Source organism: Motacilla alba, chromosome 4 (assembly GCF_015832195.1).
Source record: "Motacilla alba alba isolate MOTALB_02 chromosome 4, Motacilla_alba_V1.0_pri, whole genome shotgun sequence".
Lineage (NCBI taxonomy): Eukaryota > Metazoa > Chordata > Aves > Passeriformes > Motacillidae > Motacilla > Motacilla alba.
In genome coordinates, this window is record NC_052019.1 from 71,664,220 (window position 1) to 71,775,636 (window position 111,417).

The 111,417-nt window shown below is 46.6% G+C and overlaps 3 protein-coding genes across 10 annotated transcripts; 1 reads left to right on the top strand and 2 right to left on the bottom strand.

Annotated features, from left to right (window-relative positions):
* Positions 1-8,997: 8,997 nt before the first annotated feature.
* On the bottom strand, positions 8,998-13,203 carry LOC119700832 (cytochrome c oxidase assembly protein COX18, mitochondrial). 4 transcript variants are annotated; one of them, XM_038136478.1, is made up of 6 exons: positions 12,946-13,203; positions 11,720-11,824; positions 11,341-11,504; positions 10,434-10,546; positions 10,007-10,117; positions 8,998-9,320 (listed from the first exon to the last, which is right to left on the bottom strand). In XM_038136478.1, the coding sequence occupies exons 3-6, from the start codon at positions 11,483-11,485 to the stop codon at positions 9,138-9,140; spliced, it is 552 nt and encodes a 183-aa protein (XP_037992406.1). In that variant the 5' UTR covers positions 11,486-11,504; positions 11,720-11,824; positions 12,946-13,203; the 3' UTR covers positions 8,998-9,137. The 4 variants fall into 4 exon arrangements, with proteins under 4 accessions (XP_037992406.1, XP_037992407.1, XP_037992403.1 ...); XM_038136479.1 differs by having other exon boundaries at positions 13,118-13,136; XM_038136475.1 differs by having other exon boundaries at positions 11,341-11,550; positions 11,720-11,820; positions 12,946-13,081.
* A 1,732-nt stretch (positions 13,204-14,935) lies between these two features.
* Positions 14,936-84,029, bottom strand: ANKRD17 (ankyrin repeat domain 17). 5 transcript variants are annotated; one of them, XM_038134313.1, is made up of 34 exons: positions 83,516-84,029; positions 49,156-49,309; positions 48,409-48,565; positions 46,974-47,121; positions 46,562-46,709; positions 45,253-45,486; positions 44,317-44,411; positions 41,151-41,388; positions 40,782-40,973; positions 40,307-40,416; positions 39,505-39,592; positions 38,827-38,954; positions 38,273-38,416; positions 37,612-37,714; positions 35,336-36,091; positions 29,989-30,134; positions 28,787-28,898; positions 28,496-28,641; positions 27,368-27,510; positions 26,712-26,925; positions 26,189-26,364; positions 25,779-25,941; positions 24,934-25,029; positions 24,645-24,761; positions 23,988-24,159; positions 23,308-23,755; positions 23,067-23,222; positions 22,702-22,851; positions 20,579-22,227; positions 19,430-19,627; positions 18,589-18,837; positions 16,716-16,891; positions 16,443-16,607; positions 14,936-15,533 (listed from the first exon to the last, which is right to left on the bottom strand). In XM_038134313.1, exons 1-34 carry the CDS (start codon positions 83,882-83,884, stop codon positions 15,474-15,476), a joined length of 7,800 nt encoding a protein of 2,599 aa, XP_037990241.1. In that variant the 5' UTR covers positions 83,885-84,029; the 3' UTR covers positions 14,936-15,473. The 5 variants fall into 5 exon arrangements, with proteins under 5 accessions (XP_037990241.1, XP_037990240.1, XP_037990242.1 ...); XM_038134312.1 differs by having other exon boundaries at positions 29,989-30,137; XM_038134314.1 differs by lacking the exon at positions 83,516-84,029 and adding an exon at positions 67,436-67,550 and having other exon boundaries at positions 29,989-30,137.
* Positions 84,030-99,171: 15,142 nt separating this feature from the next.
* ALB (albumin) lies at positions 99,172-108,940 on the top strand. Its single transcript, XM_038134318.1, has 15 exons — positions 99,172-99,328; positions 100,059-100,119; positions 100,933-101,065; positions 101,919-102,133; positions 102,718-102,850; positions 103,024-103,121; positions 103,895-104,024; positions 104,852-105,066; positions 105,191-105,323; positions 106,129-106,226; positions 106,344-106,482; positions 107,119-107,342; positions 107,849-107,981; positions 108,470-108,526; positions 108,766-108,940. The coding sequence occupies exons 1-14, from the start codon at positions 99,244-99,246 to the stop codon at positions 108,518-108,520; spliced, it is 1,848 nt and encodes a 615-aa protein (XP_037990246.1). The 5' UTR covers positions 99,172-99,243; the 3' UTR covers positions 108,521-108,526; positions 108,766-108,940.
* The last annotated feature ends 2,477 nt before the right edge of the window (positions 108,941-111,417 follow it).

Consider the following 111,417-nt stretch of genomic DNA (forward strand, 5'->3'; position numbering starts at 1 on the left):
TAAAAATCTGTGTGAGTAAAAAGTACTAGTCCTGAGAAAGAAGCAGTGGAGCGACAGAGCTGCCACACAGTCATTTTGAATACTACTCCAGAACTACTCTCTTCAATGCAGGCATCTCACCAATTTTTTTTTTTTAATTTTCCATATTCAAATTCCCTTCCTCGTGTCATATGCCTCACTTGCCCAGGTGACATCTCCAGGAGGAGAGCCCACACACTGGCACACAGCTTTTCACCCTGGTTTTTGCCTTTTCAACTATCCCTCTACAGATTCATATCCCCAGCATGATTCAGGAAATCTCTCCTAACAAGACAGCCTTGACACAACTCCCTTGTTCCACAATAAAACACACTTTTGTTGTTAAACCAGAGCACAGGATCTGTCAATAAAACTGGGTGATACAACAATCAGTATCATTCTGCCCCAAAGGAAATGGCAAGGAGGAGGCAAATAAAATTAAGGGCAGCTTTCCTTCAAGTGTTTCTATGATACTTGAAATCCCAGGAGTCAGCCACAGATCTCCCCCTGCGTCTCAGTAGTGTCCCTGATTTTCCTCCTCCTTCAGCTTCACATAGACCCAACATGAATTTCGTGCCCACACAATCAAATAATTGCATATGAAAGGGCAAGAAAGAACATTTAATGTAAAAAAAGAAAACAAAAAACAAAACAAAAAAAAAAAACAACAACAAAAAAACACCTCTCTGGAGAGACATTTAATTTTTCTATTGCTTGAAGTGACATGAGGCAGCTCAGGAAAATCAGCCCGCAACCTACCTTGCTGTATCTGGCAGGAGTCTATCTGCCTTCTTAGGCAAAGAAACCAGTACAAATGTTTGCTAACCTGATGCTTTTCATGTGGAATTTACCCAAAAGTGAGGGCTTTTTTATGGACTTGAGAGAAGATAAATGCTTTTGAGAATTTATTCACCTAGCAAGTGTGAGATAGAAAACACCAAATCACTGTGGAATTTTCAGTGAAGAGAAGCAGCTAGACAAAAGAGAACACGGAGCTTTCCCTCACACCTGCCATCTCCACCATGTCTGGATGCCTGAAAAATCCCAACAGCAGAAAGGTGGAGTATGGAAGCTTAGCCCAATCTCACCTCTGTCTGCCTGAAAACCTAGTGTGCTGGGGTTTGAGATAACCCTCATTAATAGGAGACGGGGTGATCAATGGGAACTAATCCATACTGCCTGTCTCTACCTTCACATGATGCTGTATCCAGACTTTTAAAGCAATTTTACTTTGGAAATCAAGGAGGATCCATGCAAAAAATTTAATACTCCAAAGAGGAGAAAAAATCGGTGCTGTGCTTTTTCAACTGGCCAAGTTAAAGGAATGTTATTGAGGACTCTCTTACATAAATGTTCCTCGACCTCAGAATGAACCAACAGGTCTTCAAAACTGCATTAGCCAGAGCAAATTCCCACAGCAAATGAAACATTTAGCAGAGAGCACGCTGGACTTTTCTACGAGCAGCACAAAGCAAACTCCAAATGGCAAGTTAGTGTTTCCTGTTTGGGTCTACATGAGCCCAATCAGCTCGTGAGGAGCAGCTGCCAGCATCCAGGCAGTAAAACTACACCACACTGATTGCTCCTGGAAGATGAAGCTGAAGCTGATGGGAGCAGTTTAAGGCAAAGAATGCAATGCACGAAGGCCAGATGGCTGCTGAACAACCTATGGCTCCTCAAGGAAGGCAGAGAGCATCAGGACAGCCATCCTAGGATCCCAAAGAGGATCTCATTCCAATTTCATCTCCTGCAGCACATTCAAGAGCCTCACGCAGTCCACAACCCTCTGAACATCCATCACCCCGTGCACTGAGGCACAGCCGCCAGGACTGAAGCTGTCTGTGGCCATTTAACAGTGCTCTGTGACACACAGCCACAGGCGTGAGGAAAACTCCTCTGACACCTTCAGTTCTGCCATTTCAACACTCAGCTCTGCAAACCAAGCAGATTTCAGCAGGTTCTGGCAAATAAATGTACATCCTTAGGTCACATACCCTCTTTGTGTCTGGATACAGACATACATGTAATCTTGAAATAAAAAAAAAGTAAAATTGTATAGAAACCGAGCTGTAGCTGGTGATTAAAGAAGAATCTTGCAATCATCCAGATGCACTGATCCAGGGTGATGGTTACATGTCTCTGGAGGTGAATTCATACCACATGTAACACTAATGAGGTTCCCTGAGTAAATCCCTTAGATCAAAAGTGTCTCCTGCATTCAAGAAAACAGCTCTTAGGAGTCAGGTCCTGTTGTTTCCAGGGCTCAGTGAACTCCTATGACATGCAATAGAAAAATCTGCCTTATGGCTGTCCTCAGGGTGTGAAGAAGCACAAAACCCACACATAAAACCTGCATTTCGAAATTCCTTAATCAGTTTTGTTTATACTTCCCTACACAAAGCTTTCACGGCTTGAGAATCAAGCCTTTGGGGTGGTATATCCTTGGGTTTACAAAGATATTCAGCATTCCAGCACCACATTTTAGAATAAAAGGCAAGAGAGGCTGCAAGCTTGGAATAGAAATTAGGCCTGTTCCCCCCCAAAAAAGCAAGAAGTCTACATAAAATAAGCTGAGGGGTTTTAATCAGTGATAAACTTCAGACAGAGCTCACACAGTTGACCTCTCGGAGCTTTTCTTTTGCAATTTGAAGGATATTCTAAACTTGGAGAGACCTATGATGAGGAACAGTTTATTTGCCCAGCTTCCTTCCATAAACCAGAAATATTTAGATGGAAACAGCCAGAAAGGATCCTACCACGCATGCTGGAATGCTCAGCCATAACCCGTACGTTGTGGAGAGAAACAAGTGTTGGTTGCTAAATCATTTCAGTGTTTTTGGCAGTCATTTTACAGATACAGCAAGAGACATGTTCCTTGTCCGCTTATGTGTCCAAATCATGGCATAAGCAAAGGGATAAAAAAGAAACAATCTTTGTATCATTCTACTCTCAGGAGGAAGAAAACTCAGAAAAGAATGAAATCTTTATTCCACTGAAATCAGTCACAGAACTCCCGCTGGCAGCAGCAGGTTCGAGACTTCAGAGACTCTCTGCAAGGATGAATTTAGATGGATTCACTCAAATGAAGCATAAAAATAACACACTTGGCCAAAACTTGGAAAAATTTTGGCCCACAACAAGTCCCAGTGATGCTCATCCAAAGAGCAATGAGGAAAGACAGAAACCAACCCAAATCCATAGAGGCTGACAGCACAGGAACACGACAGCTCCTCAGCTCAGCCCCGAAGCACAAATCTGTGTTTTGCATTATTTAACAGCGCTAGAACATCCTCTCACCTCGCAGAACCTGAGGGGAGAAATATTATAAAAGGCTAAAGCACCAGACAGATTTCATTTGGCCAGCATAATGGAGTTACTTTTCCCTATATTCAGTATTTCCTATCTCTAGGGTTTTTACAACCTGCTTAGTAGTCAAGGCCTCACTTGTGCAGTTCAGCACCTCCCAGATTTCAGTCTGATTTTCCACCACCATCTTCAATCCAAATTCTGCACTGCCACAAGAGCAAGCAGCTTGTGGCAGCAACCACCACGATCCAGACTCAGAGCCGAGGCAGCCTATTCTTATCTCGGATGCAGTCCTGGGGGAGCTGGCAGCCCTGGAAAAGCACACGCGCCGCAGCTCCAAGCCCTGGCGGGCTGTCAGCTGCGCGCTGCTCCACTCTGACACGCCACGGCGACACCGCCACCACTGCTGCAGCAGCAACGGGAAACCCTGGGCAACAACCAAACACGGGAAACCCTGGGCAACAACCAAACACGGCCCAGGGAACTCCAGTTACCTGCAGGACCAGCTGGCACGGTACAGGTACGCTGCATTAAAGCACCTTAAACCATCTCTGCTCCATTTTCTCTCAACTTCTACAGTTACTTCACTCCAAACAAGCTGCATCTGAAGGGGAAAAGGTCACCATATATTTTTTTAAAGATTGCTGTCATGTGCATAGTCAGTCTCCGGGGACTTATTGCTGAAATCATGACTTTAAATATCTCCAAACAAAGCTTATCTCTCAGCCTTCCAGCGAGAGCATTTAAAGTGGAAAAATGCAAGACCAGCAAAGGTTTTATTAGCAAATTAATCTGAGCTTGTTTACTTTGTAAAATACAACAGAATTATTGGTTGCACTCGGGAGCAAGCACTTAGGCAGTAATGGAATAAAAAACATGAACTGCACAGCGATTACAGAGGAAAATCAGGGACTCCTGGCAAATGGCCCCACTTGGGAATCCATGGACCCACTTCCAGCCCCTCCCCATTTCCCTTCTGACAAAGCTGCACCTTCTCCACTTACAAAAGTTAATAAGGACCTAGTGTTCAACTGTAACTCTGGCGATGCATTAAAGGAAGCCCTAAAAATAAGAAACAGAAATATTTCCAAACAGCTGAGTGAGTATCAAGTACCTCTTTACAGACCTTTCAAAAAAAAAACAAAAAAAACCCCCACCAACCCAAAAAACCTTTTTTCATTATGTGGCCAGCTGGACTTTAACAAAATGCACAAAGAACTTGAGTTCTAAACTAAATGCAAACTAAAATCCCTTTAGTTGTACCCACAAGGTTTAGGCTACATTGATATGAAACCTCCAAAAAGTTGCTGTCTGCCAACTTTCATTCTGCAGCTCTTCCTCAAAGCAGAAACAGCGTGCCTAGAGAGTACCGCCACTATTTATATTTTATTAGCTACATTTCTAAGCAACTGATTTCCCCCAGCAGAAGATTTTATCATTTATTTTCTAGACAGAAAGGGCTCAAGGTCAGGAATTCGTCCAGAAGAACGAGGGCTCTGCCTGCAGCAGCTCCCACTGAGGCATGCTTGATAAACCTCTGTCAGCAGGACAGAGGTCAGCTTTCTGCTCAAACTCAGGTGCTGAAAGGAAATCACTGCACTTGAGTGTTCTGGTACCTCCAGCAGACCTCTCAAATCAAATGCAGCCTTTCAAAACTTCCAGGAAATCCATATTTTAAATGCTATCCTGTCAGGTAAGGTTCACAGTTCACCGTTTCCCTACACGCATTCTCAAAGTGAATAGCACACACAAGGACAAATGGGAATCCATCACAGCCCCCAAGCAGGAAGGAGGACTAAAGCCAAGAGGATGATCTCCCCTGCTCAAGTTGAAGTATTTCAAAACTTACCATGTTCCTGCCTGAAGCTTCCTGGCCCATCTCAGGTCATCTTAAAACACCAGAGTGGAAAAGCACTTCTTGGCTTGCTTTACTTGCCTGCCAAGAGCACATTCTAACCACAATCCACGGACACTCTTGCCCTCTTGCACTTCCAAGGATCCATCACTCACCACAGGCTGGCATTGCACCCCCTCTGGAACAACAGCACGCCACTGCCCAACAGCTCCCCAGCAAACTCCAACATACTCAGGCCCCAACTCCTGAACCCACAGGGCCCTCTTCCTCAGGAATGGATGCTGCTGAAGGCTGGCATTTGTTTCCAATTAACATTCTTCCCGTTACAGCCTGCGTGGTAGCCACTGACATTCCAAGTGGCTTTTCAACCTCTCTGTCCCCTCCATTTCACACATTCGAGCCTTGGACTCGTAACGCCCAAGTCAAGCTTGTGACAGCGTCCCAAATTCTGCGCTGTTCTCAGCAGCAAGTACCAAAACCCCCTTTCTACTGCTCCAGTGGGAACACAGGAGTGTGACTCCCCTGCAGGAAGGCAGGGCATGAAATGCTCTCCCCAGCTCTCTCCAGGCCTGAAAAGGCCGGGTAATATTAAGCCACAGAGCACACAGCACAACACTCCTTATTTTCATGAGGGGTTTGAGTACCAGGGATTCTGGGAGCTGGAAGATTTCCTCCAGAAGCCCAGTCCATATAAATAAGGCACTAGTGGTCTCTTGCTCTTTCAAAAAAAGTAGGGGATTGTATTATGTAAAACAGGCTAAAAAAAGTAATTTGCTATTACTCCAACTGCAAAATTAATTAAGGCAATCAAATTATGAATAGATACCTTGACAAATGAATCCACAAAGCTCAACTCCTTAAATAAAGGAACATAGGGATGTGTGCACTCACCTTAATGACGAACCTAATTTACACAGGCTTCTTCAAACAGCCCTACCCAAACTCAAAGCCTGTAACACCACAGCTTTGTGCAGCCAAAATGGATCAAAATCATGGAGGTGCCATTGATGTAAAGCATTAATCCCTCATTGTGAATTTCTTTGTGATCCCCGAAACTCAGAAAATAGAACAGAACACCTCACTCAGGAAAGCAGCAGCTGCCGTTGCTTTTAGCACTATGCTGAGCTTCAGAGGTATGAAGAATACCTTATTTACCATTAGAAATCAGTCAGCTTAATTAAATATAGGTAGGTTAATAATACCAAGTGAAAAAAGGATCCTGCTGGCAGCTAGCCATACGGGGAGGGCTTAGCAAAGCAAAACAACCAGGGATTGCTCCAACACCTGCCCGCCTCCCTTGGGCATCCTCAGCCATAAAGAGGGAGCAGTAGGGCACTTGCCATCATTTTCAGCTCAGCAGTGGTGAACACTGGGTTGCTTCAAAGGGGCACGGCAGCGAGGTGGAAAAGAAGCGTACACTGCGAAGGACAGCCTGACTAAGCTCTGAAACAGCATCAAGATGAAAGACTGAGGAGGAAAAAGGTTTTAGTGCAGTGCTTGCCTGCCTGTGCTGGATTTCAGAACCCGGCCGCCCTGCAGCTGACAGGAGCAGCAGCACCCCCGTGTGTACAGCAGCGCACCCAACAGTACTGTGACAGTTTCTTACTTTCCAGAAACCATGGAACCGTGCCAAAAATGACACAGTCCTGGAAAAAAAGTTCTTGCGCTTCAAGGAATCCATCCTAGTAACTGCACTTTGATGAAGAGTTCGGATTCCCCAAAACAACCCCAAAGAACAACCAGGTGGACTGGCAAGGTGTCAAATTCTCTGCCAGACAGCAGCATCCCCTCCACCAGCCTGTAAAAGGTGTTGGATCATACTCTTATCTTATTCCTGAATGGGACAGGGGCCAGCTCACCTCACCTAGAGCATTTCAGGCTAATAATCAGAGGGAATTCAGGAAGGAAACTGCCCTCCTTTCTAAAACCACATTTCTTTTATTACTACTGGGTTTTGCTCATCTACTTACAATCTCCTTGTTTTCAGCAAAGCCAGAAGAGGAAGCAAACAGGAGAGGTGGGGACACAGTTAAGCCACAGCTATAGATGACATTACTTAATTATTTGTCATTCACAAAGAATATTGTACAGGCTTTTTTTAAAGACACTTCGGTCGAGTTTCTCAGAGAACACAGCAACAGGTTTTTTCTGACTTCCTCTCCAGAAACCTCCCTTGGTCCTTCCACAGTCAAGGAGGACTCATTCGACCTCACACACATCATTACACGTGTCTTTGCTCCACCTTTGTCTCATCAACACGGACTGACAACAAAATAATGGCATTACCATAAAAAGGCAAGCAGCAAAGCTCCGATCCTCTTTCCTAGGAACAGCATCAAACACTGAGACAAGGATTTTAGGCCAGACAATGTATTTGGACAGAGTCATTACCGTGGCTGGGAACAGAGGTAAGCTTCTGTGTAAACAATGTCTTTTTGCAGGGAACAACCACCAAAGATAACAAGCATCACAGCCCTGTTCTCCAAGTTCACACTGCATCTTCAAGACGGAGGATGAAACACCAGCCAGGATATTTCAGCACTTCTGAACAGAACCCATTCAGGGAATTTGTACCTGCCTGACTTCAGTTCCTTAGGCTTAGGCTCCCATGAAGGACATGGACTCTTCCAGACCTAAAATAATGCTTGAGAAATCCACCACCAAAAACACTCACGGGAGAAACCTTATTTCTCTTTTAACTCGCAATGGGAGGTCTTGGGTGTCATTTTATAAGGTAAAAAGGGTGTAAAATAAACATAAATAAATGGAGAACTACAATTCTAACAAAGCCAGTTTGAACAAATGGGGTCCTGACAGAGATGTGAGGCATTTTCTTCAGTGACCAGTTTCACAGCCCTCTTTATGCTTCCCAGGAAATATAATTTTATTTTTTACTGCACACAAGACACAGCTGCTGCCAGCCTACCCTGCTCCCAGGCTGGGAACGTGAGCTCCTCTCAGGTGAGACTGCTGAGGAAGGAGAGGCAACTTCCATGAGCACTGCATGGAGCACCAGCTCCCTCTACCACCAGCTTCCCAAATTCACTCCCCTGTGCACAGTCCTTTTCCAACACCTTCAGATGAGAAAAAATGACAACATGCATTGAGAGAAACCTGTGCACTGAGGTCCTCCTGAGAGGACCCTTTAAAAATCTACAACATTATCATACCTGTAATGCAGACCTGGAAAGGGCTTTATCACATAGCTTCCCATCTCCTTACCTGTGGGTTTTGAATTGTTAGACACCATTAGATGAGATGCTTTTGGCTGCTTTGCCTTCAGTTTCACACCTGTTTTGGGGAGTCTTTTGGGTACTAAAACATCCTGGCAGCATCCAGACGCAACTATCACTGATGTTCTGAGATTCCTAACAGTGAAAACAGTGGAAGACCTCAGTGGAACATCCCCACAGGTAAAGTGCAGTGTTATTAGTCCCATGACATCTGCACTTTTTTCTTCTCAACTGCTGGTTTTAGCCAGAAAGTGTATCTCAACCCTACCTGTAAAGTTCCACTAGGCTATCACAACAATTCAAATAAATGCTTCCAAGTCTGCATTTAAAAATTTCTGCTTCCGAATTTTTTAGTTTACGTCACAGTAGTAGCTCAGAATCTTTTAAAAACGTAAACAATTAATTCCTGATAATTTTAACAAAAAAACCCCTAACCTTTTTACCTTTAGGACTTAAAGAGAGGCACTGTATATGAGTCACGGCTTTATTTACCACTCACCTGGCCAACTTCTTACGACAATTCAGGAGACCAACCTGGATTTCTGGACTACTGCAACTGCAAAAGGATCACCCTTGAAACAAAGCTTCCCAGCAAAGACACATTTTTGCTGACCGATCCTTCCTCAAGGCCAGCCAGCGTTTTATTTGGAAAATAAATATACAGCAAATAAGTACATCTCACTGGAACAGCACGACTTCGCTCCTGAGACAGCTCCTCCTGGAGCTCAGTGGGGCTGTTTTTTCAAGCTGTACTTGGTGGCCAAGGCAGCCACCATGTCCCTGTAGGGCGTGTCCGAGTGGGATGCGGTCCTCGGGATGCGGCACAGGCGGCGGAAGGCGGGAGAGCGCAGCAGCAGGTTGTGGGACAGTCCCACCAGGCTCGAGGACAGCCAGTACAGCGCCATGGACTGCAACAAGACAAGCACGGGTCAGCTCCCTGGAGGCAAGGAAAGCACCAGCTTCAGGCAGCCCCTCCCGAACCACAGCTGTGGGTTACTCCCAGGGACTGATAAAAACAACTCACCTAAACCACTCCTCCTGCTCTCATCTGCAACAATGGCTTCCATGAGAAATGTAACTGTCTGTCTCTGAACTCTTCTGGGGAAAAGTGCCATCTACACTGAGGCTTGACAGCTCTAAAATTAATTCATTTTAAACTTGCTTCAACTTCTGTATTTGAAATTATAATTAGGCCAAAGAACCAGACCCTTTGTTTTTGCTAAGAACACTCTGCAGTAGAAAACCTGGCAAAAACGAGAAGTGTTTGAAGAAAGATGTGGAAAATTTCCTAATTTAAGAACCACACCGGTTTCCAGTGAACAAACATCTGCCTATGTGTCTTGACACAAAGCTTTCCTCTCCTTTTTCAGGCTACATGAAGGACATTAACACCTTTGACGTTTGCAAAGTCTTCCTCCTTGAACAAAAACATCCCAAAGGCGACGAGATTTACACACACACATAGACAGAACACCTGACTTCTCTTAACCACGCAGCAGTAGAAATATGAAACATGTGAAGCCTTCGGGCTGTCCTTTAAGCACCAGAAGAGACCAGGCACGGGTGACATCCCTGAGGTCACCCGAGTACTTACAGAGGGCACTGTGGCAGCAATAGGGATCATCACCACGGACACCGCGCGGAAGAAGTTGGTGACAAGCTTCTGGATCCGCGAAACTGGCATTTTGGTTTGGGAAGCAAAGATCTGAAAGGGGAGAAACTCACAGTTATAAGCAAGCTCTTTTTCAAGCAGCCCTACTGAGGATTTACACCCAGGAACCTCATTAGAGCAGCATTCTAAAAGAAGCTCTAGTCGAGACTAAATATTACTGAAGCTCAAGTAGATCTGAGATGTGTCCCATCTGACCTGGAGATCTCTCAACAAAGACACCTACACATTGAAATACACAGAGCAAACAGACTGTTTCACTTCTGCCCAGGCCATTTAAGGCAGTGACAATCTGCAGCCGCCTTTACTAGCCCTTTGCAGTCACTGCCCCCGGTTTATTCCACCAACGTACCTCCACCACCAGCAAATTCACCAGCCCCAGGGACACGGGCAAAATCCAGGTGGAGTCAGGTGCCGTGAGGTCTGTGAACCACAGCGCTCCTCCTGAGGAAAACTGCTCTTGCACTACAGGAAAAAAGTGAAGAAAACACAGAATTCAGTATAATTTGCTGCCTCAAGTGAGCCACAACTGTACCAGTGTTAAATCACAGAGCCAAGTTTCTAGGTATGTTTTATGCACAATTAAAGCAGATATCTTTGGTTTAATACTCTGCTACAAATGTAAGACAAGTGAGAGATGCAAGGTGAGACCCGGCTTAGCTCATGACAGCCACAGACAGGTAAATCTGCGACAAAAAATAATTCCACCTCAAATATTTTACAAGTCAATGAGAAAAATAAGAATGCAGTAACCTACAGTGTTTATTTCCTGATTTTGAGAAAATCATATTTTTCTTAGTAGCTGGGTAACTAGCTACAATGTATAAAATCCTGTCTAAAAAATCAGTATATATATTTTTAAATTGAAAAGACCCTCACGCATTTACCTTGCCTACAGTATCTCACACGGAAGGAGAAAAAAATACAGATTAAAAGTGAGCGCGGTGTGGCACGTGTAACATCACTTGCTAAATAGGATTATCAGACCACACTGAGTTTAAAACTCATTTCAAATGTTTATTACTTATTATTTATATTAATTAAATAATTAAGTTTAAACTATATTGGGTTTAAAACTGGTTTTTATATCAGCTAGTACACTTGGCACATTGTGCTTTTTAACCAACAAGGTGCCTGTGAAGGCAGCAAGTGCACAAGCAGCAACAGCGAGAGAAGATTTGCGTCCAGGTGCAGCACCTGTTTTTTGGATAATACCCTGTTCTGACCCCAAAAACTCTGCACAAGCGCATTTGCCCCACCTGCAGAGCCCACGGCACCGACGCTGCAGTTGCGCAGGGCCAGGGACACGCACACCCACATGGGGACCTGCACCCACAGCAGCAGCGTGGCCTTGAAGGGGTGGCAGTTGTCCCGGACGTACAGCTCCGTGACAATCCTCCGCATGTTCCTGGCGAAGTGGGACCTTTGGGAGAGGAAGGCACAAGTCTGAGCTTTGAAACGGACAGCGTCTGAAAGGGAGCAGAGTAAATGAACAAATCACAGGCGGGGAAAGACAATCTAAGCTGTGGGCAATGGCAGAGCCTTGCTGCACACGTGCTGTCTGTGGGATCTCCCTTCCTGCCGTGCCTGACTCCGGAATGGATTCAGGATGTGCAGACAATCCCCCCAGGACAATACCTGGCCACCTTGTCAGACCAGCCCAGCTGCTTTCCACGCACTGAAACTTCATAGCGAAGGCGCTGGGCAAGCTCCTTAATCTCAGGCTGCAGGTTTTCCAGCTAGCTAAAGAAAAGGAGAACTGGTTGGGCACGGCGGCAGGCAACACTCACTCCCCCTCCTCACCTCTGTGATTAGTCATCCCTGGTAACTCAACACCTGAATGAGTATTAGGCTGATCACTGGAAAATTTAATATCTGTACAGGAATTAATACATATTAGTGATGTACAGTAATTAATACACATTGCCACTGTGTAATTTAATACCTCCATGGGTATTACACACGTTAATTACTCCTCTATGATTTAATACCAGCACAGGCATCAAACATATTAATTACCACTGTAATTTAACCCCTGTAGGGTAGGAAACGCCGGTGAGGGACAAGGCATCTTGTTAACGTCTTGTTCCAACATCAGTGAACCACTTCCATCTTTAAACAAAATAACCACGTGAAGGTAACGGAGACAAATAATTACAGTAACAATCAAAGATACTCTCTTACTATTGCACGAAAGGAAGAATTTTAATCTTATCTTAGATTTTATACTTTTTAAAGAAGAAAGTGATTTCTATCCCAACTGACATCAGGGCAATTCTTAACAAGCATCTTTTTGCCTGCATGCAGGACTTGTAATCGGCTACTCCACTTAAGAAGACTCAACTTCAATGGCACCTCAACGATAAAAAAAACCAACAAACCGGCAATTATAAAAATTATTAATAATATACAAATATAAAAATATAATAATAGAAAACGCATATATGTTTAAGAAAAATCTTAAACTGACAAACCAAATCCACTACAATATAATAGAATGTATTATTTACAATATACTTTACGTAACACATAAATATACTGTGTTAGACATGATAAAATATATAAAACGTATATATATATAAATAAAACGAAGCGTAATGAATTAAAGGCCACGAGGACACAACTCGGCAGCGAACCAAGTCACCACCCACAGCATAAGAGACCCCGCTACGCGAGAGCGCAACAGACGCTCACTTCTGCCACCAAAAAAAACAGGAAACGTAGCGAAATTCCTTAAAAAAAAAAAAAACCCAAACGTGCCCAAACCCGCTGCAATAGGGAAATTGCGCTGTTCCTTCCGCGGCCCCCTCAGCCCCTCCGGCGGTCCCCCCCTCAGAGGCCCTGCCGCCCCTCAGCGCTCGCACCTTGGCCAGCAGCCGCCCCTGCTGCGCGGCCAGCGGGAGGGTCACGGCGGTGCGCAGCAAGGCGGCCCCGCCGGCGATGGCGGCCCAGCAGGGCAGCCCGGTGGCCTCCTGCAGCGCCGCCAGCCCGCCCTCGGCCCAGTGCACGGGCGGGGACCGCGCCGCCCACTCGTACCAGCCCTCGGTGCCGCCGTGCCCGCCCGGCCCCGCCGCCGCCGCCGCCGCCAGGGCCAGGGCCGGCGGGGCCCGCGCGCCCGCCCGCGCCAGCCGCCACATGCCGGCCGGCCGCCTCCGCCGGGGCGCATGCGCGGCCCGCGCGCCGCCGCCGCAGCGCGCCCCCCCGCGGCCGCCATGGCGGCTGAGGGCACGGGAAAGGCGGGAAGGGCGGCGCCGAGCTTACGGCCTGGCCGGAGCTGGGCAGGAACCTGGCTGCTACGGGCCGGGAGCGGAGCGGGGAACGGGCCAGGGCAGGGACACCTCCCGCCACTGCACGGAGCGTGCTGAGTTGGAAAGGAATCACGGAGTCCAACACCTGGCCTGGCAGCGGGCATCCCCAGGGATCACAGCGAAGGACTGGGAGTGTTGTCCAAACTGGCGATGGGTCACTGTCTCACTCCTCTTCCAGTAAATATTTCCTCCCACTAGCTAGCTTATATTTCCCCTTTTTCCATTTGCACCCATAACTTCTTGTCCTATCGCTATAGCTCCTGACAAGGAGTCCCTCTCGGGCCACTTCAGATACTGGAAGGCTGCCGTGAGGAGCCCACACAACCTTCCCTTCTCCAGGCTGAACGGCCCCAACTCTCCCAGCCTGAAGATTATATTGTACAGTAATTAATCACTACATCATTCCACATGAGGAGTGTTCTGCCCAGCCAGGTTCTGCCCTCTCTCCTTACCCCTTTCTGTGGCAAGGGGAGGTCAAAACATCCCTTAGACCATACACTTTACTGTGCTCTCTTCCTCTCCCTAACCCTGGTTCCGCTCCCTTTTCCCAAATAAATAGCACTTGCCCGCTCCCAAAAGAGTACATTCCTTGGTTTACCGGACAAATAAAAAGCACTACACTGTGGGGGGGGGAAAAAAAGTATCTGGGAATAAAAACGGTCCAATTTCCCCCACCCAGCCCACTGCCACAGTGATGGCATCAGGTCTGTTACCGCCGCAGGCATGGATAAAAGTGTCAGGTCAACAAAATACTCTGGAATTCATGGTGCTAATAAATACTGAGTACTATTTCTCAGTAGGATTAATAATTAGTAACCCTAACCAGCACTAAAGCCTGCAGCAAATGATTGTAGCAGCAGAGGGGAAGGGCACTCACCCACACCCTGATAAGGTGTGAGATGGAGTTTCAAACCTTTTTCTGAGCAGTTCCTCGCTTTGGGATCCATTGTGCTACCACCAGATCTTCACAGGATGTATTTCAGGAGCTCAGACTGCTGGAAAAAGGAACTTGCTTTTATTCAGAGCAGCACCTAAGGACAGGTACACGGCCTTGGGTATGCACAAGATTTGGGGACACCTCAAATACCACAATCATTAAAAGGCAGTAGTTTCTGTGGCCAGCTGAGGTGTTTTCTTGGTTTTCAAAGGAGAAACCATAATAAAACTAAATACTTCCTAAATCAGAGTTGTTTAAGTGCTCTCTAAGGCAACTGTACAGAGATCCTGACTGGATCTGCGTCACTGCTCGCCCAGCCCGGCCTCACAGGACCCACCCTCCTTCATCTCCTGCTACCTCTGCCCACAGGTGACAGCTCCTGACAATGTACACAGGAATTCCCACTTGGACTCCTCCAAAAAAACCTTGATGGGCCTGATTCTGGAAGAGACCTGCCTCTGGAGCCTTCAGCAGGGAAGCTCTCCTCAAATGTCAAATAGAGAATGTATGTCTTCTCAAAAGAATCCAACACACATTTGGAAAAGGCCTCTGATAATGCCTGGGGTGTTTTTCTTTTTATAACTTATTTAAATTACACAAGTAGAAAAGTTATGCTTATTAATAGTTTAATGTATGAAGGAAACATCCAGATTTCTGAATATGAAGGTACATATCTCACATTAATTTAAGTCTACATAAAGTAGAGCCTCTATAACTGACATATTGAAATTTACTTTCTGCTTAGCCATTTGTTATGTAAACAATTGTACATTTATTTGCCATTCTAAAACTTCAGGATCAAGTTTACATAATTTTGCTAAATTTCTGTGTTTGCTCAGAAGCAGTTTACAGTACTAAAACCAACCAGCCAAAGAACAGCTTCAACAGAAAGTTATGTCAAAAAAAAAAAAAAAAAAGAGGAGGAAAGGAAAGAAGAAAAGTCTAACTAAGTTGAAACATATGATGGTGGGGAATGGGCGGTCACAATGTTCACAGAAAAAGGTCAGTTAGTAAGTTCTTCTGCAAAAAGCCTACACACTTCAGTCAAGCACATCAGTAGAATGATCTGGGAGCACATAAACTGTTTCTGCCAATTGTGGTTTCCTCTGCAAAACAAGGAATCTCAAGGCCAGCACGTTGATCCCACTCAGCCCAGTTGGTTCATATGCACACTGTTCATGTGAGGTGTCCAAGTTCCAGTCCACACCTGCAAGAGAAACCCGTGTTAGCACCGTGCTTCGGGCCGCTCCCAGCAGAGCACAGCCCACAGCACGCTGCAGGGCTCGCGGTGTTCCTGTCCAGCACAATCCACAGGGCTCGGCATTCACAGGGCGTGCAGCAAATGACTGCCCAGCCCAGCTCCCAAACCCCTCCATGCCCAGAGCAAGCCATGTGCTCTCTTCTTGACCTTCAGTTCAAACAAGAACTTGATTCCCACCACCTTATCTTCCCCTAACACCTTCAGCCCTGGGGAATCCCAGGTCTAACCCAGTAAAGCTTTCTTTGGGGAACAAAGTTTCCTCACGAAACCAGAAATCACCTTGCAGAGACAAGAAGCCACCCCAGAGCAATACCTGAACTGTGGCCAAACCCCCTCTCCCTCACACCTGTGGCCTAGCAAAGCTGGGAGTGCTGCCCACAGCTTGGATCATTCCCAAGCAAATTCAGCCCAGAAACATCTTCATTTACTAACACTGTAACAGGGATCATGGTCCAATTACACATAATCAATCACAGGATATAATCTAACCAGAGCTACTGATGCTCCATTATAGTATTAGCTCCTCAGTACGAACAAGAGGTTTAGGGGAATTAATCCCTCTGCCTAAATTATATTTAGTGGACAAACCAGGCAAGATCAGAGCAGCAAAGGGCTGCTACTCCCTTCCTCAGGGTGCTCCTAACACAGTCACAACATCCTCAACTACAGAGCCCGGCAGCAGCCCTGTTGCTGTGCTCCCTTCTTGGGAAGGGAAAGCTTAACTAACAACACACAAACTGGCTTTTCCTATGATATTTTGCCCCAAGATTTCTTTTCCCAAATGCCTAACCGCACAGACAGGAATCACAACACATTTTGAATAAAACACACAGTGCAAAAAACGGGAGCAATTACCGTCTGAGGCCCGTTGTTTTCTGTGGAATTCGAAACCATCTTTATCAGCGAGTTCCAAGATGGGTCAGCAGCATGAGGCCCGTTAAAGATGGGGCCTCCAGTACCATCTGTGATGGGGGCTACAGGAGGAATTATGGCGTTCCCATACACAGAAAAAGGCATTCCCTGAGGGGAAGGAAAGAACGGTCAGGGTGCTTGCGCGAACGCCACTGCTACTGCAGCCAGCAGGACAAAGGGGATTCCCGCTGCGCAGGGGGCCAGGGAGGTCATTACCCCGACTTTCGGGAAGTCCATGTATCCTGCAGGGACGGGCTGATGGAATGTACCGGAAGGCGTTACGATTCCCGTGCTGTCTCTCTCCATGGCTTGGTGCGAGAAGACGCCTGGGTCCGACATGGGCCTGTGGATCATGTGGCTGCCCATGCCGCTGTGGCACCAGTCCACTTTATCTGCCAGCACAGAGACACGGCGTTACCCACGGCACCCCCTGCCAGCCCGCAGCTCTCAGGCCCCACCGCACCCCAGCATGGATGGACAGCAGCAGCAGTGCCACCTGCAGGGCCACGAGCCCTGAGCCGCTGCCAGGATTGGGACAGTTACCTGCAACCAGAGCGCTGCCCCTGCAACTTTCCTCCATTTCAACAGCAAAGCTGGAATTTGGGCTAACTCTCCCTGCTCCAAAAACCTCACTTGCTCGTGCCCTTGGTGCTGTGGAGAGGGTATGTACACTATGAAGACTATTTGCTCTACTTAACTACCATTCTTCCATTAATTGCTCCATATTCTAAGGGACACAGAAGTATCTGTGCAAGCCAAAACCAGAAAACGACCAGCTGCAGATACGTGCTCACGTCCTAATTGTGTGAATTCATCAGAGGCAGCTTGGTATTGGTGCTGCAGTTCAAACCCCAGACATCCAAAAATCCAATTTTCAAAACAAAACATTAAAAAAAATTACTAGGAGAAGGGGTACAGAAATATTTCTGAGGCACCCTAATACTCAAGTAGAGAAGAGCCAATCTCATTGTGAACTGAAAAATCAAAATGTTGAAGTAATTGACTGAAGCAGAAAGAAAGTAGCATCCCAAAAGCCAAGACAGGCACAAAGGACGACTTATGCAGCTGCACAACACAAATAAACAGTGAATTTCTAAAGCTTTGTCTGGGTGAAGACCTCTAGTGAAGTAAAAAAAGGGTTTTATATTTGGGGGAAAATTCCAGCACAGTCAGTCAATTAAAACCTTCAGCTGTCTGGACTCAGTCAAGGAGCAGAACAGATTGCTCTGAATGATGGAGCAGCTCCAATCCTTGCAGGTTTTCCAGAGCAGACTGCACAAGGCCCTGAGCAATACAGGCTGAACTCAGGGCAAACACCATTTTGTGCAGGAGGCTGACGGGACAACCTAAGGTCCGATCCAACACCGTCTCAATGTTCATACCCCCCAGCCCAAGCAGAAAAACCTAGGGAAATGAAATATCAACTCCCACAAAAAACTCTATCAATATGGAAAAAGTTCATCCATCTCCCAGAAATTGCATCCAAGACTCCCGACAAGTTTGGTAAGAAAAGCTGTAGGATCACTAACTGAAATTGTTAATAAAATCCAAAATACTAGATTCTATGTGACTCCAGGAGAGCCAAGAACCTTGTGCTAGTAGAAGGTGAATGGCTGAAAAGAACAAAGGAAACCCAAATGTGGAATATTATCACTTTATAAAAGCACCATCCTCAGCACAAAAAGTTCTACCTTAGCTGCAAATTAAATATTAACTCCTACCGTACAAACAACCTCTTTACCAACAATAAACTCCAGACAGTTATCTTGTGACACCTCAATTTCCCCTCTTCCTCAATTCGATGATCCTCACTGTGCACATCCCTGGAAGACCTGTTTTTTTTTTCCTGCTCCTACTTGGGAGTACCAAATCCTCATAGCCAGGACATTTCAGCACCCCCGAGGGTTTCAGAAACCTTGTTAAAACAATCAAGTGGACAGCAAGGCTATGAGAAGTCCTTGCTCCAAAGCCTTTGGAAAGAACGTTTCTGTGTTTTCGGGCACTCACCCCAGCACGCTCCCGTGCTGAAGACAACTTTGTCAAACACAATGGTGAGATCAACTGAAGTGCACCTCTGAACACCACATACCTTGACTGCCACCTATACCTTCGAAGGACCAGATCCCACTGTGTCCCACTGGAGCAGCCAAGTTGCTCCCGATTACAGAAGGAGTAGACGTTCCAGTTTGTCTAATACGTGCAGACCGTTCCGTCCCAATGGGAACAGGAACTTTTCTGTCCTGAGAAACGTTACTGGGTTTTTCTGATCCCAAGGACACTGCTGAAGGGGTGGGAGAGGGTGCTCGTACTCCAGAGGACACGGACTGAGCAGGAGATTCTGCAAGGAGAGCAACAGGAGCACTTGGTGATGGCAGCCAGATCCCACAAACCCGTCCCTCAAGGTCCAACAACCGACAAGGAGAGTTGGTTAACGCCACATTCATCCACCTCAGGATCATTTTATTTCCAGATCACAGAGATATTCACCACTGATTTAGCCCCTTATATAAAACACTTATCACGCCCTGGTAGCTCAGCCACTGGAGGACACAGACCACAAAACCTTAACCAAGCGTCACTGTCTGTCAGCAACAGAGGATTTGAGGATTGTATGCTAAACCAGAGCTGAAATAAGCCCACATAAACCTGTGTCTTTGTTGAGTTTGTTTTTTCTTCGTCTTTTTGATTTGCTCCCTGGGGTTTGTCATTGTTTCTGCCAATAAAACAGATGAACACGTTCCCTAAATAAGCCAGCACTCAACAGCTTATTTGTTTTCTGTCCAAAAAACCCCTAACTGCAGGGACCAAAGGCAGAGGAAGGTACCGGAACCTGCCCTGAGGATTTAATCCTGGAATTCCTTACGCAGTTCTGCCAGACAATTTTATTTACACAGCAGCTTCTCAGCAGCTCCCTGCTGACCAGAACTCACCATTTGATGCTGATGAACATGGAGGCAATAAACTAAGAGGGGAGAAATGCTGTCTGTTGAAATTAGCAGCTGCAGGCGCTCCGCCCAGCGGCGTCCCGGGCGCGTAGATCTGCCCTCCCGACAGGTTCGAGGCAAAGGTCCCCAGGTGTGTCGAAGAAGGTGTTACAGAAGCATAGGGAGAATCCATACTGACAATACCTGCGAGAGAAAACGGGCACAAGTGACTCCCACAACTCCAACACTCCCGTGTCATGGAAATGGAAAGGAAAACTTTTATCCAGTCTGTCCTTGGGGGCGGATTGAATAAAAACTTTCCAAAGGAAAATGGAGCATCAAGCTTCACACTCTGCAAGTCCATTCAGTATGTGGCAGTTGTGCTGTGCTAAATCATTTCCTTAACATCAAATGCCACAAATTAGCCAAGATATCCCAAATACAAGAATTATTGCTCCCTCCATGTCTTCCTGAATGAACAAAGGGAAAAATAAAATCTTAGGGATCTAAGACTCTTGGTATATCTTAGGGGCACACAGGGCCCTGGTCAAAATGCTGACTAGTATATCAAGGTGAAAAAAATTCAACACCATCATATTCAAAACACAGGAAAGGAAGTGCTGTTTTATCTCTCAATCTATTAGCCCCTCAGTGCTCCTACAAAAACAGGCAGGGATGGTCCAAACCGTCTATGTACTTTCTGGAAGCTACATAACAGGTTCTGTGACAGCCCCTTGGCCTCTGCTTTGGGCAGACAGCAAAACATCTCACTAAAAACGCAGGCAGTCAAGGACATTACATTCTTTGGATCAAATTTAGTAATTAAGAGAACACACCTCCTGTAAGTTACAAGTTCACTTTTTTACCACCCTAATCCTTGGAAGGTGCTGCACATTTTTCTGCAGCCTCAGGACAAGGTATCACAAACTCCAACAGTCACTATCTGGAAGCAAAGGGAGGTGGAAATTAGGAGTGTTTTATATCTCAGCTATTGGAGAGGAGCAGACTGGAATGGCCAAACCCCTATTTTATCAGGCTCATCACTGCCAAACAGTTACTAGATTTCACAGGGCACTTAAAATGAACCCCACCTGGCTTAAAAAAACACAAGAATAAACCGCATTACTAGGCAACGGACACAAGCCAGAGGCTTACCTGAGGGACTCGGAGCTGGCCTCTGTAACGGTGGCCTAAAACCTGGGGCTTTGGAAGTATCAGACTGATGTAACGGATCTGAATTTGGCAAAAATGAGGACTTAGCTGAGAGCATGGACTCCGGTGTTGTCTGGGAGGAAACGACGGACCCACCCCAGAAGGCATGAGCAGACGTGGGGCTGTTCTCGAACAATGTACTAAAGGGCCCAAAAGGCAGGGTAGCACTGAAGTTGTTCCCCATGGGCTTGTTCGCCGGGTGGGCCGAATTCTGAGAAGCACTTTGTGTACTTAAGGTAGAAGGAAGCTGCACTGAAGAAGGAACGCTGTGGGGCCTTTTGATGTGGTTGACGTTGAGGACTGCGACGGAGGAGTTTTGCACAGGAGCTGGATTCTTGGGGACGCTGCCGGTCCCGTGGACAGGCGGTCTGATGGCTGGGGTTTCCATCTTGGCTGCGGGCTGAGCAGACCCCATGGCCGGCTGGGACACGGGGTAGGTCATGGGAGCGTTGCTCGCGCCTACCGCCGGAGCGGATGAGCTCGTCGCCGCTAAATTTGGAGGCACAACCATGCGAGGATCTGGCGCGGGGACCTGAGGTTGCTGGAGAGGGGGCCTGACCTCCGGCAGAGGAGCTCCCGGGGGCTGCTGATGAGCGGGATGCACGGAGGAGCCGCCGGTCCCAGGATTGGGCTGCCTGCCGCTGGTCTGGCCGCCCGCATCCACGGCGGGCGGGCTCCCCGCGTCCGGCTCAGAAGGAGGCGCACCTTTGTTGGGAGAGGCCGCCGCGCAGTCGGGAGGACTGCTCCTGGAGACGCCCGCCGGCTGCGCAGGAGGAGAGGGAGACGAGGGGGAAGATGCGGGGTAGTGTTCTTTGGCAGTAGGAGTCGGATACGTGGTGTTGGTGGGCGCCGTGCTCGTGTTGCTCGCCGTGGTCGTCACGGTGGTGGTGGTGGCGTTGGACGTCTTCACCACCGTGACGAAAAGCTGCCTCCTGACCGAAGGGGAGCTCGGGTTGCCGCTGGCCGAAGATCCAGGCACAGTAGAAGCCACTGAAGTCGTCGTCGCCGTGGGGCTCGTCGTCAAAGAGCTCGCTGAATTCACCTGAGAACCGCTGCTGTTCTGGCTGTTGTGGCGAGGCACCATGTGAGGTTTCGGCGAGTTCGTCGCTCGGGCGGGGCTCAGCGGCCTGACGGGAAACGGGCCCCACGTGGACTGGGCCGGCGGGAAGGTACCTCCGAAGTGCGTCATGGGCAGCCGCGGCGGACGGATCTGCTGGAACGTCTGGGCGGCCAGGAGCGCGTGTGCAAACTGCGGAGGAGGATACGCCAGCGGAAGAGAAACTTGGAAACCGGGCCGCACGTTGTTCACGGGGTTCTTGATGCTTTTGTGGGTGGACGCTGAGGAGATGGCAGGCACGGTGAGCGCGGAGGCGGTCTGAGATGTCGACGAAGCAGCTACGGTGGTCACTTTGATGCCCACGAGAGAACTGTTAGCAGCTGTAGTGGCGGCAGGTGTCGAGGACCCTATCTTGGAATTTGCAGTTGAACTTTTCAAACGGTTCTTTGGAATAAGTTCATCGATTTCCTTGTCCGGATCCTTAATCAGAGCATTGATCAACTGCGTGGCCTGTCTGGTTGATTCTGTGCCACCCCTACAAAAAAGAAGGATAGGGAAAAGTGCATTTACACACGTTATGGCCAAAGACCTCCCACATGGGATCCAGCCTGTCTTCTATCACCCTAACACAAACAGAAAAATAACTCTCTATCCAAAAACTGAGCTTGGCACAGTCCTGCTGCAGACAATTACTCAAGAAGTTCAAGCTGAATACGCCAAATCCCAAAAAACTCAAATGGATAAAATATTTGCTTCCCTAACTGTTCCTTCATATTTCACCATGCACTAACAAGCCCAAACACAGAACCCCACCATTTATTTTCCCACAAGCCATCTTTTGTACCTGCTGGTGGTGTACTCTGTTTCCCCACCCCATTCATGTCCCCTGCTTCCAAGAGATCTTCCAAGGAACAACCATATCAAGCCTTGAATTTTCCTATGCAGACAAACATTCTACAAGGAGAAAACAGCCACACGACAGAGCCAGTGCAGGCTCCTGCTCACCCACCTTATTGTGATGATTCGGTCTCCAGTTTTATCCTTCTGTTTGTCAATGTCTATATGCGCTCCCGTGCACTCCCGGATGGCGTTGATGTTACACCCTCCTCTGCCAATAACTCTGGAAATCACAGTCGATGGGACAGAAACCTTCTTGGATCTACACAAAAAAAGAAACAATATTAAGAAGGAAACACTTCCATGGCAAGAAGCTGTGGGCAAGGCTGGTCAAAAAGAACTCTGTATTTTCTGATCCAACCTATGCAGCAGCAGCTTTGTGAGATCTCAAACCCACTGAGAAGGTCATTCGCTAACTCCAAGGAAGGCTACACAAAGGACAGCATCAAAGGGAATTAGGGGAATTATTTTGCTTACCTTCTCACAACTTCCTTCCAACCTTCCTCCCTTTTCTGACCACGTTTAGGACTAGCGATGGTTAGCTTTCCATTTGGAGAAGAAAGGGGAGAAGGAGCGGATTTTGTGCAAGTAGACAAGGAATTACTCGTCACTTCATTAATGACTTCAGACAACCTGCAAAAGGAATTAAATGCTGTCATTATGTGGGGGAGAAAAAAAAGATGACTTGCGCTTTGCATTCATGGCCACAGCAACTCACTTGATGGATGACTTGCCAGGCACCGCTTTCCTCTCATCCTTTGGACAAGTGACGAGCACCGACGGCTGCTTTTTGTTGCTCTGTGTGTTGGTGACAGCTGTGGAGGAATGATTGTCACTCTTGTGGCTGCTGTTGCTATTGCTGCTCTCATCGCTGCAGCTGGAGATCCTCATATTGTCACTGTCACCGCTCTCGCTGGTGCTGCTGCTCTTGGATTCCCCATTCACCTTCTCAGGCTGGCTATAGGAAATGGGAAGCTGATCATCAAATATAATCTGAACGTTGTCAGGGGTTACTTTGTTTTTCCTGTTTTTCCTCTTGGAGCTCGTTGTGGTGATGGTGTTATTCCTCTTCCCATGAGAGCCTGCTAACGTTGTCCAGGTTGCAGATATGCCTATGGTGGTGGTGGTGGTAGCACTGGGAGGCTCCATTGGGACCTCGGGATCATCTGATAGAAGAGTAAAGAAAAAGCAGGAGTAACTTAGCTGGTTGGAGGAAACCTGAGTGTTTTGCTTGCCAAATCACACCTGCCCTATCAAAAAACTCTAGGAGTAACTGTTTTGCAAAGCTCCAAGAAACACACAAAACCTTAGACTATGAGACATCCATAAACCTATTACAGATGTCATACCAGCTCATAATGAATTTCATTCTTTTCTTGGAATAATTGCAGTAATCACCTTCAGCTTTTAACTTCTCCTTCTCCTGAGCAGCTTGAAGTTCAAAGTTCTCTTTATTTTTTGCTTCTATTTCTTCTAGTTTTCGCCTTTGCTCTTCTTTTTTCTTCCTCCTTTTCTCTTTTCTCTTCTCTCTTTTGGCAGCCAGAGCCAGTCTCCTGCTTTCTTCCCTTAGCTACAAGTCAAGCACATGGAACAGCCTTACAAAATGTCCCATGCATTTCAAGAAATCCAAATGCTTTTTATTTCCTTAGACTTTTCTGTTCTATTTCTAGTACAGTACCATGTTTTTTAGTAAATTAACTAATTTTTTTAATAGTTAGGACACAAAATTTGGTTTAGACCTAAAATCCATACGAGTATGACTAGAAAATGCCACACTCTTTTTTTTTTTTTTTGACAAATCATATTCAGAAATCCTTCCTTTGGTACAGAGGAAATAGTTTTACATTGGCATTTCCTGATCCAATGTCCCTGAATAACAGCAAAGATGAAAGATTACCTGAACAGCAAGAGGCTCAGCTCTGGACACTCCAGTTACGGTCATTACACACACTCCTGTACCCCAATAACTACTTTTACCGACCTTATCATCTTGAAGGAACGTGAAATTGCAATTTTAAGAGAGAAATATTCCCAGCTGCAACTCTTTGCACTTGCCTTCTCCAAGTCCAGCTCCTCTAGCAGAATGCTGGCGTTTTTGTTGGCTTCTGCAGCCTGTCTATCTTTGGCTTGAACGATTGACTCCATGCACAGGTGGCACTTCTTCAGCATCTCCTGAAATGACAAAGGGCATTGAGAACCAAGCGCCACGTGCTCTCATTGCCTGCTGGTTTTCCTCAAAAACTCCAATGGGACTCGTGCTATGGCCGAAAGCTGGCCAACGTCACTGTCTCTGAGGCCGAGACACGACAGTGTTCCTTGTCAAGTGTTTCCTTGCCCCCCTTACCTTATCAGTGATGGTTGCTATGTATCTCATGCACTCCGAGTCGGACGGGAACTGGTTCACCTCCTTCACCAGGTAACGCACCACTTTCACATGACCCTGCAGAACACATTTCAAGGACAACACCTGCTATCAGACCAGCTGCCTCTGGCTTTCTGAGAAACACTTCAGCCCCGCACTCCTTGCAAAATATTTATTTCCAGCTCCTCACCACACAAAGCTCTCAACACTTGTTTTGACATCTTTCTCACCTTCTGAACTAGTGAAGCACATTTCTGCACATCTCTGCCACCAGAGAAGCCAAGTAATTACCTCTCATCAGGTTGCCCTTACTCCAGAAGTACTTGCACAAACCTCTGCCTTTTTGGGGTAGTTTTCAGATGCCCAACTCTAACAGCTTAACAGCTACAGGCTTCTCTACAGTCAACTGCAATGTTTTCAGCACTGCAACACCTCAACTACACTCCCTTACTAACAGAAATCATCTGTAGACTCAAATCAGGTAAACCACACTTTTTCTGACCCAAGTCCTCACCCTCTCTTGCATAAGGAACCGATCCTATTTCCCCCCAGTTCTATCACACAGAAACACACCGCAATTTTCACCCCTCACACACAGCAGAACCAGACTCACGACATGGCCTATAAAGCCAATCGCAATTAGAATTGAACACAGATATCACACAGGTGACACACATATCTGCTGCTGAAGATTCAAGGCCAAGTATTCAAATTAACTGAGATATTATTAAATATGTAGCTTCTGTCACTATGTTCTGTTTCTAACAGCTATGTAGGGATGAGCAAAACAATCCTAGCTAAGAGCTGAGCTGAACTCCACCACCTACCTTTCGGAAGGCTGCCATGAGAGGAGTTATTTTCCTGTTATCAGCTGCATCCACGTCAGCTCCAGCCTGGACCAGCAGTTGGACCACATCGAGATGCCCCCCATTTGCTGCCAGCCACAGCGGAGTATTGCCCTTCTTGTTCCGCACATCGATGTGAGCTCCCCTACAAAACCAAGCACATTCCATCAAAACCCTGCACTGAGGCCAAAGGAAGCACTTTGGCCCCAAGAAGAACTTCATCTGAGTCCCTGGGATAAATTAAATTATCTGATAGAAGCCAACAGACACAGAGAACCTTTCCCATTTCCTGAGGCTGTACTGACTATTTGGAAATATCATTGGATATTGGGAAAATGAAGCCCAAAGACAGCCACGTTTCCCATTCAGCTGCTCGCTCGCCAGCACCGTACCTGCTAATGAGGAGCTCACAGAACTTGTAGTGCCCTTTGTCCGCTGCAATGGTTAAAGCTGTGTCTCTGGATGAAGGTACTGGGGGAGCGTTGACATCGGCGCCTTTGTCCAGCAGGACCCTGCCCACCTCTGCGTAGCCCCCAGAAGCTGCTTCCATTAACGGTGTCAGACCAGTCTGGGACAAGCAAGCAGGAGACACAAGCCATTAGTGGGGGGAGTGGCTTACCTGAGACACAGTGTTGATTTGACTCAAACATAATGGATTACTGTCCTTATGCTTGTAAGCACCTCAAGATCAATCAACACATTTTTTGATGAGCTCTGCAACCACCAAAATCTTAGCCCTTAAATGCAGCCGTGTTTTTCTATATGATTATCTGGTTCAGCTCCGTTAACTGGACTGGAGAACTGAACTAGAGAAGCTGACTTGCACAAAGGCAAGAAAATCAGGCAGCAACACAGACACGACGACTTACAAGCACCTCCCTCTGGAGCCCCCTCCAGCTGTTTCCAGCTCCTTACCTTGGCTCTGTGCTCTACGTTAGCTTTTCTATCAAGCAGCAGGCTGACCACCTCAGTTCTTCCTTGGAAACAGGCCAGAGTCAGAGCTGTATTCCTGTTGGTCTCGATCTGGGCATTTATATCAGAGCCCATGTCCAGTAACAGCTTGACAGCAGCAGTGTGCCCATTCATGGCTGCCAGCATCAAGGGAGAAATGCCCAATTTGCTACCAGTTCTGAAAGAGAAGAAAGAAAGAACCACAACTGTTTTAAAGGTCATTTCAGAATGAAATGTGACTGTAACAAACTAATGGAGGCAGAGTATTCACACACCGAAAAATCAGCTGCATGCCAACTTCTACTGAACCCACACAAAAAGTTCTCCACAGCAGTATGGTTTAGGACAAGTGTTTCTACTTAGAAACTACACTTTTATTTCTTGATGGCTTCAAACTGAAGGGCATCTCTTATGAGGTGTGCTTGTAACGTACAGTCTGTGTTTGGCCCTTGGCTTGTACCTGCGCAGCTCACACCTGAGCTGTTTTCTACCTCCCAACGGATGCGGAAGCATGGCATAACTGCACACACAGAGAGAAAACTACTCAGGGAGAACACACACAATTTCCTCACATCACTCACAACCAAGCACATGAGATAAGGGCTGTAAAGGGAACTTGCCTGGAATTGATTTCTGCCCCAGCATTCAGCAGAATCTTGATAATGTTCACGTAGCCACCCGAGGCGGCGAGGCTCAGAGGTGTGTAATCAGACACATTCCTGTGCTCCTTGTTTGCCCCTCGAGCTAGCAGCAACTCCACCACCTGCAGTGTTTCAACAAATGACATCTGGTTTGCTCCCAAACTTGCAAATCTAGCCAAGACAAAAGCTTTTTAGACCTAAATGTTCTGTTGGAAGATGTCAATGGTAAGAAAGGCGCTTTTATCAGTTGCTTTGCTATACTCCTCGCCTTCATGACTGGGTGAGGCCACACCTGTGTCCCCAAAGCCACTGTGAAACTTCCTTAAAAAAAAAAATCAATCATGGCTGCTCATGAGTGTACCAAATTCAACAGCAGAGTAAGGAAAAGCAGATCTCCCCATGATTATTTCAGCCAGACCCAAAAATTCAGTTTCAATATGGTATACAAAGTACTCCTGCTTTTTGTCCTCTCCTGCAGAGAACTTGACAAGACACTGAACTGCCTAGCAAGTTAAAATCACAGTGCACACTGAGGTGAAAACCCACGGTGTCACTTCCAGTGCAATGTTAAACTTGCTTCCCTTTCAGGTTTTAAACATGAAAAAAGTTTAGATCAGACCTGCACAATTCTCAAGAAGAATGTTTTCCCAGGAAATCCCAGAACAAATATACTGTCAAACCCAAAATCTGGGCAGGAGGGTGTTCTGACATCATCTCTGCCACTCAAAGCCCAGCTTTTTCCCATTTATCCCCCCAAACTATGATAAGGCTCACGTATGGAACCCATTTGTGTCTAACTCCTGATTCTCAGCACCAACAATCCTGACAGCATTCACTTTCATATCTACATTTAATCATGCTGGTACAAGTCCATAATGGGCACTAATGACTGCATCCATGAGGACACCTGCACAATGCCAGTCCAGTTATCAAAAGAGAAAAAGCAGTCTAGATGAGACAAGTTGTAATGTGTAAAACGGAAAATGTGAAGCTCTTGGCATCTATTTTAAACACGCATCCTGTGTATCTTTTCTGGAAGATTCTTGTACTGTACTGACACAATATGTCATTCACACACTGCTTCTCAAGATTTAAGGTTTACTTCACCTCTTGCCTCCCTCCTGAACAAGCCAAAGACAAGGGAGTGTCCTTGGTTCTCTCAGACTGGGCTTCAATATCAGCTCCATTATCCAGTAAGATTTCCACAACACCCACATGGCCGGCTGTAGCTGCCAAAATGAGCGGAGTAAACCCTGAAACAGAAAACATGACACGAGTTACAGCACCAGAAGAGCAAGCCTGAAGGTTTCACATCAAGTCCAGGTTTACCGGGGATTTATTTAGTGGGACACACTGGCAAAGCAGCCAGGGTTCGTTCTGCCACAGTGAGATACCCACCCTTCTTGTCCCTGTGCTCAATGTTAGCTCCTCTCTCCAGCAGGGTTTGTACCAGTTCTTCATGGCCACCAGCACAAGCCAGCGTCAAGGCTGTGTCATGGTTACTCTCAGTCTAAAGCAAACAGACATACACACAAAATAAACACTTGCTTTTTCAAGTACAGCCCCTGTTATAGCCAAAACAGAACTGTACCCACGCCAAAGGAAAAAGCTTCTATAAGCTGAGGGCATGTTTATGGATGCCCCTCTTGACAGCTGCGTGCAAGCTCATGACAGGATTCTACCTCTCAAGGCAGCTCTGCTGGGAGGTTTAGGAGGAATCCTGACAGGAACTGAGATTCTTCAAGAACTGAGCTCTGATCTGTGCTCTCCTAACCAGATTAACTTCTTTACCACTGCCTGACTGTGACCTTTAGATGGTATAATGAAGGTAAGAATTCTCTCTCTAATTCTTAGTGCTTGGTTCAGCCAAAGGCTTTATCTCAGCGGAATCCAAGCCAAGTGCCACAACCAACTACACAGCAAGGGCTGATTTTCCAGAGGCTTCTCTTTTCTCCCCAGTGATCTCATGCCTTTCCTCTGCTCCATGCTGCCCAATCTTAATCATGTTATGTAGAGCCCAGAGCTGTGCATTGATATATGCCAGTCAGTACGTGTAAGCTTTTTGCTGATGGCCAGCTAGCTCCAAGTCAACAGAAAGCTGCCCTTTTAACAATTATTTTCATACAGAAAAGCCTTTCCCTCAGTGGAAATGAGAGCTTGAATTATTTCCTCTTGCTAAAAAAAACACAACAATAATTAGTTTCAAGACTTTCATACATCCGTGATCTCTGGCCAATAACTCGGAAGCACAACCAAAAAATTCTGTGTGCAATGCTTTAAGGCTTATTTTTGTCTTAGGATGCCAGGCCAGAAAACATTTAACTTCTGTCAGTAGGCAGCTCTGCTGTTTCTCATAATCCCACTGACAACAAAGGAATAAGAAATGCAAGTGTTTAGTCATTCAGAGACCTTTTTTTGGTTCGGGGAGAGCACAGAGGAAAGTGGGTTGTGACTCCCGGGGGCGTCGCTCTGGCTTTCTAAAAGCAGCAAATCCAGTCCCCAGACCCCAATCCATTATACAGCAGAGCTGTTTGCCACCACTGAATTATTCAGGACGCAGGAAGAAACAGCCTGGTGCATCTGTGAGAGCGGCAGCTCACCTGGGCATCGATGTCTATAGCAGGGTAGATGGGCAGCATGGCTGAAGGAGAAATGATGGGGCTCGGAGTCGGCGTCTGAGGTTGGGACACGGAGGTTGCAATGCTGTGGGTAGGAGTGTTTGACATTGCAGATGCTCTTCCACTCACTGCTGTTGGACAGAAGAACCACACTTAGTCAAAGCAAAACACTTCCCAAGTGTAATGTGACAATAAAGGGACAGTGGGATGAATTCCCACCGACACATGGAACTCCTTAAAAACTCTTGCTTTCCACAAATATATGTCTTCCACACCTTGAGCCCCATCTTTGATTCTTGAACTCTTAGAATTTGAACTAGGAAAAAGGTTTACTGCATTCAATCAAAGGAAGAGTTAAGTATCAGACTGACGTGTTTTAAAAGCCCACCATAAGATTTTTTTTTTTTTTTTTAACCCAAAGATCTTTCCTACAACAAATCAGCCATAATTTGGACCTGGAGCTCCATACCTTTGGAAGCAGGGCTGCAGAACAAGTCCAACCAACGGGTACCTATGCAACTTTTCTTAAAACAGTTTAAATGGTTTCATGTAAAATTCCATCCAGCCTTCACCCCCACCCCCATAAACAACAAAAAAGCAACAGGGCAGGATGCTCACACGGCAGGACTGGCTGAAACCAGAGAAGTGGAAGCTTTGTAACAGCAGGTTGCAGAGAGTTTGGTCAGGTGTCAGGTAAGCAAAGGTAACACCACTGACAGTGATAACAGTGCATGGACACGACACAGATAGCACCGACTGCCACCACGCTCCCTGAAGCTCATCCTGTAGCTGGCACGTCCAGGAGCACACAGCCAACTGGAGTCTAAAGCAGCTGCTGGGGAAAACACCCATTTCCCTACTGTTCCTCAGAAGAACTCAATGGCTTTTCCCCCTGTCACTTCTCCAGGGTTTCTCCAGCTGCTTCTCAGGTGCAACAGGAAAGGAGAAGGTGAAGCACTACACACTTCTGTCCAGCTGACAAAAGCACTTGAAACTGCAAAATGAAGCAGTTTCCCAACTGATGCCACGACACCTGTATCCTAACAGGCCCAGCTGTGTGCTCCCACCTCTGCGAGGCACCCATAATTAATGTAATTTCTGGATTTCCTACACAAAATCTCACCAAAGGAGCTAATAAATGGCACCAGGAGAAGCAAGGAACCCTCAGCTTCTAACAGAGCAAGTATCATTAACCTTATATCTAAGACTAAGTCAGAATTCAGAATTCCAACTCCCTTGATTGAGATCTTTGAGTGCCTTTTGAAAACTTATCTCACAAATCACACTAGGTATGGATTTAAATTAACATACTGAAGATGTGCCAAAATATTTTGACATAAGGTCAAAAACTGCAGGTGTTCTTAACAGTTTCTAAGAATTCCTGCTCAAGTCCAAAAAAGGAGACTGGGAAGCATCTTGTCTATTACAGGAGACATTAGTAAATTCTCAGGCTAAAAACAAATGAAGTTAGTTAAGAAGGTCTCGGTTCAGGTAAAGTCTACTTTTTACATTTGTAGTGAGGGGAGAAAAAACAACAAAACACCCCAATTACTGCCCCCACCCCCCCAAAATACAAAACAAACCAACCCAAAAAAAGAAAGACATGTGCTCCAGCAATAATCCACAAATTTCGTTCATATACCTGCAGCACAATTCACTGGGACACAATATTCATTTTTATGGGTAATCACTTGGGTTATATTTATTTCAACATCACCTGCGTGGAGTTCAGATTTCTAATGAACATGCCAAAGGTGATGGACAGACTTTTTATGGCGCCCAAACAAATATATTCAAAGTTTTCAATAACCCAAAAAGTTTTCACAGCAGTCTGGAGCACAGAGAGAAGTAACCAACTTGATTCTACACCCTAAACACACTGACAGTCAAAATATGTATGTCTGCACTCTGCTCCTTGCCCTGCTCCAATGGCCTAGTGGCAAAGTGAACTCAAGGCTGTACTTCACCATGGAGACATCATTATCTCATGCCTGAGATAACCAAGTCAGGTCACTATTGGAATATTTCAGTATATACGTGACCTGGTACAGGAGCACCTACACCTTAGTCAAGCTTCTTGGTCAGAAGACATCACCAAGCGCTGTTTGACCACTCCAGTTGCAGTCTTGGGCATTTGCTGGGCTATCAGACAATCAGTTTTGTGCTTAGTGATATTTGAAACAGACCTGCTCTTTATATGGATTTTCTTCTGGCCATCCCTCAACTCTCTCTTAGCTTGAATGAAGAGAAGACACCCTCAGAGGAGCTACCTCCTCGCCCATGCCCACTGGCCTCACCAGAGTGACAGGCCCTTGTAATCCCACTTCTCCACACGTGGCCATCACATGTCCCACAAATGCTGTCCTGCTGTGGGCACAGCATTGGCCTTATGCACTCATTCCTAGTCTCCTGTAATGTCAACAGCAGACAGATAAAAACTGTTCCACATTACACGGCAATGAGGCAAGATGAGGGACGGAAGAAAAAAATACTTTACAAGAGATGTGTGAGACATCTCAGCTTTTTCCAGCTGGTTTCAAGCCAGCTCTACAGGCTTGTTCCACATCAGTTCCTCCTCTGCCCCCAATTTCTCTGTAGTATCCTCGGTTATTACAAACCATGTTTGTGCCACACAGGATTAAAATCACTCTAGAGCACTTGAGATGCAGAACGTGCCTCGGACTGTAACAGTGCAAGTTATGTTCTGAATTCCAACACCACCACTGGGCTGCTGCTGTGCAAGAAGGGCTCCACGGGTGAAGCCTGAGAACCACGGCACACCTGCAGTCTTGGTGGTTATTAGTTAAGAGTGTGCAAGGCAGCCTAAGGCAGGTCAGCCCCACGTGAAACCAGCTCCTGCTCGGGTCCCAAGTGAGACACAACCTGATTTTCCTGAGATGCTGGCACTCTACTGCTATTTTTTTTCAGTATTGAGTCTCTGTGAAAAGCTTACAGCTTGCTTTCTGATGTTTTAATTTAGACAGCTGCACTTCCAACTGACTCAACCCACAAGGTAGCTTCCAGGAATGCATTTTATCAAGTGCTTCAAGATTCCTGAAGTTCTCTGCGAAGCTCTGCGGCTGGACATAATCCTTGGAATAGTTCCTACTTTGTAAAAAGCCCGCTATTAAAAACAAGGTGGTTTTTCTCCTTAGATCTTTATCACACCACTTAACAGATGCCATGTTTCCATACAAGCCTTACATAACTAATCCTAAAAAATACTTCTTTTTGCGAGCCTCACAGCAAGCAAAAAACTTGCCTGACATCTGAAGCTCAAGAGCAAACCTTTGGCTTGTCCTCAATTCCAGCAGGGTCATAAAGGAGCCCAAAGGAAACAATTAAGTGTTACTTACTACTTAGCCATTGTTTTCAACTAATTAAGCACAGAGATGCACATTAAATCAAGTTTGCATAGTCAAGGTGAAGCTTCATTTCTGCAACTGGTGCTGTAAACACAGCTCTGCAATGGAACTAAACTCAAGGCATCTCTGAAACAAGATTTTAAATCTGTAAGAATACTCTAGAAGCTTCTCTTAAAGCAGCACATGGAGTTAGTGACCACATACTTAGTGGCTACCCTAATGTTCTCTGTTACACTGAGCCCATTTCAGCTCTACATTAAACTGTGATATGGGGACTCACTACAGGCTGGCTCTGAAGTTCTACACTCAGGCCTGTGTCTGTTCTTGCTTAAAAAAACACCCTATAATCAGGCACTTGACAGAACAAGAATTCAGACTTCAGATTCAGACCTGCTAACAAGTGGGGCTGAGCAGAACCAAAATATTGCCTCCATTTCACACTGGAAATACCTGACTGCGCAAAAAGGCACGCACAGGCATCGGGGTATGCGGCAGGTGACCTGGAATCACACCCGCTCAAGATGTGACATGCAGCTAAACACAGGTGCCAACATCCCAACTCCAGGGTCAACTCGTATTTAAACACAACTCGAGTGCATTGCACAGATTCTTTCTAAGTTACCAGCAACTGCAATCATCCCAGCTTTTAAATTCATGTTATCCTGTACCCCAGCAGTTCCACGAGACAAACTGTCACTGCCAGTGCATGCTATATGTCATTATTTCTACTTTTCCATGCATACATTCATGGTTTTTATCCACTTCCAATCTTTACACCTAGGCTTCAATTCTAACACGCGATTTCCAGCAAAGAAGTTTCTGTCACCTTGAATGAAGCTTTGCGTGGACACAAGGTCACTCTCACCTCACAAGTGGTGTTCCAAGTGCTTTAACAAGCCACCACCTGGTAGTTTCAATCGGTTACCACACCTTCCACTGACTCTGTACCACTGCTGTGCTCTAACTCCGGCAGCACATGCAGGACCACCTCTGGGCTCACACCTTCCTGGAGACCTCCTTCCTCTGGCACACATCCCTCATCCTAACAGCTTTGCAAAGCACACTTGTTCAGATGGACAGCACTCATAAAAATGACAGTGCATGGCCTTAACCAAGAGCATCTCGGTACTTTTTCATCAAGTGACCTTTTTTTAAGACTCTGTCCTACCAGTTCATCTGTGCTCAGCTCAGCTAAGGGGTATTTCAATGACTGCTTTAGCATGGAAAGGGTTCAGATGAAGCACAGCTGAGTGAGGTGTAAACTAAAACAACAGTGACAACTGGCATTTAAAACCTGCTCCATTCTCCTGTTTCACTGCTTAAGGCCTTAGAGCATTCATGTCACTGGGCAAAGAATTCTCCCAAGCGATGACAAGAATTGGGTAAGGCTAAACATGTTTTCTGCTGGCAGCCATTTTTATGAGATGCTTCAGAAAGTCATAGGATTATCGCCCTGTTTCCCCAGCAGAAATAAAAGCTTCCAATAAGTAGACTACATATGGCCACCTGGAGCAGCTCTTATTCTCAAGATAAACTCGCAGGTGCCTCACATTTTTTAGGCTAGTTGTGGTGCTGCAGCTGCTCAGCCTACTGCAAGTCAGCTCTCAGCTAGTTCAAAGTATTACCCACTACATCATGGTGCTACTCCTGAGCTACCATCAGGCCAAAACGGATCTGCCACATGAACTCTAACACATCCCAAACTATGACGAGTCAAAAATGCCACTGCAGCATACCAACCTGACCAACAGGCACCGCTCAGCTCACCCTGCGAACTGAAAAGTTAAAAGCTAGTTTTCCCAGCTCCTCACGACAGGGATCAGAGGACGAGTGGTGCTTGCCGTAGAGCTCGTGGGAATACACAAACACACACACACACACACACACACACATATAAAAAGAAGTGGACATACCCTCGACTGGTCAAGCAAATATTATACCTGCTCGTAACAATGTAAACCCACCTGCCATGATGTCATCCAGCGTGTCATTGAGCGTCTGAGCAGGGCTGGCTACCATTAACCCTTGCTGTGTTTCTGTCAGTATTCCTTGCCCCAGCCCTGCTAGTTGTGCTTGGCCCAGCACTGGCTGTCCAACTATAACACCTTGCAGTTCTGTAAGATTTGCGATGGACCCTGGAGGTAAGGAACCTGCTGCCAGAGGCAAAGCTTGTGGCATGGCCAGAGGCTGAACTGGTGCAAAACCCGTCTGCGCAGCAGCTTGCTGAGGGTCATCTTTGAGCAAGATGGGGTCCACTTGCTGCAATCGTGCATAGTCTCCCTCTGAGAGTTGTTCTCCTACCCCAACGGGAGTCAGTAGTCCCAGATGCTGGCAAGACTGTTGCTGCTGCTGCTGCTGGAGCTGAATTCTTTGCGCCTTTACCTCTAGATATTGCTTTTTGAGCTGCTGCTGAGTTTTCAGCTGTAACTCTCGCTCCACTTTCTGCAGTTCCTCCAAAATCTTTTGTTTCTTCTGAATTTGCTCCTCTCTCGTTTTGTTCAGCTCCTCAATCTTCTCTTTGGTGAGCTGGTCAGCGTGTGCCAATTCCAGGGACTGCAGCTGAGCGTTCTTCTCTATGGCTTCTTTTATCCTCTGCTCCAGCTCTGTCAACTTGCCCTGAGCCTCTTCTACAATGCTCTCTGGAGACTGATTGGTGATGTAACCCTGTACATCCTGGTTGTTTGCTGGCAAATGACTGCTGGACTTTTGTTTAGAAGCAGCTGTGTGAAAAAGAAACCCCCTCAGAACCAATGGAAGTGCATACCAACGGCATCCTCATTACAGAGCTACCGCTGGGCCGCCGCGCGGCCGGCTACGCGCGGGGCACGGCACCCGCGGCAGGTCAGCGCGTCCCGAAGGCCCTCGGAGAACACCTGCCCATGGGTACCCAGCAGTCAGACTGCACTTTAACAGGCCACGCTACTGCACATGCATCCCGCACAGCCCTGCGCTACGGTGACACGTCTACTCCAGCAGTCGGTACGCTTTTGCCAAGGGAAGCGATTGTCTCGAGCCGCTGCTACCGAGTGCTGCTACAAGGAAACTGGGAACAAAAAGCAAGGAAATGCTGTCTCTTTACTTGGTGTTTTGCGTCTGGTATGGTGCTGGGACGTAAACGTATGCTCACGGCCCTGAAAGCGCAGCCCAAGGGACGCAAAAACATCTCTAGGACTGGGACTAGGCCACCGGCTTTGCAACCGACTCGGTACCCTTTAACAAGCGCTAGGCTCTCTACAACTAGGCGTCCTTTCGCTCCAGGTATCCAGCTTTGCTCAGGTGACAAAGAGTGCCAGAACCCAGGACTGTCATTTAGATTTAGCAGGACCTAACAGGGTGTCTTTAGCCACTAGGTTTTATCCATAGCAGACACGATTTTGCCTGTGTCAAAGCTCGGCTCTCTGTCCAGGCAAGGCAAATATTTCAGCCTTCCTGCAAGAACAAGCGATGGACTAATCCAACTGGTGTTTTATGCAGAAGTCCCCAGTAACACAGCTGACATGCTCTGCCATACCAGGTGGAGAAGCAACAATCGGTTAATTTTGAAGGGCGAAAGGCAAATCAAAACTCAGGATCTGAGGCAGTGGAGGTGCCCAGTTTCTTCCAGCCATCCTCGCTGTATCTCCAGAACAATACAAGTGTACACACAGGATTAATTTTAGGACATGCACGCCTGTATTTGCTACTGCTGATGCTTGATAAAAATTGGTTTTTGACGAGAATTCTCAAGTACAGAAAGCATTAAGTGTCAAAATGGCGAGAGCAAAATAGATGCAAATTTAGTCCTAGGAGGACCTGAGCCACATCAGACTAAAGATTTTACTGCACAAGAAATTCCGCCTTCAATCCAATTAGTCAAACCCACTCCCAGACTATTACCCTAAGGAAACGCAAGTTACCAAATCAACTGTGATATGGAGATTAACATGGGTTTTGCAACTTCCATTCTCCAATTTCTATAGACTTCTGGGTAACATTTTGCATTAGTTCAGTGTGTCAGACTAGAGATTTTAACATATTTACTTAGGCAGATTTCTTGACACTTTATGATTACAGGCTTAGATGACTGATACTTGGTGGATAAGCAAATCCTTCAAAAAATAATTAAAAAAAAATCAAAATTGCAGTTTCCTTGACTGAATCCATAAACACTCTTCATAGGAGCTACTCTGCTACAAGTGCAAGCCTCTATCTTCTGCCTAGGAAGGATATTTAGAAAGTAAGCTGCAGAACTACGACTGACCTTTATTTCTGATGGGAAGGGTTGTGGCGACATTAGCAGGGGGTTTGTCGGGCTCCTGGGGTGGGACGACCATGGGCAGCGCCTGCACTGGTACTCGAGGAGCCTAAAACGTCGGATACTAAGAGATTACTTTTCTCATACTCTCTGCTAGTTACAGTTCAACAGAAGGTAAGCAAAATCTGTTAGAAAAATAGACTTTGATGGTGACTAAGAACATTCAATACGGTTTTTAATATGCTGAATTCAGTAATTAACACCTGGAGATCATGTCATCTCCACGTACTTAGCATTTTTAACCTAAAAAATTACTTGCTGAACTATACCCAGCATGGTACAGTGCTGTACTATAGTACAGCAAATACAAGCCACAATGGGCTATAAATTCAATTCTGTAGAGTTTCATTCAAGCAGATCTTTGCACTTGCTGGTTTTGTCCACCTTTGGTGTTTTTTTCCAGCAATATTTAGAGAACAGTAAGAATGATGAGAGCACTAAAACAAAATGTTCACAAGTCTTCCCCACTTCCTTTACAGCTTTAAGTAATTCTGAGTGTGCTCACCTACAGTTTGTGATAGGACATGACTGACTCTTCTCTCACCTTTAAACTCTCTAGTAAGCAAGTGCAAAAAACCCCTGCAGATCATGAGCCCGGGAATCTTACCCTGTTTAGGTCATGGGATGGTGGGGTCAGCTGAGTGGCGTCGGGTGGAGGAGCAGAAAGCAAGTTGTTTGGGTAATCTAGAAGGTAACAAACCACGCTGGTGTGACCGCCTTTGGCTGCCTCGATCAGCATGGTCGATCCGTCCTGAGAGGGAAAGATCACACAGTCAGAAAAGAGCATCACGGAAACAGCACTGCAGCATTTCGGGACACACAACACACGACCCATGTGACTGCTTTCTGCTCTAGTAAAGACTCCATCTCCACAAGTTCACATCTAAACTTAACGACCTGGTGAAGTATATTTTTAAAAAGTACTTTAAAATTCCTTCCTCTTCCACAATCAGCACTTTACAACTGGAAGGCAGCCTCTATAGTCATGATGATCAAGAGACGTGCACTAACTCCAACAGCACGCACACGAGCAGAACACCTGCTTGTGCAAACTTCCATTCAAATCATCACAGGCTGGGCGAGTTGTAGAGAACACAAAAGGAGAAAATGCAGCTGGGCGTCCTTAGTTTTAGAGGAAAATGAGGCAGGTGAGGGACAAACCTTGAGTCTGTGTGTGGGATCAGCACCATGAGCGAGCAGTAGCTCCACCACTGCCAAGTGACCTCCGGCACAGGCCAGCGACAGCACTGTGTGATCGTTGTTCGCTGTGGTCCTGTTCACATTTGCTCCTGCACAAACACAAGGGCAAACATCAGCTGAAACTGACCTCAACTGGGGCACCTCTATCAAATCTAACACCATGAACTGCTCTGCAATCTACACAGGGACAACTCCGTCCTGCCACATGTCCTACTCCATGCAAGGCAGGGACAAGCAAAACTCATGAGAATCAGCCCAGGAGAGGGAAAATGGAAATTCCCGGTTTGTACTGAAACATCAAGCAAGCTATAGTCAAAATCTGGAAACCAATAGGCACTTGGAGCTCAACTGCCAAGGACAGTGCTCCAAAGCTGCACCATGGGGCACGGAGACCCCAGGGATCCCTACTACTGCTGCTTTTACTAGGAATTACTGACTGAAATACACTATTTTACAATTACACACAGTTCCACTAATCTCAGCAGAAAGCACAGGCAATCATTACACGCCTAGTTGGAGAATCAATTGCCTACTTGAGCTAGGATATTTAAAACAAATCCAAGGAAGTTACACTAAGCTCTGACATGTTCTTAAAGTATTTCAAATGTCAGGAAAATGCAAACCATTCCACACTCTTACCTTTGCTAATCAAGAACTGAACAGTGCAAACATGACCTGCCCTGGCAGCTTTCATGAGAGGGGTTCTTCCACCTTCTGATTCATGCTCCTAGAGCAGATAAAGAAAGGCTTCAAAATCCAAAGTGGCATACGAAAGAAGGCAAGCCAGCCTCCTGGATTTTTGAATGGAAAGGTGCTAGACATGGAACATCCTTCTCTAGTGTTTCACAAACTCAGCCAAAAATATTTAGCTAATGTTTGAACTGAGGCTATCTTGAATGCACATGAACTATTCACCCCTGTCTCTGCACAGGTGTGACTCCTGCACAAAAAGCATTCAAGGCACATTCAGGGGATTTCAGTTAAACAGGACATCTTCTGACATGTTTAACATCACTTTTTGATGACACAGTGGTGCACAAGCCTACTGAAAAGTAAAAATCAGTTTACCTCCATCATCTTAATTCCATTACAGCACACCAAACAGACTGTCAGCTATCTGATGCATAAGGAACAGAACAGATTTGCAGGTACAAGGACTAACCCAGAATCAGCTCAATAATTTGAAGCTGAATATGGTGTCAAAAGATTGAAATCCCCTATTTTCCTGTCCAGACGACCTTGAATGGCTTGCAAATGCTTTAGACATCAATCACCAGAGGACTGTAACTGACCTCAGCACTCGAGGGTAATCTAACAGCCCAAAATACATGACAGAGCGTGTAAATTTTCAGCAACAAACACAGAAAGAAAGAGAAAGAACATCAGATGCTGATAATTTAATATCCTACTTAGATTTTTTTAAGGAAGGTAAACGACTTACCAGATCTGCACCTGCCTGAAGTAAGACATCTGCTACATCGGTGTGGCCATTTTCACAGGCGTACGTCAGTGCCGTGTCACCTGTTGCTGTTGTTGCGTGCACGTTAGCCCCTGAAACAGAAAGGACAAAACCTTGTAGGCTTTATGACGGGCATTACAGAAAACATACAAGCCACCACCATCTTTACAGGATCAAACAGCAAATGAAACTTCCCCCTTCCAATCCAGCATCTATTAAAACTGATAACCTGATCGTACCCTAGAGGAATAAAAACAAACTGCAAACTAGCTCCAAACAAGTTTACATCAACTCAATCTTCAAAAGCTAAATCAGAGTCCAACCAGTAAATTACTTTGGGCTTCAAGACCTTCCCTTCAACTTCTAGAAGCTGCTAAAGAAAATGTAATGAATATCATAAAAAGTACTTTTCTCTTAGATTAAGCCTTTACAAAAGTGTAAGGAAATTACTCCATACCCGCAGCTAATAAATATTTAACCAGCTCCAAATGCCCCTCTTGAGCAGCCTCCATCAAAGGTGTGGAACAGCCGAGCTCTATGTCAGCTCCTGCTTTAATGAGAAAATCGGCCACCTCCAAAAACCCTCCGCAGCAAGCCAGGGTTAACGCTGTTTCTTGCGTCTCCTCCGTCTGAGCGTTGATGTTTGCTCCTTCAAACAACACAAAACACCCGTTACAGAAGGCAGGATCAGCACACAAACCACTTGCACACGCACAAGGCATCTTATCACCAAAGAGAACAAAAACCACAGCAGCTGGGAGCCTCTGGCCCAACACACGCAGCCGCCTGCCGAGCTGCAGCCCGCACCAGGCCCCGCAGCAGTTACCTTGCCCAAGTAACAGCGCCACCATCTCCTCGTGGCCTTCTCGAGCTGCCTCCATCAGCGGCGTGTATCCCTCGTCATTGACCTCTTCCAAGTTAGCCCCACGTTCAATCAGCAAAGCTGCCAGCTCCACGTGCCCGCCACAGGCCGCCAGAGTCAGCGGAGACTCGAAGGAGTCCGCAGGCATGTTCACCTGAGCCCCGCTGTCCAGAAGCAATCTTGCCACTTCCACGTGACCATCCTGGAAAGGCAAAAAAAATCAAGATCACAAGACTGAGCAAATGGAAAAACTGCTTTTCTCCACGGCTTTGTCACAGACCCAAATTCCCTCAAAATAGGCAAAAAGCAATGAGGGAGTAAGAGGAGTCCAAAAACATAATGAGCAGTTTTTCTGCATATTTTCCCTAAGTATTTGGATAAAGCAAAAGACCTCCTACTGAACCTGTAGAAATGCTGAGCAGGTTTTACTGAGTATGTGCTGTGAACCTCACATCAGACCTCTCTCTCAGCAGTGTAAGCAACAAGCTGGACAACTTTGTATCAGACTCCAGGTGTTTGGGGATCAACTTGAGGCAGGGGGGAACTCCAAAATAAAGCCCAGAAAGTCAACAGGGAGAGCCCGCCACTATTTTAGAAGCTGGTCTCCTCCACAAGAACAATAGAGAGATTCTTTTGCTTCCTCCCTTTCTTCAGAAGCAGCCATGCACACTGAGCTGGCTGGCCTCGTGGCTCCTGCAAAACTATTTCACTGCTCAATTTCACAGCAGAGTCAAGACTTACTTTCTCCTTCCAAGACAAAAGCCAAAATCAGACCACTTATCAGGGGCTCCTTACACATCCCAGGAGCCACCCACCCGAGCAACAGCTTTCCCTTGGCAGGATTCCGGCAGGGTTTTCCAGACATTGTGATCATGCTGTCAAACCCCTTCTACCAAAAGGCAGCGCCTAAGTTTGCTTTCTTCCTTGAAAAAACACTTCAGCATAGGATCTCCATCATATTTTCAGTATTCCATGAAGTCAGGAACTATTTGAAGTGGCTTTTCAGCTCCATGTTTACACTGGAGGCCTGACAGTGACACATCCAATTGCCATTCCATGCTGCTTTGTTCAGACAGAAGCAGAGCCTGGCTGGGTCGCTGCGCTCCAACAACAGCAAGAACTCTCCAGGCTGGTTTTCTCCATGAGGAGATGGCCACCATTCCAACTTGGAAGAACCATAATCTGACAAACAGAACACCGGAGGGCTGCAGCAAATAAACAGCCACCCACCAGGAACACCAGGCATTCCCCAGGTTGTCACTGAATGAGGTAAGTACACCTTGATGTCAGATTAATTCCTAAGAGGCAGCAAATCTCATCCACAGCCATCCTTGCCAAGATGGAAACCACAACTCCAAAAAGCTCTTTTCCAGACAAAACACCAAACTGTATCTGACATTTTTCCGCTTCATTTTCTCAAGTGTTTCATACCTTATTCTGATATCCAGGGAGCAAAGCACGGCTTCCTCTCGGAAAAATATCTAGGACATTAACTAGGACATATTCACCTTTTACATGAAATGACAGTACTATTTTAGGGAAAAACTCCAAGCCTCCATAAAGAATCTTTCCTCAGGGAAATGCAGAGAGGTGCCTCATCCATCAGGCTCTGGCAAGACAGCTAACTGCTCACCCCTGCCCCACCATGAGGATGGCACGACGCAGCACCTAGGCTTGCTTCAAAGCTTCCTATGTGGGCCAAGCAGCCTGCAGGAGAACTGCTGGAGCTCCACCACACAAGGGAGCTGGATCCACGTTTTAATAAACCCCGCAGTGGGGTGGGGCTGCTGAGCTCTCCTGCAACAGCCAGGAAAAGCCTTCCAACTGCTAAGGGATCAGGAAAAGTCACCTGAGCAACCTTCACAAGAGCACCAGCTGCATTTTTAAGATGAAGCTCTGTGGGCACCAGTCCTTTAGTGAGAAGAAACACCAACTAGATAACCCTGCTTTTTGCTCCCACAAGGCGAGTGCCATTGTCCAACACCTCCTGTGCATTCAATCAGTATTAAGTGCTGTCTGAAAAAACTCTCAGGCACAAGTCTTGCTGAATGCACAAGGCTGCAGAAAGGTTTAAAGCTGCACTGGCTATGCCACAGATAGACAATTCTGTGAGGACGCATTCAAGCTCAAAGCTCTTCCAGAGAAGGAAGTTTTCTTGTGCCACTGAAGAGCAGTAACTGTTTCTGCACAAAGAACATGCTGAGATGGAAGTCCTTGCTCTGCTTCATTTCACACTGCAAGGTTTTTAAATACTGCTAGAAAAAGCTGCTCCTTCTCTCGTCAGCAGAGCTGAAGGTATGAGACTCTCAACTATCTGGCAGCTCTGAGCACCAGCGTGGAACTGCCTCCCTAGTAAGAGCTTCCTGCAGAAATAAGGGAGAAGGATTTTCTTCCTACTGCTCAGTAATTTTAAACAAAAAATTAGGTCTTAACATCTCTGTGGGTCTGATGGAATTTTTTTAGTCTATTAGAAGAGTTAAAAGGGTAGAAGAGAATGACAAGGAAAGGAAGGCTTGATGCATAGCTCCACCACAAAAACATCCTGATGAGAAGGCAACTGCAACATCACACAAGGTCATTTTACCATCAACTCCCAGGAACTGGCTGCAAGGCCATGGCCAAGGATATTCATGTGGCTGCTCTAGTGAGATTTCAGGGTGAGATAAAGGACAGCTCGAGTTCTGTTTACCTACGTGACTTTCTTTGCAACAACTTTCAAGAAGTATAATGGTTTCTGTTAATCATTCCCCTATCTGAAACCATTAACTTCTTTCAACAGACACAACTGGCCGATTTTAGAACCACTGCAGTTGTTTCAGGGAAGGGCAGACTAAACGGGGATTTACTGCCCTCTTCTACAGCCACAGGTTCATAGTGTGACATCACACAAGGCTCATGCCATGAAAATCCCAACACATGAGGAATCGGTTTGGAGAGGAGGATAAAAAGAAAATTTAAGACATGAATACTCAGTTTAACAGTAAAGTTAACTTCCCAAGAAGCCAACAAGAGAAGCAAAACATCACAGTTAGATTCTGTACCAGAAGGAGACTCAAAGGAACCACTTTCTCCATCTTCAGCAATAAAAGAGAGCTCACAGACCTCATTGCCCAAGGCTTACGTCTCTTACCATGCACGCCTCCATGAGAGCAGTGTGCATCTCATCTGTCTTGTGCTCCTGGTCTGCACCAGCTTCCAGCAAAAACCTCACCATTTCCAGATGGCCTGTATGGAAAAAATAGTTAACAGAAGGAAATTGCTTGAGAAAGTGCATTTCAACACTCATAGTGTTCTAAAGCACATAATGAAGGTCATGGATTTCCATGTTACAACATAACGAGTCCACCCTGGAAAGGTGTGTTTGTATCTCTGCCATCTGTGTGCACAGCAGCTGATCAGCGTAGCTGGTAAAAAATATAAATCAAAGATGAAGACCAAATTCTACACAGGTGCCACACAAGTACCTCTGCTACCAACATCAACTACCCCATGATGGCAAGGGCCTAATAAAACATGCCCTAAAGTGACTATAACAGCAGCTGCTGGGCTGTAGGAACAGATTTTGCCTCTTAATTAAACATCTTCCTCCCTTTCTGGGGTGCTGCAATTTTGCTGCCTAATGCTCTAAGGGAGGAAGCAAAGGCCTGCTGTCCTCAGCACTAACACCTAAAAGGCAAGGTCCTAAACCTTCCATGATGTGCCAGTGCCAAGTCCTTTAAAATGAAATATTTGCTGTATTTAAGCAGAAGTACCTGGCATAATACAGCTGTACTACAGGAAGTTTAGCTTACTTATTCTGTAATATAACACATGAGCTCCTTGTCTCTTCATTTGTTTAACAGAGCCTCTTCTAAATAATCATACCTCAGAGCAAAGGTTTAGATCTTGATACTCAGACGCTGCGCACAGATGATTTTGCATATGGCACAGGCGTGCTGTGTGGCACCAGAGCCAGGACAAGAGCAGCGCAGGGGCTGCTCACACCCTTTGAGTTCCCCTGGTGGTGGGCAGCAAGGCTGGAGGAGTCCACGCCGGCCCCGACCCCTGCGCACACGGGTTCGGGTACCTTTGTAGCAAGCCAGCGTCAGCGCGCTCTCCTTGAACTCATTGGAATGCGTGTTGATGCCCGCTCCGTTCTCCAGCAGCACCCTGGCCACCTCCACGTGGCCGGCGCTGCCGGCCTCCATCAGCGGCGTGTGGCCGTTCTCGTTGTGGTCCTCGATGCTGGCGCCCGACTCCAGCAGCACCTTCACAACATCCACGTAGCCCCCGGCACAGGCGTACGTCAGGGCTGTGTTGCCTTAAGGCAGGGAGAACAAGGGTTGGGAACGGAACCTGACGGCCTTCCTTCACCACAACTTGGATGCTCCAGTCCATCCCTTTTACCCGATACCTGACGGAACAGGGCTTTTCAGGCTACAGATGAAGAACTACGGGGAGGGGGAAATCAGTCATGGCCTCAAGCAGCTCGGTGCTGACAGACTGAGGACCTCCTTGTGCCTGCACTGCACCTCTCTTCCCATTCCTAGCCCAGCCTCTGTCCCAGAGCCCCAGCCATTTTCCTGTTCATCAGCAGGGGCACACGATGCTGTAAGAATGAAAGCTCAAAAGCAGGAGTAGAATGAACTGCTGCTTCTGAACCAAGTCTTAAACACCCACAAGGGGCTGGATCCAAAATGTTCTTAGTCTTTACAAGGAAAGGAAAACAACTTCAGTGGAAAAAATACAAAGACGTGGATCTGCACACAACAGTCAAAGAATCTGCCTCTGTAAAAGACACCTTGAGAAAAGCCCAAGGTCAAGGCTGCAATGCCACTGAGAAAACTACTTCACTGAAGAAAATATTTAAAAAATAAATAAGGTGTCTTCTGGTACCCCCCTCTCCCGCTCACTCAGGGTGAGCTCACCTATTCCTCAGTTACTGCTGACTACACACCAGCTCTCCACTTCCAGGCTACAAAAACTTACAAGATTTCCCAATATGGCCACTTCAGTACAAATGGCTAGCAAATTACCGTGGGAAGGGCAGGCCCTCTTCTCACTTTTCCCCTTGGCTTTCCTGACCTGCCATCAAATAACTTTTCCACGTGCACGCAAACTCAACAAACTGTGCTCAAAATGTGACAACAAATCCTGTGTACTCAAACACCTTCCAGTTACTAACTGACCCTATCCACCTTTCTGTGTCTCCATAATACTTGATCTGCATCCAACAATATTTCTGAGTTCCACTTAGAAAAGACAATTTAAATGGCAAAACCACAAGGAAGCATTCGGCCGTGCTGGGCTGAGAGCCACTGCTCCCAAACTTCCACGCCAAGTTGCCTGCACAGAGCAAATGCCAGCTGTGCAGGGGTTCCCAACAGCCCCTTTACCTGTGGATGACTGTGCGTTCACATCAGCACCGTGAGCTAGCAGCAGCTTGACAATTTTGACGTGCCCGCCATTGGCAGCAGCCATCAGAGGCGTGATGTCTCCCTTGATTCCCCGGTCCTCCACATTGGCATGCATTGCCAGGAGAACCTGCCGAGAGACACCGATCAACAGCACGGAGTGACAAACCCTGCCCCTGCACCTTCACCCCAGTGCTGGCTGAGCAACCCTGGCGGAAAATGGGCGCCCAGAATGCATTAGCAAACACTGAGTGCATGTGTGAGACTCGTCTGCCATGAGCTGCCATTTCTCAGTACCTTAACACCCCCTCTCGGGCGCACAAAATGCTAATAGACTGATTTAACATTTCTTTATGTACCGCACACACACGGTACAAAGAGCCAGGAAACCAACCTGTGCAAGCTCATAATATCCTGCTGAGCAGGCCAAACAAAGGAGGCTTTCCCCTTCTTCCGTGTGCTCGTTCACACTGCGGCCTTCAATGAGCAACTTCCGCACGGCATTCACATCTCCTTCGGAACAAGCCTCGGCCAAGCTGCGGCTGACAAGGGGGAGAGCATTCAGAGTGGAAATGGACCGTGCCTCAGCTCCAGTGTGCCATGAGGACACAGTCAGCAGAAAAGCAAACACGAGCTAAAAACCTGCCAACTGCTAATTAAAGAAGTGCCGGTTTTACACTTGAGGTTTCCCAGCTAACTTGGCTGAAAATTAAGTCCATATCCACTCCTGCTATTAATTTTTCAGAGAAGTTTACAAGAGAAATAGATGCAGGATATCCCAGCACCAGAGGACATAGAAATCACCTGTCAATCTTGAGAAATCTTTATTTGTTCAGCACTGCAATTATTAATAAAACTCAAACAAATCACCCACATCAGTCTTCTCCTGTAGGAAGCTTAACCACTTCCCTTCTCTGCTGTACTGAAAAATACCAGGATCTTGCAACCAGACATAATTTTACTTCGTGGAGAATTAATTCTGAAATATGCTTCTTCACTACATGTTGGCCTTTTTTTTCATTTCCAAGAACCTCTGTTCCTATAACAACTTTGGCAACTACCACCATTCCCAAGAAAGAGGTGCAGAGGAGAAGAGGGGATGCACACAGAAGAGAAGCAGACATAACCCAAAATTATACTGCTCTTCATGCTGTTCCTACAGCAAGAAATCTTTCTTTGGAGTCACTCTGTACAGAAGGAATAAACTTCTGACTAGCACAGCACCATTTGGTTGTCCCTCCTAACACTGTTTCCACTGCACTGAAGCCTTATGGCCTGGAAGGAAACCTCCTTCTTCTTTCCCTTCTGAATACCCCAGTAAAACAAAATTGCAAATGTAAAGCCACAAAGTCCAGTACAAGAGCAGCAACTCCCTGGCTGAGGCGACACTGACCACTATGGAGCTCCAGTCCCTCAAGGCTGTTTCCCTTCCTCAATTAAAAAGCCACTCTGAAGTTCCCTAGAAGATTTTTTTAAATCTGAAATCTTGTTTCACGCTATCACTGAATGACCCATGTGGGGATTTGCAACTGTTTGGAACAGTTCTAAGGCCCATACCATAGAAGAGCTTAGAAATGTTTCTACAGCTGGTCACGACAAACTCCTCAGAGCGTCATTCCGTAATTCTAAGCAGCATGAATTGCTTCACCCTCTACTGCAAGACCTGCCAGTCCACAACTATTTAAGCAGGAGCAGCAAAGGTGATAAGTTGGCAGCAATTCCACTTGAGTAAGAGTTTCATCATCCCCTCAGCGCAAGGGCTAGAACAAGAAAAACCGCTTCTAGAAGGAGCAAAGGGCTGAGAGGCTCCGGGACAAAAGCCGCCTTACTTGTCCGTCTGCCCCGCATTGGCCGTGCTCTCCGCTCTCATCCGGGTCAGCGCGGCGGCAGCTTCATCCAACGCGCAGCTGACCGACGAGGTCAGCCTGCGGAGCACCTCGGGGTCTGCAAAGGCTTTGCCATCCGCCGTCGACAGCTTCCCTATTCCTGTTCCAATCCGCGGCCGACGGGGAGGGGACGCGTGCCGGCAAAGGAGAGAACGCACAAGTCGTGAAATTCAGCTTATGAGATCTGTCGGCAGGAACGTGCCAAGCACAATCAACCGCAGCTCCCAAAACCATGGGTTTGACTGTTCACAACACTGATTAAAGGCTGCACGTGACTGAAACCCTCCAATCCACAGAAGGAATCGGTTTTCAGCTACTGAAACTACTTAATATGAGCAACTATTAAAGCTCTTCACACAGCAACTACTACAAAATAAAACCCATTGAGCATTTCAGGGCTTGACATAATGGCGCACGCCAAAGTCAGGGGTCAATTTTGACTCGGGCTTTTAGAACGCCAACACCGCAGAAATCTGATTGGAAACATCTTCGTGGGAAATTCTGATTTTCTAAACCTTGCAATACTCCAAAATGAACTTCTTTCTCTTCCGTGACACCCTCGCCAAATCCACCCTGCTGTGCATTTTGCAGCTGTAACGCGCTCCTATGGATTAGCCTTACGCAAGCGGTGCCAGGGTGGACTCCTGTGAGGGCTTTGGGGTTAAACCTGTACGGGACACGAGGACTTACCCGCAGCTTCAAGTAAAGCTTCTAATCTCGCCTGGGTTTCGGGATCTACTGTTCTCAGGTCAGCACCATCAGCAGTACTTGACAGCAGCAATTTAGAAGCTGTTTCCAACATAGGGTTTTCGAGATCATCCTGATCCAAGATAAATGATTCCACCTGAAAAGTAACAAACCTGGTTTAAGAATGACAGAACTGACCAAAATAGACCTAAACCAGAAAAAACCTACAGCTGAAGTTATTATTTAAGCACTTTATTTTTAAGTACTTTGTTGGCTTCAGGTATCTCACTTCGGGTCTGTGATCTCCTAATCCAACATCCAAAAAAAAGAACCACATGGACAAGCAACACCTTCCACGTAATATCACCGCCACTATAAAATTACTTTATGTCACAGCATGTTTCTCAAGAAAACATGTTCTTAAACTTGATCTATAGAATATGCAACTGTTTATCTGCCTTTTTTTAAATACGAGATGCTGAGTTGTCAGAATTCTTCTCTAGACCCTACTTTTCTGTGCTGGCCATCTGTTTCTGCTGTGAAATAGGCAGAAATTAGGAATGAGATGAGTGCTGTAGAGAAGAAAGCCCAAATACTTAAAACTTAAGTATTTATATTATAATTAAGTATAATACTTAATAATTTGCATTATCCTGCCTGCTAGAGGACAACTGGGGCAAGTAGTTCAGAGAAGACGCTTCTCTGAGAGTTCCATGAGCTCACTCCAGAGCCTGTGAACTAGTCACTGAAACAATTATCAAATTAAAAGACCAAGTTAAACATTCCCCTATAAAGCTCAACAGCTTCCAAAATTCCCAGTTTCAAAACCCAAACCCCAATCCAGAATCAGAATCCATTTAAATACCAGTCTGCCCACCGGAGACATCACATGTGGCACCCCTACAACAATTAAAAACTGCAGTCACCTCTGGATAAAAGCAGCCACTGTCTGCATACGTTTCCACACGGAATATACCTCGTTGAAACAGAAAATTATTTTATTCTTAAGCTTCATTTGTGTCTCCAAACTTTCAAAGCAGTCCCATGAGCATCACAAGTTCAGATTCCTGCAGATAAATTCCCCAAGAATCCATCTATGTGGGCAGACAAACCAGAAGAGCAAGCAGGTCATCTAAGGACTCCTGGAAGGTCCCTCCAGCCTCCCATCCATTCTCTTGTCACAAGCGGGGAGCTCACGCAACTTGTGCCTTCCGTCTCCCACTCAACACTTCCAGGACACGCTCAGCTCAACCCAAATCCCTTGTTTGCTGAGGAAGGCCGGCTGAGCACTACTTCCCCATTTTCTTCATTTTATCCCTTCAACACCACCACTGAGAAACAAAGCCTCTGGCCAGCTCTTGGCAATACACACACACACATCTCAAGGGCACCTCTAAAGGCTCCCTCTGCTCTTTTGCAGCCACTCTGCCCCTCCTCCTCCAAATCTGGGAACACCAAGCTGAAAGGGAGGACTCGCAGCTTCAGACCCAAGCGGCTCTGATGCCAAGAGCGGGACAGCCCAGCAGCACCGCGCGTCCCTCCTCAGCAGCGCTCCCTCCACACGCACACAGGCTGCTCCCTCCAGTTTGGCAAACTGGTGAAGGCAACTCCAAGTTCCCTCCCCGGCCCTCAGGAACCCTGCCTTGCCGGGGTCCCCTGCCCATCACGGCTCTCTGCACCCACACCGATATTTTAGGCCTGTTGCGGTTCATCTGAGGACTCGCCGTTCATCTCCTTCCAGAGGACAGCCAGCCTGCTGCGGCAAGACAGAGGAACCGCTGCGCTGCTCAGGAGCCAAGCGACAGATTTCACCCCTGGAAAGGCAAACTCCGGAGCCGTGGAAGGATTCTTGGCTCGCCCAACTCGTGCAAAAGCCCAACTGCTCAGACTAACTGAAAAAAACCTCCTCCAAGCGAAATAATGAACAGCTGGTCGTGGTTCCTCCTAACACTATGAAATATTTGCTAAGAAGCAAGTCAAAATAGGAAAACTACTCTCCCCCACACATCTCCTCTCCCCAAAATTAGGTCTTTCATGCAGTTTAAGTTTCAGATGGAAAAATCCTCCCATGTTCCTTCCAGCTAAGAACATGTGCATGGTGTGATGAAATAAACAAGCCAAGGAGAGCAGGGAGAAGCAGAAATCCACCCACAAACAGCACAGCACCGAGACTCCCATGAGGGACCAGGAGAAAACATCCTCACAATAAAGTTTGGGGAATGTTTATATTATGTGCTGTCACTGAAAACATTTCAGAACAGTACCAAGAAATTAACTAATTGCAAAAACACTCAACACTATTTTTTAATATTAAATACAGAGTAAAAATCTTTTCTATTGTAAGGTAGAAGAGATCCACCTTCAGCCTGCAGAACTTCTCATCTCCTCTGCAGTTTCAAAACTGTTATTCTACCTACAGGGTTTCATTACAGTCTTGTATTTTCAGTTTTTCTACACAACACCAAGTACCAGACAGGGACAGTAATAAAGACATGGTGTACCAAAGCAGAGAATTAAACCCTATTTTGGTAGCAGGGAAAATTCTACTTCTGCTTCTCAGAAAATGCTGCCTTGTCCGCAGAAGCTACAAACGAAGACAAAGCATTTCCATGTACCAGGTCAAGTAAACAGACATTTCCTTTAAAGGGCTTCAGACCTATTTTATTTCCCTCGACTAAAAAAAGTGCAGAATAGCATACCAATGCTCCACCTTACATATCAGAATATTTCATCTGCATGCTCCGTCAGCATTCCTCCAATCCAACAATACTCTGACATAACCCAATTGTTCAGGGCCCCAGCATCAGCCCTTTCACAGGATTTCTCCTACCCTCTCATCCTGCAGTAAGAATCTCATGTTCTGTCCTGGCCTAGGTTTACTTAGCTCAAAACCATTTTTAGGATATTTGACACCTCTACTACCAAAAAGGTGCCAGGAGAACAAAACTCCCAACTCAAAGAGGACTCCTGTCTGCACAACCTGAAGACAGCCCTGCAAGATGCCAGCATGACTGACAAACACCAAATCCTGAACGTGCATTTGAACAAATGCCAGGTTAGGACAGGAAGACAAAGCACACCTGAGTTGCCCTAGCTGGTGTGGCTCTGCCCCCACATGGTGCTGAATCAGAGACAGAACTCAGCTCTTGATGCCAACTCTGACTTCATCCATCTCTCTGCATCCAGCCACCCACCCACAGAACTGCCACCAGCACAGACCCCACTGCAGACCAAGCCTCCACATCACCTCACACCCATGTAAACTAAGGTCAAAGAACCAACTTCCTCTCAAGAGTTCCCTCGCAGTAAGAAGACACAACACAACCCCAAGTAATTACACACACATAAAAAACCCAAACAAACAACTCTCTAGCATTAAGGACTTGAAGAAAAGCTTTGGGTTATCTACTGATTTCAAATTTGCTGCTTTTAAGGCTTAACATGGATTAGCATCTTCCTGATTTTACACCAGGCCAAGGAGGGAAGGAGAAGGGAAAATACATCCCACCTACAAACAACTGTCTCTTCACATCATCTCCTCCTAGGAGGAAGAAATGCAGTACCCAACACCAAGCAGCTCCTCAGAACCACACCATCAACTAGGGTACCAGCTAGGCAAAGTACCAAAATGAGTACACAATGCCTAATTAACATCACAAGCTAAAATGACAGCGACTCCAACCTTACTCCCAGCCGAAGGACCTTCCACCAGGTTCAACGACCTGAGAGCTTTAAAATGAGCTCAACTATCAGAATATAACTGCCTGTCAAACACTCGCTTTAGGAACAAGGCAGCAAAGACTTGGTTTCCAGCACCCACCACCCTCACTGCAAACGCCACAAGCTCCATTTTTTATCCATCTCATCATGCATGGCTCTGCTCATTCACAGAGCATCTCTAGCCTTCGGTTACCACTGAGTTACTGCTTTTCCTAAATGACATCTTTGCTGTAAGAACAACCCGAAAGCACTGAGAAAAAGGAAATGTTCCCCTTCCCATCTCAGGTTCCCTGTCTGATTCCAAGAGCCCATTTTGCGGGTCCCATTCCCTGCTCCCTCTCCTTCAGGCCATCCCGCATGCACGCAGAGCTTCCAGCACTTACCCAGAGCAAGCACTCTGTCTAGACTACAGAAGCTCAAATGGTGTCTGTAACGCACCATGCGGAGGCAGAGCGGCAGCGAGTGCCCAAATGGCACATTGGGCACTCAGTGTCATCAGCCAGCCAAGCCCTCGCTCAGAAGAAGCCGAGAGGCACCTGGGGACAATCACCCAGTGCCATCCCCCTGGAAGCTGCCTTTCAGCCATTTGTAAGACAGCGGGGTCTCTTGGTGACAGGCTCAGAGCATCAGTGCAGAGCCCCTGCAGCAGCACCAAGGAAGCAGGGCACTGCAGTGAAGTTTCTGGCAGCCCGGCTGCACACAGCAGCTCTGCACGGCTGTGAAACACCAAGTTGGGCTCATTAACCTAACAGGATTTACTTTTTAAGCTTCAGTGTTTTTAAGCACCATAATATAAACCAGCAGCACCTGAAATTGCATTTGGATGAACCACACTAGCTCAGACAAGTATTAAAAGACAAAAAAATCCCACCTCTCAGGAAAAAATCTTTTTGTTTATTTTTGGGGCTGGCCACTATTCTCCAGTCTTAAAATCCAACACAACTTCATGTCTCAGCTTTTGTGAGTGAGAACTTTTGCCTTCTATTAGGCAAGGAGCACAATTTAGCACTTGCAAAATTTTCTCCTTGGCATTTGGGCCTTTGTGTTTGAGACTCAGAGGGTATCAAACAGATCCTAAGAGGACCAGAGAAAAGCCCTTCTGAAGAACCTTAAGGACAAGGAACAGCCAGTGGCCATTACCAGGCAGCAAACTTCACCTCCTAAAATAAACCTTACCTGACACTCCTTTTGGATCAGTTCTTTGTGAAGCACTTACTGCCAGTTAGCAAGCACTTTAACAGTTGATTTTTCCCAGCTCCAAAACTTTTGGAGAACAGCAGAAGCTTTTTAAAAACAACAAAAAATTTAGAGTTGACAGTTCTTACTATCTGGTTTTGCAAAGCCACCTTCAGACCAAAACCACAACGATGACCAGGTCACAGTTAATAACCCTTAGTCCTACTTTGCTGACTTCAGCCCCACTTCCCTGCTTGAAGAGCAACCAAGTTTCAGATTCTTTCCTTACTCAGCTAAAAATGACTCCCTTACAGTGAGCAGTTTAAATCCAGATTTCCAGGAGGAACTCCTCATGCCTGACCTACAGCCACACTGCTTTCCCTGGTGCTCCAGCAGCTCCTGTCCGAGATAATCTCAGCTTTCCCTCCAGAAGCATTTCAGCTCTCACACCTCCAAGACAAGGCACTGAAAAACAATTAATCCATCCATCTATCTATCTATTCTTCATACATTACTGAGCATTTCTTGACAGCATATTTTCCACTGTTCACTTCAGGAATACACTCGAAGTCTGTTTCACACAAAAATAGCAGTGTTTACACTATTACCTTGCAAGGGGAACACACAGAGGAAATAAACCCCCACTCCCAGTGCAAGAACAAAGTCCAGCTCTGACTAACAACAGGCTAAGTTCACTTTGCAAGACACTGCTAGGGCTTTTTCATGCCTTATATCCAACCATTTCATGCACATCAAGGGATTCTTGAGGCAGGAGTGAATCAAAACAAAGCAAGGATCATTTGAAATATGACAAACTGGGCCAAGTATTTCAAGCACCAATTTTTCACTTTGGGATCCAAAACACAACATTTAAATTGGCAACCCAAAACCTCTGCAAATTACAAGATACAACACCCCATACAACAGCAAGAACTTCATGTTTGCTCTCCCTCACCCTGCTACCTTTTAGCCTCCAGAATATCACCTCTGATGCTTTCAAAATACATGAGCCCATCTCAGTTTCAGGACAGTTTAGTGGAAAAAATACTCGGATTTGAGACATCAAGACAGAGAAATTAACTTACATGTGTCTTCAAACACAACAATGAGAATGGATTTTGACTTTCACAAACTAGATATTGAGGCAAAGTATAGGGTTCTGCCTTTTCACCCACCTGTTTTCAGGTGAAACTACCACTTACTAACACAGGTTTCAAGGCCCTTTGCAGATCTTCACAGCATTAATAATGCATTTTAGAAAAAATTCCACCCAAGGCTTTACTGAAGCCAAGGCTCTGGCAGTGCCTGTCATTTCTATGGGTCAAACCCTCACCACCACCCCATGAGGATAACATATCCCTGAAGTCTAAGTGAAGGTTTCCTGTCTCCTTACACGAGGCACCATTTTCTTTAGACAGAGATCAGCTCCCTGGTCACTGCAAGGGAAAGCAGACATGGAAGCCAAGCGCAGCAGATGATCAAGTGCCCACTCCATTGCAGCTTTGCAGATTTTGTGTGTTTTCCTCAAATCTATTTCCTAAGAGGAGCAAGCTGTGTGATTCTCACTTGCCCTACCCTGCTACTACAGCAGCACAGGCACCACAGACACCGTCTGACAGCACCACCTCTCCCCAGCACGGTGAGGACTGCTCCCACTGACCCAGGTACACAATCAGATCCCTCGTCTTCTCAACGTGCACTGACCCTCCCCAAACCAAAATGCCTCGTTCAGCACAAATCCAAAGCCCGCCAGATCTGGAACATCTCAAGTATCCTCTTTCATTTTATTCCTTTGACTGTACACTCCATTTCTCTCGCTGCTGCTACAATAACTGCAAGGGGGAGAGGAGAGGGAGGCGAGAGGAGCAGCACGCTGCTGAAATGGCATAACACGGTGCCCACGACTGGCACCAGCCGAGCCTCTGCTGCAGGGACACCTGCATTAGGACTGCAGTGTGCTTCTGATGACGAGACAGGTGCTGAGGTATTCACAGGAAAATTCCCTCCTCTCCTCCGCACGCTGCATTCCCAGCAGCAAACACAGCAATAAAAACAGAGGGGCAGGCACGCTGAAAGCCGTAGCTATGAGAAGGCTGTGAAACCGCAAGGACCAATATTCTTTTCCATTTCAAACCCTCATTCCAAGCACTTGGCATACTTCCACATGAAGCAAATTCATGCATTAACTGGTATTCAGCTGCAACCGTTCATGCGAGAAAAAATTCATGCCAGTGTAAAAATAGCAACACCTCGTCTCACTATCATTTTAACTTCCCTGCCCGAATTTCATATTTATGTGGGGGGGAAAATACACATTTTAGTCTCTGACATGAATAACAAGATATAAACATCACTATAAAAAAAGCCACTGAAACACATACTATGCCTCTGAAAGCTGAGCTTCAGACAACACTGTTACATCAACAACACAAAGCTGCCACATTTTCAATCCAAGCCCTCAACACAAGATCACACCTTCACCCTCCTCCCAAGCCTCCCTCGACCTGAACTTCTGACGGAAAGCCCTTCTTTTGGAGCAGCTTTGAAAGAACTGACCTCAGCAGCAAAGCTTGGACAGTGTATGAGTGACTCCCATGTATCACTGGAGATGTGGTGGTCTGCAGCAGAGCCACAGACGAGCAGCAGCACCGGTAATAAAGGCTCTTCCCATGCCGCTGCAGAACCAAAATGGAAAGCAAGCCCTGCAAAAGACCCAATAGCTGAGGGGCAGCTTCAGCCCATGCAGGCAGTTTTTGCCACCCTGAGCAAGTCACCGGTCAAGTCTTCCTCGCTGTTATATCTACTTAGCAGAGACAAAGCAAAGGGAACACATAATCATGAAGAAGGAGATGGTACCACTGAGCTTCCCAGAATGACCCTCTTCCCTCATTGCCAAAATCCCCAAATGTCACACCTGAACAAATGCAGCCCCCTAAGACTCTCCCTCAGGAACCTGAGGTAAGCACCACCTAAGCTACTTAACAAATTACTTATAGGGCCACTCAAACCAGAACTGCCTCGCCGCAGCCCTGAAAAGCTTAGAGGGGTTACGTTCCTCTGACCCCCAGACTGTGCCACAGGCTCAGCAACCAGAGCTACAGATATAGCACTTTGGAGTTTTCCTGAAGGACAGCTCAAGGACTCTCAACTTCCTTGGATAAGCACATCCCAGGACCATCACCCAGACTCACAAAGATCCTTAAACGTGGCACAGCCAGCTTTGACAGATTCAGCAGTGAGAACTAAGGAAGGCAAAGAACACAAGCAGTACAGAACAAGGTACTTCTGCTGCATGAAGTTGTTTCAACTTGGTCAATCCAGGAATTAAAAACTGGGAAGTACATGAAGCATGACTCTGCTCTGAACAGAAGATTTTAGCCCTGTACCAGAAACACAGCTCGCTGGCAGCAGCGCCAGCATCTGCAGACAATGTGGGCACCGCTGAGAAAGGACTGAGGAGTCCTGCTGTGCACTGTTACATCCTATTCCTCACTGCCCTACTTTCAAGGGACTAATTATTCTCTTAAGCCTTGTTTAAGGAAGGTGAGCTCCCAAGAAAGAGAAAATCCTTCTCTAACAGTTAATCACGTTCCTTTTCCACTGGACTCACCTTTTGCCTTGACTGTCCAAGGATAGATTTGACTAATTCTCAACACAAGACACTTCTAAGCATGCCATGAAGCACCTTGTTACACTGACAGATCCACAGCGACTGACTTGGATCCTCGAAGCATCTTCCTTTAAAATGACACCTGAGGAAAAGGTGAAGCCCTAAAAGAAACCCCAAAACCCTCAGCTGTTAAAAACACAAATGCATTGTTTCAGTTCCATCTCTACAAGAGTCAAGGCTGAAATCCCAATGATAATGTATGATGCTTATCACTGATTAGCTTGAGAGGGCTTTTCTACACATTAGTTGCCTGCAGAGTCTTCAAGGAGAAGCACCTTGAGCTTTCTTCTCACAGCTCAGTAAGCAGCCATTTCTATGCCACACTCACACCTGGCTGCAACAGACCTCCACCCTTCACTGATCCTTTGAAAACTGAGTTTAGCTTTGCACAACTGAAGGTGGAACAACTTCTCACAAATACTTTTTCTGGAATATTTCCCCCATTCCATTTGCCCGGCCTCGTGCACCGTGTCCAAGTTTCAGCTCAGAACTGTGCACACCCATCCATCTCCAGCTGAAACGAGTTGTTTTTCTAAGGCCTGTAGCCCAGCACAGCTGAACAATGGAAACACGACATCCGAACTCCTAAGCGGACAAAGCCAGCAGCAATAAAGCTCTGGGCAGACTGAGCCGTGGGGCCTTGCCTTCACCCACATTTCCTCACAGCACAGCTGAACTTGTCCACACAGAAGCAGCTCTCTCCCATGTGAGCACACGCTCCTTTCTTGCCGTGCAGCCAGCCCTCGGATCAAAGCAGCTCCTCTAGAGCCCATGCCAAGCAAGCTGCTGAACTTAGCAACCGTGCAGATCCAGAGGAAAAAGAGGACAGGCATTTATAGCTCATCATGTCAGTCACAGGCAAGACCACCCTCCTACCCCTCAATCAGAATCATCTACAGCCATCCAAAATCAATTTCCCAAAACGAAGCCTCTGCATAGTGAGTCCTCCCTGACAGAGCATGCTGCATTTTTAAGGGTAAGAAGAGACAAACCACGGACTTTTCCAGTCTTCAACAATAAATGCTCTAAATTTTTACACTGAATGTGCCAGAAAGCATTTCTCAGCCAGCACAGACCTTCAGCAACCAGCCTAGTCAGCTTGGCTGCATTCCTCCTGCATCCACAAGTGACTACGGCAGTAGCACAGCAGCTCCAATTCCCATAAGGAGCTTACTCCTGGTTCCTAACTGTTGTCAGATGACTTATTTCTGTCTGTTTCCCAATTCTGATCCCAAAGTCAAACTCATTGTCAAAACAGAGGACAGCCCACATGCTCATTTATACCACAAAGCTTCCAAACAGAAGAGAGACCTGCATTCCATGGAAATCTGCCGTGCAGACAAGCTATCAAGTCAACAGTATTTCACTTCAACAGTATCAGAAGGCAAGTCAGTAATCCATGTTTGTCCACCTATCTTCATCCCCACACACAGATATTGAGATAAACAGATTGGTCAGATCACAGGACAAGAGAAACAACAGGAGCAGAAACAGAGCATCTGCTATCTCGTATGATGAAGTTATTCTGATTCCCAGTGTCCTCTCTCATGGACTCAAACACCGTCATCCCACCTCTAAGGAGCTCCTTGCCCTCCCCACAGCTTCCAAGGTAACAGCTCTGTTTTCTCCTGGGATGAGGCCCTCCTGACAGCGTTTGCAGAACCCACCACCAGCACCCAGTGGCACCCACTTGTGCAGGACCCATTTACTACCCAGACTGCATCTGGGGTGCACACAAACATGATGCTTCAGCGAATTCCCTTTCCCAACCACAAAGCCATTCAGTTACCACCAAAACGAAGAAAAAACAACTTTCCTGCTGCATGGACGAATAAATATTACTTTTGCAGTAGCGCTTTGAACATTTTCTCATGCCCAAAAACCACCCGGAGAGCTTTCCCTACAACAACTGTCATCCAGCACTGTAGTGTCTCCAAGCTTTAACAGCTCCTGCACATCAGGCTAACATCAAGCAAGAAGCAAAGACACCCACTTTGTTTGGCCTCTGAAAGGATAACAACCAGCACAACAAAATGGCACTTTGCAGTAGGAGCACAGTGGGTTGATGCAGCGCTGGAAATGAACTGTGGCAAGAAATACTGTCACCCAAGACACTCACAAGCCCTGTCTGTGCCTCCGTGGCAGCAGGCTGCCTCCTTGCCTGCGCTCAGGAAAACTCAGATCTGCTTGGGAGGAAAAGACATGTCAGTGGCAGACATCCATCTCTCCCAGCACTGCAAGGAAGAAAAGCTGTTCTCCTCCCACTCCAGTCTGCCTGCTTTGCCCACTGTGCGTAACCCACACTCCCCTAGAACTGTCTTTACTGTCTTTCTCCCCCACAAGACAACACTGGGGATTAAAAGCCTTCAAAAACAATACTGAAAGCACACCCAGGCACCGTTTCTTCTTCCTTGCTCCTGCAAAAAGGAAATGCTCTCAGAGTCTCAATTCTGACCACTCCTGCACACACCCTGCCATGTGCATTGCAGGCACCAGGTCCACAGTCACCCGCAGAACACACAAATTTGTTCAACCATTCACTGTGGCCACTGAGCATAAAACACAGCGAGCAAGTGGCCTCAACTGCACGGCACCAGTTGGGTTTCAAACAGAAATAGTTTTAAGCTGCCCACATGTTTTCTTACACAAATTTGGCAGGCAATCTTTCCCGTCTGTAAGTGGTTTTGGTCGGCTGCTCTTCACAACAGCAAGCAAGTGCTCTGCTCTGGAGGATGAGGCAGCAGAAGGGAAGGAGGACATGTGGAGGAGGAACAGGATGAACACACAAACAGCTACTCTGTTCCAGTCCAGCTCAGAATTCCCTTTGGCATGAATGAAACACTGACGTGTGCACGGGCTTCTTCACAGCAATACAGCATCTACTGGTGAGCAGATAGATTTAAAAAAAAAAAAAAAAAAAAGGCAGGAATGCAAGAAGAAATTTTTTCATCAAGCAATGCCACGTGGAGCTCGGCTTAGTCAGAGCTTTCCTGCCCCATCATCAAAGCAATCAGGAGCACCTGTTCACTGAAAGGACACCCTAGGAGAGGACTCTATCCCTCTCTTCAGGGTCTTAATGCAAAACACAATTCCAAGCTCTGAAAAAGCCAAAGCAATGTGGTTTCTTTGCCCCACAACTCATCTCTCTTGACACCAGGCTCCTTGTCTTAAAGCATGCTACGCTAGGTGACTGACTGATGGACAGGAGATGTGGACTCTAACCCACATTAGAAACAAGAAGCACAACACAACACGGCAGCAATCATTGTTACCAGAAGGACTGAGTTTCCAAACATCTGCCCAATAACAAAAGACGTTGCAGACGTGTGCATTTTGATTGCAGCCTCCCCAAAGCTTAAGTCAAACTGTGAAACCTTCCAGTGTATGAAGGTGTAGCTACCTTTTCCCTCACCTTTACTGCCCAAGCCAGGAAGCAGCAAAGACACCGGCCAAGCTGCTACTGCCTGAAATTCACCAGCACAGCAGAACCTGGAGACTCCAGAACGGCTCCCTAAGGAATGGGCTTGAACTGAGTACCAGCCAAACGAGGCAGGGCTAAGGTCTCCCCAAAAGATCAAACCTTAGGCGAGATTCAGCTTATGGCAAACCACAGAAATGCCATTTCTCTTCCTGTGCAGGTGACTTCCATCAGAACTTGCTTTTATCCTGCCTCCACAAGTTCTGCAGCCCACATCCAGTTCAACCTATCAGGATCTGGGGAGAGCATAGGAGAAACCAGAGGTCCTTAGAGGACATCTCCATTTCTTCATGCAATAATCTTGCTGAAATAATTATTGATACTACAAAGCGCTGATATCCCTCATCATGCAGCATAACCAAGTTCACGTATTAAGTAGAGACTATTAATAATGTTAACCAAATATAGTTTGGGAAGATATGACTACTTAGGTCAAGAGCTTTGAAATGACTTCAAGTTATTCCAGTTTAATGCATTCGCATTTATTCCTGTCCTGTAATTGAAGACACGGCTGTGCCACTGTCCCAAGCCACCAACCACACTCACGCACACAAAAATGAACCCAACAAAGGAGTGAAATGAACCAGCTGAATCGTAATGCAGATTTCCTTCCCTTTTTTGGCATTTTCAAGGCAAGTATTTTTTTCAATGAAGGAACCAGCATGGCCTAGTTCACCAATCTTCTCTTACGACGAGAAGTGAAAGGATAAAGTTACAGCAGGAGACAGTTGGATTCAGTATCTGATTAGAATTCCTATTGTTACTGCCTGGGGAACTGAGCACAGAAGGAATTATTTCTAATAATTTCAACTCATTTGGTTAAAATTCTGACAAGCTTGACAGTCCCTGAATTCTTCCTTCAACACAAACTACTGTTAGGCATATCTAATAAATGAGTTACAATTTTTTTTGCTCTATTTGGCACACCCAACTGAAAGCTGCAGCATACTGAAAGGGTTTGAACAGTTTTAACATATGGTGAATGAACAGACTCGTGAAGGTAGTTAAAGCAAGACACAAGCAAGACTAAGTCCAAATATAACTATTTTCTCCATCTTATCAAAAAAAAAGGTTCTATTTAAAAAGAGTAAATCAATGTTTAAGGGCAAAGACAGCAAGTTTAAGTGGAGTCTTTGCTTTGCAGTGTTTGCTTCCCATGTTAGATAGAAACATCATGTGCCAATTTCCTTGCAGTCAACACGACAATTTCCATTTCTACTCTCTGCTTAATGCTTCCCATCACATCTGCTCCATGAAGATATTTAATCTTATTTATTCCATATTTACATGGCCATTAAGTGACAGAGAACAACTATTTATACCAGCCAGTTCCCTGGATTTCCTTCTTGCAGGATTCTGATGCCAAGGCAGTGCAACAGGTTGTTTGGAGTGTGGGTTTCAGCTTCAGACCATGTGACTTCCTATCTGTCAACACAGCCAGCAAATTCCAGGGAGGCAAAGATCTGAAGAGATTTCAGGCACATGCAGAAAAAAAGTAACAAGCACCTCAGCCGTGGAAACAACCTCTTTAAACATTTCTATGAACATTTCAAGACAGGATGCATGAAGGGGTGGGAGAAAAAAGAAAAACACCTGTCTGAAATATCCCTCTCAATTCTCTCACTGTTTTTTGATTCAGGTTGATCAATTTCAACCGAGACCTTAAAAGATGCAGGTCCAAAGAGACCTTGGCTGTTCAACTGATCCCACCTGCTGGTCAAGTCCTTGGCTAAACCTTCCCAGCTAGTAAGACCCTCACAGACAGACACAAGCACTGAATGATACTGGCCTTTTAAATACAGTTACCCAGTATGAAGCCAGTTACTTAGAGGTTTCTCACACAGTAATTGCATTTTCATATTACTGTTACAGAAGAAGACACAGCAATAAAGCATAAACAACAACAATGGCTCCAAATTATACCATGAAGTCTGTAACCACTCCCTGCCAGTCAAGAAGAAACAGGTTAAGAGTCAGAGGAATTCTATCTATGAGATTTTCCATCCCATTGGGGGCTGGGACTAGATGTGGCCCCGACTTAGTAATGGTGCCCCAATGAAAGGGATACTACAGCAGGGCTCCAGCTTACTCAGAAATAAGGCACAGAGAGGCTGTCCTGACAACCTCTGAACAACTCCAACAACTCAGCTGGATTTCGAGCTGGACCTCAGAGGGGAGTGAGACCTCCATGGAAGCCTCTGAGTCCCTTCCAACTCAGGAGAGTCTATGACTGAAATCACCAGGAAACACTGGAGCACACAGCAGCCAACGCCAACTTCATTTGGGAAAACTCTTTTTGAAGACAAGAAAACAGGTAAAAAGTAAACCTGACAAGATTACTGAGACAAACTGTGAGAAAGAAAACAGGGAAAGGATTAGCCTGTTTAAGAGCTGGAACGTGGGAAAGCTACTAATGCCCCAACACTGCAATATAATGCTGATTTTAATCTTCAAACCAAGAGACTACAGTGTTTATAAATATTGAAAGACTTGGCCTGTTAAAGAAAAGAAAAATTGCCTTGCAGAGGCCTCCCTGACCTCTGAACGTGCACTGTAGACACGACTCTGCTACTCAGTGTTTGCTCTCGCTGCCACCAGTGTTTCATGGAGCACCTGTGTGCTTCGGCAGGGCAGTCTCTGCTCCGTGTCCATCTTGTGGTCAGCACCTGACCCGTGCTCTGCTGTCCTCACTGTGCTTCAGCTACACAACCCAAGGTGTAACACCTGATCCTTTCAGATCACCTCACCTCTCACCTGCACCACTGGCAGCCACATACAAAGCGGGATCTCGGCATTATTCAATTATCCCCATGACTCCAGCATGAAACCAAATTTAAAAAACCCTTCTGAAGTCGGGAAATACTCCGAATGTCACAGTAACAAACAGAGCTTTTTGCACAGTGATTTTGAGTTTCCGTTCAAAGTAGGTAGAAGATATCCACCCTAAGCTAGAAAGCTGCAGGACACAAAAGCACTGAGCATAGAGCAATCCCCACGTGTGGGCCTGCACTAGACCCCAGCCTGCCTCCCTAAAGCCACGCACAAATGAGCTTTCAAAGGACCTGAAGGGTCAGAGCACATGGCTGCTGCTCTTGAAAAGCCTCAAATCAACACAAGGAACATCAATTTACCTCTCCACTGTCATAAGCTTCCTAAGTGGATTTCTGAGCTACGAGCCTGAGTTCAGCTCACAACACAGACCATGTCCTCATCTGTCAGCACTGAACTTAGCTCCTATTCTCCCACCCGAGGACTGATCTTGACTAACTCAAGCACCAAAACCACAACTACAGGTGTACACCATACCAAGGTCTCCTGTAACGCAATTACTTCTCCCCTGGCACGTGCAAGCCAAAACCTGAGAGCTTAAACCCACATGAAAAGCCTTGTGTCAGTCAAGTCTCACATCAACACACACTTATGGTCAGCATACAGGAGAAAAGAGCCAAGCAGCAAACTGCAGGTAACCCCACAGCGCTGGCATTTGGTTCACCTGTATCCCTACACAAAGCTTTCAAGGCCAGATTCTAGTGACGGAGCCGAGACAATGCTCCTCTTCAGCTGAAAGCAGCACAGCCCGCTCCACTTCTGCACCACCTGCACCTTCTTCGAAGGTGGCCCGAGCGCAGGGCAGCCAGGACGCTGTGTGAAACCCTCGGGGCTGACAGCCACGTCTGCCTGCAGCTGCACTACATTTGCTGAAGACTTATCTCGTTTTAGCATTCACAAGTGATTTTGGCCCCAGAAGCAGCCCTTGCAGTAAGGACTGCAAACACCATCTGAACCTCGGGCTCTTTGGTAGCTGGACATAACTAGCACACTACGGAAAACACCCTTTTTTCTGCTTTTAAATTACAAGCAGCTTAGGGGGAAAACGTTCTTGAAGATTTCATGAAGAGGCAAGGCCTGATGATCACTCCAAACTGAAAAAAATACTAAGCAGTACCAATTATTTTCAGAACAACAGAGATGACAGATCTGCTGCCCGAGCAAGAGCAGCGCTCTCTGTCTCCACACTGCTGCCTTTGAACGAGCACCAGAAACTGCTCCGTGGGAGAAAAAAAAGCCCTGAAACGGGAAAATAAGACACTCACTGTAAACAGACTGCTGGAAGTTACAACAGAAACAAGTTTGGAGGGAACTGTAAATTGTACCTGTGGACATGGCTTCCAGTGATGTGCGAAGAAACCATGAACAGATTGCACTGCCACCAGAGTACCTGGGAGATCCATGAACTGGCTCAGCCACACTTCACACACAACTCAAGCCAGGCAAGCCATACCTGATTCCTGAGGGTGTTTTTTACCTGGATCCAGCTGGTGTTGAGAACAGGAACTGAATGTGAGACAAAATTGTCCAAAGAAAAGCCAACACATCCAACTGAGAAGCAAGATGTAATGGCTCATTTCACACAAGCCCAAATTCTGTTACAGTGACAAAATTAACTTCCCAACTGTCCTTCCAACCTGGACTACTGATAAGCACCATGTACCTTATTAATTTCACATACTATGAAGCTACATATGGCAACTGTGGTTAAAATAAAGAACAAAAAAAATTAAAAAAAGAAAAAGCTTTCAGTATGCAATGAGGCAAGTGAAGTACTGAAATATTTATTTGATGGCACAAAGCCCAGTTCACAATTGCTCTTCCTACCTCCCCACACACAGATATTGGCGAAAATGTCTTGCTCATACACCTGTGCCAGTTTATCCAGCACAAAGTGAACAGCTGAGTTAATATTCTGGATGTAATTATGTTAAACAGTTCCAAAGTCCACACAGAAGTTAACAGCAAGTATTCCTATTGATCAAAAATTTTAGGGTAACCTAAGCGTGGCTACCACAGGAAAAAGCCCACAGGAGAAGGACTGCTGGAAGCACTATTTTGTCAGGATTCTGACAGCAGCTAATAAGGTTGCAGCTTCTCGTTACAATGAAGAACGCATGCAAATATTCTGACAAGTCATCCGGCAATGTTTTTGCTTGCAAAACCTGAAAAACCACAGGAACAAGAAAAAGGTATTGCATTAAACAGTTGGGAAGATCATCTCACTCCAGCCCCTTGCCATGGGCAGGGACACCTTCCACCATCCCAGTTTGCTCCAGGCCCTGTTCAGCCCGGCCTTGGACACTTTCAGGGATAAGGCAGCCACAGCTTCTCTGGGCAACCTGGGCCAAGGAACATTTCCCTGAACTATTACAGCAAACATAACCTGTAATAGAGAACTGCTTCACTCTGTGACTTCTTGGCTGGCCTCCCCATTCGGCTGAAAGGTTACTTCCAGCCTACCCTCACAGGAAGAGATAATGCCATTTATTTCATAATAAATTACTGCTGCAGAGGGAGATCTACTTGTGTAGAGAAAGAAAGAACAGGCTACATTTATACAACTGGAAATGCAGTAAGAGAAATTACACACTGCAACAAATGTGCCTCTCTGCTCTGCTGAGACCCCACCTCGAGTCCTGCCTCCAGCTCTGGGGTCCCCAGCACAGGAAGGACATGGAACTGCTGGAGAGACTCCAGAGAAAGCCACCACGGTGATCAGAGGGATGGAGCCCCTTTGCTATGAAGAAAGGCTGAGAGAATTGGCATTGTTCAGCTTGGAAGAAAAAAGGCTTGGGGGTGACCCAATTGGGGCCTTCCAGCACCTGAAAGGAATTTGCAGGAAAAAGGAGGAGACACTACTTACAAGAGTGTGTAGTGACAGGACAAGTGGGAATGGCTTTGAATTGACTGAGAGTAGATTTAAATATCAGGAAGAAATCCTTCCTGTGAGGGTGCTGGGGCCCTAGCACAGATCGCCCACAGAAGCTGTGACTGCGCCTGGATCCCTGCAAGTGTCCAGGGCCAGGCTGGACGGGGCCCGGAGCAACCTGGGCTAGTGGGAGGTGCCCCTGCCCAGGGCACAGGGCTGGAACGGGATGATCGCCAGGCTCCCTTCCAACCCAAGCCATTCCGCGATTCCACGATTCTATGAAACGGAAACACTGGCAACAAAGATTAAAAGAGAGAGAGTTATGGCAGGCAGCGGCCGAAATCCCCGCTAACGTGACCGCAATGTCACCCCCGGGGCCGCGCGTCCCGCACCCCTCCCGCCGCGGGGGCAGCGCCGGTGCCCGGCCCCGGCCGCCCGGGCCCCACCGAGCGCCGCAGCCCCAACGGCCGGCGCCGGGGGGCCGGCCCCGCGGCCCCCCGCCATCCCGCGGCCCCCTTTGTTCGCGCCCCGGCCGTACCTCCAGGATGTCCTCCAGCACGTACGCCTCCATCGCGGCCGCCCGCGCCCCGCCTCACCGCGCCGCCGCCATGCCCCGCCGCCCCCTCCCTCACGGCCGGGCCCCCCCCGCCGGCGGCACGGGAACAGGAAATGGACCGTTCCACCCCGTGCGCGCCCGGCGCCTACCACCGCGTGCGGAGGGGGGCTGCGCGCCGCTCCCCAACGCCCGCCGCCGGCGCCGCAGGCACGGCATCACGGAGGAATTCAACGCAACGAGGCCGAGCAGAACCTGCTCGTTTGTACGTGTCCCGCGGATCACTGCACCGCCTTCCCCGCCGGGAACTCGCAGAGGCCCCGGCCCGTAGGTTAGGCAGATCCGTGCCGTGGCACATTCGTTTCTGGGCTGTGACCTGTCTCGCCATCACACCAGAAGCTCCCGAAGCTCCTCCAAGCGCTGCTCCAGCCGCTGCCCTCAGCCCTCCCTCCTGCGCCCAGCTCCCGGGGGGCAGGAGCTCCAGAAACAGGCTGTGACACCAGGAGAAAAAGGTGCCCTCAGCCCTCCCTCCTGCGCCCAGCTCCCGGGGGGCAGGAGCTCCAGAAACAGGCTGTGACACCAGGAGAAAAAGGTGCCCTCAGCCCTCCCTCCTGCGCCCAGCTCCCGGGGGGCAGGAGCTCCAGAAACAGGCTGTGACACCAGGAGAAAAAGGTCTCCACAATGCAGCTCTGAGAAACATCATCAGCTACCCACCCAGGTGAGTACCCACTTCCCACCTACACACTTCTCTGCTTAACCCAAAACATCAAATGGACCAAAAGATGCCATCTTACATATTCAATAACGCTAGGCGACAGGGATGCCAATTCTGTAAGCAGCGGGTCAAAATCACTGAGCAATCATATCTGCAGCTCTCAAAATAAGTAATTTTCCAGTTCAAAACATTCAGCATAATAAATCTCGTCAACCCCCCCAAAAAACTCCTCTCTCATGATGTCATTTCAGCAGAGCACAATGGAGTCCAATGGCCAAGGGAATTCAATTCACATTTTCGCTTGAAGAAACACTCATAGTAATCACTTCGTTCAACTATCTTTTTCCAAAAAATACTAATTGTTCAAAACACTCACTTAACAGCAAGAATATTCTTACCTGTATTTAAAAAGCTGGCCAGACTGGCTAGTAACATCACAGAGAGAAATTCCAGTTCATCATTATACATTTTAGGTGAAGGTGCATTCTTCCATTTAAAAATGTTATTTAACCACCAAAAATGGCAATTACATTCTACTCACTTATTACAAAGCCCCTCATTTCACACAAACTCAACACCTGCCCGGGCCGTCCATTTTCCCACTCTTTTTCCACCTGAGGGAACACCCCCGATTTTACAGTTTTACAATAACTAATTCAAGGAAGACCCACAGAACAATATTCCTCTGTTCCTCCGGAATCATGCTTTCAGGGTGGCATTTCCAACATCCCCAGCAGCCCCTTGCAACTGTTCCCGTGTACATGAAACCCAGCAATACTGCACAAACATTAGCCCAAGTACAAAGCTGTCCCTGACAGCTTGAAGGATTTCTTTGTATATATATATAAAAAAAGGAAAAAACCAGCCACCACCTCCCACATAACACTCATGTCTCAAAAGACAAGTTATTCAGTCTTCTGAGCCTCAGAAAGAATTAACAGATACCTTATATCACACCAAAAAAAAAAAAAAAAGAAAGAAAAAAAAGAAGCTTAAAGCACACAACTTAGCACTGAGCTAGAGATACTTCACATGACACCACTGAAAACACTTTCAAATGCAAAGGCAGCATTACACAGGAACAAAAGCAGCTGTCTGCTCCACACAGGGCAAGCTGCACAGCACGGGCTCCCCCAGATCCACAAACCAAGCGCCAGATTTTCAGGAGAAGAAGGAACACCATCACCTTCAGAGCTGAACCATTTCCCTTTCTGCTCAGGAAACTGCAGAGCTCTGCCTGCAACAGCATCACTTCACTTCCAAACCCTGAGCCAAAGAACAATTCAGAGCTTCCCTTAGCCCATGAGAGATGTGAGGACTCTACATGTGAGCCATGAGGGCAGTGAAAAACCGTCCTGGCATTGAAAGCAAGTCACCCTCAACATCTGCTTGAGGGCAGCAAAGAAAACATTGCAAATTTCACACTCAGAACCTCAATACCCAATCCTTCCTCCTCTCCTCTGGACCACCTTAACCTGCAGCTTTCTGCTTCTGGCTTAGAAAGAAGCACTTGCTTGCAAAATGAGATCTCAGACTTTGTTTCATACTTCAAAAATATTTACAGTATGGAATACCAAATTCTAAAAAGCCAATCCCCAGCTCTTGATGTTTTACTGAAGATCTCATAGTGGCGTAAAGGCTTTAACACAAGCTTTCGTTCTGTTCCTGAAAAATAAAGGAAAAAGCCAAAAAAACTTCGAGAAAAAAAACCAAAAAAAATATTTAAAACCTTGCAAATATTTCTTTTGTCTTTCTACTGTGATTTTGGGTTTCACACACAAGTCAGAAAACACATCTTCAATTCTGCACAGGCAAACACGAACCCATTTCATCCTCACCTTCAAGTCCAGCTCTAGGAATTACCTGAAGCGGTTGATTAGCAAAGATAAAACACATTATCGCTTCCAAACATCTCAGCTCCTCCTTGAAAGCTAACAATCTTTATTTAGCCTTATGCTGAAGGGCATGATCCACTCAGTGCCCTCATTTGTCACCATCCACTAGTAAAAATCAGCCTGTTCTTCTGACCAAAAGCCCTAAAGCCATGCAGCTGTCTGAGCTGTGTGCATCCACCACGTCCCCCACGCTCTGTGAGCCTAAAGCGCACGAAGCCCCTCTGCTCCCCCACAGAAGATGGGAGAGAGCACACCTGAAGTGCAGCTTGAGGAGACAGATTGAAAAATGGGGAACAAAGCCCTGTTTCCAGCCCCGTGGAGCGTGTTAAACCAAGGGGAATCCTGAGAGTGTCCTGACAAAAGCCAAGCTAGGGATGGGTACAAACCAAGGCTGGTTCGCTCCGCACTGTGCTCCCCGCACAGCACTGGTAACTCTGTGGGAATGGCCAAGGGGAGAAGAAAAGCCTCCACAAGAACCCAGCTGTTCACGCAGAGCAGAGCTGGGCACGCTCAAGAGCTCGCAGGCGGTTTTTAGGAAGATCTTTCCCTCCAACCTTCCGGTAGCACGCAAGGCAGCAGCGGTTCTGACCCGGCATCACGTCACCCTGAAGCACAAGCATTTCAACCATTGATCCGAGACAGATTCTGGCACCCAGAAATGTGAGCATTGAACAATCGATCAGACAATTCCCACTCTCAGATCACAAAAGCACATTGTTATCTAGTTACAGCTGATCGAGCAGTACTGGTCACCAACTGTCCCAAAGCATACAAACACACTTTTTTTGTGTGTGCTTTCAGAGCACAGTGTCAAGGTTGGGCTGTTCAAACCCTGCCCCACGCAGCTGCTTACTAACACCTTATTCAGCAAGATCACGAGGTGCATTAATTACTAAAAAAACCAAATCATTCTGAGAAGACAAAAAGGAGAGTTGAAGACAGGCCCTCAATACAGTACCAATTATCAGTTAAACCCTTTAGTAGGCATTCCCAAGTATTTCCCTTTCCACAGTCAGACAGAACCCTAAAGTTCTTGAGACAATTAAGACCAAACACCAGAGTGGGTTTCCAGCCCAAATTTTGTGACATTCTGATTATCTGCTGGAGTGCCAGGAGGCAAAACCCCCAGCACTGTCACACGGAATACCTTGAAAACTGAGGCACCTATCACACTGAAAAATCCAAACAAGATACACACACAAGATGGGCATTTCACTTGAATTTGAAATACCCTTGGAATCATAAGACTCAGTTAATGCACCGAGGGAAAAATTCCACCATTAAAACCTTCAAATGACCAAGTTTGCTCTTCTAATATGAAACAGAAAACCATGACAAGATACAGGAACAGTTGCTGGCATGCAAGAAAAATACTCTGTGCAAGGAATATCCACACAGATTTTTCCAAGGCTGCCTCAAACTTGTGTTGGGCCCAATTCTTCAGTTTTTAGAGTGATGATAATCCCACCTACGTTCATTTTGCTGGACTGAACCCAGTTCTTCAGATCTGCTCTCCGAATAAAAACAATTTTTCAAACCCCTTTACAACTAAGCCAGAACTGAATGTTTCCCCAAACAGACACCCCTAAGGGTACTCACTGCTCCAGATACATGCACTAGGATTTATCAACCTTCATTAGGAGCTACAGCCTACAACTTGCAGGTCTCCATCATATCAGTACAACCACCAAGACACTAAAAACCTTCTTCTCTGCTACTTCTTTTCTAAACACAAAAAAACCTTGCTATACCCCAAAAGCATCCTCTCTGCTTTGGGGCAGTTTGCATCAGCCACCACGTGGTGCAATTTTTAAGGTCCCTTAGTTCTATGTCACTACAAAACAAAATGAGCTTTAAACCTACTGTTTCAGGTTCTCCCTCCAGAGAGATTCATCCAACTCCTTCTAGATCCTCGGTGGTAACATAAAAACAAGTCAGCCCAAACCCGAACCTCGGGCATCGCCCGAAGTCATGACCCCCATCTGGTTTTTCTATTTTCACGTTGTATATTGGTTTCTTTTACTTCACTTCTTGCAGCAATCCCAGCTCTGCAGTTGTCAGCCTGACTACATTTCCAGCATCCTTCAGGCAGGTCCTTTACTGAAATTCCAAATAAAAGAAACCTACTTTCTTCCTTTCCTTTTCATTATTGTGGTGGGGATGTGCAAGGATGATGGGCTTCAACCTGATAAATACTGAAGACATACTTTTATTCTGATTTTTTTATTCTCTCAGCCTTATAATTCAATGTCTCTCTCTAAACATTTCAGACTTTGCTGCCAAAAGCTGCAGTGGAGCTTTCACATGAGTTTTGTAGTCACAAGATGATCCTTCCTGCCCATTGTCATTATCACACCCCCCTCGATTCAGCTCCGTTATCTCCCACAGACAAAGAGACTTTGATAACCAAGCCACATATTTTTCTCCTCTAACAACCATGTAACAACTTTTTTTGACCATCCAAGACAGTTTCCCACTCAAAAACTAATTTTCCTGCCAAGACAGATCTTTCATTTCTCTCCAGCCTATTCTTCCCTTGGCCTAGGGCAGCAGCAAGGCATTCCAGACCCTTCTGACACATTCAGTGTTTTCTGTTCAGTTAGTGTTACTCCTTTTGGTCAAGGGACAGAGCTGGCAAGGATGGAATTCTATTCCTTATGCTAACCATGAGATCTAGGTTTTCCACAGCTCCAGGAAAGAAGAATCTGGAAAAGGTGTCTGATGTAACTACCTTTGAAATTAGCACCACAATTAGCACATCCCGAGGGTTTTTTATGCCCATTTAAAAGACTGCATAACACTGAAAAGGATTCAAGGCTGAGTGTTGAGAGACTAGGATAGTTATGACCTGTCCGATGGAGTAACTTCCACAATCCCTTCACCAAGCCCTCCTCCAATCTGCTCTCCCTGAACACAAGCATGAGGCCGGGGAAGCTGACTTGGCAGCTTGCAGGAACTGTCAGGATGTGGTGGGATCAGGGGATATAAGGACTCCAGGCCCAGAGAAGCCTTCTCAAAGAGTTGGAAACCTCCTCCCTGTAATAGCTGGGGAATTAGGAGTTTCAGCATTCCAGCTGCATTGCCATTTCATAGAGGATTTCTCATTCAAGGGTCAGTAGAAAAAGTGATTAATTCCATGACTGAATAAAGAGTTATTAGCATCATCACACCAAGAAGTTAAGAGAAATGCAAAGATTCACCACCAGATCATACAATCTCAGCCAAAAAGCACTCAGTTTATAGCACTTTTCCCAGGAACCTGAAGTCAGGGAATGTCAAAAAGCAAGCTCTGTCTGGAGGGAGACTGCAACACTCTGGTCAAGAGTTGTGAGCTTATCATCCTCACTTTATCAGCAGCCTCTTGCTGTTGTACCATCCATCTTGAGCCAGAAGCCAGAGGCACAATATAAAAACATTTCTGCATTAAGTCCTTATTTATCCCTGCCTAAATGCATCTGACACCTGGGCAGAGTTTTTACAGCCCAGCAAGCAAGCAGCATGCTGGCACAGAGAGACAAACCCTGCTCATCAGCCAGGAGCCTTCCGCCCTGGTCAGCGCTGACACCAGCCCTGTTCTTCTGGATTTCAACATCTGAGGCAAACCCAAGCACGGAAAAAGGAGCAAAGAAAGTATCTGTACTCATCCACAGCACTGCCCTGAAGATGAACTGAATACAACATCACTAAAAAACAACCAGGAGATGATAGCTCCTATGATTTTGCTGCGGAGGAACTGCCCAGTGCAAATTCAAATGTACCTGACAAGAGGTGAAAAAGGGAGACAAAAATCACACGAGCATTTTGAAAGGGTTTTTTGGCAGAAATGTAAGATTACTGGTGGACATGCTTGTCTAAGGGGAGCTTCCTATTAGAGATCTTGCTTTCAGTTATCCATAGAGTAAACCCAGTAAGTTTTCACTGGGCAATACAATGCTCCAAGTCCTTTGGCCAAGGACTTGGAACACACTGAAGAACCCTGGTTTTGGGAAAAACCCAAGTGAAATGAGGGACATGGAAGATCCTTCTCCAAATGAATCAATTCCTATTCCTTTCTCCTTCCACATGTGAAATACTGGAGACAGAAAAGCTGTGTGTAACCAAGCAGCACCTGCAGTCCAACAACATTCATACTAACACCTCTCAAATCCTAAGGCAGGTACTAATGCAAGGTACCTCCACATTAGAACATGAAAATTGGAGTGCAAGTTCTTAAAAAGTTTTCAAGTGCAGACACGTTCCCTGCCAAGAATAAGGAAACCTTAAACCAGGAAAAGCCACTATTTAGGACAAAGTCTCCTACTCCTTTTTAAGTGGCCTCATCTAGCATTTACTTCCACACATAAATTCTAACTGAGTGAATATTATATTAAGTACTCACACATCAAACTCTAATCCAGGACCTGCTGGACTGGGATGTCCCTGCCTTCCTTTTCCTGGCAGTGAACCGGATGGTTGTTTCAACAGCTCTACATCCAGGCTGTTCATCGTGAATTTGGACTGGGTTAATACCAGATTTTGAAACCTATTCCAAAAGCAGGAACCATAACAATGCACTTGATGTTTCTTTCTTGTACAAAACCCTCAATAATCAGAGTTACTCAGCTGGCATCTTCAAACTGACAGACTAAAACGGCTGGAAATCCTACTCCATTCACTGACAGCAATACCAAGCCTGGAATTTAACAGAACAAGCTGCTGGACAAGGCTGAAGAAGGAAAAATACATAAACTGAATGAAAAATGAGATACTAATGTCATCTTTGTTTTCATTTAATATGGTTGTTCATTTCCTTGTTCATCTGAGGTTACCTGGAAGATCAGGACAGACTGGGGACCACAGAGCACAACTCCCAGCATTTACTACCAGTGTAGTCGGACCAGGTGCCAGACAGAAACACTTGCAGCTGAGCACTGGAGCTCAGGACCTCCTGTTCCCCATCCCCTCTTCCCTGGGCCTCCAGAAATAAAACCACAGGTTCACTTTATCTCACATTAACAGAAGATACCACATTTAACTCGCAAACACCTGCCCTCAATTCAACATGTGCTCACAGTAAGAGCCTGATTTTAGCCCAAGACTAACCTTAAAGTATCGGGCTAAAATCAGAGTCCAAGAGTCCAAAACAAAACAAAACAAATCTTAAACCCTCCTCAAACCCCTCACTGCCCTAGCAGGCAAGCTCAAGCCCCCTGTCAACCCAACACACCCCTCCCACAGAAGAACACTTGCTTCCCCTCCGCATTTAAATCACATCATACACACAAAGCCTGACAAAATTATTTTACTATGACCAAGTTTAATAAATGCTGATGAAGTTGACAACAAGTTTTTCAAAAAACTAAGTATCTTCTGGACAATAGTTTTGTTATAAAAACAATTGCTGGAGTTATTTCTATTAACAAGTATTCCCAAGGTTTTTGGAAAGGCTGTACTCTGTAACAGCCAATTCTGGATTACAATGAAAGCCACCATCGAACACATCTGCCTTTCTTGAGAACGCTTTGGCAATTTTTTAAAATGTCATTTCTTTAAATAAAGTTCTTTAAGTTCTACTGGTAACCTAACTCCAAATCTAATTCGGTCAAGCAAGTGCTTGTTGGGTGTCACTACTTCACCCACTTGTACAAAACCAGTAAATTATTATTGTTGTAAGATTTTTCCAGGCCTAACTCAGGTTTTGGCTGTTTAGTTACTCAGATGTAACTAAACAATGCTGGGCCGCAGCAGCTCCAAAGCACAGGGAAATCAGCATCCATATCAACTGTGATAACAGACAAGGCCCCTGGCACAGCTGTGCCACCAGTGCTCAGCTCCAGAGGGCACAGGGAGAGACATTCCCTGCTCGGGGCTGAGGGAAGCTCCTAAGCCAACCCATCACACCGGGCCACTCCCCAACCCAAGCACTGCTGCAGAACCCAGCTGTGGTGCAGGCACTGGCCTGCTTCTAAAACCCACCTCAACCTAAAGACACTAGGACATTTTCTCACCTTGAAGACGAAAGTGCACTTAGAGAGTGATTTCACGCAGAACTGCAGACATTTCCCCCCTCATGCAAGCTCCAGAAAAGCCCTTTCCTGAAGTTCAGCACAGAAAGTTGCCCACTATATTTATCCCCGCGGAGTTCTTTGATCAAGTTGATTCTCCTCAAAAATACCAGCATGCTGTTATGCCAGCTTTCACTTCTGCTAGTGACAGAGATGGACAGAAGGCATATGTTCATCCCTGGAGCAGACTGCAGCATTCAAAGTGCTTTTTTCTTGAAGCCAGCTTGGTTTTTTGTGTTATGATTACGATCACAATTGTGACTTTTTTAGTCAGTCTCCAAAGTGACTCCTTTGCTGCACTGCACTAAGTGACAAAAAAAGCGACGGTGATAAAACAAAAGGCTGCAGTATTTTAATGAAATCCTGCTTAATTTCTCTCTTTCTCCCTATCCTTAATACACTGCTTTCAAGAACTGGAACAAATACCAGAGACAAAAGTCAGTGCTGATTTTATCTGAAGAAGTTCGAAGTTTTTAAGCTACACGCAAAAAAAAAAAAAAAAAAAAAAAAAAAAGATCTGTTCCAGTCACTTCCAAACAGAAGATCCAGAGGAAGTGTCAAGAGGACTAGTCTGCCCTTGAAGACAAAGATTCTCACTGATCTGTACCATTCTTACCAAATGGAGTCCTCAGAAACAAGGCAAACGTTTTCCATGACAGGGATTTAAATGAATTATCCCACCAAAAGAGGCAGTGCTCACCCTCCTCCCTGCCTGAGTTCCTGCTCTTCGCTGTGTCAGCACAAGCTCCGGTGCCTGACAAACTGGGTCCAGGAACTGATCAACTGGAAATGCGTTTTTTCTCTTACTGAGGGCTTTTTTTCAACGACATCATTTCCCAAGTGGCTGGGAGGAGCACCGAATGCCTTTTTTTTTTGCCTTCCTCCAAGCCCAACTCCCCCAGCTTCAGTGGGATTAGTACCCACGCTGGTGCAGGGGCTGAACAGCACCGAGCACTTGAGGGAAAAAACCAAGTCACATCATGACTTGAACATTTCAACTTCATTAAAGCATTGTTCCCCATTCTGTGGAGGAGAACAATTCGCACCCGCACTACAGCATCAAGAGGAAAATTCCACTGGCAAGGCGTTTCAGGACAAGACTGAACAGAAGGCAAGAATACCTCAAGTCTGGAAATGGGAAAGCTCCAGGACAGGAAAACACGTGAGTCACCTGCCAGACACAGAGGCACGAGGGAGCTCCAGCTTCTCCTTCAAGTGTTTAGTTTTTTTCTTGCGTGTGGGAAGGACTGGGAGGTACAGCTGGGGAGGATAAGAGCGACCTTCCTCCTCCTATCTCTGAATCATTCCCTGCCCGAGAGGGGGGGGGTTCAGATACTCCCCTTCTGCTGGGATTGCAGTCCCCAAAACTGCTCCTGCACAGCTGGGCAGATGAACAGACTCTGAAAGAGCCATTCCTTGTACTTCAGCGCAAGGCAGAGCAAACCCTAGACTAAATATGAGGCAGCCCCCTCAGCAGCAGTTTGAACTTGTATTACAGAGTGCAAAATGTCTTCGGTTTTAACCTAGAAAATAAAAAATCTAGACACTTTTTGATTGTTTCAGGTTAAACTTGAGGAGAATGGAAGTCAAAACCCCAAACTGATATTCTAAATAGCAACATTTCATCATATTTCTTAATGTTCCAACATCTTTCTAGCTCTGAGCAGCTGCTTATTTGGACACATTATCCGCTCTTGATGATTAATACAACATAAGATACTGGGGTGGGGCAGGGAAAAACATAAAATCAAGGTTTACTTCAGCTCATTTCCTAAAATATACCATTATGCTCCAGGAATTTGAGGATGCAGGTGAAATACAGAAGAGGAATGACTCCTACACATCAAACACCAGTAATTTGAATTTGTCAAAAACTGCTTTGGGAAACGCCAACAGAATCACCCTAATGACAACATGCAGCCTAAAAGAAAATACTGCAAGCACAAACAAGGATGTATTAAAGGCGAGCTTGGCTTCGCGGCTGATTTTTAGCCTGCTGTACGACTATTACCTCCTGTGAAAACAAGGTGACACAACAGTTAAGTAATACCTCCGTGTGGCTTCAGCTCTCTGCACAGTCATGAGCTTAGGACGGCCTAAGGGGGATAACCCAGCTGAAAAACATCTGGAATACTGAGATAACCTCTCCTAGTACCCACTAACACAAAGCACTGCTCAGGGCAAACAGAGAGGAAATGCTGCCCTTCATTGGCCAACAATGGATTTTTTTTCTCCACAATTCCTGTGGAGGAAGGATTTTTTTTCTCCACAATGCCTGGATGGAGGTCACCAGAATTCCCACACTAACACCAAGACACGCTGATATTCACTGCTAACTTGACGTTAAGGAAGACTTTTCCCCTGAGAACACAGGTTAGCTCAATGACTTTAGCCAAACCATCTGCCAGCATTAGCCCTTGCTCACCAGCAGCTTTCTTACTCAACAGATCCCAAGTTATGGATGGGACAAAAGAAGGCCCACAGAGGCGCGGGAGCTCTACAGACACAGCACATCTTCAGGAGGTCATCTCAGTGGAGGCACCTACAAAGCCACACCACCCAGAAACCAGAAGCACAGCATTTCAGGAAAAAACACACCAAGTCTCCCCAGGCAGCCATGGATTCTGCTCAGATGGCCCAAAGACACTAACAGCAAATTTAGGGAATTTTTATTTTACACCAAGTTAAAAGGGCTTGTCCCCTTAACCTCCAAAACAAAGGCTTCTTACTTATCCTGGATCCGCAGCGTTGATTTTTCAATTCCTCAATCCAACTGCAAATCAGCTATATCCTAAATAAACACCAACAGTTTTGGTTTTGAAACACAGATAGAGGGGAAAAAAAACAAACACACATAATCCCATTTGCCTTCAACCTAGACAGAAGAGGAAATTCTCTCAGCTAAACCCCTTCCAGAGAAACCATTCTCTTTACAGAACTGAATTACTGGCTTAAAATGTGAGGTGCTTGGCTGCAGCCTGCACATGGGAATGGTGTTTATAAGGACATTTCCTGAAGAAATATCTAAGGAAGTAAACAAATTCACATGGCGCTGCCAATATTGAACTCCACCTTCTGCAGTGGTCACTTTCTGCTGGGGGGTTTCTTTTTCAGCCCAGATACTCACTGACCACCTGAATTAAATAAAGCACACAAAAATATAGTAATATTTAACAATTGGAAAAAAATTTAGGTCTAACCAACCTGATTTTGCTGGAAGCTAGTCCAGGAACAGTAAGGAAGGGATGTTAAGCAGTTCTGACTAATGCTTCCTGGGGTCAACTACAGCAGGTTTCACTACTGTGAAACCTGGTTGTGGGATTCCCCTATCAACAGCCCTGGGATAAGCCCTGAGATTTCAGGGATATTTGAGAACTATCCTACAGGATTTCTCTCCTATTTCCTCTTTTGAGTGGAAGAAACTAAGTGGTACAGGCAAAACACAGCTGAAACAGACAGGGGAGAAAAAATGACAAGTGAAGGGAACACATCACACAGTGGTCAAGCCAGGCAGGGTGGCCCTGCAGAATCCAAAGGCCTTACTCCAGCATTCTGATGAAGACTGTTGGGGTTAAAAAAAAAGGAAACAGACTGCTAAATAAATTCTGTGCTTCAAATCAGCTCATTTGAACACTTGGGCTCTTCAAGTCTTTTCCAATTTAAATATTAGAACCATGTGCTTGTGATGCTCTTGAAACCACACCAGGACGCCCAAGTTTTCAGATTAACTTGGCCTTAAATCTGAATCCAAGGAATTCAGAGCAGCTTCTTCTGCATGAAAAAATTTCAGAGGACTGGTGGTGTTGTGTTGTTCCACTTACTTGATCCTAGCAGCTCATTTCAATGACTATTTCAATAGCAGCTGAAAAAACAAAAATGAGCTTTTACTTCCAGGAGGCCCAAGTGAACCAAGAACACTTCAAAAACAGCCAAAACATCTCAAAAAGCATCCTTTGCATGCGACAGCGCTTGCAGGTACAGCTAACTGAGGATTATATTCTGGAAGGCTAACTTGCACAGCACCGAATAATCCAGCAACAGAGAAGGTAACAAACACACACAAATCCAAGGTGCATCCACACCTTGCATCATCACAAGATTCATGGACAAGATGGAACTTACAAATTCCCAAGATGGATATAAAGGGCAATTTTAAATTTCACTGCCAGCAGCAAACATCCTCCAAGTTCACAGACTGGAAATAAGCTTGTAAACAATTTTTATTACACAACTGAACCTTTCAGCGTTAAATAAGAGAAGCCCTAATGCACTCTGGACATCGGGTTTCTAAGCAGCACCTTGCTACGAGCACCTGCTCATTTTTCACACTTTTCACTACGAATGGAAGCGTTGAACAAAATTTGCACGCACAAGAACACTTGGAAGGAACCTGCAAGCTGACCTCCCCTGCTGTGTAACTCCTACTGTCATTCTTCTCATACCTCAAGATTCCTCTTCCTGTATACCACAAGAGGTTGCCAGTTTTTAACAACTGTTTTTTAGGGAAAAGGCAATTCACCTTTCACAGACAACACTAGACCCCAGTATCTAAAGACTTGGGGTTTTGGAGTGATTTGCTGCAATTTGAAAGATCAGCCTTGGAGGTTGCCATGAGCAGTGTCACAGGAGCTCATGAGGTTGCTGGTATGAAATTCCCATTAAACTTCTCCCAAAGCTCTCCACAGTGACTGTGTTGCCACACTGAGATCTGATGGAGTTCGGACATGGACACGAAAACAGCTGATCATAACTCTTGATTCCATTCCCTCAGCTCAGCAACAACTGAGCTGAACAATGTCTTCCTACTCCTGGGGTTTCTGAGACTCAGGATGCGCCAGGTTTCCCTTCAGAACTCCTTGGGCTTGTTGCTAGAGTACTCCTGATTTTTAGAAGCAGTCTCATTAGCAGTCAAATCTAGAAGCACTTTGCTTTGGAGATTAGAGAAGTCTTAATGTATTAAGCATGGGAAGGGCAAAAAATAGCCTAAGACAAACTATCTTAAGTTTACAGAGATAATAAAGGGAACGGCTGGGAGGGAACACCAGCTTCTGCAGCATTCCCACAGCAGTTTCCAGTCACAGCAAAACCAGCAACTTGCACTTCTTTGTGTTTTTCACTTCATGTGCCTTCCACGCTGCCCGCGGTCAGAAGACCACAATCCAACTGCAGAGCTGGGCACAACGCAAGAATATGTGAAACAAAATAAAATGTTAACCCCCAAACAACTGAAAAGCCCTTGGTTCCTACAGTGGGATTTTTTTAAAGCTTCTAAAAGCCAAAACCAGCCATCAAACAAGGAAACCTCCCTTTCACTGAGAACACTCAAGACACCTGTCCTCCCCAGAAGCTTCTGGGAGCGACATTCAGGTTGGATGCTCTGCTCCATTAATCAGGCCATCCTCATGTTCACATTCCTAAAAACTGTGACTTCAGCTATGGATATTCCACAAGCTGCATCCTTTTATCCTGAAGTCACCAGGAGAAAGACTAGAACAGATTTTTGCAAGCAACCTGCATGATCAAGAACAATTACCAATGAAGCACGTGGCATATATTTTGTTGTGAATCCTCAATTTCATCCTCTCAGTATTATTCACTTGCTCACTTAGCCCTGCTTAATATTTAATCCCAGACCACCCAGCCTGGGAAAGCCCTCGCTTAGGATGAGATGAAACCATCGGGGAAGCTTCCAGATGCCCAAACTGCCTTCACAAATTGCCTCTATCAGTATCCATGGCACATGCCACTCTGTCAAAGGAAAAAAATGAACTACTCTGCTGCCTCATGATATTTAATGACCACTGGCATTTCCTCCTCTCTGCAAGTCTCAAAGAATGTGAAACAGGTGCCCGTGGCTCTGAAGGCACAGCAAGCAGGCAAAGCCTCACCTCACCCACTACCTGTACTCCTCGGCTGTCTCTGCCCTTCTCACCCTGCTGCACGCAGGATTCCACCTGGGAGCTCCCAGTGTAAGCAGCCATTGGGAAGAACGGCTGCGGACCACTAAATAAAACCTGCCTGTGACTTCGCCGGCACGCTTGACACAAACTCTGTTCAATGTTTCCACCAGACGCAACTGATCTCGGGGCTTGTCAACCGATACATTGAAGTCACTGCAGGGCCTCCATCCCCTCCGCAAGTCCCAAAGGCCTGTGCCCAACAGAGCTCTCCAAGCACCTGTAGGACTGCTGGGCGACATAGCTCAGCAGCAAAGCAGTTATCCTACAAGTCCTACATCATAAAACCTTCTACCTACACAGGGATATCGACTCTGCTAAAAACCAACACCACAGAAACGAGAGTAGCGACGCGCTGAGACACGCTCACTGCGCGCCATTTATCTCAAACAGCTGGATAAAATGCTTCTAGTATCAACTTCGGCAGGAATGAAATGCAGAGTGCTGCTTAACTGTGGGAAAAGCTATCACCATCCCAGCCCAGCCCTTCCTCGAACCTATCAGACCCTTCCTTCCTGGCCAGTTTCTAACAGAACTGTAGATATATCGCTCGAAAGCAAAACCGCTGAGAAACCAAGTTCAAAGAAAAGCTAAAAAACTTGTCTGCAGACACTGCTCCAAAAAAACCCAAAAAAAAACCCAAACCAAAGCAGAAGTGAATGCTCACCTGGGGAGGTTACAGAATTAAAACCATTCAACAAAGCAACCCTGTGTGACTACATATGCAAATAAGGGGCTCCCAGCCTCACCGGCCTTGTCCAAAGATACCTACCTGAAAATGCTAACACCAGACAAAACCGGGTTATTGATGCTTCCCGTTTCTGCATCGCATGGAATCAGGGCGGCTTTCAGGTTCGGAGAAAACGCCACTCAACAGCTCAACAGCCTGGGCTCTCCGGCAGCCTTCGCCTGGCTGCACCTTCAGCTGCACCTTCACCTGCTTTACCTGCACGCTCTCTCCCAAACGACCCATTCCCACCGCTGGGCGCGCCAACACCTTTCCAGCCACGCAGCCAGCGCTCCGGCCTGCCTCCGGAGCCTCATCCCGGGCTCGCCAGCAGCGCTCCCACCGCTCGGCTCTGCCTCTCCCGGCTCCCGCGACCACGGCGACACAGCACACGGCACACAGCACCTGCGGCAGCCCCTGGGCCTTTCCCTTCGGGACACAGCCACACCAGGGATGCAGGCGGCCGCTGGCCGCGGCTCGCAGCGAGCCTCCGAGCCCTGGGGAAAGCCGGGGGGCGCTGGCCCCGCATCCCGGCGAGCAGGGGGGCCCGGCGGCTGCTCGCCGAGGCGGGGGTGACCGGAGGCCGGCAGCGGCCGTGCCCCGCCACGAGGTGCTGCCGCCCCTGCCCGGCCCTGCCGCAGGGCCGAGGGCGGGGGGAGCCGGGAGCGAGCTGGAATTATGAAACCGGATCGGCGGGGAAACCCCCGGGGCCTCCCCCGCGCCGTACCTCGGAGACCTCCTCTTCCTCCTCCTCCTCCTCCTCGTCTTCCTCCTCCTCCTCCTCCTCTTCCTCATCGTCGCTGCCGTTGTTGCTGCTCTCGCTGCCGCCGCCGCCGCTCTCGCTGCTGCTGGCCGGCCGGGCCGCCCGCCCGCCGCGCTTCGCCTTGCCCGGCACCGCCTTCTTCTTCAGCAGGAGGTCGCACACCCGCACCAGCCCGGCCGCCCCGGGCCCGCACGGCGACGGGGGCGCGGCGGGGCCGCTCGGCCCCTCCGGGGGACCGGGCCCCGCTGTGGCGCTGCCGGCCTCGCCGCCGCCGCCCTCGCCGCCTCCCTCCTCCGCCGTCACCGCTACCGCCGCGCCGACCGCCTTCTCCATGGCCGGAGAGGAAGGAAAAGGAGGGGAAGGAGGAGGAGGAGGAGGAGGAAAAAGAGGAGGAGGAGGCGCCCGCGGCCGCCGCTGCCTCGGTCACCTCTAGCGCCGGCGCCGCCGCCGCGCCAACTCTCGCGATACTTCCTGCGGCCGCCGCTCGCGCCGCTCCCGCTCCCCTCGCGCGGCGCGCGCTCGCGCCGTTCCCCTCACGCCGCCCGGCGCGCGCTCCCGCTCCCCTGGCGTCCCTGCCCCGCTCCCGGCAATGGAACCGCGGCGGCGGCGGCGGCGAAACACCCCTGTCCCACTCTTCCCCCCCCCCCCCCCCCTTCCACGCCTCCTTTCCCTTCCTTCCGCCCGCGCCGCCGCCTCGGTCACCGCCCCGGCGCCGGAACCGCCGCTGGCGTCATCAGCCTCAGCCTTCAGCCCGGTGCGCCTCGGTAAGGGCGACGGGCGCCTCGGCCTGGCCTCCGCGGGGAGCCTTCCCCGAGAGCCGCCCGGAGGTGCCGAGTTACCCCCGGTGTGTGGGGGCAGCGCTGCCCCCCGAGCGCGAGGGAGCGCGCCCAGGGCGGGAAAACCCCGTGAGGGAAGGCCCGTGTTGGAACCCCACAGCGCTCAGAATTCCGCCTAAAAGTGATGGTCTCTCACGCCTTGAGAACAGCATGCATTAAAAGGCAGCCTCCAAACGCCTCTGATAATAGCAGTTGGGGGAGGGGGCGTCGCTAAGAGGGTCAGAAAATAAATTGGTGGAGTATGGCTAAAAGTGGTGGTCAGCGGAACAGCAGAGCACAGAATTCCAGTTAAAAGCGATGTCCGAGAAACGACTGGACGTGGCAGCCAGTGGTGATCTGTCAAAGGTTGAAGTCGGTGGTCTTTTCCAGCCTTAGTGGTTCTGGGATTCTGTGTTGCACACAATTCCTTCCCACCAGGCACTCCACATTCAAGAGCAACCTCCAGAGCCCCGTTTTACAACAGTTTTCTTACAGTTTCACTAAAAATGACCAGCGTTAAGATGCCCGTGTCAATTTGACCGTGTTTCTTTAATGAAACTTTTGGACTATGTCATCATGCCCCGGTTCAGCCCTCAGGCCCCCCAGCCCAGATTTTCATCCCCAGAGTGTACTTGGGATATTAATACTGTTGTTGTCTCCATTAGGGCAGACCAAGTCCTGCAGCAGCCAAAGATAAACATATGTTAAACATAAGTTAAATGTGTTAAATATTTAAATTGTGGCTTCCTTGCTGAAGAAATGGGCTTTTCCCGTTTTTCTTTTTAGACCTGTTGGAAATAAAAATGATTTTCACCACAGAAACACATGATTGTAAAGATCAGTAATGGCTCTGTGCACTGGTACTGGTATTTGGAATTGGTGTTTCAAACCAACAACGCCAGTTCCGGTTCTCTTTTACAGAAATGAAAAGAGATTGTTGGCATTTGACTGCTTAGGTGTTTTCTTTTATTTGGCTGATGCTGGAGAGCACCAGTCAGGTGTGCAGCCCCTCTGAAATCACGCGTTCCTTTCTAAATAAATCCTCACCTGGCGCTCATCACGCCTTCCTATTCAACTTCTAATCTTCAGGTACAAGGTCTATATATATAGTATTATGTATCCACATATTACTGTTTTTTCCTTTATGAATATCTCTGCAGACGATAGTTTGGCGTGGTCCAGGAGGAATAAACTGAATACTGTAGCCACCCGCCTCCGACTTCCTGGTGGGGCTCTGCAGAAATCTCAAACCACACCAGCACGACATGTGTGATGGCAGATCAGTGACAAGAATACTTTTGTCCTCCTCTAAGTTTTTTTTTTTTGCATTAAATTTAATGCAAATGCTTTGATTTTCACTGGTTTCCATCGGGGTGCAAGCAGAGATTAAACCTTCGTGGCTTGTTACAATTATCTATAACATATATTTGGCATTTATGTCGTGTATTATTTGTTGTCATCACAAGAGGCAGAAAAGAGGCCTGTAAGTGAATATAGGTAACCTCAGCCCTACAGCCTGAGATTTGTGGTGTGACAAGGATGTCACTTCATTATTTGATCTGAGAGGTGGGTGACTTCCAACAAAACAAACCTGAGATGGCTCAGGCTGTCCGAGCAGCCACAGTTTGTCCAGATGCAGCACACTCCCCACCTGGGTGCGGGAAGGGTGGCTGCAGCGCTGGGTTTTACCCTCGGAGCTGTTGCTGCCCTCTCCCTGTCCCTTCCCAGGACGGTCAGAGGTGGGGAGTGGCCTCGAGTGACCGGCTGTGCCGCCGAGCTCGGGCCGCGGTTACCCTCAGCGACATTGTGTCACAAATCTGCCTTTGACACCGGCTGCGTTTGCACCTTATTCCAGTATCCATTCGGGCTGTTGGACTTGGGAAGGCTCCAGCCCCTTGCCAACGCAGGCAGCTATGGTATGTTATCTCCCTATCGCGCTCCGCAGCCCAGGCTCAGATGGAGCGCACTCAGCAGCACCGCTTGTGCTGGCACGGGCAGAGCGGCCCGTCGGAGACTGTTGGTGCCGTTTCTTTTATGGTGCTGACCTCTGCTCTGATCAAAGAGTGGCACCTCCTCATCCGGCACTGCGGAGCAACTCCTTTTGCCCCACTCCACAGCACCCCGCTTTTCCCCGCGCTCCCTGCCCCCTGTGTGAGCCTTTTGTGCCGGAGTGGAGCAGGGGAAGCGTCTAGAGAGCAAATCATGAGGAGCGGCTGAGGCAGCCGGGGGGCTCAGCCTGGGGAAAAGGAGGCTCAGGGAGCTCCCCGTGGACAGGAGGGTGCAGCCAGGTAGAGGTCAGGCTCTGCTCCCCGTTCACAAGAAGAAACAAGCCTCAGGTTGTGCCAGGGGAGGTTCAGGTGGGAAATGAGGAAGAATTTATTCGCAGAAAGGGTTGCCAAGCGCTGGGACTGCTCAGGGAAGGGGTGGAGTTAGCATCCCTGCAGGTGTTCAAGAGACAGCTGGACAGGGCACTCCGTGCTCCGGTCTGGTTGACAGGCTGGACATTGGTCACAGGTTGGACTCGATGGCCCTGGAGGTGTTTTCCAGCCTAAATGACTCTGAGGTTCTGGGAGTGCAACAGCAAGCAAAGCACTTGAGTTCTTTAGAGACACTCAGTTTTAGACCCATGGGGCTTATAAGATTTGATTTTGTCATGGGCAAAAGCTGCTTACACGAGTCTGCTCCTAATCCTGGGATGCTTTGAATGCCTTGGGAAGGTGTGACACTTCTCCAGCACTTCATATGTTAGAAACCTAAACTAAATAGTTGTTGTAAAGATTATGATGATCATCAAGACATAATGAAGAAGTAATCCAGATTTTTTTTTTTAATTAGGTTTTTTTTGTGTCCCAGTTTCCACAAGGGCGTATGACCCATAGCTGTGTTTCCTGTTCACAGGGCTCTTAGGCAATGGATTGCATATCACTGAAAAGTCAGTGTAGGCTCTAAATAGGGCAGTAATTCCTAAAAAACACATTGCCTTCCCTGGTGAGTCTGTGAAGTTGGTTGACTTTGGACACTTGGGTTTATTGCTGCAGGAAATCATGGAATCATAGAACCACAAACTGGTTTGGGTTGGAATGGATGGTAAAGATCACCCAGGTCCAGCTTCCTGCCCTGAGCACGGACACCCTTCACTATCCCAGGTTGCTCCAAGCCCTCTCCAACCTGGCCTTGGCCACTTCCAGGCACGGGGCAGCCACAGCTGCTCTGGGCAGCCTGTGCCAGGGCCTCACCACTCTCTTAAATATTGAGAAAAATTACAATCCTTTGTTACCTCTTCCATCTGGGATTTCTGCTTCTGTATTGATTCATTTTCCTCCAGGTTATTGATCATTCCACTGAGCACTCCATAGGAGTAGTGGGAAAGCCTGGGGTCTGGATTCAGTGAATACTTTCAGGAACTGTGTCCTGTGAGCCAGATTCCTTAAAGAGTTCTACAGGACAAACAATGTCTTGAAACCTCTGCTGTGATATAATGATCCTCATGGATCTGCTTTCAGTTTCATTTGCAGCGGCTGGAAGCAGTGTCATTGTCAAGGTCAGGAAGCAGGGAGTGAGGGAGCATCAGGTTTGTTTGCAATTAATACAGGGACTGAAAAAAGTTCGTAACTTCTTGAATTTTTGGTACAACTTCCACAAGGCTACCGAGGTGACCATCCAAATAAACTTTAATCCAAACCCCAAATCCTGCCATTCTGACTGGTAAATGCTTTTGTTGTCTTTGACAGGTACAGTTTTGCCATCGTTGCAGCTTCTATAGGTGCTGGAATGTTTTTATTTGTATCTTTCAGGAAACTGTGAACCCCAGACTGGGTTGTTTCAACACACATACCTAAGGGACTCGCTCACTGGACCTCCTGGGTGCCTAGCGTGGAAGATCCATCTGAAATGGGAGGTGAGAGTAACTACAATTAGACCACCATGACTGATTTTAAACACAAGTAACAGAACTGAAGTTGTTCAGGAATGACTGCTGTCCAAGGCAAAGGGAGAAAGAAGAAGAAGAACACAAACGTTTGAACATCCAGAGAAGTGCAGTGATACACATTTTAAGCCTTGTCTAAACCACTCAGTTTTAATCCCAGTAAACTGCATGTGGAAAAGAGTGATTTAGAACAGATTTCATGTGAGCACATCATTTGCTTTTAATTACATTTATTAACGATCTGCATTTCTTCATTACAGCAAGTTTCCCGTGAGCATCTCAGGTGGTGTGGCCTCCTGAGTAAAGAAAATAAAGACAATCCAGACAGGTGGAGAAGAGGAGCAGCGCTAGCCCAGGAGAAGTGCGCAGAGTTCCAGCAGAAGGTAAATTCACATTACTGTTACCGCTCACACTGCATTCACATTACTGCTCACACTCAAACCCCTCCAGCGTGCGAGCCCCTCGGGGATCAGCCTCTGCCTGCCTGGTGCGGTCAGCCAGGTGATTTGCCCTTGGTGTCCTTAGCCGTGATCAGTGCCACTGGAAGCACACAGGCGTATCCCGCTCCAGCGCCTTGCCGATCGCTCGTGTTCCGTCCCAGGCACCGATGGTGCGTGTTTGCTCTCGGAACATCATGCCAGCTGTGAGCCCCTCTTCACAGGGAGAACTGTGACAGGAAAAACAAGTACAGAAAGCAAAACCTTTCAACAGTTGATTCAGTGAAGAAATCTGCAAGTGCTCTGTTAAAAAACAAAACATTTGTTCTGTAATAAAGGTAGTACTTTGGGAGTCTTAGTTAAGAAATGGCTTAAGCACTTGAAATCCTAAAATGCATTAGTGCTTTGTGAGCCTTACATTTTAACATGCATAAATTATTCCAAAGGTGTAGTTTAAGCTCCCAATTTGCTTGATAAGCTTTCAAAATGATTATTCTTTGTGAGTATAAACCTGAAAAACACCATGGCAAATAGAGGCAAAGGACATCTGGACAAGATTCTGGATTCTTTCTCATTCTCTTCAAGTGTGGTCACGGGTAACAGAAACCAAAGACAAGACAAATCATAAGATAAAGGGAATTTTTTTCTGTAGTTCATGTATAAGTGATTTGTAATCCAAAACTCTAAATGAAACCTCTCAAGCCAAAGCTGCATCACATACATTTGAAACTAAAGTTTACTTGTCAAATGACTGTTTCACTGGTGGTTTTTTTTTTTTATTTTTTAATAGCTGATATTTAAGGCAGCATCAGCTGTGGCTGCACAGGAGTCAGTTAGAAGGTTAAACATTTCTTACACTTTGTGTTTTGCCTGGGTTCAGCCAATCCATAATGATAATTTCTATAGTAACCACTTTTTAAAGTCAACAATTGATTAGTTCTGAAATTAGTCCTTGAAACAGCTTCTCCTGGAGCAGCTTGGAACATCTCAATGCAAGCAGCTTTCTACTGGCATGCAGAACAACAAGGCTCAGGCTGTTTTTTCTCTCCTCCTATAGAGTGTGCCTTGAAAATATTTATCCTCCCAGGGTAGTTTTATCTCTGGATAAGGAAGGGAGTGGGAATCTCCATGTGAAACTCGGTAAGACCTTGGATTCAGTGAAGGCAGTGTAAGAAATGCCTTTGATATCTCAGAAAGGCACTTAAAGTGGAAGAAGAACATTTTTACAGAGTTCAAATTAGAACTAGCAAAACCGTCTACGAGTTTTTGATGGTCTCAAATTCCCTAACCCCCAAGGTCCCGCGGAGCCTCTGTTTTCAAACAGAACCTGCCCTCACTTGCTCACTGTGTGCTGTTTCACTTATTTGCTGCATATCGTGGGCTCCTGCTCTGCCTCAGGGGCCCTTGGGACAGGGTTTTTAGAAACAGAGCTCAACGGTGCTGTTATTTCAGTTGCACTCACTAGGTGGAGCTAAAAGCCGGCAGCACGCCTGCAGCTAAAACCAGTCTGATTTCAACTCTTTCCAATGCTTTGGAAATCAATTTTTACTAAAACATCGGATTCTTACATATCTATGTCCTTAATTTTTTTTTATTGAACAGGAAACATGAAGTGATTTCTTTGTGTGTAGTTTATTTCCAGCGGGCTAAACAAGCACTTCTGTGCGTGGCATTTACAATGCCATGGACTTTATTGCTGGCTAGTTACTAAGTTAGGAGCTGCCTTGAATAGCTCTATATTCCTCAATTAGGGACCTTCTCAATAAAGAGAAAAAGTTCTGGTGGGGTGAATTTTCTCTCTGTCACTTGTCATCCCCTTACTTGCTTCTTTATGACTATGAGTTCATTTATACTTTCTAAATGAGCAAATATCTCAAATGTCAAACTTAGAACTGTCTGGTGAGTGAGCCTATGACTGTCTTGAAAGGTAAAACTGGATCTTTTATTTTCATTCATGAATTTTGATGCACAGCCTCAGCTCAGTTTTCTCAAGTGTGTCATTTTAAATTATAGACAATATATTAATTACCAATACTTAACTTTCCAGAACTCAGTTTGAATACAAACTCCAGAACTCAGTTTGAATACAAATTACCAGGCTTACCTTCAGACATCACTACAGCCTCTCCACGTAGACCAAAGCTCTTAAATGCTGCTTAATTTCACTGAGTTTTCAACTTGGATTCAGCAAAGCACTTGACACGTAACATTTACCTACCCTAATTCCAAATCCTGCGCATCTCTTTTTAGATAGTGGCTGTCACAAGCCAGAAAAGCAGTCCAGAATTTCCGGAGTGCTTTATCAGCATTACCTCCTATCTTAAGGAAGTTCTCACATTCTGTATTTCTGATGTGTTTCTTTAATTTAAAAGGACTCCCGTAAGGACAATGCAAACACTCTTCAAGGTAAGTGCCTCCACGAGCATTACACAATTAAAATGCAATAAGAGCACCAAATAAATCACACATCATGACTAATCAACAAGCCGAGTTTTCTCTCCATTATTAATCCAACCCCAGTGCGGGCTGATCTCTTTTTTAGACACATCATTGTGGCAGCTCTCTATGACTGTCACTTTCTCTGCTGACAGGAACATGAAATTTTTCTCAGTTTTGAGGTCTACGGCCTCTTTGTGCAAATAGTTTTGTTACCAGTAGGTGGCAGATGTCTCCTGCCGGAGAGCTTGGCAAATGCTTCATCGGGCTCGTTCTTATGGAATGCTGATACTGCCCTGTTTATTGAGGACCCGCTTTCCCCGTGAGAGCTCTCGTTTAGGAAAAGATTAGGATTGAAGATCACTTTTAGAGTAATCTCGGTATTACCTGAGCTAGACCTGCTTTTGCAGGTACATGTCCTGCTCCTCCACTAACCAATCTAAACACATTTCTGTGACTTGGTGTGAAATAATTTCCTTTAAATATTGTAGGGAGGGTTGAAAATCTGCGTGGAAAGATGCAAGATACAATCTCCCTTTTATTGAGCTCGCTTTCCAGAGAAATCAGGCAAGTTTTGGCACTGACTTGGACTTGGAATTAGGTCAATGCTGAATATATTTCAAAATCCTGCAGAGAGGACCTGGTAACCTTAGTGAGTTGCCAAAAAGCTCCTTAAGCAGTATCAGTACCCAAGAGACAGGAGTCTCTGCCTAAAGTGCAGTTATATACTAAAAGCAGGAAGGGAAAACCTGATTTCCCTTACACAAGGGGAAGCAGACAGGTTGCCTAGGTGATAACAAAGAATCAAATAAAATCATCTCGCTTTTCTTTGAAAACTAACTAACATAATACACGGAATTTCCTTGGCAAGCCTAGTCTCAATTTCAATTTCTCCACCCAATAATTTTTAATTCTGACGTTATGTGATTCTGGATTGAATTTTATGACCAGCTTGAGTGTGAAGTTTTCTTCTTGTGGGTGGACAGGCAAAATAACCTAAGCCCTTGTCAGTGGAGTTTCTGTTTTGTGACAGTGGGATAGTGGGAATGACATGGAACATTCTATACCGTGAGTCTCTGATGGCACACATCCCTGGGTCCTGGGGAAACTGGTTGACATGGTCTCCAAGCCACTCTCCATCATCTTGCAACAGCCACAGCTGTCAGGTGAAGTCCCCAGTGACTGGGAAAAGGGAAACTTTTTATAAAAGGGATAGAAAGCAAGACCCACGGAACTACAAACCAGCAAACCCTACCTCTGTGCCAGGGAAGACTGGGGAGCAGATCTTCATGGAATCGATGTTGAGGCACCTGCAAGACAGAGAAGTGATCCAGGACAGCTTCACTAAGGGCAAATTGTGCCTGACCAAACTGGTCCTTTCATGATCATCAAATCCAATAACCCAGCATTGGCAAGTGCACCAATAAAGCATGTAAATTAACTGAATCCAAAATGTTTCACTGGAAACATCAGAGAACTGATACACTTTCATAAGATCCAATCATATTTCCATATTGGCTCTGACAAACCGGCAGGGAGGGCAGGCTCTGTACTAGAGAGATTTCTGTCAAGTGATACAAGAACATTTGTATTCTGGGATGTCAAAGGATCCATCCCAAAACTCCTCCCTGCTGAGGAGGCTGCAGTGCCCAACAGTGCAGCAGGACCTCCGAAACCATGAGACTTGTATTCATATCAGACTCTCAGCATTTTCAGGCTTCCAGGGCTCACCAGGAAGTGTCCTCAGTCCTGACTTAGCACTAGGCTGTCCTCTCAGCCAGTAGGAACTGGGAGAAATTGGGTACAACACATAACTTGCCCAGCTTCCAACCTCCCAGTCCAGGGAGCCAGGCTTCTGCCTAGATCTGCACTGACTTTAAGGGAGCCCTAAGCCTCTTTGTGCTGGGAATAGCTGCAGTGCCTAGACACCCACTCTGTTTTCCAGCACTCAGAGTCAAGGGGCAAAGTCAGAATCCCAATTTCACACTAAACTGAAGGGACCAGAGAAGGACACTGCTACATCAATTGTTTTAAGTGAATTTCCTGAGTTATTTTTGAGACCTGTGGATAGGCTGCGGATATGCCTGACTGGCAATATCGAAGCGCTGTTGGTATGAGCAGAAAAAGCCTTTGGGCAGAAAGCAAATGTCAAGGCCTGTCAGCACGGGGGTGGAGGGCACCACAGAGGAATGCCCTTGGGAATGTAGCCTCTGCCTAATTGATCCAAAAGACAACACCAAAAGCTTCATGTGCAAAGAGTTGGTTAATATTTCTTTGCATGGCTTAAGAAGGATTCTCAGTTTAGTGTTCAAATTTAAAAAAAACCAAACCAAACACCACAGCAATTTGGGCTTTGCACAGCCACAGATCTGCCTGATAGATCTCTTTAGTTCCTCTGATGTATGGACCCATCTTTTGATAACTTGTTTAGGAGAACCACATGAACTGTACAGATCACTGCTAAGCTCAGTCACGGTTTTTGGTCTCTGATGAAATGTTCCTGATTCTGGGAATGTACTGAGGAACCTTTCTCCTAAAATCAGGTCTTCCTGAAGGCTCTCAAAATCAGAGAGACGGAATTTCAAACCCCAATTATTCACTCCTTCGAAAATCAGAATTCAAAAGCACTACTCTCAAGAAAAACCAACAAGTAAACCAAGCAACATTTCCTCAGTTTTGTATTATTTCTAGTCACTTCCTTAACTCTGGGAATCCCAGGTTTCCAGAATTACATGTCATAATGCAACAATTCTAGGTGAAGGAGAAGATGGGAAGGAAAGCAGCAACCTGAATAAAGGCAACGTTGTGTTGCTGCTGCTGCCAATCCAGTCCTCTTCTAAGAGATCATTACATCCTGGTAATACCATTGGCAATCTGACTCACATTGAAGGAAGTACTGACCCAGGAGCTACAAGCCAGAGCTCACCTAATAAATGTGGGGTCTGGTTGAATGCTGCTTGAAAAAATTAGCTGAAATAAAAAGAAAAGAATTGATTTTTACAACGGGAAAGTTCAGGTACTTGGATTTGACTCACTGAACTTGGCCTCACAGGCTAAGGCAGAATGTGGAAATATGTCCCCGTGCCTTTGGATTTCACTTGCGGGGACAGGATGCGTCACATTTCATTCACGGAGCCTCAGAATTTTTTAATTGCAGCACAATATGCACAAGAGGACTATCCTTTTATGTCAGCAAGTAAACGGCAGTGCCAAATTTTAAAATGTCTTGTCCTACCTGCTGCAATAACAAGGACCTAACAACAGCACTACAAACTTTTCTTCTCCTGTGCCACCTGAGGCCCTGACACTCAGCTAAAGGAATCCCAAAGACAGTAAGGGATATTTGAGCTGGAAAATCCTATTGTTGCTCCAGGACTTCATTTAAAATGACTGTATTTTCATTTTTCAAAGTTGTGAGGGCTATACCTTGAGAAATTGTTTGTTCAGGAATAGAGGAAAGGCTGAGAAAAGAATCACAGCCTTCATGTACTTAATGCTTGAACATTTACAAGCTGTCTTAAATAGATGAACTTTTCCCAAGAAAGAAACCAAGACAAAAACCCCCAAGGCCCTAACAGAAAACAACAGCACAAGAGAACAACTATAGCAGTAACACAGATTCTGTCTCTATGGAGATGGACGTGAAGGAGAAAATAGTTACCAGCTTGGCAGTTTTTGGGCCAGAATGGGAAAGCCCTAAAGTGTACAATGAAACTAAATGGAAAATAAGGCAAGTGAGAGTGTCAGCACTGCCAGGTGATGCAGTAACAGTGTGCGTGGCAGCTGCAGAATGGCAGAAATTTTCCCCAAGTCCTACAGCCCCTCTAGACATAGAAGACTTTTTTCAACTCCTGAAGTGTTTCAAGCTGAGAGCAAACCCAGCGGTCTCCAGAATCATTAGTTGATTTTACACATGCTTTGTTTCTGATTTCAGCCAATACACCTGCTTACACTTCCAAAAATGTTTGTAGCCATATTTTTTTAAAAATTCCTGCTGTTCCTCAAAAGCTTTCATTATTTCTTTTATTGCTAAAGCACATCAAATTTAGGAAAGAAATATGAACGAGCTCTTGCCAAACAGCAGCTTTCAGCTTTGGCTCCTGACTGTACCACATTAAATGGCTCTTCTCTCCTGCCCAAGGCCATCAGGTAGCACAGCAGAGCAGCACAGAAATTGGAAACTGAGTGCCAAAAAGTTTCTAGGGCACAAGTGAATGCACTGGATTCCAAAGGTCTCTGGGACTTATGTAAGAGGAAGAAAATAGATCTCCACCGATAGTCCTATCATGAGCCAAACATCAATCACAGCGCCGCAATGATTTCAGTTCCAGAGATGATTATCAAAGGCATTGTAGGAAATACTGGAGAAAAATCTCTCCCTGAGAAGGACTTCCTGAATAGAGCAATGCTGCTCCTCGGGTGTTTCTTTACCACATCTATTTTGTATTTAGATACAAAATGTAGAAACACCCATACCAAGATATAACACTGATTTTTGTTGAGGGACCTTAGAAATGGATAATAGATGAAGCCAATACTCAGCTAGCTTGTGGATTACCTACTCGAACTGGCCGAGCAAAAAGTCATAGGGAGATGGAAAGCAGAGACAGGTTCTGAGAAGTTTCAGAAGTGACACCCTCAAAAAGCACTAGAGGCTGTACATTTGGATATATTCAGGCAATCAAATGCTTAATAGGCAAAGCAAAGCTGTTCTTGTTCCTGCTGCCAAAGAATGATGTTGGCAAACGGTCACTAATAAGGAAAACAGCTACATCACCACTCTGTGGACTTGTGAGACAAAGGGGTAGGGATGCTAGAATGGCCTAGGGATCAAGTGCACAGGATCAGCAAGAACAGTCATTCTTGTTCAAAAATCCTTATGGGAATGATCAAGAACTCACTTACAATGCAGGTGGGTGCCTGATGCCAGAGGATGAACAGCTGAGTATCAGAACTCACTGATGATATGCTCACGAGATACACCTGACACAGAATGCTGTCAGCTACACCTGAGCAGGTCTCTGCCTGTTGTGCCACAGTGATCCAAGCCCTTCTGTCTTGATGTTTGTTTTGTATCCAGGAGTCCATCTCTGTTCAAACAAAAGCCATATATCTGAGATGTTTGACTCGTTCTGCACAGGAGCCAGACATCAGTGATAAGAATGGCAAACATCCTGCACCAGAGCAGGAAAAAAAAGTCATGCCTGATAGCTGTCCGTGTGTCCAGAGTTACAGACATATAGAGCTAGAGACATTTCTTTAGAAATGTACTGATCATTACAGTTACTAAAAAACAGCTACTCACTGCGGCCACTGGCCCACGAATGTCTGTAACTAGGTCTGCCGTGTGCCTCGTGGTCCAGTCCCACAACAGAACTACAGGTCTTGAAAAAAAGCAAGAAACAGCAGTAAATAGAATTGAGGGCACAAAAGTAAAGGGTCTCTTGATGTCCTTTGGGTTCTGAGAGACTACTGTGGAAAGCACTTTCTTCCCAAAAGGGCTCTGGCAGCTGTTCTCATGATACATCACATTTGTTTCTCAAGAGCCTCATTCCATATTAGTACATCTAGGTCCACTGGGTTTCTACTCTTCCACTTCGCACAGGCTGCTATGATGACATATTTAAAAAGTATGCGTCCTTCTTATTTCCAGGTCAACTACTCTTGGAATTATTGTCCTTTGCTTCCCCACACCTGGAATAAAAGCAGTTATCACCTGTAACTTTAGACATAAATGAGTGTGAAAATGGATCATCCTAAAATGCCAATGAAAAATTCCTTTTTCTAATGCCAGGATAACTTTGTTGGAGTGAAATCAATGCAGTGTGAAAGCACTGGGCAACAAGAAACTCAGAATACTCTTTAATACTGTTAAACAAACATGAGCATTGGAGTTCAGCTCTCAGCGGTTATATGAACCATTGGCATGACGTACAGGACAGACAACAGAAGATATCTGGAAATAAACATGGACCCTGTATTCCAAACTTACATATTAACTCCAGGGGACCAGGAGTGTTCTTGCTAACACTGCACAATGCTGCAAGGGAAAATTCCAGAGAGCTTTCAAGATGCAACATTGCAATCATGGTGCTGAATTTCAGCTTTGCCCTCCCAGCCCTTAGCTGTGGTTTTCTAGAGACTTCTTTGCTACAGCCTGAGAGCATCTCAAGAGCTGTTCCAGGACATCATTCACCAGTACCACAGGTTTTTTTTGCCTTATAGTTATCCACAAAACACCTAAATGTGTGTTTCTGTCCCACTGAATGCTCTCAAGATTTGAAAGGAGACAGCTCTTCTCTGACAGAGGGATACGTTCAGCAAAATAATTACAGACTGAATTAACAAGCTCTTTCCCCAGATTGTGTTAGGCTAAAGTAGCACAGGTCTGAAAGGTCCAGATGGCTCATCAATTCCCATCATTCTCCAGAAACGTGGGATTTTGCTACGACCACCTGAAAACAAAAATCCACATGTCTACTATTATGACATTTCTAACACTGCTTTTCTGCCAACCTGGCTTTCCTGCACCATCCTTCATCTAAGAGTTATCCAAATAACCTCCTAATTCCCAAAATAGAGCCTAGTTCATTTAAATCACTACCAGAATGCTGCCTTTCACCTACAAAAATATCAGGAGCAGACTAGGGAAACTGCAGACATTTTTTGCAACAGCAGCAGACTGTAGAAATTTCATTGCATCAAACTATTCTGTGAATCCATCTCAGTTTTATGTGGTTATTCCTGGAGAAAAGAAGAGCATTTCTGGAACACAAGATGCATTGCCTAGGCATTTTCCTCAATGACAACTGCCTGCAGATATTTTAAGCTAAGACATGAAATTTGCTTTATTTCAAATGTCTTTAAAAGCTCACACTCAGAAACAAGAAGAAGTATTATGCACGTACTTAGTCAAATTTCCAGAAAACCGACCATGGAATTGTTCTTACTATTCCCATCAGGAACAATACAGAGTCATGGCAAAACTGCCCACCTGAGGAAGATAAACAGAGTAGAAAAGGGACCCTTAGAGACTAAGGAAGGGTTTGGAGACTGCACGCTCGGCTCTACCACCTGGGTGCTCACAAAGCAGAGTTGCAAGGCAGCACACAACCTCCAGTTGTGTGGGCTGATATCCACACACTGGGGACATCAATTAATTAAAATAAATCCTAGTATCTCCCGCTGGGGAGCTACATCACTTAGCACTCAGCAAGGATCCAGCCTTGTACTTGTTTGGGAATTTTTGAAACATCTCACTGGGTGTCCTGAAAAGTAATTTTGATGTATTCCATGTCCCGGGGCTTTGTGCAAACTGCACATTTTTCCTGTGTCTGATCTCCCAAGTTCCTGACTAATCAATGGGAAATTTTACAGAGATGAGAGCAATGTTTAATGAAGAGATTGCTCTTGGGAGGATGTCAGTACAAAAGAGAAATGGCAAAAATTCATAAATGACAGCTCTTGCACGTGTTTACCCGAGCGTTTGGCTGTTTTCTGGATATCAGCGAACAGCAGCACCCACAGAAAAGCAGAGCAGGACTGAACAAATTCAGGAGCTCAGATCAGCCACACGTGTCTAGATTAGCCATCTCCTCTCAATAAAGTGATTTACCATTACAATTATATAACTTCAAGCGGACTGAGTCCTCTCTGGATGAGCTGTTGCTATACAATACCAACATCCTTTGCTTTTGAGCAAATAGTGGCAAAAAAAAAAGAAGCTATAGGATTAGCCCTGATGACCTCTTTGTCTGATGCCTTGAACTCCTTGTTTGTCATTTGATAAGGAAATTTACGCAAAACTTTATCTTTTTTGGGTGCTGGGAGGTTCAACCTCTCCAGGACGAAAAGGCCCAGAGTAACAAGACAGAATAAATAACTAATATCAAATTAATTTTTGTCAAGGGCAGCTGAAGTTTTGTAATCTTCCTCAGGCCAAATGGCAATCCACAAATGCCAGCTCGGGGGTTAATATTTTACAAGCACAGGTAGTGAAGGGTATATAAGCAAATGCCCTTCCTTCAATCTTCCTAGCATTTTTGAGCAATTTTGCTCACATCATAATCTGAAACCATGAAGTGGTTAACATTAATTTCATTTATTTTCCTCCTGAGTTCTGCCAGATCGAGGAATCTGCAAAGAACTGCACGAGATGCAGGTAAGAAAGGACTAATTAGTTCTCTTGAAGTCTTTGTTCTATCAATTTCATGTCTTCAATATAGTTTCACAAACAATTTGTGGGAGCCTGATGCATATTGAACAGAAAAATGTGATTGACTAGAAAAGAAACTAAATTATGAGACAGTGGGGAGATGGGTAAGACACTCAGGACAATTGAACTGAGCAAGTGTGGAGCCATGCCTCTGGAACATCTGTGTGGTGCATGAACAGATGTCAACGAGTCAGGATGTGCTCCTTTCCACCATGGAAAAAGCAGCTGCACTGTGCTTTTGGAAGTTCTGTCTTCTGACAAGTTAATAACTCAGTGTTCAGAAGGAGGTTTGCTCTCATCACACTGCAGCTGCACTGCTTTCTTTGCAGCGTTCGGGGGTGCTGGCTACCCAAAGGACACATTTGCTAACCCTAAATACTAACTCCCAGCAGTCATTTTGAGTATCTGATTTAAGTAGCTGCTTACAGAGGTAAATATTCTATTAGGACCATAAAAATCACAGGCTTGGGTTCCCTCAGAAAGACAGTCAAACCTATGAGTTAGGTACCTGTAGATAAATGAACAAGAAAGAGTTCAAGTTGTTTTTAAGTATAGAAGTCGGGTGAATGCTGAACACTGGTGAAAATCTGGCCCATGGTGCCCAGAATGTATTGTCAGGGTGCAGCACAGCCGGAGTGACTGTGAGCATCACTGCTCCCTTTGTTTTCCTTCCCAGACCACAAGAGCCCAATTGCCCACCGCTTCAACGACTTGAAGGAAGAGACATTTAAGGCAGTGTAAGTCAACATTCAGCTTTCACCTTCTGATGGTTTTGTCTCTCTTGATATTGTACCAAAAAGGGAAAGTAAAACACACTGTAAGAGCTCACAGGGAGTGTGTATGTCTCACTGAAACACTGACTTAGCCCCTTACTGTTACTGCAAAACCTAGAAATATTTTAAGACCTGCAAATGTCACAGTGACTTCCTTGCCCTCTGGGAAAAGAGCTCCTTGCAAACCTTGTGGAAAAGCCTCTGTTCCTTCTCTGAAAATAAAGCAGGCATGAGGAATACAGGTTTGCTACCCCTGGAACAAAGAGAAATTATGCTGCATTGGCAACACTGCTAGAAAAAACCATAAACTATCAACCTCAGAAAACAAACCTGTGACAGGTTTTCTGAGACAATTCAGTGATCTTCATTTGAAACTGCTTTTGGGAAAGACAGAGGGCCCTGACAGCCACCTAAAGGCTGACAGAAGGCAGCCTGAGGACGATAATTTGTAACATTGGCCAAATCCAGCTTAGGTCATGGAATTTATGAGTTCGCTGGTAAAAGCGACAGCAAACTCCAATCACAGTCTTTTCTGGTTTGTTTGTAATTTAATATTAAAGACTTTTTTATTGGGAAGGTAAAAGGGTTTATGGGAAGGGTAAAAACATGTTCAGAGAGGAGGAGAGAACAAGACAGATGTGGGATCTGGCACTATGCTCTTCATGGTATTCTGGTGAGCCTTTGTGCATTTGAACAAACCAGCTGAATTCAGAGGCACCTTTGAAAAGACTGCCTGATGTTTCTCAGTCTCATATTCCAAACTGCTTTGTGTTTCAGTGCCATGATCACATTTGCCCAGTACCTCCAGAGATGTTCCTACGATGGACTGTCTAAGCTGGTGAAGGATGTGGTTGATTTGGCACATAAGTGTGTGGCCAACGAGGATGCTCCCGAGTGCTCAAAACCGCTGGTAGGCAGTGAATCCTTCACTATTGCATTTCTCCTGGCTCTGTGCAGCTGCCAGGATCACCCTCCTTGAGCACTCACACCTGAACCTTTCGGGTGTGGCTGCTGGCACAGGCCAATGCTCAGATTTCAGTGCTTAAACACAGAACTTGCTTTTGTCAGGTTCTAAACATCTGCCTTCAGTAAGTGCCTACATGATCCATGGAGCCATATGTTGGAGACCAAACACCAGGCTTTGGCACATTCAGCTTAGCACTGCCTGCCTGAAAACAAATGTTAGCACTTGGTACAAACCCCAGCTGTGAAGTACAGCCCTAATTCTAGGCATTAAAGTGACCCAAGTGTGTGGATTTCCACACTGGGGTGACTTGAAAAGGTGTGTGTGCTACTTTAAGGCACTTAGCTTATGAGGGTTTAAAAAAGTTCCTCTAAAATCAGGTAACAAAAGAAGCTTGCAGGTATGTAGGATCCCTGGACATCTAACAGTTTCAGCTAGACATGAGTTCTCCCTAAAGGTTTCCACCAAATCTCGTGTCAATTCATCTGAAAAGTCAGTTTAGTTTATAAAACTCAGTTTAGATTACAAGTAAAAGGAGATCACTGTCTTGCACAGAGTATTTTAAATTATAATTACCTTTTCTCAGTAAAGCATTGGAACCGTTTTGATATTGGACTACATAAAATAAAACTTCATAAAACTATTGAAAAACAGTGAATTGATTTAATTTATGGTCTAAATCTTATTCAGTAAAAATGTATTTGCTGTTCAGCCTGGCTTTCCTTTTGCAGATAAACAGCCAATACACGGCACTGTCTATATGTAACACTAGTTCTGACCCTCACACCTCCCTTGACAGCCCTCCGTTTTCCTGGATGAAATCTGCCAAGTCGACAAGCTGCGCGACTCCTACGGCGACATGGCTGACTGCTGTGGAAAAGCTGATCCCGAGAGAAACCAGTGCTTCCTGTCCTTCAAAGTGCAGCATCCAGACTTCGTCGCACCCTACCAGAGACCAGCTGCCGATGTGATCTGCAACGAGTACAAGGACCACCGCGTGCAGCTCCTGGGAAAGTAAGGGGAACGGCCACTGGTACTGTCTTACCCTGATCACATTGCCTCACTTGGTGTGAGAGCAGGTTTGGGCATTCGAAACAGGGGTTAAGGATTTTAAGGATCACATTTTATGCAGCTTGGATGACCTTTCTTCCCCAAACCTGCTGAAAACTCACAGTGTTTCCAATATTGATTTAATAACTTATTCACTCCAGCTTCCCACTACTCTCTGTAGCTGGCAAGAAGGAACAGTGAAAAGAATAAAAATTGGCAACAAAATCTTGGGGAAAGGTCCATAGATGAATTTTTTACACTGGAAATCAGAACTTTCAAGTAGCTGACAACACATTTTAAAAAGCAGATGGATGCCAAAGCAGATGGCTGACACCATCAGGAGTTCACCCTCCACCCACAGTTACTGAGTCCTGCCTTGGGAAGAGTGACATTTAGCAGAGCATTTCCCATCAGCAGGTGTTATGTCTCAAAAGTAGATTACTAAAGTAGATTCCTATACTAGAACAAAAGTTAGAGAAGCTGCAAGAGGTTTATGGCCATTTACTGTTGTCACTGGAACACAACTAATGCTTTCCTTTTCCTTCTAGTTTCGTCTATACCGTTGCAAGAAGAAACCCCTTCCTGCACGCCCCAGCGATCCTGGGCCTGGCTGCTGAGTATGAGAATGCACTGAAAACCTGTTGCTCAGAGAGTGATATTGGTGCTTGCTTGGATGAAAAGGTACAGCAGCTTTGTCTCTGTGGATAAACACTAAGCAGCTGAGTGACAAACAGGCAGAATTTTGCTGTTCATGCAAAGCTTTGCATGAACAACTTGGAGAGACAGGTCAGGATTATTCCTGCCCGTTGGGACAGAATCAGCTGAATGTGACAATGTGTGTCCTGTTACCACAGGCAGCTACCATCAAGGAAAGGGCCAAGAAGATAGATGTGAAGCAGCAGCACGGATGTAGGGTCCTCCAGAAGTATGGTGAGAGGACGTTCCAAGCAAGGTGAGTTTCAATCACTTCTTTTGATAAAACGTAAGCTTATCAGCCTGTGAGAGAGACCTAGGAGAAGCTCAGCTGTGAGAGTTGCAGAGCAACTAAACCGTTTCTGGAAGCAGACCAGAGGATGGAGAATTAACTGCTGGAGTGTCCCTCAGAACCAGAGATCACAGTGTGCTTAATCCACACTTGTGCCAAAGCTGTACCCTGTTCCAGTGCCTACAGCTTTCAGTGATGGATACATCACTAATCAGCACAGTAAGGTGCTAGTTGGAACCTTAAGCCAACCAAAAAGTCAGACTTGGCAGAACCACGGTTGTTGAAACATTTGTTTCTAAGCTCAAGAAAAGTTTTTGCAATTTAACAACTGGATCACCTGTCGGGGCACAGAGAGGTGCTCTCATTCTGTGGCCAGTCTGGTACACTAACATTGACTGGGATTATCTTATAGGCACAGTCAGCTTCCATTTAAAGGTACAATCAGCACTACAGCTACCTGTGCCGAGTAATCTGGAGCACTTTCCAGGCGCTCCAGAGTGATGGGGAACACTAGGGTGCGATTCTTACAGGTCAGGCAGAACAGCAAAACCACAGACTCGTTCCTGTCTGGCTTTACTGGTGCAGAGGCTGATGCCCTTTTTTTTTGCCACCAGGAATTAGATGAGAAGAACGAGTATTTCCTTGAAATAATCCTGACCTACCTTACCGTGTGTGACTGGCAAGGTTTCTGTTCCCCGCAGTGCTTTAAAACAAGTGTCTTTTTCTCCTTTTCTACCCAGCAAACTCGTTCGTATGAGCCAGAAATACCCCAAGGCTCCATTTCCAGAGCTTGTTAAGATGGTCCACGATGTGAAGGATGTGTACAAAGAGTGCTGTGACGGGGACATGGTAGAGTGCGTGGATGACTGGGTGAGCTCACTATTTTAAAACCAAGTTGACATATTTGAAAGATATTTACAAAGACAGTAATTTGTGCAGCTACCCGTTCACAGTCCAGGGACCTTAAACTGGTACTCAGCACTGCTGGAAGGTTCCTCAAGCACTGCAAAGCTCAGGATCAGCACAGTTGACTCTTACTGGAAGCAGGTTTCAGCCAGCTCTGGATCTAACCCTGTCTAATCATAGGGACAAGAAGCCATTGCTTACAATTTATCCAGATTGTTAGGCCAAAATCAGAGCATTTATCAGGGAGGTTGTTGGATGGTATTTATTCACTTCAACTGAATCATAAAGATAGGAAAAATAAAGCAGAGGCAAACAGGCTGCAATTTTTTCTCCTGCCCTGTTGAGCATACTGCCACTAATCCAGCTTTCCCGTAGTGCCAATGAATGCTGGAGAACAGCTGAACAAACCCCTGCAATAGTGAGACGATTTCAATATTGCCTGGCTGACTCAAACTAGGACACACTTGTTGAACCAGCTCGTTCCAGTGCTCCGGGGTTTGTCCTCTCTCAGGACTGACGAGATCCACCAGGCATCCTTGTGACACAGCACTCAGTGATGTGCTCTGGCTCTCCAGAGTCTGGCATCTCGGAGTGTCTGGGATCAGGGAGGGAACCATTCACCCTGCACATGCCCCGGTTATTGCTCCTTGTGTGAAGACAGCACTTTTTAGCAAAGTAAACAGGCGACCTGAGTGAAAAGAGGAGAGTCTGAAGCAGAGAGAGCAGATTAATTACCCTGTCTTTAAATTATTATTTCATAGCTTGTCTGATACTACGTATTACCTTTACAGTCAGAGCTCGTGGCCTCCTTGTGCTCTAAACAAGATGTTTTCTCAAGCAAACTCAAGCCCTGCTGCGAGCTGCCAGCTGTGGAAAAGACCAAGTGCATCATGGAGGCAGAGTTTGATGACAAACCTGACAATCTTCCTTCACTAGTTGAAAAATACATTCAAGATAAGGAAGTGTGTAAAAGCTACGAGCCAAACCACGACGCGTTCCTGTCAGAGTAAGTAGTGCCAAGAGCGTGGCAAGCCCACTGTCCACCTGAGGAAATGTCCTTGTTGTTACTGCACTGTGCTGAGGGAAGCAGCACGTTACTCAGGAGCTCTGTCTGCTCCCGTGCCTTTCAGGTTTGTTTATGAATATTCACGAAGACACCCTGAGTTCTCCACGCAGCTGATTATGAGGATTACCAAGGGATATGAAACACTCCTGGATAAGTGCTGCAAGACAGACAACCCTGCTGAGTGCTACGGGAACGCTGTAGGTGCACAGCTTTGTTGGCAGATGACTAGAACGCTGGGCTGGTGCCTGTCATCACAGAATTGAGTAGAGAAGCTCCCACAGCAGAGCAGACAGAAAGCTTTTGCAGGGACTAATTCCAGGGGAGGTTCATGTCCTTGTGGGAGATGAAGCAGTCCATGGCCCGTGGCAAGGACACGGGGTTATCTCAGATCACAGAGCAATTTCATTTGTCACATCACATTATTTCAGACTAGTCTCCCTCAACTGTCTGATGCCTCTGTATCGCAATTGTGATTCTGCTTGTCCTGAGGCTGACAATTAACAGCTCAGTTACTCTGAGCTCCAGGGCCCACACTGAGCATGGCTGCTCATGGACTGTGACAGGCCTGCGTGGCCAGCACACACAGACACCTCAGCTCAGGTCTGCTCCACAACTCAGTCACACACAAGACACACCGAACTTGAGTTCCTGAAAGCTTTGGCCAAGAGCTGCTCCCCCCGTGGCTGATAATAATTTGAAATGTTTACTTGATTTAAACAAATAAACATAAACCCCCACTGCTTAGAAACTAAGCCCAACAGGTAATTAATTTAAATTAAATTTTAAAAATGTGGCTGCCTTTTTCAAGGAAATTTATGGTAGAACTGAAGACCCACTAGGGAATCAAATCCTGCCTACACCATCCTGGCTATACAGAAGTGATCAACCTTGCAAAACGAGTATTGGTAGATAAGGCTTAGAAGAGGCCACAAGATACATTTGTATGACTGTTAGCAGCAAGTCCTGCTCTAATATTACTAATAAATCTCTACTTGTTTGCAGCAAGAGGAACTGAACAAGCACGTCAAGGAAACCGAGGATGTTGTGAAGACCAACTGTGAGCTGTTCCATACCCATGGCGAGGCAGACTTCCTCAAAGGGTGAGCCATTCCCAATTAATATTCTGGAATCTTCACCTCTGTTTCCCCCTCAGTGGCCTAGGTGGGCTCTATTTGAAGAATGCTCTCCTAACTGTCATTTTGATTTGGCTTTGTCAGAATTCTGGTCCGCTACACCAAGAAAATGCCTCAGGTATCAACGGATACCTTGCTTGAAATCGGGAAGAAAATGACAGCCGTGGGCACCAAGTGCTGCAATCTCCCTGAGCACAAGCGCATGTCTTGTTCTGAGCACTACGTGAGTACATGGCATTATTCTTTGCCCTTCTCCCCCTGGAGATTTTTCCCTGCTCACAAAAACACTGAATTCTGGTGAGACAGCAAACACAGTGATTTTTCATAAACACCATGCTAAGCATCCACCCAACAGACTTCCAAGTCTGTTCATTTTTTCATGGATGTGAGAGCCTCAATACCCAGCTGATGCTATCTTGTGAGAATTTTAGTTAACCTTGGTTTTCTCTAAGCCAGCAAGAGTGAGTTCACAGAATCGGGAATCACAGAACCATAGAATGGCCTGGGTCGGAGGGAACCTTAAAGATCATCCAGTTCCAACACCCTGCCATGAGCAGGGACACCTTCCACTACACCAGGCTGCCCAGAGCTCCCTGCCTGAGACTGTGGCAGGTTGCATTTGGGAAAGGTCCTAAAACAGTGTCCTAAAACCCTCAAACCTACTGATGGTAGCCCAATGCCCTGACTGTTTGCAGATGAAGAAATGCCTTACCCCAGGCATACCTATATATTTAAAATGTTAAACACGTGCCATTTGCCAGCAGGTGCTTCCAGCTGTGCTACTGTGATAAAAACATCGCCTAGCTGCTGTGTTTCTGGGAACATGCAACTAACCTTGGCCCTCATCTTTTCATTTCAGCTGAGCATCATCATTGAGGACATGTGCAAGAGGCAGGAGAGCACCCCTATCAACGAGCAGGTTTCTCAGTGCTGCAACGAGCTCTACTCGTACAGGAGACCCTGTTTCACCGCCTTGGGCGTGGACACCAAATACGTGCCGCCAGCATTTGACCCCATGATGTTCAACTTCGACGAGAAAATGTGCAACGCTCCTGCGGCCGAGCGCGAAGCAGGGCAGCTGAAGTAAGCGCCAAGACAGACCTTGCAGGGGAGCTCCTGAAGTGTGCCTCTTGGGAGCACAACAGGCAGCTACACCCTGTTTTCTGATCTAACTGGGGCTTCAACAGTGACAGAGACACCCAGAGGGAACTGTGTCTTGGCACTGGCCTGCTCAGCCTGGAACACCATGTAGTTTGGAAGAGGCAAAAGAGAATTTTTTCTTCACTGAAAATCACTCCCTTAAGTGACCAGTTTCACGTAGGCCCACTGCCAGTGCAAATCTTGAGATGCGCTTAATTAGGACAAGTGAGAGATCATTCCCCTAAGGTTTGACCCAGCTGTAATGAGTTAACACAAAAGAAACTGATGGTTGTGTTGGACTGGGAGTTGGAGTCACCAACAGGCACAGGCTCATCTAGGCATGATAAAAACCCCTGAAACGAGCTGTGCCTGGGGGAATGGCGTCTTGTAAAGCCAGCAATCCCACTACAGCAGGCAAGATGAACTGTGTCTTGTGCCCTTCTTTTCAGATTGCTCATCAACCTCATCAAGCGCAAGCCCCAGATGACAGAAGAACAAATAAAGACAATTGGTGGGAGCTTCACGGCCATGATGGAAAAGTGCTGCAAGCAGTCAGACGTTGAGGGATGTCTTGGAGAAGAGGTACTTTCTATCTCCTTTTTATAAAAAAACCCCAAAACCAAACACAAAATACACACACACACAAAAACCAACAAAGCAACAAAAAGCCTCCAACATAACCAAGCAGGGTATTAAAGCAGTGACAGTTAGCAGCAGCAACCTCATTACACTGTAGGGCACAGAACTATTACTGATATCTCAAAGTGCTTATTAATTGAATTGGTGTTTCATTTATACCCAAAGTGTTACATAGGTAAATATATTGGGAAGACTTAGCAAAGAATTCTTTTGTCTCTAACCAGTTCCAAAAGTTTCTTTCCTACATTGACAAAACTGGGAGACACACAACATCCAGGGGCAGGTGGGTCCCGGGGTCAGGAAGTGCCATCAGGATTATCCTCTGAACTGTCACTCAGGCGGGAGTTGAAGTTTCTGGCAGCTCCTTCTCAAGCACAGCCTGCTTTTCTGCTTGCCTTCTCTCTGACAACTGTGTGTGTTCCTTTTGCCAGGGTGCGGCCCTAATAGTCCAGAGCAGAGCCCTGTTAGGAATTGGTGTGTAACCCAAGGTAGGTACTAGCAGTAATGCACAAACACCTTTGTCTGTCAGTCTGTCTGCCCCTTCCTGCCCACCCTTCCACCCACTTCACTTCCTTATCCCCACGAATCATCCAGCTTCCCTTGAACCAGCACCTTGAACCAGCTTTCCCTAATCGTTTCAGCACCTGCCACGGCAGGGGCTCAAATAATTGCAGTGCCGCCAGTGCTGCCATTTCACAACATGCTCCCTTTTGTCTCTCCAATCTAGGCTGCCAGTCAGAACAACACGAAGAAACATCTTCCTGTGTAACTTCTCCCGCCCCTCACCCTTTTCCATTTGGTACTGAATGAATATTTCATGAACCTTCAGTGTTTTGTCACACTATGTGCTTTTCAATTCCTTGACTAAAAAAATAAAAAAATAAAGGCTTTATAAAACCACACCTGTCCCTGTCTGCTGGTGACCACCACGAGGCCACGCTCAGCCGTGCTGCCTGCACCCAGTGGCTGTTTCAAGTAGAACAAATGGGCAGCGAGTCTGTATTACAGAAACTTTTTTCTGCTTATTGCTCTCAGAAAGTTTTTACGAAATAATATGAAATTTAGCTGGGCTTTAATACCCTGATTCAATTGCATGTCGATTTCAGGCTTTACTTCAGCCATTATAATTACATATTAAGAGAAGTTTCAAAGGTACTGTTCGATCTAAAAAAAACGATCAGCGAGGACCTGTTCTAAAAGAAAAAATTATTTGTACACCAACCACAAATCAAGCATCTCTCCATTTGCAAAGAGTGGCAAACAGCTCTGCTTTTAAGACTCTTCATCTCTTAACTCGATTTTTAGCAAGTCTTTTAAATTCCCTCTTGAAAAGCTCACCCCCTAAATCACGCCCTTAACTACAGCAAACTCCCCGGGGACACATTTCCCGCTCCTGCGCCAACAAAACCGTGTGATTTGCTACGACATACTTCAGCTCACCGAGCTGGGAACTGCCCCAGCCCCGGCCACGCTCCCGCTCCCGGTGCCGCTCACCTGCTCCGCGCCGCCGCCTGCGCTCACAGCGCGGAACCGAGACAGGAGGAGCCGCTGCCGCTGCTCTCGGAGCTCCGCACAGGCACCGCCCGCCCCGCCCCGCCCCCGAGACACCTGTGCGGGTGTCCCGGCTTCACCGCTCCAGGCTCTGTACGAGAATCCGAGCCCGGTGCTGCCCCGGGAGAGGCGGGTCCCACCGCGCCCCATCCCGGCGCTCCGAACGCAGAGGCGGCGGCTGCCGTGAGCGGCCCGGTGTGTAACGTGAGGCGGCGGCCGCCTTCCCGTGCACTGCCCGGGCCGCGTCCGCTCGGCTCGGTTCGGCTGTTCTCGGCTCGGTTCGGCCCAACTCGGAGCCGCTCGGCTCGGTTCGGCTGTTCTCGGCTCGGTTCGGCCCAACTCGGAGCTGCTCCCTGTCTTCGGCAGAACTCGGCTCGGTTCGGCCCAACTCGGAGCTGCTCCCTGTCTTCGGCAGAACTCGGCTCGGTTCGGCCCAACTCGGAGCTGCTCCCTGTCTTCGGCAGAACTCGGCTCGGCCCAACTCGGAGCCGCTGGCTGCGTCCGTCCGAGCTCGGCTCCGCTCGGGTGTCGCGTGCCGGGCCGAGGCGCTGCGCGGGAGAGCGGCGGCCCCTGATCATTCAACACCGGGTTGCCCTCCACCCTTTCCTTCGGGGTCCCCGGCTGCCGAGCGAAGGGAGCGCCGGGGCGACGGGCTGGCAGCTTCCCCGAGCAGGTTCCGGCAGCGAGGGGGAAGGCGTGTCACATTTCACACGAGACCAGTTCGTGATCCGAAGCTGAGCCTAACCGAGCCCCGCTTAGCCGAACTCAGCCGAACAGAAGAACATTACGAGCCGGCCAAATCGAACCGAGTTCAGCCGAACCGAGCCGAGCTCGGCCGAACCCGGCCTGCTGCTCTCGTGCGCATTAATTAGCGCCACTGCAGTCACTCCCTGATGAGCTCCTGCCCACCCCGCGGTGCCGCCCGTGCCCGTGCGGGGCGCGGCAGCGGGAGAACCCCGAGCTGTGCGAGTTTAACGTGAGGCGGCGCCGCTTTCCCGCGCGGCGCCTCGGCCCCGCCCGCGCCGCCCTCAGGGAGCGGAGCCGAGCCGAGCTCAGCCGAACGGGGCCAGCGGCTCCGAGTTGGGCCGAACCGAGCCGAGAACAACCGAAGACAGAGAGCGGCTCCGAGTTGGGCCGAACCGAGCCGAGAACAACCGAAGACAGAGAGCGGCTCCGAGTTGGGCCGAACCGAGCCGAGAACAACCGAAGACAGAGAGCGGCTCCGAGTTGGGCCGAACCGAGCCGAGCTTGGCCGAAGGCAGCGAGCGGCTCCGAATTCAGCCGAACCGAGCCCTCCTCTGCCGAACCGAGCCGAGTTCAGCAGAACAGAGGAGACCCTTATGATGTGGGCTGAACCGAAGTGAGCTCGGCCGAACCCAGCCTCTCGTGACTATTCATTAGCGCGTGTGATGGCCTTTTAGATCAAAGCATTTTCCCTGTGGATTTCCCTGCCTCTGTTTCCCTCTTGCTTTCCCTGTGCTATCTCAGCCCGCTGAACTTCTTACCGCAAAACTCTCTCGGCTCCTCTTTACCCTCCAGTAAATCCCACCTTCCCTCCTTCTCATGTCCCTCTTTCTACTGTACTCATTAACTTAACAAACCATCCCTGCCCCGTAAGCTTTGTTTCCGGTTCGACTCGGCTCCGTTCGGCTGAACTCGGTGCCGCCCCGGAGCGCCGGTGCCGCCCCGAGCCGGTGCCGCGGCCCCTCCGCGGCGCTCCCCGCGCTGCAGCGCTGCCGCTCGCCCTGCCGCTCGCTGCTCCGCTCACACGGGCACAGCCGAGCGGGGCCGCTGCCACGGCTCCTGCCCGCTCCTGTGGGTGTGCTCT

Coding starts and splice junctions, on each gene's coding strand:
- LOC119700832 (XM_038136475.1), bottom strand. CDS start 11,771: ATGAAGTTTCAGTGCGTGGAAAGCAGCTGGGCTGGTCTGACAAGGTGG. Junction 11,551..11,719: donor TGGTCTGACAAGGTGGCCAG/GTATTGTCCTGG, acceptor GCTCCCTTTCAG/ACGCTGTCCGTTTCAAAGCT. Junction 10,118..10,433: donor TGAATTTGCTGGTGGTGGAG/GTACGTTGGTGG, acceptor CTCCCCTTTCAG/ATCTTTGCTTCCCAAACCAA.
- ANKRD17 (XM_038134312.1), bottom strand. CDS start 83,884: ATGGAGAAGGCGGTCGGCGCGGCGGTAGCGGTGACGGCGGAGGAGGGA. Junction 18,838..19,429: donor ATGTTCATCAGCATCAAATG/GTGAGTTCTGGT, acceptor CTCTCCTTGCAG/AATCTCCTGCTCAGTCCGTG. Junction 16,608..16,715: donor TGGACTTCCCGAAAGTCGGG/GTAATGACCTCC, acceptor CCTTCCCCTCAG/GGAATGCCTTTTTCTGTGTA.
- ALB (XM_038134318.1), top strand. CDS start 99,244: ATGAAGTGGTTAACATTAATTTCATTTATTTTCCTCCTGAGTTCTGCC. Junction 100,120..100,932: donor GAAGAGACATTTAAGGCAGT/GTAAGTCAACAT, acceptor TTTGTGTTTCAG/TGCCATGATCACATTTGCCC. Junction 105,324..106,128: donor CTGAGTGCTACGGGAACGCT/GTAGGTGCACAG, acceptor ACTTGTTTGCAG/CAAGAGGAACTGAACAAGCA.